The 144179-nt window shown below is 41.8% G+C and overlaps 5 protein-coding genes across 8 annotated transcripts; 4 read left to right on the forward strand and 1 right to left on the reverse strand.

The window, feature by feature from the left end:
- The first annotated feature begins 350 nt into the window (after positions 1–350).
- On the forward strand, positions 351–22175 carry LOC142968417 (activin receptor type-1-like). The gene is made up of 12 exons (XM_076108276.1): positions 351–722; positions 10300–10373; positions 10843–11097; positions 11389–11661; positions 11879–12145; positions 14833–15038; positions 17120–17219; positions 17993–18139; positions 18271–18546; positions 19892–20089; positions 20817–20947; positions 21094–22175. The coding sequence occupies exons 2-12, from the start codon at positions 10307–10309 to the stop codon at positions 21226–21228; spliced, it is 2055 nt and encodes a 684-aa protein (XP_075964391.1). The 5' UTR covers positions 351–722; positions 10300–10306; the 3' UTR covers positions 21229–22175.
- Positions 22176–24283: 2108 nt separating this feature from the next.
- acvr1c (activin A receptor type 1C) lies at positions 24284–38280 on the forward strand. Of its 4 annotated transcripts, none has more exons than XM_076108295.1 (9): positions 24285–24506; positions 29625–29855; positions 33130–33372; positions 33496–33726; positions 33817–33984; positions 34228–34423; positions 34936–35060; positions 35342–35472; positions 35698–38280. In XM_076108295.1, the coding sequence occupies exons 1-9, from the start codon at positions 24437–24439 to the stop codon at positions 35821–35823; spliced, it is 1521 nt and encodes a 506-aa protein (XP_075964410.1). In that variant the 5' UTR covers positions 24285–24436; the 3' UTR covers positions 35824–38280. The 4 variants fall into 4 exon arrangements, with proteins under 4 accessions (XP_075964401.1, XP_075964410.1, XP_075964418.1 ...); XM_076108303.1 differs by having other exon boundaries at positions 24287–24506; positions 34228–34384; XM_076108286.1 differs by having other exon boundaries at positions 24284–24506; positions 33496–33984; positions 34228–34384.
- A 1652-nt stretch (positions 38281–39932) lies between these two features.
- cytip (cytohesin 1 interacting protein) lies at positions 39933–43274 on the forward strand. The gene is made up of 8 exons (XM_076108324.1): positions 39933–40165; positions 40377–40426; positions 40670–40724; positions 40875–40977; positions 41208–41301; positions 41433–41499; positions 41686–41752; positions 41978–43274. The coding sequence occupies exons 1-8, from the start codon at positions 40010–40012 to the stop codon at positions 42454–42456; spliced, it is 1071 nt and encodes a 356-aa protein (XP_075964439.1). The 5' UTR covers positions 39933–40009; the 3' UTR covers positions 42457–43274.
- Positions 43275–46260: 2986 nt separating this feature from the next.
- Positions 46261–51602, reverse strand: galnt5 (polypeptide N-acetylgalactosaminyltransferase 5). Its single transcript, XM_076108335.1, has 10 exons — positions 50087–51602; positions 49818–49984; positions 49265–49384; positions 48860–48995; positions 48648–48767; positions 48458–48575; positions 48033–48362; positions 47753–47833; positions 47271–47423; positions 46261–47064 (listed from the first exon to the last, which is right to left on the reverse strand). Exons 1-10 carry the CDS (start codon positions 51112–51114, stop codon positions 46924–46926), a joined length of 2394 nt encoding a protein of 797 aa, XP_075964450.1. The 5' UTR covers positions 51115–51602; the 3' UTR covers positions 46261–46923.
- Positions 51603–127850: 76248 nt separating this feature from the next.
- nr4a2a (nuclear receptor subfamily 4, group A, member 2a) lies at positions 127851–131554 on the forward strand. Its single transcript, XM_076103919.1, has 6 exons — positions 127851–129291; positions 129782–129911; positions 130092–130255; positions 130633–130835; positions 131002–131180; positions 131298–131554. The coding sequence occupies exons 1-6, from the start codon at positions 128422–128424 to the stop codon at positions 131552–131554; spliced, it is 1803 nt and encodes a 600-aa protein (XP_075960034.1). The 5' UTR covers positions 127851–128421.
- Positions 131555–144179: the final 12625 nt, after the last annotated feature.

Below are 144179 nucleotides of genomic sequence, written 5' to 3' on the forward strand. Positions count from 1 at the left end.
AAGGCGTATATATGGGTAGCTTAATCTAAAGCATATTCATGAGGTCATGATATGTTTTGTATGTAAAGTTGTCATTTTTAAATGTAACTACATTTCCCCCTCAGAAGTAAAAAATAACATGGAAATACTCAAGTTAAGTACAAATAGGCCCACCACAATTCCTTAAATGACCACTTGCATTTTGCCACTGTCTTTACACAATATAATTAATTCATTGATTCTATGAATTATTCTTCGACCCTTGGAAATAACACAACATTTAAAGAAAGACGAAGAGCTACCTAGTTTTATTTTGAAACGCATGACCGGAAAAGCCCGTATTTATCGTGTCGTTTCACGCCGCTTAATCACAGAGAGTTGTTGCAAAGGTAACTTCCTCCAACCCTGGCTTTTTGCCTTTGTGGGTTCGAGTGCGAGTCGTGAAGCCCCAGACAGTGCCGGTGTATTTGAAAAGGGGCGCACACCGTTTAAAAAAAAAAAAAAAAGTGTCTTTATGTCTCCTCTCTTCTGAATATCGCATATATTTTTTTTTTGCACCGAGCAAAAACGACGGACGTCAACGCTGGCGTCATGTAGGCTCTGCTGCGCTTCAGACTTTGGGAAAACAAATCGGGTATTGTCGGTGAATCCTCGGGAGATGGCAGAGTAAGTTCGACCTGCGCCAGTTTACCGAGCTCTCATAAAGCACTTTGAAGAAAAAAAAAAAAAGAGACCCCACCAAGGTAAGTTTGATCATCGCGGAGGCCTGGCTAGAATCTAACTGTGCATAAAGCCTAACAGACATTTCCACAGACGTGGAGAAGTTTGCTGATCCCTCTCAGCTTTTCCTCGTAAAAAAAAAAAATCTTGGCCTGTTTTGCAATTGCAGCCACATACAGCAATATATGTACGCTCCTTGTGTTGTGTGAACAGATGCCCGCATGTTCTAACGTTACAATGTATCGGCTGTGTGGTTTAGCAGAGGGGGGTAGCAGCCTTCTCCACGCAGCGAAGCCTATTTTCTTTCTACGCGTAAAAGAGATGTTTTTTGGTCAATGGTGATGATGCTAAACGTGTGACAATAAACGTCTCGAGTCTAGCATTGCGACCTGTAATATCTACGTCACGTGCAAGCTAGCAACTTTGCAACTAGTCGTGACTTTGTTAAGAGGTTGCTGTTTGTTTTTTTTGTCATGCAAACCAGTCTTTTGGGAGGGTCGTTCACTGCTTGATCGTGTGTCTCATCATCCCACGCTGAGCACTTTAACATCACAATCGCAGTCCTGGGGGGAGGTGGGAGAGCCCAAAACACACACACACACACACACACACACACACACACACACTTAAAATGCTAGTAACTAGCTGGCAATGAAGTGACATTTAAGACAAATCTCCAATATAGTTCTTCCAGAGTATTTGTTTGACATGCCTCTCCCTCACCGAGGAACAATCAGACCCAAACAGGAAATGGTGTGTGATAAGATTGCAAGGTGGCAATTAAATGTAAAGCCGGCAGACCTGCTGATGAGAGGGTGCCAACTTCATTACCAGAGGTGTTAAAGCTAGCTGCAAAACATTCAGGGGATAATTGTGCCGATTAAAAGATGTGTGAAAGGGGAACGTCTCACACTGAAGTGTTCTTCCTTCCGAATCAACTCTCTAGAAAATCCCATTCCCACATACTAATCAGGTCTCTCTTCACTAGTGGCCCAAATGTCTGGGGAGCACTTGAATGTGCATTTGTTTTTGTTGTTGTTGTGCAGCCTAGCCTGGTGGAGATCGAACACAGCACGGCCAAAGCTCCCGTTAACTGTGTGATGCACTTCTGCCGACACACCTAAACCATTCAGTTGACCGCACTTTAATGTACATGCATGGCACCTCGTTTAATCTATACGGGTTAGCCACTCAAAGCAACATGCAATACATTTAATGTTGTCGGTGAAGTCTCCTCGGACCGGATTGGAGGAATCCCAGAGGAGATGATCTGTTATGGTTAGGAGGCGGTGGGGTTTGCGTGGTTGCTTGAGGATCTGGAGTGCGTAACCCCACAGCTGACCAGTCACTGAAGTCGGGGCCTCCATGTTGGGCGCCTGCTGTGCGTCTGGCTGATAGTGGTCTGAGATATGGTTCGACTCCGGGGGGGTCTTTGACCACCCCGTCCTGCTCAGCCGAGGTAACGGGCACACCGGCCTGATTGCGGTCGCTCACCCCGCCATTGTGATTGGTCCACTCCTCCTCAGCGTCTCTCGGTCTACAACAATGTTATTGTTTGGCCTTGGGCCAGTGTCATTGTTCCAAACTGCCTCTCTGTGGTAACTTATTCCTCCACCAGTTGGAGGTTATCTGTCTCCCCAAGACTAACAATGCATTCCCAACAATGGGGACTGGTTTGGAGTGTCTTGGAATGTTGAATAATTATTTTCCTCGCATTTGTTTTAAAGAGGCCTTAAGTGTGTCTGATTTACCATGATGCTTAGCGGTATTTATGTCGTTACGCAATCCTACTGCCAATAGTAATATTATCAAAACGTACTGCTCAGAGTACTACAAGGGAAAGTAATCATTGGTTCACAGACACTATTAGAAATGATGTTTTAGATGTCCATCTGAACGTTCTCCTACAAATGCTTCATTCATGCCTTTTATCCACAATTAGGACTCCCGAATTCTCGGGCTGCAGATATCTTGGCCTCTGCACCTCTGATAGCGATCGTTTTTCTGTGCACAGTAATTTGGCTGTCAGAAGCAGCTTGCAGTTTTGGGTTTGGTACAATATGCAAGTGGAGGCAGAGGGAAGCACTAGCTCCAAAAAAAACCCCAGAGAGAGTGGTGTGTGTGTGTGTGTGTGTGTGTGTGTGCGTGCGTGTGTGTGGAATCAGGTTACACAGTCTGTCATTAACAAGAGAACTGCAGTTATGAGACCAAGATAGACGGCTTCAAGTCTGAGCAAGAGTCTCATAGCTCCTCCATGTAGGTGGCTCTGGAGTCAGGGAGGAAGAGAGGGAGGGGATACTCTGTGTGTGTGTGTGTGGGAGACTATGTGTGTGAATGCGGGTCGGAGGCGGCGGCTGGAGGATAGAAAGGGGGCAGAATTTGGCTTGAAGTCTACAGCTCATTGCGGCAACCTTTCTAGCTATCTTGCTGCAGTTTTGGCCATATATATCCTGTGCGTGTGTGTGCACGTGTGCATCAATGTGTGTGTGTGTGTGCATCAGTGTGTGTGTGTGTGTGTGTGTGTGTGTGTATGCTGATTTACTAGAAAGTTTGACAAGCAACAAACCTGGCATCAGACGAGGCAGCAGGCTGCAGAGAAACGCAGCATGTGGGTTGAATTTGCCTCTGCTCTGTGCTCGTGTCCGGCTCTTTAGAAAGGGGCCCCTCTGTCTGCAGTGTTATTTTTAGGCTCAAAAAAAAAAAAATGCTTGAGCCTTTTTAATAATCGTCAGCTTTATGTAGCCCAAACATATCACGATGAGAGGAGCTTGTCTGGGACCTGCGGGCAATGCAGTCTCAGCATGACATGGGAAGTTAGAGAGAGGGGGGGGGGGGCGGGAATAGAAAGATAAAAGACCGCCTGTGTATTTGCCTGATTTTGAGTCTTGTTACCGTTTGCTGTTTTCGGAATCTCGCTCTTTTCTTCTGGTGGCTCCGCACAGACTTATTGATTTCTCTCATTCTGTGTTCCAATGTTGGATGAGGACCAGTGGAGACGGATAAAAGGGATACGAGACACTACTGTCATCACCGATGCACACATGGCTCCTCTCCTCTCTCTCTCTCTCTCCACACTAACCCCAGACTGCACTGGAGACAGTCTGCAATACACACTTTATGAGCCCTTCATTTGCCTCAGTGCTCTTGTCTTATCGCTCAGCTGTTAAAAGTTATGGCTTTGTTTCAGTCTCTCTCTCTCTCTCGCTCTCTCTCTGATCACATTCCCTCGGTCCGAGGCATGGACTTGTCTACGACTTGGAAAATAATCCGTTTCATCTCTCGGGTCACGAGGGGTCAACAACTGAAGTAGCTCCGTTTATAATGGAAGCACTTCAGCAACACATTGACAGCGCTTGCTTGAATCCGTCCGGTCCATTCCCCATGATGAGCCAAATGGGGAATTTGTTAGGTTTTAGTTATTTGTCAAACTCAATGCTTGGACCGCATTAGACAAATTCCATTCAGATCAAACATAGCTTTGAGTTATTGACCTCCATATTATCAAATCATCACAATCCAATCCACAAAGTTGAATCACGGCCCAGCCCTCCACGTGTTCACTTCCCGTGTTTACTACCGGCCTTCTTCTTCTTTAGAAGTCTCTCCGGAAAGGCTCAGGAAACTCCCGGCCATAAAGGCTCCATTGGCAGCAGGGTGTAATGGCTCCGGAGCGTAGCGCTGCACGTTCATTGTTTTCTTTCAAGCTGTTTGCTGAGTGATTGTCAGCGCGGTGATCATTGGTTTGGTGGATGTTTTTGTGGGTCACACAGCCGGGGAGATCACGATAGCCCCTCTGACTCCCGGACGCACACGGTGCAGAAATCAATCCAGACTAAATATTCCCTGAGCTTGGTCTAGCTGTGCACACGGCTCGTTCGGTCCGTTTTGGCTGATTCTCTTGTTTCACGAGAAGGGAGAATGTGTTTTAAAAGGGTGCACGGTGATACGAACCGAGGTGTCTTTTGAGAGTGGCATTGCCCCGGGGCAGTGAACTTTGCGAGACGGTCGTTTTGGAGGGAAGAGTGTTTGTGCATTCCTCGGTCGGCAAACATAGCCGGGGACCATAAAGATGCTGTTTGAATGGGCTTGTTTCACATGTTTTCATAGCTGTGTGATAAAGGTCTTAATTACTATGGTGACCATTGCGTTAGATGACTTGTTAACGGTGTCTTCACAATGCTGTAAAATCTTCCCAAGTTGCGTCTCACGAGATTTCAAGCCTTTTTGAAACCATAATAAAACCTTGCAGAACCCCCCCCCCCCCCCCCCAAAAAAAAAAAACTGCTATTACTTACTGGGTAGAAGTGTTGCTTTAGTTTCGGTTCTGTGTGTCTGTGACGTCTTGAGAAAACACAGAGCTTAGGTAGGGTGGGAGCACAGCAGGAAGAAAAGGCAGCTATTGTCTCTGATTACATCTGATCTAGGCCAAATACACTCTGTGTGTGTGTGTGTGACACTGTATCCATGGAACAAAAACCCGCTATGCCGTTGCCAACCGCAATGAATGTGTGAGTGAGGGTTGAACATACGCAGGGGGTCATTTGCATTTGATTACATTCCTCACACTGTGAAAGGAGGCAGCTGCTGAGATACTGTAGGGGCCCCGAGAGATGGGGCTCCGCGGATTCGTCTCCGCATTTGACGATGGGCCCTTGGACCGGCGAGGTGTGTTTCCAAAAGGTTATCGAGCTTGGCTTTTGTACCCAGCTGAAGCGCACGGCTTTCACGCGCGGCCTAAGTGCACGACACAGGATATCAAGAAAGGGTCAGCCTGTTTCACACTTACACCAGACAAGGTCACAGCGCCGCATTGAGCTCTGTTTCAACACTGCTGCCAGTACAATACCTGTGTTCGGTTCGTTATCATCTCCTCAATATATACAAGTGTTTAAAGCTGGTGCGTTTGGGCCGCTTTTGGTTCCATAAAGCAAAGTTTTGCTTGTGTTTTGTGCTCTTACTAACATGCAGATTAAAGCCAAGTGTGTGAGTCACTTGATGTTTATTTGTCAGAGAATATTTCACATTATCAAGCAAAAATATCTGCCTTAATATTTGCTGATCCTGCTGCTATGATGATCTGCCTGTTGTGGAAAGTCGACTACCATCTGGTCTATTGGTCGCTTGGCATAAACACGCCTACGCTCTGGGCTGAGCCCGAGTAACGTCGACAGTAAAGCGTTGGTCCTTGAATCATCCGCTTTCACGAAGGACCAAATTATTTCAATGTGGCCGCTGTAGCAGAGTCTGCAAAAATATCAACTCATAATTCCGTCCGACATTTTAAATGACGTTTGGCTCAAACCTTGTTTGATGCTTTGCTGCAGGTCATTTTACTTCATGACCGGTCTTCCCCTGGTCCTACATTTTCATCAGGCATTCATCGCACCCTCAGAATTTGATATTGTACAGCCTGACACGGATTTAATAGGAGATTATATTGGATCCATCTTGCACAGTGTGACATGTAATGGAGCTGCAAGATTGCCAATGTCACACAGTGTGTAGGGGCCTTCAGCCAACAGCTAGCTACACCACAAGCCTTCCACAAGACGGCCAGGCCCATCGAATCTCTCCTAAAGTGGTTCACCATTATCGTTGTGCTTCATGTTGAGTGTCAGGACGTTGTGAGGTAGTCCTTGGCTTTTGGAAGGCACATTTTGTTGGGTGGTCCCCCTGATACTCGATGTTTTTTGTTTAAACCAACACAGATCTTGTGTGTGTGTGTGTGTACTCCCTCATAACCTACTAAAAAGTTAAGGTTGTGTATTCTTTAAACTTTTAGTTTGAGTCACCCCAAGTGCTGTATTTGACTGTAGGCAGAGAATGTGCTGAGGTGACTGTGTTGCTTCGCTGAGCTGTAGTGTGAATATGAATGTGGGCTGCTGCAGAGAGGACAACTTTCGCCCGCAGGTCTGTGTTACACCCACGTCCACCTAGGAGCCAAACCATCTGTGTGTCCCTGATGGCATGCTGGCTCTTTGGCTGTCTGGGTCGGGGGAGGGGCCGGTGCCGGCTCCGCATTGCCCCCCCCCCCCCCCAGTCTTCTGCCCGCTTCCTCCACTCGACTGCCTGCAGTTATTTTTTTTTTTTTCGCACAGCTTCCTCGGTGCCCCGGCTATTTGCGCCGCGGTAACTGTGCCAGCCTGCCTGCCTGCTCAGACACAGATCCCGCCTCTCGTCTCCCCTCTCTTGTGCCAGCGCGATGACTCAGCAGCTCCTGCAGGGCTTTCTGGCCTCCTCCCTCTTCATCCTCAGCGAATGCACCCGTGCTCATCAGACAAAGTCATGTTTTGTCATTCACAAGATGTCACCCTAGAAACAACAAATGCCAATACAATACATTTAAATCATCGTAACTGCCAACATGCGGTAGCATTACCGATCGCACAATATTTGAGTTTGCATGTTTAATCATCTCCATTTAATCACTTGAAAGTCTGCTCAACATCTCAGAGAAGTGCTTATCAAGATGGCCCTCTGGAGCGGGATCACTGGAAAGAGTCTGGGAAGGAAACATGGCGTCAAAAGACGGGAGCCTTGATAAGTGGGAGCGTTAACCCTCGCATACTTTTCACAGGGCCGAGTCTATCTGGACTATTTCTCTCCGGGTTGTACACACTTTGACTTCCTTGTGTCGAGCTAAATGTGGTCTCTGTATTCCCAAGAGCAGTGGTCAGTGCTGACGCATTTCAGAGGCATTGATATCTTCATACCAAATACCTGCGGTGGGGAGAAGCATCCAGATTCATTTACTAATGTAAGGTGTGAATCCGTAGTGGATGTTAAAAGCGACCGCATTCAGAATTTAAAGTGAAAGATTATCAACTCAAAATCTAAAGTACTGTTTGTGCAGAGGGACCCCTGACAAACGTGCATTCATACACACATTTAATTATGCCTGTATGTGTGTTATTATCACTGATGACTTCATGTGTAGGTAGCTTGGTTGAGATGGTTAGTTAAATCCTCAACAGTGCACCACATACAAAATATAACCACATGTTTATATTTACTACTTGTGCACTGTACTTTATTTACTCTCTACCGCTACATGAGCTCGATACACTTGGGATACCAATATTTAAACTGCCTGACTCTTCACAGACAGCGAGTCAGCATCATAATGCAATGCATTGCAAAACAATCACACAATCACAGTTGGGTGAAATTTGGCCACCTTTCCAAGCTTCTATTGCGTACTGTAAGAGTCATTCAGTAAACCTGGGAAAACATAATTACCATGTGGTATCTATGCTGGTTTCTTATTACAACACCACATCAGAGGATATAGGACGAGGGAGTAAAAGGAAAAGAAGGGGGGTTGAGACAGATAGTTGGTGGGGGGGGGGGGTTCAGAGCACACCCTTGGCAGGATGTCAGCTCAGTGAACACACACAGTGCCGAACACTGCCAGAGAATTCAATATGCAGGGATAGAGAGAGCTGCGACACACACACACACACACACACAGCGCCATAAAGTTGTCTGCTCAGATCGCAATCGGTTGTGCAGATGCTCGCCCTGCCTCTCTCCATTCTAGAATACACACCCAGGACTAGAATCACTAGTCCTGGGTGTGTTCATCAGGCGAAGCTGCTAGCCGGCTTGATGATATGTTTAGCAGCCAGCTTTGCCTCACGTGTGGATACATGTGGAGTAGTTTATGTTCAAAATAGACTGTGTAAAACATACAGTAGTGGACGTGTGATCAGGCAGAAAGGCCCTCCAGGTTTTCCTGCGCAGACGGAAATATTTGCTTTGTAGATGACGGCACGTAATAGGACCACCGAGCGGCTCGGTCGTCGGCGTGCGCCTCACTGCTTGCGATGGCTTGTTTAAGACGAAGTGTCCTCGCGGAGAGATAAATTGAGACGGCGATAACTTCAGTGCCCCGTCGAGACTCTTTCAGCAGTAAATATGAACAAAACAGCAGCAGCAAATCATTTACCTACACTTATTGAAGCCATAAATGGAGCCCCATGACGGGGCTCTACTTAGTTAATTGAGGTGAGTTATTGATCTGTCAGCAACGTGAGTCGGGATATCGTGCTCTTTTTCGAGTGATATACGAGTCAATATCGAGATTAGACAGAATCTCCTTTCCGAGGCTCTAGCATGTGCTCCAGACTATTGTCTTTTACCCCTCTGCTTATCTCTTTATCCTGCTCCCCCCCCTCCCCCACCAGCATGGTGCCCTTCTTCCTGCTGTCCCCCTGGGGCGCTGAATCCAGACACCTCCTTGTCCCACTTCCTCCCTCCAGATTGAGCCCACACTGGCTCTGCCCTTCTCTGACCCACTGTCCCCCAGTTGCCCCCTGGCTAGATCTCCCCATGCCCTCCTGCCCATTCCCTGCCCCCCCTCCCCCTCCCCATTGCTGCTCCCCTGGTCCAAAGGGAGCAGACAGAGCTCCCGATTATCTCTGTGTGGCAGCTTCTGTTTTGTGCTCCGATTAAAGGAGCAGCATGTGGTCTGTGTGCGAGCGGGCCCGTACAGACGCCACCGTTGGACTAATGCTAACATCATGCGCTTAATCATTTATGTCTGGGAGACGGGCACAAAGGCTTGGGAGGGGATGGAGGTAAGGGGGGGGGGGGGGGGTGCTTGGGTATTTATCAGTGGCACAGATGCATTCAGGCGCGCAAACACATGCTTCCAAGATAACGGCCCCGGTGCTTAGTATGGCATAAACGGGGGCACGCTGTAGGCTGCGACGAGAACTCTCATGTCGTCTTTGGGTAGCTATGGGGGGGATTTTTTTCTTTTCTTTTGAGTTTACAGTGTGAGTAAATTGGTGTAAACTGGTGGTCTGTTAAAAACATGTGTCACTGGATGAAACAAACAAACATAACCGCACAGCCAATGTGGACGCTTCTAGAGACGCATTAAATATTGAAGGATGAGACTGTCTCCAGGTCTCTAAATGATAGTATTTGGGCACCCACACTCTCCTTGTCGTCCTCCTCTCTCGTCTGTCTGCTCCTCTCCCCTCACTGCCAAGCAGCCTGTCCCTCCAACAAACACACACATCACCACGCATGCACACACACACGTAGAGGCAGCCAATAAGAGAGCACCAGTCTCCCCATTGCTTGCCACTCAATGCCTTGTTGCCAGGACAACAGGAAGGCTTGAGACCCACTTTACTTTAACATTTTAAACTTGGTGTTGACTCTTTTTCTAAAAACAAGAAAAGGTCTCCCTCTGTAAAATTGCTTTTTCTATTACTCTTTGGTCGACAGTAAATTCCTGTCGGTCTCTCTCTCTCTCTCTCTCTCTCTCTCTCTCTCTCTCTCTCTCTCTCTCTCTCTCTCTCTCTCTCTCTCTCTCTCTCTCTCTCTCTCTCTCTCTCTCTCTCGCTCGCGTGGTCTTCTGTCTGTCTCTCTCGCCCTCTCTCTCTCTCTCTCGTGGTCTTCTGTCTGTCTCTCTGAATGGTATCCTGAAATATGTTTTTACAAAAAATACCAAAAGGTATTCTGTATAAAAATTGCCATCATTTGCTCTGAATACAATTCCAGCCCCCCTTCTGCATGTACATTTATTCATCGGAGTGCAGCCTCATTTTTATGTTTCTCTCTTCTTCTTTTTTTTTATCCATCTAGCTCTACAATGGCGGTGAGGGGCATGTTTCTTTTGGTTGTGATCGCCCTGGTCCTTCCCTGTTCAAGCCTGGAAGGTAAGTGTCTTGTCTCAAAACACAGCTTGTCCCAAGTACATGTAGTAGCTTGAAGGGGGTGTGTGTGCGTGTGCGTGTGCGTGTGTGTGTGTGTGTGCGCGCGCTGGATGTCTGTTCTCTTTTACTCTGGTTAAACATGCGCACAATCCTTCAGCCTCTGTCTTTCTCTGTCCCCCTCAAGTCTTTTACATGCACAGACCAAAAATTCACTTTTTTTTCCCCCCTTCACCCGCCCCTCCCCAGTCTGTCACCCTTTCATCTGCTGTCTCGCAGTGTTATTTTAAAAAACTGCAGTGGCGATAGAATGCAGTAGAAAAAGGAGCTTTTTTTTAAGGCGACGATTCACAAATGTCCGCGTTCTGACAATAGATACTCGCAAAGGATAAGCACTGATCATCTTTTGTAACACATTTTCAGGGCTGAATTCTGACCAGTTACATGATTTTTTTTATTTTTTTTTATTTTAAAGGTGATGTTAGTTCCAGAAACTCTGTATGTTTGTGTGACGGGGGCTCCTGCAGCAGTGGGGGCCGGTGTTTCGGCCAGCAGTGCTTCACCTCCCTCTCCGTGCTGAACGGGACGTCGGCCCTTCAGAGGGGCTGCATTGTGGGTAATGAGGAAGGGTCGTCGCGATGCGAAAGCCCGCCGACTCCTGAGCTGCTGGTAGAGTGCTGCTTTGGGGATTTGTGCAACATGAACGTCTCCTTGCAGTTACCGGTGAAAGGTGAGGTGTTTGAACCCATAACAGTGTGAAAAATAACCTGCCTGAACATCTGTAGGATTTTCATAATCAATGCATGGAAGCAAGTGGCTTAGTCTTTTTAGAATATGAAGAAATTGTCATTAAGTATTTGTCAAAAGTCATACATTTAAATCTACTTGACTGGCCTCTTCAAGCCACACAGCAGAGATCCATTTTCATGTTTTGTGATCTGAGTGAATGCTGTTTAATTTAATGGCCTGCTAATAGTATTGCTGTAATGGGTTTCCCCGTATCTTTATTTCCTCTTATCAGATATAGAACCGTCTGCTGGCAGACCGGTCCTCAGGGACCAGGAGTGTATGTGCGAGGGCGGTGTGTGTGAGCGAGACCATCGCTGTGCGGGCCAGCAGTGTTTCTCCTCTCTGGAGATGATTGACGGGGTGGCCGTCCAACAGAAGGGCTGCCTGAGGGACGACGAGGAGGGCAGAGTCACCTGCGCCACGCCACCCTCACCGGCCCATGTTGTCAAGTGCTGCCAGGGCCATCTGTGTAACATGAACGTCACCGTGCAAACTCCAGGGAGAGGTGACTTTGTGCACATTGTACACATTTCTCTTGGCTGCCGTTCACCATAGACCTTATGTCACCCACGATAATTTCATTTTATGACAAACTCTACTTGAATTTAGATTTTTAACACGCCATAAAAAAAGCTATATACATATTTATAGTAACGCAGGAATAGCTTTAATGATTTATTTTGTCGAAAGTGTCATTATTAATCGGCTATGTCCTCTTGCAGAGGAGGAAGTAAAGCTGCTGATCAAAGAGGAGCATGACTGTGTATGCGAGGGCAGCTCATGTGACAAAGAGAAACGCTGCAAGGGCCACCAGTGTTTCTCATCCCTGACGGTCAGCGCTGGCTCCCGGGTGTACCAGAAAGGCTGCTTCAAGGTTTATGAGCAGAGCACATTGACCTGCAAGACCCCACCCTCCAGAGACCAGACCGTGGAGTGCTGCCACGGGCACCTGTGTAACCTGAACATCACCGTGGAGCTACCTGTCAAAGGTACACTACGATGCCCAAGAGCTCCATCTACTGATTTCAGCATTGAACTGTGTACTAAGGAAATTGCTAAAACCCCTTTCAGAGTTTCTGAAAGGTTTCTCTTGGCCCAAGTTACACCTCTGTGTGGTCACACTCCTGGCACCTTATGAAACGGGGGAGACGGTGAGCAACCAAACGGAGGTTTTGAATATTGTTTAGTCACCGTCCACTTCCCCCTGTGTCCTCTCAGAGGCTGTCAGAGCGGGCTGACAAGAGCCCAGCGGGTAAAGCCACCTGGGAGCGAAGGAGAGGCAGGCATCTATACACAGAGCTGCTGTTGCGCTTTTTGTTTCTGTCCCCTTTACTTTTCTCTCTACGGCAGATTAATATTCATACCTACAATACCCCAGCTGTCTTTTTGGTTATATATTTGGGGATTAGCTCAGAGAAAAATACAACTTTCAAATGGGAAATATTAGTTTTGACTCAACCTAACTGGGTGTAGTTTAACGCATTAGAACAATTCACATAATGCAGGGGTGTCCAAACTTTTTTCAAAGAGGGCCAGATTTGATAATGTGAAAATGCCCAAGGGCCAACAGTCCCTGCTGACATTATTTTAAACAATACAAGTAGCCTTGTAGATAAAACGGGGATGAATTTATATCATTGTATAAAGAGTGACATGAGAAGATCAATCTCATGTCTGTAAATTAAATCAGCTATAATCACTATTTTAAAGTGATTAGCGACTCGTCTAAAACATTTAAAAAAGGAATAACTTCAATAGAATCATTCTATACAATGTAGCTTCTTTACATTCTATTAGAATGTAAAGAAGCTACATTCTGATACAATGTAACTTATTTACATTCTATTGGAATGTAAAGAAGTTACATTGTTGCCTTTTCTTTTCTTTTCTTCCCACAAGAACGTAATTTTGTCAGGTTGATAAAAAAGTCACTTTACTTCCTGACAGTTATTTTACCACAGGGGTGTCCAAACTTCTTTCAAAGAGGGCCAGATTTGATAATGTGAAAATGCCCAAGGGTCAACAGTCCCTGCTGACATTATTTTAAACAATACAAGTAGCCTATACATACATTGTTATGTAATCATTTTATTTTCAATGACAGCAAATAGCAATGTAACCAAATGTAAGCATTCATGTGTGAACACATCTCAACAACTATTCTGCCTTTCTTTCACATCTTGAAAGTCAGATAACACAAAGAACAAGCCATCTAAAAGCTAATTACATAGAAACTGATCAATATTCTCACCTCAAGGCAATCTTAAATATGACTTAGTGAGGGTAATGAAAAGTTGTCTCACATTTAAGTTCAACACACATGAAACAGGCTAACGAAACAAATCAAGTTGTCTCTTAGTATGTGATGATGGCTCTTCAGTGTTACGAGCCAGGCAAACATTAGCAAACTCGGTCTTCTTCTCGGGGCAATTATGTTTTCTGCTATTTTCATAACAGTCTTTGATAAACTCACCTTCCGTAAAAGGTTTGTCATGTTTAGCAATTACCATGGCCACTTGGTAGCTTACTCTGATGATGTTTTCATGTGAAAAGGACCGCTGCTGTGAGGCCACGTTATCTTGGAGTTGCTTCACTTTTCTAGCACGGTCGCTCTCTGGTAGCTTGTTGTAGCATTAGCATGTTTGGTCTCGTAGTGTCTCTTTACATTATATTCCTTAAACAAGGCAACAGTCTCATGACTAATTAGGCAGACACAGTTGTTTCGGTTTTCGGTGAAAAAAATATTGCGATCTCCACCTCTCCTGGAAGCGGCGGCACTCATTATCGACTTTCCTTTTTTTTACTTGCCGTAACATGACAGTTCAAGGGTCAGAGCCAATTTCAAACAGCCAGACAGTTACAGAGTGGTGCTGCCACCATGAGGTAAAAAGAGGAATTGCATGTTGAATTTGTATGATTCATTCATTCCGTTTTGACTGTGCTGGCGGCCATAAATAATGCATTTTAAGACAGAAGGTGCGGGCCATATAAAATCTGACCTCGGGCCGGACTTTGGACATGCCTGACATAATGCCTTATGTTACAACTCTCCCCAGTCTTGGTATTACATTGCCACAAATACATATATATATATATATATATATATATATATATATATATATATATATATATATATATATATATATATATATATATATATATATATATATATATATATATATATATATATATATATATATATATATATATATATAAAAAAAATTTTTTTTAAGCTAAATGCAGCCCTGCCCATGTGCTTGGTTCAAGGCTGGTGAGTTCCTACAATGTGTTGCTAGTTCTGTGTATTTGGGAGAAAAGGGGATCATTGTCTGGCAGAGTTGAGCCGTCTTTCCCTTTGGTATGTTTGGAAAGTGTGAATGGTGGTCAGTTCCTCAGGCCTGACCTCTGCTGTGTGTGTGTGTGTGTGTGTGTGTGTGTGTGCCCCCCCCACCCCTAACTGGTTTCTTCTGAAGATCCAGAACCTGTGATTTGTTCTTGTGTCGCTGCTCCGTTCCAGTGGACGCCTCCGTCTGTTGTCGACTTGAGCACTCAGTCTTCTGACAGATGCAAGCCAAATCCAAGCTTAGAAATCGAGCTTTATTTTGCGTTCTAAAAAAAATGTCCAAAACGAGTCTGAAGAAATCTCACCCCGTGAACGTTTTCTCTCCCCTCACAGCCGATGAGCTGTCCAGCTACAGCGTGACCACACTGGCTATCGTCATCGTGGCGCCCATCATCATCCTCATCGTCCTCTCTGCTGTCGCTATCCTGGTGTTCAGACGCATCCACAACAACCAGATGGAGAGACTAACATCCCGAGATGCAGAATATGGAACTATCGATGGCCTAATAGCATCCAACGTGGGGGACAGCACTCTGGCGGTGAGTAGGATTCTACCGCCTAAGCTCTTTGGAAAGAATAGTATTGGAGCTGCTCGAGGCATATTTTAATTGAATAGTATGTTAAATGTCAAATTCAATTCCAGTCTTTTATTTTAACCCACTTATTCCTCTCTGTGCTAGCTGCCATATAGAAGTTTGATTAAGTAAATAAATCAGTGAGGTGCCTCTGTTTACTGAGTAATAGAGTTAGTAAAACAGCCAGTATCATTAAAGGCACTGAGGAAGGAAACATAAATGAAATTGTGTTGGCTTTACTATCTTGATGTATGTGAACTGTAAGCACAGCTGTATTATGAAAGAAAATGAATATCATTTCAAGGTTGGTAAAGGATTATATCAAATCACTTGGTGTGTGTGTGTGTGTGTGTGTGTGTGTGTGTGTGTGTGTGTGTGTGTGTGTGTGTGTGTGTGTGTGTGTGTGTGTGTGTGTGTGTGTGTGTGTGTGTGTGTGTGTGTGTGTGTGTGTGTGTGTGTGTGTGTGTGTGTGTGTGTGTGTGTGTGTGGCTATTGCTGGAATTCAACTCTAAAACTTGTTTTGAATCTTTTCTATTTTTCCAGTCTGTTAGAGGGATGTCTTCCGCTATTTATTTTCTCTCCACTCAACTGTGGATTGTGAGTTCTCTGCGGAGTGGTTTATGTTCCGAGGCCCACTAAACTGATCCAGAGTTTAGGTGGAGTCCTGTGGTTAGCGTTCAGTCTGAAAGACAACCCAGCACATTCACTGGCTTACGCACTGTGTAATCAAGTTCAGCTGAAACTCTGTCTCGCTTGTGCCCCGACAAAATGCACGACGGTTACCGTCCATTTTGTCATTCTGTATCCTCACCAAAGCATACGTTTTTAAATGGACATACATGAGTGTCCTTTTTTCAATTGAAGGCATTTCTATACACACTTGTAGCTAAAACTTTCAGCTGTCATTGAAGACGGAATCTCTTTTTCTAAGCACGTTTAGATTATCCCATTTATCTTTAATAACGAGACTTGTAAATAACACGTCTTACTGTTAAAGTATGATCATTCATGAGTATATATATGTGTGTGTCAGAGGAAGAAATAGCTGATTTTGGCTTTCTTTCAAGCTATATCCAAAGTCCATCAGTGCACTTGGCAATGAAAAGCCCAAATATGGAGCCGCAGAATGTTTGTTTGCTGCGGCATAATAAAAAATAAAAAAAAGTGCTTGGCAGCACCCTGAGAAAGGATATTAGGAACAGTGGTGTGGCTGTGAAAAGCATATCAGACTGAAACACATGTGCTGGTCCCTCTGGAGGCTGCTGCCCAAAAGTCGTGTGATTATGGTGATATTGCCTCGTTCTGATTGCATTCTGCTGCTTAGCGGCCTGGCCCAAATATACCCTCCGAAAATCAATCCTCCTGTACCAAAGAGAGGGATTTAAACTCTCTGCAGAGCAACTCATCCTTCATTTTATGGCCTCTGTCTCTTGCGTTCCTGTGTTGTGATTCCAAATTGTCTCCCAGGCAGCTCTTGCATTATGCATCTGTTTATCTGAGGCATCACTCTTCTTTGTTGTTTTCACTCCTCATCATCTTCCCCTCCCAGTTTAGCCGTTTGTTTTGCTCCAGCAGATGCCCGCTCTGTTGCGGCACACTGCCCTCCTGTGTCAGCACCGGGATGCTGCATGTGTTTTAGCTGAGATAAAAAAAGAAGAAGAAAGGCTTAGCAGCAGCATTGCACCTGTTTTGGAGTCTGGCCCTTGGTTAGAGAAAAATCTCCAGCGCCCACACCAGTCATCGGGGAGGGGGTGGCACTTCTGTTGTTTACACAGCAGGGGGTACTCTGCACCCCCAGCACAGACGCACACAATATCGTGATACCCACGCTGCTTACCCCCCCCCCCCCACACACACACACATCAAAGGCTGCCTGTTGTATTCGTCTCCATCTAAGTCCCAGATGCTCCGTATTTCATCTTTTTTTTCATGCTCGAGCCGCAGGATTCCTTTGGGAAAGTTTTCATTCAACTAGCTCACATGCAAATAAAACACAGACATGTGCATTTACAAAACCTGTACTTTCTGTTTTTCCTCTTTGCCAGGATCTTCTGGATCATTCCTGCACTTCAGGAAGTGGCTCAGGACTCCCGTTCCTCGTTCAGAGAACTGTTGCACGACAAATCACACTCAATGAGTGTGTAGGTAAGCGCCCCGTTAAAGGCTGTTGTCATATTGACAACGGCGCTGCCTCAGAAAACTCTGCCTCCTGCAGGATGTGTAAGGGCATATATGCAAGATACAGTACTATGTAGCATTGTTTACCTCACGTGTATTGACAGAGGAGCAAATCATTGTTGCTGTGATAACTTGCCAGAGTTATAAATTCCCCCTTGAAGAGTTGGAACTGGCTGTGAAGCATTTTTCTCTACTCCACTACTTGTATTTTATATGTATTCTTTTGTATATTTAATATGCATTAATTGATTTGTGGCCACTAGGAGGCAGCAAAGTAAGCTGATATTTACACAGACGCCACAACGTTACCTGCTTACAATGTTGTTATTGTGAACATGTTAGAAAACTGATGTCTATGTCCTCATTAAATAGCTACATGATACCGATGAAAGTCATTTCATTACTTGCTTTCCATTTCGCTAAACTTCAACACATCGTGGTCTGTGGCTGCAAAATGTTTGACTTTCTTTATCATCCAATCAGACGCTGACCAGTAGCTTTATCTACTATTTGGAACTGTTCAGCCAGCATACAGTGAACCTCATCACAGTTTGTTGTTGCTAGAAACTCCCTTCAGAGAGACGATGAGCTAAAAGAGTAAATAATGGTAATTCTAGCGCTAAGAGCAACCTTTAGACATAAGAGAGACAAAAGTATCAAGTAATGCTCGTGTAAAGTAACACAGTTTTTACGAGTCCATTTCTGTGTTTGCTCATTCCTCCCATGTTTCTGCCCGCCAGGTAAGGGCCGTTACGGTGAAGTGTGGAGGGGTCAGTGGCAGGGAGAGAGTGTCGCCGTCAAAATCTTCTCCTCCAGAGACGAGAAGTCCTGGTTCAGAGAGACTGAGATCTACAACACTGTGCTGCTGAGACATGAGAACATCCTGGGTGCGTACCATGTTTCATATATACAGGCTTAAAAAAAAAAAAAAGACTTGTGCAGGCTTCCATACAATGGTGCGTGTATTGATCAAAGTTTAGTTTATTAATTGCATTGATAATATTTCACTCAATTTTAGGCTTCATAGCTTCAGACATGACCTCGAGGAACTCCAGCACTCAGTTGTGGCTGATCACACACTTCCACGAGATGGGCTCCTTGTACGACTACCTTCAACTCAGCACCCTCGATGCCTCCAGCTGCCTCCGCATGGCGCTCTCCATCGCAAGCGGCCTAGCACACCTCCACGTTGAGATCTTCGGCACTCAGGGCAAACCGGCCATTGCCCACCGAGACCTCAAGAGCAAAAATATATTGGTTCAAAAGAACGGACAGTGCTGCATTGCTGACCTTGGTGAGAATGCTGACCAATCTATATCATAAATCCGCTGTTTACATTTCCCTACGCTGTTTTAATCAAATAGTTATAAAAGTTTAACTTTTGGGAGTCTGTACCTCTTGAGATTGAGGTCATGGTTCTCTGCTGGAAGAACGGTAGATTGCGCCCACTAGCTTGGGAGTGAGTCAATGCCCCAAGCGAGGGAATTCAAGTATCTCTGTGTCTTGTTCACTAGTGAGGGTAAAATGGGCTGTGAGACGGACAGGCGGTTCAGTGATACAGGCGTTGTAAGAGGAAGCTGAGCCGGAAGGAAAAGCTCTCGATTTAGCAGTCCATCTACGTTCTGACCCTCTCCTATCGCCATGAGCTTTGGGTTATGGTAGTCGGGCAGCTGGGCTCAAACTTAGAGAGAGGGTGAGGAGCCCAGACACCCGGAGGGAACTCTGAATAGAGACGCTTCTCCTTTGCGTCCAAAAGGGACCAGCTGAGGTCGGCTCAGACATCTGATCATGATGCTTCCTGGACGCCTTCCTTGAGAGATTTCTTGGCACGTCCAACTGGTAAGAGGCCCCGGATTAGACTGAGAACCCGCTGGAGAGATTATACATCTCATCTGGCCCGGGAACGCTCCAGGGTTCACCAGGAAAGAGCTTGAAAACGTTGCTGGGGGAGAGGGTACGTCTAGAATGCCCGACTAAGCCTGCTGCCGCCGCGGCCCGGCTCAGATAAGCGGAAAAGATGAGGGTTGATGGAAAACTACTGACGGTTGTTTTGAAGATTGAAAGTTGTGGTTTATGGGTATTGCATAAGAGATGCATCCTCAATAATATCCCTCTACTCGCATCTATCCGCTTAGCCATATTTGTTGTTAATTGAGGCAGAACATCCACCGCCTAAATGTACCACCGAGCCCTTGATCAAAAACGCATTTAGAGGAACTCTGACCACTTTATCTAATACACCAATGTTCCATTTGCAGGTGCTCGAATAACAGCAAATTCAGGTACACGCCATAAGCTTGCGACGGACTCGGCATGTTTACATGCTCGATGGAACAAATTCTGCTCCGGATGACGCATTTCGCTGTTCCTGACGAACATGGCAGCAGTTGTTGAGTTGTTTTTATGTTGGATTACATCCTGTGGGAACAGGGCTTTTACCAAAAACAAGTAGTGTTTCAGCATCAGTCGAAGGAGTGAGTGTCGTGTTTTGTTTCATTATAGTTGTCAGAGACTGGACGCTTTTAAGTCCCCTACCACTGAAAAACACCAGAAGGCTGTTTTTCACATTCAAACAAATATTTTCCATACGCCTCATATCTGGAGGGGAACTTTATGCGTGTTCTGTGTTTTCGTGCTAGGTCTGGCCGTCATGCATTTTCAAGACACCAACGAGTTGGATGTGGGGAACAACCCCAAAGTGGGCACAAAGCGCTACATGGCCCCGGAGGTGCTTGATGACTCCATCCAGATGGACTGTTTCGAGTCCTACAAGAGAGTGGACATCTGGGCCCTGGGCCTCGTCCTGTGGGAGATCGCCAGGAGGACAGTCAGCAATGGTCAGTAAACGTTCTACACAACATGGTGATGGTGCAGTCGTACCTTATCTTGTTGTTATCAACTATCGTCCTCATTTCCAACAAATCTGCATTACCTACAAGCAGCATATTGTCACTTTAAAAAAACAAAGTGGTAGATTGTGTTGTCACTGTTTTTTACATATAGTTGAGAACGTGTTTCTTTTCAGATCGAACACAGAACCATTGCTTTAAGTCGGGCTGGGATAGAAATACTTGGCTTTTGTTTTTTCTCATTTAAGTTTTTATTCGTCCAAACACATCAAAACCATACACAGATACATACACAGATACTAGGCCTGTCAGACTGCACCCCCCCCCCCCCCCCCCCCAAAAAACCCCATTAATTATGGAAATATCTGGCTGTGATACACACGACAACATCTACTGTCTGTGGTCTGTGGAGAAGCCGGAGACCTCTTATGTGAAATAAAACCTACTTCCTTCATCCACTGTCAAATAGGTTTATCGCCTTACAGTAGGAAGTGGGCTCTCAGCAACACTTAAGATATTGATTTACCCTCCACGCAGGAACCTCATGTCTCTATTTTGTCCCATGCCTGCACTCGAGAGCAAGTTAAGAGCAAAAAAAAAAAAAAAAGAGTGTTTTATGTGTCAGCCATTTGTCAGTGTAACTTTATTACACTTTGTTTTTAAGTGATTGAGTGTTCTTGAAAGTGAATTGCTGCATGCACCGCTCTCCTTGCAGGCATTGTAGAAGACTACAAGCCACCTTTTCACGACGTGGTCCCCAGCGATCCCAGTTTTGAGGATATGAAGAAGGTTGTGTGTGTGGATCAGCAGAGGCCCAACGTCCCAAACAGATGGTTTTCAGACCCTGTGAGTGATATTTATATAGTTATTAATATACAGTATATAGTTCAAGTCTGCATGCTTTTGATATCCAGATATAAGAGCATTTCAGCGATATTCTAATGTTGACACTGGACACACCGATTGATTGATTTCTCTTTATTTGTTTTCAGACTTTGACCTCCATAGCTAAACTCATGAAGGAGTGCTGGTACCAGAATCCGTCGGCCAGATTAACAGCGCTGCGCATCAAAAAGACTCTCACAAAGATCGACAACTCTCTGGACAAAATCAAAACAGACATTTGAGTCTGCCTCGAGAAGAAGAGGCAGACATACTTTAAAGGCCTTTTGAAGACATCCAGAGGGCGGGCCAGCCTAGAGAAATCTCACGAGACAAGAGACTTGATCGGTTCAGTGCCCTTATAGTGGCACAAACCTATATTTATTTTAAAACACTTGGCGGGAAACATTTTGGCATCCAAAGATGGCTTACCGGGCATTTCTGAGACTGCCGATGGTCACGGAAATAGGAAGATATATATTAAACTTATGACATAGGAGCTGGACTGTTTGCAATGTTATTATAAGGAAGAAACTGTTACCTGGGCATTTGATTAGACTCGCTTTTGTTAGAACCGCAGATTTATTTGGACACGTTTTTGTTTTTTTAGATTGAAAATGTCTGAACATATTAGCAATTTCACTTTATCTCTTCAATTGTACTGCATCGTTCATTTGTACTACGGTGGATTCATTTGGAAAAGAAATCAACTTGCCAATTTAATCTGCATACTTTCTTAAACGGCAATGGCAGCGAGCAGTGTTATGTTTTACTTTGTGTGCACCTCTGTTTACAATACTGTCAGAAAAAGTCTCCTGGGATTACAGCTGCGTCGGGGGCACTGTTCTTTTCCTGAGATATCGTCCAACTGAAGGTACTCTGTTGCAAAACTTTTGTGTATCGTCATGGGGTTTTTACATAGAAGTACCTGTACCTGTTCTATGTTTTGTTTCTTCAGCTTTACAGAGACAAAATGCTAAAGGAACAAATACACTATCTGCTAGATACTGAACTCCAGTCCTCCGGAGGCCTGTAAGTAAGCCTGTAAATCCTGTATACTGTCTTAACGCGTGCATTGTCGTCTTAATGCGTGCATTGTCAAGTAAATGAAGTCAAACTTCAGCCTTTTTTTATTTCTTTAACATTTTATATTAATTAGTGATTTATATTAATTAAATAGGAAAAAAAAGTGTTTTATTTGTCTCATTTGTCTTGGTGCTGTATCTTGTAGATTTATTTATTTTTAACATTTCGTCACTTCGGTCCTGATTGAAATACCTCGACGACTATCGGACGAATGAAGATGAATTGCACCAACATTCATGGTCCCCCGAGGATGGATCTAGTTGACTTTGGTGACCATCATTTTTCCTCTCGCACCCCCGTTGGGTTTGCATTATCGGTTTTAAAGTGGAATGTCTCAACCACTATCGTCATGAAATTTGGCCCATGCATTCAGGTCCCTCTCAAGAGTAACTGTTATGACTTCAGTGATCTCCTGAGGTTTCATCAAGTCGAACTTTTAATTTGTCCAATACTGTGATTCATGACAAAATACCAGCAAAGCTAATGACTTTCTCATCATTCATAGCTGTAGTTTGTGTTTAGTGCTAATTAGCAAATGTTACAGACTTACTGAGTTGTTAGTATGGCTTTGACTCTTGTTACACTTTGTGTTACTCCTGTGTTAGAACATGTTTATCAGCTCATTTTAATTTGGTGCTTCCTGTTTAGACTAGTATTACAGTTGTGACTAAAAGTAAAGCTCTTAATCATTCAGGATCTTTATTCCAGTAATTCCATCTTTAATTCAATAGGAACCTATGCCCACAGTATATAGTTAGTCATTTATCCTTCCCAGCTAAAACCCAACTTCCATATTCCTGTGCCTCTATTTTTGTCAGTATATGTAGACATTTTAGTTTAACCCTGAAATGATTCGCTAATCTTGGTTATTTCTACATATCAATCTACTTTACTGCAAAAAAAAAAAAGCTTGACGTCTGCACTGATGATGCAACAAATTAATTTATATTCATTGGAAAAGGTCAAAAGCCCCGGCACTTCCCTTGCCAGCTGTAAAGTGAAACTGCATGCACAGCAGATATCTTGGCAAATGACAAACAGAAACTGGGCTTTCAGACTGATTAATATGCCAGAGGAGTTATGGGCCCTGATAGGAACACTAACGGTGGACGTCAAACAGAGCTGAGACCCCCCCCTGCCTGCATGTATCAACAGCTGTCAAACCTACGCAGACTGTCTTCATATTCATTGTCATATGAACCACCCTGCCCCAACAAACCACGGAGGTTTGACTCAACCAGTTTCAAAATCCAATCTTATTTCCCTGCGGTTCTGTACTAGGTTTGTACCTCTATGTTACTTACAGCTGAGAGGTAGAAGTCGTAATCTGTTTATGACTGCCTGCAAACATTTTTATTTGTATGGCTAACCTTTTTAAAACCTTTCCACAATCACAAGTAGTACATTCAGAGCAGAGGTTAATGTATTATTGGTCTTTGCAGAACACACAATAAAGCTATATATGTCTTACTATTTACAGTAGACTGCCTAGACTTTGTTGTGAATACATAGAAAATAGGTGCATTCTGTGCTTGTGGTTTTGCTCTTGTAAACTCAGTCCACTCATCCACTCTGCTTGGTGACATTGGCACAAGCAGCAGCAGGGACACATCTTGGTCACATATCGCCTGCAGTCAATAACATATTGCGTGCAGGTGAGTTGAGCTAACATTTGCACTGAGCTTAATGTACAGCAGATCACCTGACGGTGTTTACTCTTTGCTTGGTTGGGCAGGATGTTAGCAGTGATACCTATAGGCTGGTTTCTTTAGCAACTTTCTTCGGCCCAGGGCCCCACACAGGTTTATAAGGTCAATAAAGACCCACTGTGGTCTATGTACACATGCAGTTGGAGAATAGTCTGTGAACATTCCCAAAACAATCACGTTACCCTTGTGAATGATGTATACAGTTGTGATAATGTAGTTTTACATTGATGGCCTTTTCTGTTTACATATCCAGTGTACTCTGGACAATTCTTCCCGGATTCTCCAACCACAGTAAGCAATTTGGTAAATACGTGAGGGCTGACACCTTCACGGGAATTCTCTCTGTAATCAATATGCAGACAGGAGGGGGGTGTTTCACTGGACCTGCAGCAGTTCAATGGATGTGCAACACACTTCCTCTCTGGCTCTCATTCACATGTCTTTATCTGAGGTCTGCAGCGCTAATCCTCTTAAATTCTCGTCAACAGGGGCGGAGCAAACCTCTCATTGCGTTTGGCAGTTGCCTCCCATGCCTCAGCTGTGCGAGGCGTTTGTGTGGTGTGCATGGCCGACGGACTTTTGCCGCAATGAATAACGTCTTTCCGTAGAGTAGCTGCGTAAACGGTGCGTCGGAGAGCGAGCAGATGCTGCTCTTGCCATGATTCGTCCCGGGAAGCGGAGCTTTCAAGCGGCGTTGATCTTCCTGTCCGTCGCCCAGCTGACCGCAGGTACAGTTGTTCTGACAGATCCCCACTCACGCAGTTTGCATTAGCTTAATCGAATGCATTCATTTAGTCAATTGCATTGTTTTATGTGAGTTGTCAAACTGCCTACTTGTTTAAAGTGTTTGCTAACTAGGATAAATAATTAATTCAGTTGATTTTTGAACTCGCCCATTGTATTGACAGACAGCTACGTGCAATGTCACCAAACCATGCACCATGAATATAAGTTTATTCAACTTTTAAGGAAACATTATTTTATACTTAAAAACTCACCTTTGTAAATTCGAAGATTGCATTTGTTTTACTGTTAACTCTGAATGCAAAGACCATTTATTTAAAAAGAAAATGAAAAAAAGAATACAAAGCTCCTATAGGCTACCTGTTTGTCCATGTGTCACTTGTAAGGCAGTAGGCATTAACAGACCACGTGCTGTCCAAAATCTTAGAAATGCTTGGTCAAAAAAAAAAAAAAATAGCTTGTCGGTTAAACCAAACAATAGAATACTGTCAGTTTTATTCTTCATTGCTTTTTCCCAGCCAGTATTATACTATAAGATTATGGTGATGTTGTCATTGTTTTGGGCAAAAGTTAAAATTTGATAGTTTTATACGGAAGGATATTGTTTCATTTGCACATCTTTTTAGATCTGAGTGGGCTTTTCTAGAGACACTTGCTTATCAAAGGTTACATGTGTTTGTTTTATAATATAACGATTACAATTAGTTTGAATACATTTTATTCTACAGTTGAAGAAATTAGGTGAAGAAAAATACCAAACATTCTCCGGTTCCTCTTCATTGTGAGGATATGCAGCTTTTTCTTGTCGTATATGATCGTAAACTGATCTTTGGGTTTTGAAATGCTGCTTGGACGAAACAATTTGATTTGAAAATGTCACCTTGGTGTGATCTGCACGTTTCATCCTTTTCTGAGAGCTAATAGACCAGCTTATTAATGAAAATAATAATTAATCTCAACCTTAATTAATACTGCACGTGGTGGTCCGCAGGCTGTTACGCTGCATCATATATTGTAAAATACATGAATGAATTTCCAGATGCTGGTAAAACAAATGCCTTCCCCTCTCACATGCTGTATCTGACTTATACCTGCTGTCTGCGATTGTCCCGGTGTGTGCCCTGACTTAAAGCTTGTCTGTCTGAGGCAGCAATGCTTGACATGTGCTGCCCATTTTCCTTTGTTTTTGGCTAGGTTCAGGCTTAGACTAAGACATTAACACAAACGTGTAAAAAAAAAAAAAAAAAAAGTGAAACGTGTGCTTGTTTGACAGGTGTGTGGGATCTGTTTTAGAATGTTTTTAATGAGGCAACAAGGTGGTGGGTTTATTGTAGAAGTGGTAAATGTTTGTAAGGCTCTGTCAGTCAACTGGCATTTCTTGTTTTATACACAGTAAATGATAGAAACCCACTTATTGCACTGCACTTTCTTTCCTTATATAAACGAACAGACAAATGCAGATAATCAGCCAAGTTCTTTTTTCTCTAATATGCCCTCAGGCTGCACAATGAAGGTAATACAATAAAAATAAAAATAACTGTCTGAAAACTGTTTTCAAATGAAGGACATGAGAATTTGCATTCTCTCTCTCTACATAACAGCTTCATTTGCAGAATGCGTGGTAACCTTCATTACAATCAACTCTTGCTGACGTTGTATAAAGTACATGTGCACTCCTCTCAGCACTATATATTTATAAATTGGAAATGAACACAAAATATGTTGTTATTGCAGTCTATCGCTATAACTCATCCCTAAATGATTGAGCATCTTAGAGAACAACTGACAGACACATATTTGGTTCAGGAGTAAATACTTTTCATAGAAATGACTCCTATCTCCTCCAAGATTGATAAGAGCTGCAGAGCTATCCAAACCTGTTCGGAGTTCTCAGAACATGCACATATTTAAGGATGTGTGGAAATGTGCATATACGGTTTGATTTGAAATAACAAGAAGTTTCCTCAAAGTTGCTGATGGGTTACAATGTTTGTGATGAAATCTTTATCATGATAACTGCTCCATCTACAAAACCCCGGTCCACAATGCAGAAAACAAGTTATCTACGCCTTTGGGAATTAACAGTTACCAACACAATGATTTCAAAACAGATTGGATTCATCACACCTCAAAGCTCAAAGCAATTCCGTAACAATTTGTTGAACAGTTTTGTTGGACTTCTGATTTATTTTCTGTATATTGGCTTTTGGTGGATTTCATACAGCTTGTTTTGTTTCGTGTAGTTTGTTCATCATGTTAAACTATGCGGTAGAACATTTTTCAATCCTTTGTCAATATGAAGTCACATTAGGGTGTCTGATTTGGGGAAAATGTTACAGTAGATCAGGTGTGACTAAAGATCTATGGCCTGGTGTAAAATGCCAGGCAAGATATGGATTTTTTTTAAACTACTATTTTGTTAATTTAATGCACTGTGTTTAAAAAGACGCTTGTTTTTCTTTTGGCAGTCCTTGGTGTGGAGTTTTGTTCCAGCATTTTTTTAAGACAACAGTACAATATGTGATTTAGTTGATTGTTAGCACAACACTGTTCTCACTATGTATTTTCTGTTTTGCAAACTCAACACAGTTTGGTGTTTATGGCACCCCTTCCCCAAAACCAGTCATCCATCCATCCATTTTCAGTGACTGCTTATCCTATTCAGGGTTGGGGTGGGGGTCTGGACCGATCACAGCTGACGTTAAACAAAGGCAGGGTACATCCTGGACAGGTCACCAGGATATCACAGGGCTGACACATGGAGACACTCACACTCTAACCTAACCTATCCTGCATGTCTTTGGACTGTTGGAGGAAAGGCCTTTATGTGGGGAGAACATGAACACTCCACACAGAAGGGCCGGACAGCAGGGTGGAACCCGGGCAGTGAAGCGACGGTGCTAACCACTACACCACCGTCACTTTGTTCCTAAAAATGACAATTGCTTCCCTGACACCAGACGTGATTAAAGAAGCCATTAAACGCATCCACATCAATGCTCAGTTTTTCATCTGCTTTAAAAAAAAAAGACTAACAAAAAATAGTTACAGAGCCCCAGCACTCAAACTTTAATCATCGTTGTCCTTGAGTAAGTTTGTTGCCAAGCAACTCCCAAGTATACTGTTAAAGAAGTCGGCTGGAGGAGCTTTAAAAAGCCCGTTGAATTATTAGGTTGTATATCCTCTATTTTGTCAATATCAATAAATCAAAAGACCAAAAATTGTGATGAATTCCTCCTGTTGAAATGTAATCCACACCTCTATGCTTCATTGCAACACATATTGCACTGTTGTTTATTTTTGAGTCAATTCTACAACATCTCGGTGCCGTTCAACACTATGAATGCACTATTCATTCCTTAATGAGTAACATTTGCTAAAAACTACAATGGCCAGCTGTTTTCAGGTCATTTAACTATTTATTTGTGACGCATTTTTAAACAATTACATATATTCGGAAGGTACAAATGGAATCTAGGGCTGAGTGCCACAAGGTCAAATTAGAATTTATCTTAATTCTCTCAATTTGTTGTACTCAACACTAAAAGTGGAACATAATTGCTTTCCTTCAGTGCTCCTCTCTACACATTAAAGAAACAGGGTAGGCAAGTCAGATGGTATTGAGAGAGAGACTAACACATTTTATTTTTAAAATGGGAATAGGAAAATAGCTAGGGATCAATCCTTGGACCCATGCTGTTCTCTTTTTAAAAATGTGTCTTGTATTAAACATATGTTATGACTGCTACATGGAGGACACACAGCTGTATTCTTCATTTACGTTGTGTGTCTTTGACAACATTTCCTACTTACTAAGTTGTGTAGCAACCAGGCAAGAAACATCTCCAGATCTCATTCAAAACTCAAAAACAATACATAAAAAGACAAATGTTATGAAATGTTTATTGGACAATAAACATTCAAATTAAAACCCCAGTACAAAAGTGAGAGTCACTTTGGCCATCATCTCCAGTTGTGAAATCTAGTTTTGTGTCTGTTCTTATCTGTAAACACCTGGAAAATATTTATTGATGCTTCTTTTCCTTCTTGGATTGAGCTTTACAATACACGTGGCGGTACACACGCTTAGATTGCTCTATTTCCAGCCCTTCAGGAGTTAAAAATGCCACTCCCAGACGTGCAACAATATCCTCGACTTTGCCTCCTTGTAAACCAGCTTAACGAGCTAAGGAGAGGCTCTATTTGCTATCATAAGACTTTATGTTATGTCTCAGTTGTGTTTCCTGTATTGTTTAATCCAAGCACTTCTCACGTTTGTTGATACATGACAAATACAGAAAATGTAAAGAGGCGACATACTGTCACAAGATGCTTTGTATCAGCAGCCAAATCCGAAAATCCGAAAATAAAATACCTTTGGGGAATGTTTTAGTTGCAACCAGACTGAGTGGGCATGCAAACCACTAATTGCACGCAGGACATACATTTCAGCATCCACCAATTGTCATATTGCTGGTCCCCTTTATTAGGCACCCCTGAACTATCTAATGCAAGCAAATACAGAAGCTCTGCTAAAAAAAAAGAGAATAATAAAATAAGCTTTTACAATCTAGTACATTTTAAATGTATCTTTATGATTTTGTCCTCTTAGCAAATAGTCAGAATTTCAAAATGAAATACTGTTTTGACAGTGACATTTTATGACAAAACATTTTTACAACTTAATAATCTGATTCATAATTGGACACCATGGAGACATTTACTTTCATTATTATTGTTTATATCATTATTTTTCTTCTTCTTATTGAAATAATGCATACATTAAAAATAGTTTAATTTAATTTATTGTATGATATTCTTACATTTTTATTTCTAGATTTTTCCAGTGAGCAGGCAGTGCAAGCTTGCTTATCAATCACTCCCAGTCTTATCAAACAAAGCATGACAGCAGCTTCCAGAGGAGCACAAGATTATCTGAGTGTTAAACTAAGAGGCATTACGTTGGTTCCTCCTGCTTACATAACAGGAGCTTTTAATGAGTTAAAGACAACTTATATGGCTGTCTGTGATTTTCCAAATTAAATGAATTAACTGGTGTCCGTGGAGAAAACAACCATCTTGAGTGATGTCATTTGTTTCAGGTCTGAGGTGTGTGTGCCAGCTTTGCGCCAACCACACCTGTGAGACGACCGCAGATGGAGCCTGCTGGAACTCCGTGATGCTGATCGACGGGAAGGAGGAGACGGACAAGTCGTGCATGTCGCCCTCTGAGATGAAGGGCCAGGTCTTCTGCTACAGCTCCCGAAATGTCTCAAAGAGGAACTGCTGCTTCACTGACTTCTGCAACAATGTGACCCTACACCTACACCCAGGTACCGAGGCTTTTGAACGGATGGCTCTCTTTTAGTTCATTTATTTAATGAAGGTACTCTAATTAAAAAGCAGTAAACATGACTATTTAACCGTAGGAAGGAAAAACGAGACAAAAATAATAGCGGAAAGATGGATTTATGCCCTCAGACAGTTACTCAGACCATGTCATATTGCTCAGTAGATACAGTAGTAATTCAACAACAGCACCATCCCAATCAGTGTGGGATTTCCCACTCATTCTGGCCCCGGCTAGACGAGGTGGATGCTGATCCTACTAGATCCTGTGACATAACAAATCTGGCAGAGGCAATGAGATGGCAGTGAGTGATCTGCCCCCTCCCTCCACTGATACTTTGTCAGACATGTAGTCCTACTGCAAGTTAAAAGCATATCATGGGTCTGCAGGGTGGGAGTTGGCCTTAAAGCAGAGGGGGATTACTTATACCTGTCGATAGACAATTCACGGAAAAACAGTAGGAGCTGAGAGTTATACACTTAGCATTGGGTTCATAGTGTTCTATCTGTTTCTATGTTTAATGTGTTATGTTTCTTTCTGCTTATGTGTAACATATTAATCAGTTTGAGGCAGTTTCAATGCTGTACAGGCCCATGTAAACTGGATAATTGAAAAAGAATGTAAATCAGATTTGTTAAAGCTGCATTCATAATTTTTTGTCCAGTTATGGGCAGAACTTCATAACAAGCTGAAAAACACAATTTACATAATACACCCTTGTTAAGTTGACATGGTTTCTATTTTAGACAAAGAGCATTATTAGAGTCTATTTGGAGTTGTGTTTTGTCCACTTGTTTTGGTCTCAAATAACTCCTGAGAAAAATATTTTTCCTTTTGCTGCTAAATGCTCCGCTATGCCCACTCGTTACTCTTTGTTGTTTGGTGAACAGGATCAGGTAGTGTGCAGTTAGTTTTTTTGCTTAAAACAGCTGCCTGCAGCAGCTAGAAAAAGGATTGAGAGAGCACTTATGCCAACCAAATGGTTGAAACAACAAGCTGAAAGATTTAATCCATTGTTCATATCAGAATTTTGATAAGTGCATCTTTAAGAAAATCAAAATGCATTATATCATCACCTAATATATGAGCATTATATTTCCATTTCATTTAACTACTCATGAGTACACCAATATGGCCAACTATTTTCCTTATTGATTAATTCTATTAATTCTATCCCCACTAATCCCAATGTTCGGTCTTCAGATGTCTTGTTTTGTTCAACCATCTTATTAACATACAAGATGCCGAACACCAGCAAACAATCGCATCGAAAGCAATTAATTTGTTTCGATGAATTGATTGTCAAAACTGTTGCCGATTAATTATCTGTCGATCAACTAATCAATTAATGGACTAAATGTTTAGCTCCAATTTGCAGACAGACGTTTTGTAAAGGTATATAATAAAAAGGTATATATAATAAAAACAAACATGTAAAACAAATCTATTCATGTCGGGTACCCAGATTGATTGTATTAGGGAAACACTGTTGTATAGTCTGGTATTCAAAGAAAGGGCCGTCTATTTTTCCTCTTCCTGCATTTTTAAACTCTTGACAATATGTACTCTTGGTAAATACACGGTCTGTTCTATTTATGACACCCAAGGAAAAAAAGAAAGAAAAAGATAAACAAAAGGGAAGGGAACAAAGTGTCCCGTCCCCCCACCCCCCCACACACACATACGCCACTGATTTATTGATTTAAAAATAATTTGAGTTAAATTCTCAGACAGTGAACCAAATGAAATGTCGAGGTGATACTGGAGATTTAAAGTGTGGTGCTGCAGACTGTTGATGAGATGGGCCAGGGCAGCACCCTCAGGCTGTGATGGTGCTGACTGTGAATGAGGACACCAGAATCAATCTGTTCCACTGCTCTGCTAAAAGTCAGCATGTGAGCTCATCCAGTGTGTTATTTATTTTTCTACACACAAAGACTTAATATGTGTTAGTGCCCTGGCTGTGACGTCTATGTATAGGCCTAATTAGTAGAATGCATTGACGGCTATAAGGTGAAGTTAGTATTAGAAGTAGGAGTGTTTAGTGGTTTGGGGTTTAGTTTAGTGTCCTTTAGCATCGTGCTCCCTAATTTCCAAACATTTGTTCAACTGTTGTGTCAAACTGTTTACAAGTAGAAATGACTGCTGAGACTTCTTCCTTGACCCACGCAGAGTCACCAATCAACAGTTTGTAGAAGGTCTTTTTTCTTGTTTTGCACCATGTCTGCTGAGCTACAGTTGGGCACATGGCAGGACATGTATTTAGGTAAAAGGCTAAAGATTTCTTAGGAAACTGTGGTTTAGTTCACGACGTGTTGCTTTGCACATTGGGCCATCTGCAGATGCTGCATGTTTGAGGCACTCCTAGGCTTTGGGGATTTGAGACGATGAGAAGGCTGAAGAAACTTGGATTAGGTTTCGATTTCTTAAACCTGCATTGTTTATGTTGAAACTGTATGTTAAAAGAGTTATTAGCTCCTGCAATGACTCCTGAAGTTGAAATACGACCAATTCTTTGTATTTCCTCAGGCCTATAATTTAATTTTACGACTATGCTACTGTGCATTATGTTGTCAGCATGTCTTTAAATCTCCTTTCATCCCAGCGCCCACCAGCTCTGCTATTTTTGTTTGTATCCAGGTCTCCGCTCTCCACCCACAGACAAATTGAAGGTCAGCGATGCCAGGTTACTTTGTTTTGGAAAACCAACAAGTTATTCTCAAAGTGCACCTGTTGTTGATCAGTGTCACTTATTTTAAATAAGACAAAAAAATACATTTTGAATTTTTTATAAAAGCTTCTAGCCTCTTTATCTCTTCAATACATTTCATAAATGACATTTATGGGAAGTGATGCTTTGGAAAATGCATTTTTTGGCAGACAAAACTTTGCATCTGCCAAATGTACAATTTCCATCTCTCTAAATTTTACGATTGTCAGCAGGGTGATGGCTTAATTTTCCTGAGTTTGTGTTAAGGTCAGAAAAGCGTTTCTCTGAAATACAGAACATCAGCGTATTTCAGCATTGGTCATTCACCAGTGATAATACTTTAGTTTGCTTGAGATGATGATTTCAGGCCATATTCTGTTGTACATAACATAAAATAATCAATAATGCCCACCAGAGGGTACAACAATTATGAGGAGCTCAGTGATGAACACTATTGTGAATTCTACTGATTCTTTGTCCTGAAGGTTTGATATCAAGGTGCTAAAATGTTGGCCACATTATCGTGTGTGTGTGTGTGTGTTATCAGGGAGGCCTTTGGAAGAACCCGGCTGGAGCAGGCTGCAGCTCACTGTGGTGATCCTGGTGCCCTCCTGCCTCCTGTGTGTGGGGATCCTGCTGAGTGTGTTCGTTGTGCAGACCCATCACTGTGTTTACAGCAGAGCCCGCAAGCAGGACCCAGAGGAGCCTCTGCATGAGCAGATGCTAATGTCACACGACAAATGTCTCAAAGATCTGATCTATGACATGAGCACCTCAGGCTCTGGATCAGGTAAGAGCGACTCAGATTGTGACTCATTCCGGGTTAAACTCAACAAGACTTGGTTAAATGTGAAGCCAGTGAAACGGAATGGTATTATCAATATCAGCTGATAGTCTTGCTGGTGGGTTGCAGGTCTGCCATTGCTGGTCCAGCGGACAATAGCTCGGACCATCGTCCTGCAGGAGACCATTGGGAAGGGTCGGTTTGGGGAGGTGTGGCGGGGAAAGTGGCGAGGAGAGGATGTGGCGGTGAAGATCTTCTCCTCCAGAGACGAGAGGTCGTGGTTTCGTGAAGCAGAGATTTATCAGACAGTCATGCTCAGACATGAGAACATCTTGGGCTTTATTGCTGCGGACAACAAAGGTATCGGAATCAGATACACAGACCAAATAGAATCAAGTTCACATTCTATTTATGAGATACATGTGCCAACATGGGACTGTATTCTTGCAGATAATGGCTCGTGGACCCAGCTCTGGTTGGTGTCAGAGTACCATGAGCATGGCTCCCTGTATGACTACCTGAACAGGTACACAGTCTCTCTGGAAGGCATGATCGTCCTCGCCCTGTCCATAGCAAGTGGACTGGCACATCTCCACATGGAACTCATTGGAACACAGGGTAAGGCTGTATTCTATCTAATCTAACTATGGCACTTGTGTGCTCAGTAAAACCACCATATGCTAAAAACTGTCTTAACCCAGATTCCACCAGTTAACGGGTCAGCCTGTGTTTCTATTCAGACCTGCAACTAAAGATTAATCAGACTTTTGTGATTGATTTAAGTCTCATTTGGTCTCTAAAACGTCAACAAATATTAGAAATGATGGACCAAAACCTTATTTGTGTCCTTCTTGGTGTTAGGGAAACCTGCCATTGCTCACAGAGACCTCAAGTCTAAAAATATCCTGGTGAAGAAGAACGGCACAGCGGCCATCGCAGATTTGGGTTTGGCTGTGAAACACGACTCCAGCACCAACTCCATTGACATACCGTCCAACCACAGAGTGGGAACCAAGAGGTTGGATTTTCCTCACGACACACAGCTTACACACACAAAGTAAAAACAGGATGGAACTGAAATAACTTGATAACCATGGTCTAATTAATTACATTTACCAGGGAGTTTACGTATCAGTCAGCCTCTGAATTTCTCCAAAGTCAACATGTGAAATAATATGTGTTGTTGGAGGTCTGTTGGGAAAAATGCTGGACAAAAGTGAACACATTTGTCTATATATACCAAACTTACCCTGCATGTGTAGCATATACATTTTTAGACTTTGTCGACGCCTAGCGGTTCTATCAAATGCTCACAAGATTCAATATCTATTTGTCGACTATTTCCATGAATCACCAGTGAGTGATGTCACTGTTGTTTTCTGAGAGGATGTGTTTGTTCTAAAAGCATAATGTTCAAATCCCTTTTTTGTTCAGAATGATGACCTGAGCTTGTTTTTTTTTTTCTATATTTGTGATTTTCAATTCAGAGAACATGAGGCGTTTAAAAAAAAGAAAAAGAAATGCTGAGCTTTTTATTTCATTAGGTCTTAATTGTTTTGTCCTCTGCAGGTACATGGCCCCAGAAATCCTGGATGAGGCAATCAATATGAACTGCTTTGAGTCATTCAAGAGGGCGGATATCTACTCGCTAGGCCTGGTGTTCTGGGAACTGGCTCGGAGGTGCTCTGTTAGAGGTACTTTAAATGACACACGCACATACGGACACATCCCACTTTTCTATCGATATTTATAGAAATATTTAATGGAAAAATCATTGGCAAGACTGGACTATAGGGCACTAATAGTCAGCTACATACATGACACCACTGATGAAACTGTAATTGTGCAACTAACAGTTGATTTAAGGTGGTTCATTTCCTTTTCTGATTGCCTTACACCATCACTACTGTGTGTCATCATGTGGGTGAGGAAAAGCAGGATAAACAAAATCTCCTTCTTTGTGCTTTTTTCACAGGGCTTCATGAAGATTTCCAGCTGCCTTACTATGACCTGGTGCCTTCTGATCCAACCATTGAGGACATGAGGAAGGTAGCGTGTGAGCAGAAACTCAGACCCAGCGTTCCCAACCAGTGGCAGAGCTGTGAGGTGAGACGGAAGGATGCATCTGATGTATGATCATATATATGATAGTTATGATACTAACTCATCACTAGTGTTTATTAAACTGCTAAAGTCTGATACAAAACCAAAACAGACTGGGGGTTCAATTCCAGCCCGAAGCCCTTTGCTGCAACTGTCGCTGTATAATTAAGCAGAAATGCCGAAAACACATCTTTATAAAATAGTCCTGTCTCCTTGTTGATACACCAGGCTCTGCGTGTGATGGGCAAACTGATGAGAGAGTGCTGGTATGTCAACCCTGCTGCTCGACTCACTGCTCTGCGGGTCAAGAAAACAGTGTCTCAGCTGTCTTTCATCAAGGATGTCAAAGATTAGTAGGAGTTGTTGCCCTGCAGATCAGCACTGGTGCTGGCACTGGTGCAACACCACGGACTGAGAGCAAACTGGGAGAAACTCTTAACGGTCCGAGGCTGCCCTCTTCAGGAAACAAAAACACTGTTCACCCTCAGAGAGCAACTTCAGGTTGTTTTTGGTGCCAAAGTATTGTAGGGGGTGTCAGTGGCTGCTTTGCACACACGCACCTAGTAAAAAAAAATAATGAACCGAACAGCTGCACTTTTGGTAGGAAGAGCCATAAGAATGTATGTAAAATATAATGTGTAGACAGATTATTTTGCTACCTCAGACATTTAAGTGCCCAAAGCTTGAAGTTGCACATTGTGATGTTTTCGTGCCATATCTTGTATCAAACACAGTATTGCTGAGTAGTTAGTGTGCTAACTGACAATCACACGGATACTGGAAAAGAAACCCTGACTGGTTTTAAATGACACTTTTACAGACTGTCCCTGATAATCTGAATTTTAAAAGTGTTGAAAGTGCTTTTGAATAGTTATTACAGTACTAATTGTAGGTCAATAATTTGTTGCTGGTCCACTGGTTCCGTTGGTCCAAATACCTCAACAAGTATTGAATGGACCACGATTAGATTTGGTTCAGAAAATCTTGGTCCCCAGAGGATGAATAATAATAATAATCCCCTGCTGAGCGGAAACTAATAAGAGTTCTCTTAAAATCGACAGAGTGAACCTTTTTGGATTTAGTTAAAGACTTGACCGTTCCTCTGGCGCCGCCCTCAGGCCAAACTTTAAACATTTGACTGACTGGTGGTAAGAATTAAATCTATGAAGTTGTCTCATGGGATCAGTAGAGTCGCTATAGACTTTTTTTTTTTTCTTGTCCTTTACACAAAGAGAAGTATTGCTTTAAGCTCCTGCTATAACGTTTGCTATAAAGTTTGCACATTTAAAGCTTTCAGTTGCCTAAAAGAGCTGCTCTCTGTCAGGTGAATGCTAGCAACAAAAGCTCATTCATGAATGTGAAAAGTTATGTTTTATATTTCTCAAATATATCTAATCCCACTGGAAGGATGTTGTTCAAATCATAACATCTTTATGATTTTAATGCACAAACTTCAGTATGTTGACATTGGCTCATTGGTATTTTTAACTGGGAAATCTAATACTACATTCAGTATGTTAGAAAACGCTCAATTTTACAAGCCTGATGCTGTTATACAGCAGGTTTCTCAATGTACTACATAACAGCGAAGACCAAGATAAGATCAGATCTTGATAAAGATCTGGATAAAGCCAATAATGAAATTATTTAAAAAAAATGATAACGACAAAATATCATTAAATGTGTTTAAGATATTTCACTTGCAGGGCCTAGTCTGGGTGATGGGCACACATGATCACTGTCTGACGAGGCCTGTAAAGTCTTGTCGTAACAGGCTTATAGGGAAAATGCACACAACTGTATTCCATGTGTGCTTATACGCACCCACATGTGTGACGGTGTGCCTGTGTGTGCGTTTCATATGTGGAGCGACCCCGTGTTTAAAGATGTGAATCTGCTTTATTATTGTAGGTTGTGAAACTGGTACTGTGGGAAAAAAAACCTGTTTCCCATCCACCATGGCTTTCAATTCATCCTCAGTTAACGTCCATGTTTTTAGTTGCTTACTTCCATGTAGCTGCTTAGTGTTGACACATATAGAAGTTCTGTTAAGACTACTCGTTGATAACATAGAATCAGCTGTCGCTCTCTTGACAAATATCAGTTCATCTAAGTCTTTGTGTTTTTCTTTTTACGAAACGATACGTTGACTTCAACCACGGGATCATTCAACTTTGTGTGTTGCAGAATACAGATACAAATATTGAAAATGCAGTATTAAAGGGTCCGTCTCTGCCTGGGTCCGTTGAAAGTACATGTAATATATATTTGTTTTGTATCTAATGTTGGATCTGTGCTGAACCAACCTTATATTTTGTCTATCGTGTCATATCTAGTCAAATATCAGTCGGTGTAAATCGTTGTGTTTTTCATTCGACTTTTATGTGTTGCAGAATGCAGATATGAAATATTGAAAATGCAGTATTAAAGTGTCCGTCTCTGCCTGGGTAATGTTGGATCTACGCTGAACCAAACTTATATTTTGTCTATAGTGTCATATCTGTTTCTCCAAGAATCAGACAGGTGACATATCAATCGTTCCAAAGAGGAGTGTCCACCATGTGCAAATTCTGACTGGTGTCTTTTTAAAAAAAATATATTGTTTATGAAATTGCTGAATGCTAAAATCATATGTGAAACCACTTTCATGAGATAAGACCTGCTTTTTGATTTTCGAATCATCCTGTTATGTAGATCAATACCGTTTTGTGTCGTTGCTCAGATTTCATGCCATTGCATTGTATCTCTTGCACTATTTGTTCTGTATAGAAAAGAGTTATATCAGTGGGTCAATAAACTGTTTCTCATGGAGTGAACTGTTGTCAGTACTTTCTTTCATAATAGAAATATGTTTTTTTTCGTATAAAATGTCTCACATTGCATTTGTGACTTTGAAAGAACTGATTGTGCAGAGCTTTGCACATTACTGCACGTAGAGCAGAATTTCCCGGAGCAACTCATCTGAAACAGGTCCTTTTGTTTTTTATCTTCCCCATCACACTTTTACCTTAACTGACACGACTCATCTCTGCTTTCTGTTCTCCCGCTCTACTCGTGTATCTCACTTATGATGTGTCCGTTAGACAGAGGAAATAAAAGTGTAACATTGAGGCCATCAGCACTACGCAGATGAGTCAACGCCGCAAGATTGTGCTGCAAGTTGCTTTTAACGGATTTGACTGTGCTGCCGGTCACCTACGACAAGAGACACAGTGTTACCCACAGGAGGTTTATGGGGCAAAGAATGAAACTAGTTTGAGATGAATTCACATTTTTTTCACATAAAAAAACCCACAATTTCTGAATACAGTTACTTTTCAGACTGTAACATTGGAAAAATAACCACTGCTTTAGAATTGTAACACAAAACACACAGCAATATAAGACATAAGTATTGTTAAAAGATACACTTCAAAACTTCAATCTAGTTTTTAAAACTCAAGCAACAAGGTGTACAGTATGTTCTGTTTCCTCCCGTATTACAGAACCATTGACGATAGTATATCCAATGTTTTTCCTCCCCGCGTTCATCAAGCAGCAAGAGAGTGTATGATGTCAAAGAAGAGAACAAAATGTCATCTTTTCTGTACTTCTAGTGGTTCAACTATAGATGGGAGTTTGCAATGTCCCGGAGAAAAGGGATATCTGTGTTCCAGACGGTCCCGTGGTCGGTTGGCCAACGGCTCTGCTGCAGGTCAGTGGGGCAGAGGGGATTGCTGTGAGGCAATCTGCTAGTTAAGGAGTATTTCAACTGGGTTCATACATACAGTACTGAGGCTCAAAGCGAAAAGACCCTTTTCTCTGATTTTCAGGTCACCAAAGAAATGCAGCTTTTGTGCACGGTGAAAGATGATATTCTTTTCCTGCAGATTAAACGGAGTACCTTTTGTAAGGATGGGCGTGGTAGTGGAAGAAGGTTTGTGCACTGTGGCTCAGTTTTCTTTGCCCCATCCACCATTGTCCCGCTGGCTGATGGCCTGTGTGTGTGTGATTTCCCTTTTGAACCGACCATGTCTGATGCCTTCGGCCCAATGACCCATGCTGTCTGTTCGGGGAGCGTGACACTGGCCCCGAGCTAAATCAGCCTTTTGTCTGTCCTCATAAGACAAGTCACCCTGCTTGGCAGAACACAGGACTCATGCTCAGGCAGAAGCTAAGCCCATTGAGAAACTGAGAGTGAGAGAGGCTCGAAGCAGGTGCTGGTGGAGGCGTGAGGTGGCAGTTTCTCATGAATTGCTGATTTCTGACAGACCATAAATCGAATTGCTTAGACTGCAAAAAGGGAAAAGGGACTGTTTGAAGGGGAATAATACAGCAAACCATCCCTTCTCAAGAAAGAAGAACAAAAAAAAGAAAGTTCAAAGGTAAACAGGAAATTAGCTATGTGAGGCTGTGATCTGCAGATGCAGGTCCACCACAACCATCACATGACGTGGATTTCCGCTAGTGCTCTCGGCTGCACAGCGGGGCAGGGCCACACAATCACTGAAGAGCTGCTGCAGCAGGACGTGATGGTGCTTTGAGGACTAGTCTCCCAACCATGAATTTCAATGGACTTTCACGCCAGGACAGCCAAGAGAATTACATTCTGGATAATACTCTGAGGAGGAAATGTTCCCTTTGGTACCGACGTTCACTGATGGGAAACAATGATCGACACCGGCACACCACAGGCTCTCTGCCCAGAGTATGCAAGGTGAGACACTAAATCAAGTGTGATATATAGCTGGAATATAAAGAGTAAAAACACACACTTCCACAATTCAAATACAATTTTAATCTTTTGAGTTCTTTAACCCACGTAGGATCAACATGTTCTCAAGTTGAACAATCAGTTCCCAGAGAGCTTTAAAACTTGAAGCTATGGTATTGTTTTAAAGAGGAACTCTGCATTTCTTCTTTTGCAGCCGAAACAAACCCGCTGCAACTCCCTGGTTGATTACTCTGACCCACAAAGGTAAATATATCAAATCTGCTGTGCAATTTATCCTACAGAAGGTTTCACCTTTAACCTTACTACGATAATAATATATATATATATATATATATATATATATATATATATATATATATATATATATATATATATATTGCATTTTTATTTGATTGAAGAGGACGATTAATTACATAAAGAGCAGTTCCTAAAATATAAATTTTTAGCACTCATTTTTCTCTTGTTTTGCATTTCTCCTTTTCACAGGACCACGATTGTACTGGAAAAACAAGACAATGAAACATTTGGTTTTGAAATTCAGGTAATCACATTTTATACTCATTAAGATAAAGTAGCTTACACGTCGATGTCATGCATTTTAATCTCTGATTCTAGAGGATTTTTTATGCTCACTTTATGTGTAAGCGGATCCTTTTACGGAAAGGTATTGACAAATGGTCTCTTGTTGCAGACCTACGGCCTGCAGCTGAAAGACAGCTCTGCAGTGGAGATGTGCACGTTTGTGCGCAAAGTGCAGGAGGACAGCGCTGCTGAGAATGCTGGCCTGACCGCAGGTGAACCACCCACACCCTCTATACAGGCCCTACGCAGGCTTACACACATACACAACCCTTATTACCTTTCCTGTTAACATATTGACAGTTATCTCACTTACCACCCATGTCAACACCCACACACACACACACACACACACACTCTGATGCACATATGCCATGCAAAGTCATGTTGTCTTCTCGTAATTGATTAGTTCCTTTTTTTTTTTTGCATCCTCATTTATTTGCAGGAGATATTATCGTCACCATAAACGGGGTCAGCATTGAAGGATCATCTCATCCGCACATACTTGATCTCATACGAGAATCAACCAACAGTCTAAAGTGAGTGAGAAAAATTCAAAAACTGGTTGTGCAACAAAGCACAAAAAAATCTACTGTATAGAAATAAAAACAGTATGATTACAGTGCTGTTGACAGTGTGAGTGAATATGTGTTTTGCTATGTGATTCCAGGATGGAGACCGTATGTGGGAACATAGTGAAGCAGATAGAGCTGGAGAAGAGCATGAACCTGCTTAAGGTGAGTCTCTTTGACCCTGCCCATGTTTGTTGTTGACGCACTGCGGCTTTTTGGTTGTATAGCAGCCTACGAACAACTGGCACAAGTAAACCCAGCTGGCAGTAATGAAAGAGCAAAACTGATAAAAAATGATCTTACTGGAAGTAAAACCCTGATGTTTCTATTTTTTTTGTTTTGCCCATACAGCAATCGCTACGTGAGAAATTGGTGGAGCTGCAAGCCCTTACATTACAGGAAAAACGTCTGACGCGAGGTGAGAGGGTTTGTTCGGCTGTCAGACCACAGCGCTTCCTTTCTCACAAGTCGTCTTTCTAAAGCGATACAAACGTGTGATGTGAATTCAAGTGTGTAAACTCCAGATAAATTAGATAAAGGAGTTCCCCTGACAAACGAACACAGATGATTCTGAAGAACATCCTGTTGCACACTTCTCGTCATCTGTAGCGTTCTCTCACAGGGGCTTTTGTTATGCTTTCAGGTAACTTGAACAACAGCAGCCTCCACCTCTCAGTGGACCCCTCAGCCATTCTGAGCTCCCCAACAGTCCGCTGTGGCCGGCGTTTTTCTAGTGACAGTAGTTACAGGAGCATGATGACGGATGACAGTGACCAGGCCAGCGTGTTTGGGGATCTGTGCTCTCCCAGCCCATGCAGCGCAGCCAGCACCACAGACGACAGCTGCTTCTTCTCCAGAGATTTCCCCTCACATGACAGCTCCTGCAGGTTTTCCTCGAGCTCAAGCCGACATCACCAATCCATCAGCCGCTGCAGCAGCTCCAGTTTGGCCGACAGCAGCAGCTCTCTCTCTCCTTCCTGGGAGGAAACAAGGATGACCTCCTTGTTTGGTACCCTGCCCCGTAAAAGCAGGAGAGCCAGTGTTCGCAAACACATCTTGAAGTTAATTCCTGGACTCCAGCGATCAGTTGAAGAGGAAGAGATGGGAACAAACACTCAGTGACTTGTTGTTCACATGCTCCTATGTGTCTATATGTTGATATTAAACATGGTTTCTCATGCTCTGGTTGCAGAAAGAAATATACACTGTGATGAAGTGTTTCCCCACTCTTAAGGTTGGGTTAAACCTTTATAAGAAATCTGCTTTTGCCTTCATGGGAACACAGAGATGACAGACATTTTGGGGCTCGGCATTTGTCAATGTCAAAGTTTACTCAAGAGGGTTCTGAACCTTAAAAGTGCTTGGCTTAGACTTGTGGTAGCACAAACGCATTATGGAAATATTATGTTGTTTAAATAAATATGTACATACAATATTACAATGTATATAGATGAGATTATGTGTCGTACTAGCTTGAATATAAGACTGCATTAATCTGAATTGTCTGAACTAGTAGCTGTATTCATGTAGCACCTTGGATTTCCAAATGAGCTTGTGATCTAAAACACAAGAAAACAATTATTTTGCAGGTCAGATAGACATTCAAAGTCTTCTTCTTCTTCTGTCACGTTCAGGTACTGAAAACCAAAACCAAAGCTCTCAGTATAGATATCCGCTCGGCTCAAAACAGGATGTGGGCACAAGAGGTGCTACTTAACGGTTTTAATTTCCAACGTTATGTTAGGCTGCGTACAACTGTCAGTGTTCGGTCAGAAACACTGGAACTGTTTCTTGTAAATTCTGAATGTAACTAAATGTGCAAGTTTCACTTTCAGTGGCAAGAAAACACAACTTTTTTACAGAATGTCATGCTTTATATTTTCATATCAAATCAAGAAAATATGTATGCAAAAAAATAAACTTGAAGTCTTACAAACCCACCAGTGTTTTTCCTTCATATCCCAGATATAACAATGTACACTCATTCTAAAGTTACACGCTCAAAAGGAAAGATGTAACTTGTGCATATAGCAGAGTGGTGATGATGACATTGATGGTGATGCTGGTATTACACATCTTTTACTCATACACACAAACTATTATTATTCTTGGGAATGCACTATTGTTTGTTAAAAAATGAAGCTAAACACTTGAGAATAGAAACCTCACACATTTCCTGTAATAAGTCTCACTTCTTTGGTTTCCTGCTGCAGCTGCTAAAGAGAGAGAGAGAAAGAGAGACACACAAAGGGGCATTCTCATATTATCACATTATGATCAATTAAACAGAGTTTTCCTGCACTTGATGATTCCCATTCACAAGCAAGATGACACTGTTTATTTTGAAAGCTGCAAAACCAGGAGAAAAATCATTTAGAAAATCACCACTTCTTTTTCACGTGCGTAACACTCGCTTCACTTGTGTTATGAAGCAGAACATGAAATGGTTGAATGGAAATGCCTCTTGCATGCAGACAGTGTGGAGGAAGTATTCACATCCTTACGTACAAAGACCAAAAGTAGTTGTTCTGCAGTAAAATATCTCCCATGACGGATTATCATAATAACATTGTGCATAAGCAGCTTTTTACTCTAGCTTGTTGGATCTTTAGCTACTTATACACAGTTAGGTAGGTTTCCAACGTAGTGGTGGAACCCCTCCGAATGGTTACAAGATAAATCTGAGGGTTGTGACATGATTAAAGTGAGATGAAAATCCACAAATCTGTACTTTGAGCTTTCTCTAATCTTTTACCTCGAACAGTGCTGATGTTATGTGTTTGAACATACTGTTATATCAGCATTTCAGGTGCCTTACTTAAGATACAATGGTATTTACATTCAGTTAAAACGGGGCTTAGCTTCAGCACATGTGCAAAAACACTGTCGGTTCAAACGGGGAAACACTGTAAAGAAAACCTTTAGGAGAATGTTAATCCCGACTCAAAACGTTACAGAATGAAGGTGGTCACCCAACAGAGATTAGCAAAGAATGAGTACAATCACTTCAATATGCAGATGCCAGAGCCACAAAGAGTCTTTGTTGGGGCAACAACAACACCCCTGTTCTCCGGTGGTTCAGCATGCACACAGACTTACATGGTACTAGCACTAGAGAGCACACTAGAGAGCTTGACCTTGCGCTGCTAACTGAAATGTAGGATGGATTCCTTTTTCACTCTTTGACAAAGCAGGATAAGAAGTACTTCTGGTAACATGCTTGGAACGGTGGAGTGCTCACATTTTTATTTGAGAAATAGAAAGCCAAAAAACAGCTAAGAGCATTGAAGCGCTGACCATTTTCAATAGAGGAAAGATAAACAGTCAGATGGAGATGGAGACAAGCACAATGCCTGCAAAGGCCCCGAGGCTCACAGTAGAAAAAGACGCACTCCCATCCCCGGTACTGGAGATCATTGGAGGGATCACTCTTGAGGCCCTCCAGACCCCGGAGGATCCTGAAGAAAGAGACGTGTGGTCGATGGAGGAGGGAGATGACTCCGTGTTCTACAGTGAGGAGGACCGAGCTCATCAGGAAACAAAAGCAAACACATCTTGTGGTTTTGGTGCCGACGGCTGCAAGCTCCTTGTCAACAGTGTGGCAGCTGAGGATGAGGATGATACGGAGGACGAATCCATTATGGACGAAGAAATCGCAGAGTTGGAGACGGAAGTGACTCAGCGGGTCATTCTGACTGAGCAAGAAGAGAAGCAACAAGAGCTCCAGAAACCAAAAACTGTACCTATGGATCAGTCAGATCCTGCAGAACCAGGAGCAGAGTCTAATCCAGCTCCAGAGAAGTCAGCGAGCACCTGTGGAGAATCTCTAAACTGCACAATTACAGACATGCAAACACAGCAAAACATATCAGCAGACAAAGGTAAGAGGAATTTAACATTATTGTGTAGTAAAATAGACTGTCTGAAAGAGAGGTTTTTGTTTACAGAATGCAAAACAGATTCTCCTTTTCCTCTTCGTTTCAGTGAATCTGCCAGTTGAAAAAGAAGAAGTGACCCCAAACCTTGAACCCTTGTATGAAACCGACGGGGAGCGTTATACGAGGCTGAGCGGGGAGGCGGACGTCCCAGAGCAGAATTCTAGTGCTCAACTCCAGATGTCAGGTGACAGGCAGCTTCAGGTGGCGCCAGAGCAGGACCAGGACTTCGATGTCCCTGTGGGGTTTCATCAGAACTCCAGTTCAGGCTGTTCCACTCTGCCTCTGCCGAAGAAATCCTTCAACCACCTCTCTCCCTCCAAATACGACACCCTGTCCTACCGCAAGATCCGCAGAGGCAACACCCGCCAGAAGATAGAGGAGTTTGAGTACATGGTCGTGAATTTATAAGATGGTGGATTTTGAGCTCTTTTAAGGAAAATAAAAACTGCTGAACGGGATCCATAACAAAACTGACATCTATGCCATGTGGCACACAGTTTACATACTTATTTGTTCGAAAATCTCTGATGTAACTCTCCAGGTGACACACGATTTCCAAATGAGTGCTATTTATATCTGTTGTGTAGTATCTGATGGGAGAGCAAGGCCTAACAACCATCTCATATCTAAGATATACTTTGTGTTTTGAGTTGATGGTTTTAGGATGAAAACATCTCGTTATGCAAGACAGGTATTTGAGCAGCAGATTACATAAATAAGACGCTCAGGGATTTATAATCCTACTAATAACTACAAAGTTGTTTGGTATTAGCGCTGCGGTATCTTAACCTCTAGTAATTAGGGTAAGAATGTTTGAGCGATTACCTAAACATACATACTTACATGTCCTAAAGGCTGGTGGATAAAAACATAATAAAGTGATACATGCTATTAAATCTTTATCTCCATCGTTATATTTTTAATTTCTTGATCAAATCCATTTCTATCAGTGCGTAGTGAAGGGGTTTGATAACGGGTCACAACATCATGACATCACAGCACAGGTTTATTGCATGTTTTGAACAACACTTCCCTCTAGTGACAAGAAGAAATATATACAAAAGGGACAGTTAAAAAAAAAAGAAAAGAAACTACACCTAAATAATGCTTAAAACCATAGAAGCAGCTGTTTCAACCACGTGCCTCATCAAACATAAAAGTAAATGACATCTAGAAAAATGCTAATACATTCTACATGACAGCCAAATAAACTCAATCAGTCCCCGCAGAGCAAACAAAGAGAGAAAAATCACTTTTTTCCTCTCACATCTAAGAGTCACTGTGTAATCTTTGGCAGTGTGATGATATAGAGTGTTCTTCTGTAGACATTCACCCGAATCCCTTGAGCAAACTCCGGTCCACATCTTCCTAAACAGAGACAAGAAGCTCTCTTTCCTCCGGTACAAGTGTTTAAAACCTCAACATCAGTCCATGGCGATATAATCAAAAGGAAATTAGTAACATTGCACATCCCCACACCCTCTGCTTTACACCACACACACACACACACACACACACACACACGTTACTGCCACTAAAGCGCGTCCCTCCTCCTCTGGACAGTCGTGTGTCGAGTCTGGACCACAGACCGCGCTGTAATGTGAGGCCCCTGCAGGTCTCTATAGTGCACGTTTGACACATTTTAGTCTCGTCACAGAGTGTGGTAGTGTGTGAACTGCCACTTTTGGAAGGAGTTTCTGGTTTCACATGGATTCAGGTGAAGAGCGTCACCCTGAGGCCCCGCCTCCAGGCACATGTGGTTGGACACGAACTCTGCGATGAGGTGCTCCGCCTTCACAAAGACAAAACATGGAAACATGATAAACGGACAAACGCTTTAGCCTCTAAACGCTCTTTGACTCTACGACACTAGTTTCCAACGGACAGCAACAGTCCCGTTGTTTGAAATACAGAGACAGAGAGAAAGACAAGTGTATAGAAAGGAGAGAGGAACAAAGACAGCAGACAAAACAAACGGCATGCCCAAAGTCAACCTACCAGAGCGGAGTTGGATGATTTGTGGAACCAGCGATGTTCAGGCTTGGCGTTGTCACATAATTGTAAAGCAAAGCCGCTGCCCTTGCCGTGGGGAGCGACACATAGATCTTGCTGGCGAACGTGTCTCATCCAGGTGTAATTAAAGTGCTGACTCTGAATACCGGAGAGAGAGCGAGAGAGAGAGAGAGACAGGATGTAATTATGCTCCATTAAAAAACTAGAATATGTTGAAGGATGGCTCAGTGGCTGCTCTGAATCTAAAAAGACCACATTTAGAAAGGCCTGGTCTCCTCTTGGACTCCACCCTTGTTTATCGTGGCTTGGGTCCGGACCTGGTCTACATTTGTTCCTGGATACTTTTCTCTTGCGCCCGCTATAAGTCATGCCACAGTCATGAGGCCAAAATTGCACAATATCTAAATGTTTTCATCTGAAACAATAAACATTTTTCTATTTTGTTTTGTTGCAGTGAAGACACCTACCTGCCTGCTGAGGTCACACTTGTCAAACGACAGAGAGCCGTTCTGCAGAGTGAGGCATTTTCTTAAGCCACGATTAAAGACCTACGAGGAAAAATGAGATGAGAAAAACAACTTTAAGGAAGTGAAACAACAGCACTGCAAACACGTGTTTACACATTAAGAGTCACGCATGACAATGGGTCTCTGTTTGGGCCGTCAGCAGAAAACAACAATAGCTTAATGACGGGAAAGCAAGAGATCTTTTAGGGAAACGTAAACAACGTTATTTTTAACTACATACCAGGCCCTCAGCTTTGACTAAGGGAGCCTTCATATCTGGATACACGTTATCCAGGTACCACTTGAAGCTCTTGCACTTGAGCCTCTTCCTCAGCTCAATCTGCTCGGTGAGGTTGCCGATGTTAACCGTCTTCTTATTCAGCAGGTGTTGGTAGCCGTGGCTGTAGAAGAGGTCCTTGTACTCATCCAGCCAGACCTCCGCCACCCTCGCCAGGTTACGCTCCACCGTCTTCTGCCTGTCTTTGGGGAACTTGTAAGGATTCTCCCCTCGGAAGATGTGTCCCACCCGGGAGCAGGGGATGATCTCGATCTCCCCTCCGCACATCCAGATCTGTCCGAATGGCAACGCGGAGGATGAGTGATGCGAGAGAACTTCTGAAGGAGTTCACAAACACCAGTGTGGCCGATATTAGATGAGCGATATACCTTAAACGAAATCTCCATGTTCTCCCCGCCCCACACGTCCAGGCCTGGATCGTAAGCACCGAGCTCATAGAAGTATTTTTTGTCGATGGAGAAAAGGCCTCCAGCCATAACGGGACATCTGTAAGATAAGGATAAATAAAGCTGCAGCAGAACTAACAATACGATATGAATATGAAAACGGTTTCGGTACCTGATGGGATCGGAGACGGTCATGTTGTTCTTCTTAATGTACTCCTCTGGTAACGCTCCCCAGCCAAAAACCAAAGGCCATTTGAAAACACCTCTTTGGAAGTTGTCAACCAGCATGTAACTATAAAAGAGGAAAGAGCCACAGCAACAAATGACATTTCCTTCCACATCACTTCAGATAACACGATCACATGACTGGCTGCGTCGAGTCACCTCATGTCCTTATCGCTGACGACTTCAATCACCGGGCAGGGCACCTTCTTGCGGTCCAGATAGACTCTCTCCAGCAGCGGCTCCAGCCAGCCCACGTTACATTCGATGTGGGAGTCGAGGAAGGTGAGAACCTCGCCTACGGAAACAAGCTGTCATTAAACAAATAACCCCCTTGTGCATTCTAACAGTGCAGACCTCCAGAGGCAGCTGTTTGCTTAAGTAAGCACACAATATACATAAGTGGGAATCTACTGAACAATAATGTGCAACTCAGCGGGACTTTTTAAAATGGTAATGCTCTCATGTTCCAGTACTGTATTTGCTAGAAGACTATTATTCCATATGTGAATATGGAATAATAGTAAATATGAAAACCATACATTAAAGATTGTTTGGAGTTGTTACCTTTGGCTACAGCAGCTCCAGCCAGCCTGGCCCGGATCAGGCCCTGCCGCTCCTTCAGACGAACGATTTTCACTTTGGGAAACCGGGACATGTAGGTATCGAGCTGCTGTTTCAGATAGTCTGCCACGAGAGAAAATATTAGAACATGATTTTACAACACTCGCATACGTCATAAACTGATATCAGCTTTAGGAACATCATTAGTTTGTCCTCCAGAGAGCACTCATAGTTTATCATCAACTGCGAAATGTCTCGCTCCGTAAATACGGAGTCACAACTCTAGTATCTTTAATAACCACATAATGGGATAGTAGATAGTAAAAAAAAAAAAAAAAGTGCAGTTTTGACTAGGCTCTAGGGTCAAAAGAGACTTGACCCAAAGTAAATCCATATCAAAAACTAAACGTATAATAAAGCAATTAAGAGAATTAAGACCTACAGTCCTACCTCTAATAATGAAAGCCCAGTGTTGTCACTAGCAGTTAGCTGGTGCTTTAGCTGCTGCAGTTGAAGACTTATTGAAAGTAACGTGACGCGTTCAGGTCTCCGTTACCTTTGGTGCTGAAATCATCCACCAGGATGATCTCTTTGAGGAGGTGCGGAGGAGATCTGTTGAGCACACTGTGCACAGAGCGGAGGAGCGTTGACCACACTTCATCCACGAAACAGAAAATCACACTGGTGGACGGCAAGTCATCGTGGACCAGATTCTGTGCACACCTGGGAAAAGAAACAACACAACAACAACAACAACAACAACAATAATTCAGCTTGGCGGTCGAAACACCTTTGAGAGGTCAAATGGTGCAGATGAAGACTCACATGTCAGGCCTGGTGTCTGGGACGGCCCGGTCCACGGGGATCTTGTCGCTCAGGAAGACGTTGAAGTAGCCTTCGTCCCATCTCTTCCTCACCTCGGCATCTTCGTTGCTGGCGACGAGTGCTGCCTGACCAAACTGGCCCACCGCGTTGGCATCTCTGGGAACGTCGGTCAGATCCAGAGAGAGCACTTTGTGGACACCTGGTTTTCTGACAGCAGCGGGAGACTTATCTTTGGAGTCTCCTGCTCGGAGCTTGATTGTAGGTTTCGGGGTTTCCTTCGCTGCCTTCGGGTCGTGTTTCTCCTCTATTTTATTGACTACATCCTTTCCTTTTACACCCATCTTTGGAGATTTCGTTGTTTTAACAGGGTGTGCCTTACCGGCCTCAAGCAGACCCACTTCTGCTCCAGTCTTGACTTTAGCTTCATTCTTGCCTTTTTCCAATTTGTCAGAGTTTTGTAGTGGAGCATGTTTGTTTTCCTGAACACCAGGCAGTACCTCAGGTACCGCCACTTTAATAGAGCCATCTTTTACTCTACCTTTCTCTATTTTCATCCCTTTCGGATCCAAGTTTACCGCTTTCTTCTTTGCAGGATCCTGCTTTGGTGTGACCTTGCCTACGGGGGCTCCTCCTTTATGTTCCAAAGCAACATATTTGGGGTTGTCAGTCTTGGGAAGATGATCTCCTCGGTGATGAAAGGAGTTTTTACCCTGTTTCTGGCCTCCCTGTCTGTACACATGAGCTAGTTTGTTGCTTGGACCGAGTGGTCCCTTCACAGCAAGTGTAACAGCAAAGTCCTCCCTCTGAACTGGGTGTTTGAACCCCCGTCTCCCCACCTGTGTGGCCCGGGACTGCTGTTTGGAGACCTCCCTCTCTCTGATCACTCGCTCCTTCAGCAGCTGACTGCCGTCGTCGTTCATTGACATGCGAAGTGCCACCATGTCCAGCAGCAGCCAAACGACAGAGGCGATAAACACAAACGCGAGGACCCTCCCACTTCCCCTCATGTATCTCATAATCTTCATCATTCTCGGTGTAAAAAAAAGAAAAGAAAAAAAAAGAAAATACGACTTCCACGTGAAATACAAAATGTCAAAGTATCATACTGCGTGGCTCACCTCTAAGTTGTAGGCACAGTTTTCTTTTCTTTGGAGAAGTTATCTGCCAGCGTGGCATGCTAGAAATACTCCACGGAGCGGCAGCTGTAGTCGGTGTTGCCAGTCAGGAATACAGCAGCGTCTGACACCCATAACCCAACACAAAGGTACGATGTAATGTTATTTTAGCATACCGTACCGCTCGGGGCACCGCCAACCGCCGCGGAACATTAACGCATTTGTATAGCAAAACTTCGCCAAAAGTCTTCGTCACTAACATAAACTTCGCTAAAGTGGTCGGTTTCGTCGCTGAATCGCTCCACGCCACAACTTTGACTGACACAGTTTTTTGTTTTTTTTGTATGAGGACGTAGCGACCAACTTCCACTCTGTCAGTAAACTCTGATTGGACAAACTGGCAGGGAAGTGTCGGCCAACTGCACGGAGCTAACAGCAAGCTAGCCAGAGCTAGCTACAACTGCACAGGAAGTGGGGTGTTTATGGCCTTCAAAATAAAGCGTTCAACGTGCAGACGGAAACAGTTTGTGGGAAAAAGTGAGAAACGCGACTATGCTTGTTGTCCCACCAAAAAAAGGAAACAAAAATATGTTTTTGCTCATTTTCCAAAACTACTTCAGGGTAAACGGACTTCAATAATGAGTCTAAAAGCATGGCAATACAGATGTACCAGCCTTGTTTTACTACTAGCAGTAGCATTTTCTCATTTTGCTGCCCATGTGTTGTCTTGTTTAGTGTTTTCTCTCAGGGTCACGATAGATTTATTTGTTCTGCAGTGTTTGACCAAGTCACATGCTGTCCTCATGAAGAGATAGAGTCTGCCATGCAAACTTTCCATAATTCTCCAGGACTTCACATGCACATTTGCCTGATATCAGTAGAGAATTGTCAAGTCAACTCAATGGAGTTGGAGGATTCTGGACCTAGGCATCATCCATGTTGTTTTATCATCAGAAATCATTCGGCTGATGACATGAGGACCTTGAGTCCACAAACATGTGGACCTTGAGTTAAGACTGATGTTTCCAAGGCCTACTGACAGACAGGCTTGAAGGGTCAATGTGTAGGACATGGCCATCATTTTAGTTCAAAACGTTAGAAAATGTACGAACATCATCAACAAAATATGAAGAAGTTGCGGTGTTGACGTTGTGTCAAAGACGTATGCTAAACTGCCAGCCCAGTCTGTCCTGTGAGAGGCAATATTGAGTCACTGTAGCTTCCAGTCTGCCCGCAGTCCAACATGAGGGGACAAAGAATTAGAGCTGCTCCGGGATTCTCAATCAAGTTGCAGGTACAGAGTATGTGTGCGTTCTGATGGTTTGTTTATTGCATTAAATTCAAAGTGGCAGAAATGAGAAAATTACTCATGTTTTTCGGTTAATCCTCCCAGCTCCACGCAGGAGAGGGGGTGCAACTCCGGGAGACCTTCAGTTAGCAGTTAGCTCAAATTCAGCCATCAGTGAAAACCCCAGCATCTGGGTCTGATCCAGGGGTCCGCTGACTGGGCGTCCATCATGGACCTAGCAGTATAGTTGGGGCATGTGGCTAGACTTAACACGTTGCAGCTTTTAAGTCAACATGGATGAGAAGTCCCAGCTGGTGCTCAAAATCATGGAACGTTTGAACACCCATAGTTCCATAAAGTAATCTGCTGATGAGGACCATGTGATGTGGTGGAAAGCTCTAGAAGAAGAAACTGAGGTGACCTAGAGTTGATATTGATTTTGTCAACTGCTGTGTCCTCGACCTAGAGTAAAGTGGAAAGCTCAATTATTGCAACACATTCTTTATTATTAGAACTTTATTCTCTAGGTCTCAACCGGAAGTGATTTCTTAAAGTTCTATAGTTTGACGTTGACGTCAAAAAGTACAGCCACGAGCCAATAGTGTCGGCGTCAACCGGCAAGCTACACACAAAGCAGAATGCCCAGTTTGTGAAAAGCTGATATCGTCATGTGACGTGTACCACGATTTCAGTGTCTTAAACAAGTTAGACCTGCACGGTCAACAATGAAAGCGACACACCTTTAAATGTAGTTTAACTTGATAAACCTCTGTGAATAATCAGGAGGCTTTGTGTGCTGTCTGCGTGAACGTCATAGCTAACGTTATTCAATATAGGCGAGTTTATATTTGAACCCCATGCAAACACGTGTTGGCTAACAACCCCAGCATTGCGACAATGATGATATAAATAGCTTCATTTTAAATGCAGCTGCTATTTTCATCCTTTAATCTATGCTAAACTTTAGGCTAAAGTCATTAACCATTTTAAATTAGGGAATGTCAACAATGATATTTGACATCCTGACTTGTCAGCTCACTGTGATGCATTTCTTTTTATATGATCTTATATGAATCTATGTTTGACCAGCAACTTGATACATTTAATGTGGAGATCTGATGAAAAATCTGAATTTTGGGTTTTCTCAATTGGTCATAATGAGAATTAGGCCTGCTTTATTGTGAAATATTAGCCCTAGTGTAAACAGAGGGGAAGATATTTATTTAGGACTGCAACTAAAGATTATTTTCATTGTTGTTTCATCTGCTGTTCATTGTCTTGGCTAATCCATTAGCCTAATTGTTTAGTTCATACACTGTTTGTCTGAGCAACAGCCCGAAACTCCAACATATTCAGTATAACTAAAACGGAGAAAAATAGCAAATCCTCACATTCGAGAAGCTGGAAGTTAAAAAAAAGCGACCATCGATTAATCAGCTTATCGTTGTAGCTCAATTTGAATGCCTCTCAAACTTTGTTCCTGTATTTAGAGACATTTCAGTCAGTTTGACAATGATTTAGACCTTTATATATGAAACTAAACAAACAAACAAAACAAAACCCCAAATCGTCATATTTTCTGCTTTGGTGAAGGGAAATCCAACAATACCTGGAAAAGCACAATAACCCTACACTTGTTATGTAAATTGCAGTTTTACCAAAACATCTTTGGTAGCAAAATATGCACATGACCAAGCACAGGAACACGATAGGCAAAGAACATTCTACCAATATCTTAAAATGCCAGCATTTCTCACACACAACACGCAGATGTGCACAGGCACACATGCACAATCACATTTGTAAAACCTGTGTTACTGCAGCCATTAGGCAGTGATTAGTGAAGGCGAAGACAGGTTTTCCTCTTCATCAGCAGGCCTCTCCTGGGAGTACCATTGGCTCCATCCAGCCTATTAGCGCTCCCCAACATGAGGAGGGAGGGGAGTGGTACCTCCCATGGTGGCTGCCCTTAGCCACACTACACACGCTTTCATTAGTGTGTTAGCTAAATGATTGGCCTCAGGACAGCCCCCGAGCCCTGCAGTGCACGTGTTCGCTTATATGTTCCATCCACTGGGCAATTTATTCATTTATTCATCCTATTTCTGCATTCGCACTCATGATGGCATCATTTGGTAAATTTGATTTGTATTTCCTCTAAAACTGGATGGGCACAGCGTTTTGAAACAGAGGTGACCGAGCATACAGTCGGTGGAAGTCGATCACGAGCGTATAATTACACAGGATTTCATTCGTATAGCATTACCTGAAGTAAAACAATGTGCAAACACACACAGGTGTATGTGCTTCTCTCACCAATGGTGTGCACTGTAGAGCTGAAATGATTATTCCATTCATTGATTAGTCTGCAATCATTTTTCATAATTGATTACTTGTTTAAAGCATTTTCGATTGAGCTTCTCAAATTTGAGGATTTGCTGCTTTTTCTCGGTTTGAACATCCATTGATTTTGATTTTTCGGTCGGACAAAACAAGCAATTGAAAGACATCGCCTTCACTTTTTCATTATTTTCTTACATTTTGCAGACCAAGTAATTAACTGATATTCAGTAGATTAATTTATAGTGAAAATGACAAGTCGAGGTCTTTAAATTTGATGATTTCTAGTTGAATGTGTGTAACATTTTTGACCCATCTGAATTTTGTCCCTGCGCTCTGAACAAAAGGATCCTTCAGAGGTTCTCGGAGAGAAAATGTATTTTTTTTATAAGAAAAGTACAAACTGAAAACCTCTTGAGAATAATCACACAACAGCTCTTCACTGCTCAAGATCATTAACTATACCGTAGTGATCTATGGGCTATTATTATTTCACTCTCTGTGACATCCTCTGAGCTTACTAACTTTGATTGTGCCTGTTGACCTCAGTATGATAGAGTGAGTAATTGGGACGAGCGTAAGAAAAGAGGTAGCTCGAATGCCCACCTCTGTTAAAATACTCTGATAATTTACATGTAAGTGCTTTCTGAATGAGTCCGTATAAATACTCACAGCTCCAGCAGTCTTGAGTTTTGAGAGTGGCGAGTCACCCTGACAAGAAAGTTCAGCACTTAATATAAGAAGCATGAAAAAAATAAAAGGCTTTTTCTTTTTCTTTTTTTGGTCATAATTGACATCTGTAGCATAAAGCATTATGCCGTTTCCCGTCAAACAGATTACAGAAAATTAGGGCGAATGGAAAACTGACATTGACACTGGCATGTGTAAAATGAGCTAAATGTACTTGTATGATATCTTTAGAACATGTTAATTAGACCCTGGAATTAAAATTACAACAGTTGGTCTGTGTCATTTACATAGAGGTCATGTTGTGCTAATATGGCACTCGTTGAAATTAGACAGCCAGCAACAATATGGTTAAGTCTGACCCACTGACATTTTCAGCTCCAAATTATGCACATTGTGTGAATTAAATTAATTAGAGAATTCATTAAGAAATATGGCTCGCGGAAACGAGAATAATATTTAGTTATGTGATGTAATTTTCTTCCATTGTTAAAGATAATTTGTTTCATAACAGTTCCTGCGGTAGTTTCCCCCCTGTACTAACTATGATGTATGTAATTTGTTATCCATTTAATTAATTATGATTAGAATTAGTGAATGTACAGCTTGTTTTGACAGATGGTTTCCATCAGGGAGACCTTTGCACAATTAACTTATAATCAATTACACCCTATTTTTTTTCTGTTTGTTGCATCTTGAAGTTTTGTATGGAAAATATCCACAGCACATGCATTGTATGAATGCTTTACTTGGAATACATCAAATGAGCAATTATCTATAATTTTCCCACTAATACAAAGCAGATGAACAACTTTGATTCATTTCATGCTTTGTGAGATACCTGCAAGCTGGTGCAGACTGCTCACTTAACGACTGCTTCATCCGTGTTTAATTGTTCTGTTTAGCTTCTTATGTCCTCTGTTTGAGCAATTAATGGAATCCTCAAATCAAAAATGTTTCTCCCACTACATGAGAGAACCATAAAATATGTATTGATCGCTTTCCTGCATTTTTTAAAAACTCTTTTCTCGAACAGATACTGTGTAATTATACTCGCGCTGACTTACACACTTAATTAGCGCCTTGTTTTTGTCTGTATCATCTTACACATATTTCATAATTTCAAGGGCTTAATGCAAGCATATCTGTTTCCAAACCTGGAAATGGAAAAGCCTTGTTGTACTTGTTTTAGTCCACCAGATGGAGCTTTAGTTCTGTTCATGTTATGCACTATCTGGTGGGATGACGTTCATTTGGCTCCATGGAGGAATCTGCAACGAGGACTCATGTTGCTTTATTCCAAATGCAATATATCCACATATTGAAGAAATAAGCTTGTGTAGTATTGACGTGCACCACGGAAATATTATTTGTTTTTAATGGCTATCGAAAATGTGTGTAAATCTATGTTCATCATAAAAAGAGTCGTCAATGTGACATAGGAGTATATGCATTGTTTTATATGGAAGCATACACATTTAAGTCAGGTTTCTTTTTGTATAATAAACCTGTGTGTGGCTTTAGTAATGGGTTTTAAGCAAATTCTATTCACTAATTCTGTTCCTTTTGTGTTTTTCTTCAGGCTTGGAAGAAGTAGTCGCCACAGAGCAAAGGAAACCATTGCACCTCCTGCAGCAGACAATTAGAGAAGTCCCTTCATCACATGCCTGTATCTTTGTTTTTTCTGGGATCACAGAAGGAGAGCAACGATAAGTCAAACTGCACAGGGCTGTGATTTAGTGTTTACCGTGAGAATAGGTAAATTAGAAAAAAACAATTTCGCTGATGATCTAATATTTCACAAAACTGTTGAAGCATCTGCTCTACAGGTCAAAATTAAATTCAATCTTGTTTCGTAGGACCAAATATTTCACCAAAAAGTTGAATAACGCCCCTGTTTAAGGAGTTTAAGGAGCCTTTATCAATTTTCTTTCCCCAGGTGACATGAAGGTGGTACTGATTTGGCTCCCACTGGACATGACTTAATGTCTGACATAAAAAATAACTACATAATTTGTCTCAATCCAGAGGGCTGACTTGGCATGGACAGCAGCAGTCCTAAATGTCACCCTATAATGAGTTCTGGCCAAAGGTACACAGTTAGGACAGTGCCCGCTGGCACCTGGGATGCCCACTGGCTAGCTTTTTACCCCACAGCCATTTGGACAACCCCGGTTTTCTTTGTGAACACTGCCGTACACGATTTGCATCCAAACAAAAAGTTTCCGTATTGTGAAGTTTCATTGTGCCCTGGCTATGGAGTCATTTAAAACGGACCACGACAGAATACATTTAGCTGTTGTAGTCGTCTATGACTCACCTCTGCTGAACCTTAAGTTTTATGAAGATAACACATTGATGTCATGGACTGAAACGATTGCATTGATCGTGTAACCCTTTGAGTGATTCACCAATTTGCCGTCTTCTCCACGTGAATGCAGGAAGACTTTCAGTTTTAAAGAACTTGACTTCTTTTGTTTGCCTGGTATGAGACCTAATGGCAACACACTGGGCTTATTATCGTACAAAGGCGCAGGAGATGAGGGAACATTGTATCTAAATTAACTTTTTCTATTTCCTGGTGAATGAAATCAATTCCATCCTATTATGTTACTTTTCATCTGCCTTTTGTCTTGTTGCGGAATCTTTTCTTTTTCTCCCTCATTCATCTGTTTTGCCCTTTCCTTGATCTGATAGCATTAAACATATAATTAAGTCATAAAGGAGGGGACTGATGAGTGTAGCAGATGGTAATTGCGTCCTACATTTGAATGAAATGATATGCATTGCTACAATTTACAGCCTTCGCCTCATATTTTATTCAGCAACCTTTTATCTCTTTTCCTGCAGAATTATTCTGCAATAAATTTAGACATCTTATCAATAGCTGGAGTGATAGTGGCAGAAACATGGGAAAAAACGAGCCTCTGCCGTTTTATGCTGTTTAAAATAATTTTCCATAATAAAGGAGCTATCAGAGCTGCTCTATCACTGTAGAGGGGCGGATATTCCTATTATAGTAAGGCTGCCTTTAGTTTGTGGACGAGCTGTCACTCCTGTTAGTGTGAAGAAATGCAAAAGGACAACTTTGAAAGTTTCTATACGTGTTTTCTACATAAAATAAGCTGTTTTACAATTGAAGTTAACTGTCTGATATCACTCTCCTGATCAGATACACTTCTTTATAGCGTGCAGTACTCCACACTCTTTTCTTTTCAATTTGAGGGTTAAAGAAACCATTTTCCTCAGATATTTTGCAAAGAAACACACCTTCAGATCCCAAGTAAGACTGCAACCTACACTCAGTTTCCAAAAAAAAAATCATTTTTTGTGTCTACTACATTTATAATAATAGGGTTTGATTAAATAATAAAAATACATCAGAGTAAATTGCAATACAATTCCACCATGCCCACGGTACAACCTCCAAAATGATCATAAAGTTGAACCAATGCCGCTCAAACAGTAAACAAAGACTGAACTTCATAACCTTCGTGAAGGTAGGATTTATTGCAGGACCGTTGCTTTCGACTGCATCACTTTTAGGAACGTGCGCCAAATACAACTGGCAACAGTGTAGATCTATCTAGTGACAACTTATAATTCAGTGGAAAACAGCTACATTTTGTGCTTGAAACACACATTAAGCGAAGCATAGTCGCATCACTTTGACATTGAACTGCTAGATGGATCCCTTCCTCATATGGGATCATTTCTACCTACTTCCTTATGACAACATAACTCCTGTGATAGCAGTGAGCAGAGCAGCTGAGAGGAGTCGTGCCAGAAGGAGCTTTTTGTTCATTGACATGCTTTCCTCCCATCAGTCCCTGGTGAAGTGCTGGACTCCACTGATATTTGAGAACTGGTAGCTGGGGAGATATAGGTTTAATTCTCATGTTCCCCCCCCGACCTGCCAAGTGCAGGCGTTGTGTGCCAGCTGGAAGGCTTTCATAAGTCGGTGCATGAGGGTGGAGGGGAAGAAATTAGCAAGGGCAGAAGAGAGGAGGGCAAGTATACAGTACGTACACAAGTGTCTCTAGACCTTGAAGGTGCGACAGAAGTGCTTTCCACATCTAGACACCCCAGGCACTTAGCGTTTAGTCAGGATGCAGGTCCATTACCTTTAAGTACGAGTGCTTATGTGTGGTCGCCTGTTTTTACAGCCCTTCTAGCTTGAACGGAATCTACCCGGGGTGACCCAGCTCTATTTATTGATGCCTCTTGAGTTTCCACTTGCTGGTAATAGACTGGAAAACACAGATAATGTGTTTGATCGATCAACGTGAACAAATTTAATTTGTTGGGATCAATAACAGTTTACAGTTGACAGAGCCCAAAGAACTACATTTATTTGAGCTTTTTGATTGAAGCTGTCCTGGCCAGCCGGCAATGTGAGGCACTCCAGACCGGGGCCTATGTGGCAGGCATGGACTCCTCTGTTTTGTTATTGCCAGCAATCTGTATTTAAAACTAATATCGGTGTGTGCTGCATGGCTCGAGGCAAAAGGCACCAAACCAATCTGATATACAGCATGTGTTTCTTTTCGGTTCCTTGTGATGTGAATTAGAATGTGAAAAATAACAATTCCCTCACATTTTTCACTGGTGTCCATTTTTTCATTTGAGGGCGTAATGATTAGATTTTTTCTTTTTTTTCCCAGCAGCATGATTTGTATTATGTTTTCACTGTGTTCAAAACATAATAGAAAAGTGATGTGGAACCAAAGGGAAAAAGAGGAAATTAACTGACGTGCAGAAGAAAGACGTTTCCATGGCTCAACCTTTTGCGGTTTTCTTCATGTTTCTGCTTTTCATGATCATGCTCTGTGGAACGCCCTGAAGACATGAGAGCCCTGGCTCTGTGTCATACAGTTCCAGCCCAGGCTGCTACCTTCTGCACACACAGACAAAACAGCATGAGATGGGAAGTCCACATGGATAAGCATTTACTATGGTAGGTGTTGCTTCAGGCAAGTGCTATTCAGGGGGAATTTACTGTGTATACACCGGTGTTACGGCAATAACCTTCTTATAGAGGTATTTTTGCAAAGCCTTTTACTCCAGTGTAGTAAACTGGCTCATGTTGGCTTTAGCATGAAGGCACAGTGCATTATGGACATTTGTCATATTTGACCAAACATAAAGGATTGGTGTAGTAATATTTTTTTATTGTCAAAAAGACCAAACATCAACATTGAATTGATCAGAGCACTTGGAAATGTTGTTTGTGCAGTCAAAGCCAGATACATCTTAATCCTCTGTACCATAGACCACCACTATTCTCCAAAAACTAGTAAGATCACATCAGTGAGCCACAGTTTTGCACTGATATGTTCCTTCATTTTGATCAATATGTAGTTTACTTTTCATAGGATTTGTTGACAGTACGAAAAATAAGGAATATCACACCAGCCTCATCCTTTAACTGAGATTTAGATGCATTATTTTTAAACCTACAGTAACTGATTTTTAGGCCACTTGGGGGCAGCAGAAACAAGCTGTAAAAATCATCACTGACATATTATCACCTTTCAAGTTAATGTGGAAAACTAGTTCCCCTAAAAGTGCTATAGGAATGAGTCCTAAAACACGGAAATTTGTATTTTTGCGCTTCCGGTTCCCTCGTCTTGAAGTCAGTGGACGTTTGGTTAGATGCCTGAAATAAGGTCTGAGGTTACACAAGTTTTAACGTTTTTTTGTTCACTGATATTAAGTTCTTCAGTGGATACCCCTCTCGCGAATGTTTAAAAAACGTCATCATGCTGACTAGTCTTCACAGCTTTGTTGAGTATACTCGCCCTCATGTGACCGCGGTGTAGTTCGTTACATTAGCTATACGTCAACCCTGCAGCTTTCTATTGACGCATCCGGCAGACAAAGAGCAACATTAGCATGGATCATTTATTTAAAATCATTTATTTTTATATTTAACACAAAAAAACAAAACAAGTGTAGCCTCTTTCAAGGATTTAGATATTAGATCATTCAATGACAGCCAACATCAACATGAAAAATGTTCACACAGAAATTATCAGTCCGTCTTTTTTTGTTCCTGCAGTACACATAACTTGAATAACATTTTCCTTCCCTGTTTGACCCCAGTCCATTTTGTGACCCCTGCAGACTAGAACAATAATGACCAGTGTTGGTGCAGATGCTGGTGACGATGGAGCCTTTTTGCAGTCCGCTCTTACTGCAGGCTCTGTGTGTGATTGCCGTGTGGCTATACTCACAGGGAAGGGCATGGACTTGGATTGGAGGACAATGCATTAAGACTGCTGGTCCCTGTGCCTTAGATTTGGCACAGGTTAGCGAGAGGCATGAGATGCATATTGTTTGTGTTCATTTGAATAAGGACAAATGTCAGATTTCCATGGCTCCGGGCAGCCTGCATGTTAGATGATCAACTCTTTTGGGCCCCTGGATGTGGGGTCATCAGTAGCGCTTCCAGGTCACTGTCACTGCATGCCGGTTTGGGGCCATAATTGACCTTTTGACAGAGCGCAGGGAGACAGCCTTTCTCTAAGGGCAGGAATAATCACTTTAGATTTACCCGTGGCTGAGCTCATGTTAGCTAATTAAAATGTTTGTTCTATTAGAAATTAAATTTGTGATTTCAGAAAACACTTCAATAATATTGCTTGTTTGATATTTTGTCAGCTGTGGTTTAAAAACGATGAATACTTTTAAAACACCCTCTGATAAAATGACAAACAATATACTGTATACAAATGTATGTATATAATTATATATAATTCCATGTATAAATCATTGGCAGGGAATTGATCTTTTCTTTGCAAACATTAATAAATCACATCTCTACGGCTAAAAACATGGCTGCAGTGCGTCAGTCATTTCTGATGTTTTCCTGTGACTTCTTGCAAGCCAGTCAATCATTTACTTCTATATGTTTAGTTAACATTTTTGTTTGTGTGAACAAATGAGTCAGTACTTCTCATGGCATACTGTAAAAGTGCCATCATTCCCTGTTGTCGTGTTGTGTGTGTGTGTGTGTGTGTGGCTGCAGAGAAAGGTTGAATACAGCCCGTACCCCACAAGCCCTTCAGCTCCCTCGGGCTTCTTTCCGGTCCAGGATCTCCAAAGAAGCGTGCGTTTACCCTTCACTGTGCATGTTATTCCTCACAACATAGCACCCACGGCCATGTCTCCGTCTTCATAGCCCTTAACGTTAACTTTCATTCACACCATGTCCTATGCGTACACTGAATATTTTCCCAACCCAGTAAATTACTTTTCTAATACTGTCGAATTTATCTTCTCGTTCCCCATCCTTCTCTAGTATTACTGATCATTTTTCTTTGAATTATTTTTTACATAATTAATGGCATGCGCCACATTGTACTTGGTTACTAAGCTATCACATAATGCTTAATGCTCTTCTCTCACATAATGCTTCAAAGTGCTAGTTTCAAGCTTTATTTATCAAATCCAGTTGCATGAGTGTGTAGAACAATGCTCCCAGCACCTTTGCTGGGATCTTGAGAGTATTTACAAAAAAAACCCAGCAAGAATGCCAGGGGTCAAGGCTTTGAGACCAGGGTATTACATTATTAATTAAAATACAAGTTGCCTTGTTGCCCATGGGTATACAATGTAACACACTTGATTGAATCAGGTGGTGGCAGCCCAGGCCTTTCGTATTTTGCGCTTGAAGGGACGAGAGAAATTTGAGCTCGGCTGTATTACTCTACACACAAAAACATGTTTTGAGAAACGGTTGTGAGCTGTCATTGAAAGCTATAGCGGATTTAAAATGCAGTTAAATTCCCATGCAGTAGCCGGACTTCATCCATCAAGTAACTTTATACTCTTGTTGTAGTGTTAAAATAGCTGTTACACAAGCTTGCTCTTATACGAGTGCGTTTCTTGGATTAATTATCTGTCTGTCTGTCTGTCTGTCTGTCTGTCTATAGTAAATACAGTATTTGAAAGAGCATCCCAGTTCTGCACAATATGTATTTTGAAACATTATTATTTTGTCGTCTGTAGTTGGTTCAGTTAGTTAGCAGTGGGGTAAGCACATTAGATGACCAACACCAGACTTTCTGTAAGTATGTAAGGTATGAAAAAGTCACTGACAAAAGCAACATTTTGCATTGTTAGATTTGACATCTGGTAGAATTTCTGATGGTTTTTGATTCAGTGTGAACATATTTGACCCCTTCCTTCCATCACTGAAGCTCAGGAGAGCACCTGCCTTTGTGAACAGAAATTCTCCCATAATGTTGACTCAAGAAAGTGTTTTTATTACAAAAATGAAGAAGGGCTGCGCCCAATAATTATTTGTACTAGTGCAGTGCCAGTTAAAAACATGCCTGTTTAGAATGAGCTGAATGCTTGGCCTCTGGTGGTTGTGGTATAGCTTGCAACTTTCTCGAGAGACGCTCATGCAAACAATTTTACACTCACCGCTGCGCTTCTGTTGATCCTGTGCAATACACACCTGCCATGACATAGTTGCATCACACACCCAAGTCACGGTTAGAAACACTAATGAAATAGACCACAGACCTTTTATTCTTTCTTTTTTTACTGTATTCTAGTCCCTAATTAAGCATTCTCTCCTTTTAGGCCACCACAGGGCAGGAGATGCTAATAGATTTAGCAGTGTGACACCTGGATAATTAGACACCCTTCTGCCACCACCCCCCATTCGCAAGTCTGTTGACACTGTTTGTAACAGCACACGACTTTAGAAATGCATGCCAGCCAAGACAAAGACAGTCTTATTCTGTATGTATGCTTACAAGACTTAATAACAGCCAATATTTTTCATTTGTTTATGCCATTTTCCAGCAATGCATTGATTCTGGAGTTGTTATGCCCAGACTATAGGGCAGCTTTTTTAATTAATCTACACCTTATTGCCTATAGTTTGTCATAAAGCGATGACAAGCCCGCCTTCATCCTCATTAAGGGTCGCAGAAGTGTGAATATGTAAACTTTTAATAAGCACCTAGACAGAATAAAGTTTGTTCCCAGTTCTTTTAGTGCTGGGGTGGGAGTGGTAATGGCACCAAATACTAGACAAAAGGTAACTATAATGAGCGTTGTCGTGTGTGAGTTAAATAGGGAGGGAGAGGAAAACTGTATAGTGGACATTTTTAACTGTGCCCCTACTCTTAATTTCTCCTCTCCTCTCCTCTCCCCTGATTCCTACTGACCTCCAGTCTAGGTCTGTTAGATGTAGTCCAGGTCAGAGCAGACAAAAGAACGATGGAAATATCAAAGCCAGCCCAAGGGCCTTTACATTCGGTTTTCTGCTCCAGGTAATCACAGCTGAGGCCTTGTCTTCTCCTTAGCCATGTCTTTTATTCCTCTGGTCTCTTTCACGGGGCTGAATTCACCGGCTCCATTTCTGCTGCCATAAGCAGATCGCAAGGCTAATTATGTCTTTAATACAGTGTGGCTTCTAATATCCAAAATGGCAAATTCTAATGAGATTTACATTAATTGGAATAGTGCCATCCAACTGATACTGTATATTCAGTTCATTCTTTGTAAGGAATAAAGAGCTAAAAGGAAGTCAGCAGGCTTTGGAGTGATGGCACCGTCTATCCATTAGACATAGACCTGGATCCATCTGGAAACAAAGTGTGTGTCAGTTAAGCAGCCCAATTGTGTGAGATCATAGCTGGCTGTTCAGCGTGTGAGGTTCTGAAGTGTATCGAGAGGCACAGCTGAGTGAGTCGAATAGTCTGTGGTCTATTGATAACTCGCGCCTGTTTTAAAATCCTGGCACAACAATGCAACGAGGGCCTCGTGTGCTCCGCTGAGCAACAATACCTTCTCTCACTGGCAGCTTCAGTGTAATGATGACAAACAACAATACAGGGGGGTCTTTTTTTTTTTCCATCGGCCTCTCCTTCCTGGAACCTTTTGATAAGAATATTTTTTAAGTTTATCAGGAGATAGACTCTGGGTATTTACAGAAAATAATTGTTTATAATATATAATATATGGTGTTATTAAGATGAAAAATGCACTTTGTCAAGGAAGATCAATAGAGAGCTGTTAAAGGGAAGATACAGAGACTCACTATGCAGAGACCTATCTTTATTTCTATCTCCTTCTCTTTGCTCCTTGGCCCCACCACCATCCGCCCACCTCCACACACACACACACACACACACACACACACACACACACACACACACACACACACACGCACACACACACGCACACACACAGTCTTCGTTTCTCCAGCCTTGCTCCTCTCCCTGTCTGTCTCCATGTGTACATAGAGCTGGTCGGCTGGCCCAGTAGCTGGGAGGTATGGTGGAGTGTAAGCAGTGTTGATGTGGATGGCCCCTGGTCAGAGGCCAGGGCCTGGCTGTTAAAACGCAGCCTCTTTTGTGCGTCAGAGCCAGCATTGCCAGTCCTATTCCACCCCTGTCGCTAGGGGTGGGGAGGCATTTACCCACCACATGCATTCATTCCACTGGCAGTGCTTGATGCAGGGCTAAATGGCATTGTTACAACGTGCCTCTGAGAAGTGTTGACAGGTCCATATGCTAATTTTAATGAATACAAGAGAGCTGGTTTTATTCACCTCAACTCAGCTGCAGAATCCTATCTGCACCTTGACTAGCAAATATAATTGCAGCAAACTCAAATGAGCTCATTAGGAAATGTATTGAATTTACACATTATTTCCAGTAGTTAAGCTGAGTTATTTTCCCTCAGGACTCAATTACACACTCATTTGTGACTCAGGTAAATGGCTTTCCGTGTGTGACTTTTTCAACTGCAAAATTGTAGTCACTGAATAATTTGTAAGGAAGCTGTTGTACAAGCACATCTATTGACATTCATTTGTGTGACGATTTCAAAATGGAAGAGAAAAAAAACCCCCCGCAGACAAGATAACTACTCGCTTTTGTTCCTTTATTCACTTCATTTGATTAACTCATAACGTTTCATTCACTCGTGAGTTATTTGAACGTGTGCTCATTTGTCTTCAGCGGGTTTTCCTCATAATGTTTTCGTTCACAACAGCCTTGTTGTCTTTCTGACACATGTAATTTCATCAGTGAGCGTGTGGATGAACTTTATCTAGTCAAAAGTGCGAGTGCAAGTCCTTCTTCACAAAGGAAGACGGACAGAGCGCTCAATCTAAAAGAGACCCAGTGAGTCAGGGTTCAGTATCAGGGATTATGCCAGCCTACTGCGCTCTGAAATGAAAGTGAACATTCATCGAGTGACTCACTTCTTGAACCATGTCCTCCTTGAGCGACAATGAGGAGATTGTTGAAGGAACGGACATGGTGTGGAAACTATGTGACAAAGAGGAGTGCCCAAAATTTGAATTCCTCGTTAAATTGCTGTTTGTTCTGTGTGGAAATGGCCCGGTTTGCTGGAAAACAACAAAGAATTTTGAATGGGTAAGCATAAGGGTTTCCACAGAGCTTTTGTATTGGCTTGTGCTGGATGAACTAAAGTGACTCTGGCAGTTGGCGGAGTTCCCAGGAGCACATTGAAGACAGTTTCAGGCAGTTTTAGCGGACTTCAGTGATCAAAATGTGCTACTGATGTCTGGTATGCATGATATAATGTTCCACAATTTAGCTGTGATCTCTTTGTGACTGGGAGAGTGGTGCACTGCAGGGAAACAACTGGGCCTCCCATACCGTGGATCTTTTTTTAACTTTATTGCATAGTACATTTCGAAGGGTGACAGAGGAGATTTTGGAGAGGATGACTTAAAGGTCATTCTCCAGATTCAGACTCACAGTATCATGAGCACATGGCTTGCTCCTTGCTCCGCTGAGCCAAGCTGTCCAGCTGAAGAAAAGAAATGAGTTTTGTCTTATTTTCTGGACCTCTGTATTGTGATGTTATGGTATTGTGGTCTGTGCTGGCTGTCCTCACCCAATGGAGTGGCCATAAGCGAAGTGGGACTGGGTCTAGTGCTGCCCTGGCCCTGCAAGCCTCGGTCCAAACCACATCCTCTGCACTCAGCTGTAAATATCACCAACAGCTGGTGGCACACAAGTTAGTCGTGCTTAACAAATTACTGGCCTACATGAGGAGGGGCAGGGAGCTTCACTTGTCTCCTTGCCAATAAAGTGGCCGTGCCATTACAATCTGCAACAAACAGGTTTGTAGTAAATCAATTATTTGTCTTTTCTGTGTAAAAAAAAAATAAAAAGGAAGAGAGATTTTATTAAGTAAAAATCGATAGAGATATAACAGAGCAGTGTTGTAGAGCATGGTAGATGAACCACACTGAAGTGAACTCAATTTGAAGTCCCATTCCATTTAAAAACAACAGAAGGTCAAACTTTTTGGAAACACAAACCTGTTTGATCCCACCCGCTCCGACAGAGCTCTGTTTAGAGAGATAGGAATTATCAAAGTCACCTTTGAGCTCAGTAGCCCGTCTATAGTGCTCATGGTATCAAACATAATGACATTCAGTGTAGCCAAGATCACATTTATGATAACATGTTTGATACAGCTGTACACCGGCAAAGAATAACGCTGCCTAAAAGAATACACCCCCCCCTTTTTCAGTTTAAACACAATCCATTTTCCAGTGTAAATCACTTGTCACTCTATTGCAAATGTAACTGCTCTGATATGAAAGAGAGAGGTGGAGAGAGAGAAAGAGAGGGAGTAAAGATTATCTTTTGGGCCATTTCACCGGCACCGTTGCGTGACAGAGACTGACAGCTCTTTCAGATGACTGACAGGTGTCCTTTGAAATGCCGGTGAAGCAGCTTCTGTTCAGACTGTTGAAATGCATATTTGGAGCTCTTATCATAAAGGCATGGATGGCCCAGATAGGTGCCGTTAACATTGCAAATGGCTCCAGAATTATTCATTGTCAGTGCTGCGGGAAAGAATGGGGGGGGGGTGAAGTTTGATTATTCTGCTCACACAATGGCAGGGTGCTTAATGATTCCTCTCCACCTTGGCAGCGGCATGTGCCGACTTCAGGCGCTAGCGGCGGGTGACACAGGTCTGGCCAAGTGTTAGAGCAAGATCATACGTCCGGGCCCCATTTTAATTTCTAATACATTAATCTTTTCCTCACAGATCCTCCATGAATATTCCAGGGCTCCTTGTTTGTCGGGAAGGCTGTCTCGCTTTCATCTATTCAGGTGGTTTCATTCACTGTGAAAGCCAGCTAAATGGACCCGATCAGTCAATGACAACCGGGATACAATAGAGCCCGGTAACACGTCCCTTTTCTCCTTTCAGGCTTCTGATAGACAACCCTGACACCTGCTCCCCGGGGAGACCCTCCGCCAAGTCACTGCACTGTTCCTTGAGAGACTTCCCTTACTTTATCAGCCCATAAAGGATTGTCACAGGTGACTATATCAGCTGAGGTATGGAGCGGCTCCCTCTGACCTGCCCCGCCGCTGCGAGGTCGAGGCACCATGCGCCGCATCACAAGCGGATTAAGGTGGCTTAAACGCTGTCGTACAAGCAGACTCAGTGCTTCACACTTTCTCAAAATGTTAAGCCTTTGTTCTCTTCCATTAATTAGCATTGTCTTAAGTTCATTAGACCACTGCTCACGTTGTTACTAATGAGGCAACGTAGACCACCTACATCAGCCGTAGCTTTGTAGTGCCTGACCTGACAATGGCTCCCGGTCGCGGCTTTCAGGTCCATGGTGTAATGACATACACAGAGAGGGATGCAGCCCAGAGTGAGACTCGCACTCATTAATGGTTAAATTTGTACATTTAATGATCATTAGTATATAAAAAAAATTATATGCATAGATATGTTTAAGAGGATAGCACTGAATGTCCCCTTGTATTAATATGTTAATGTTGATTCATAATGGTGACCATGCAGTTCTCCCCCTCTGTTAATAGCTGAGTTTGCCTGTGTGAGACTAAGAGATTTTTAGTGGCTTTAGGAGTAATGTAAAAGTTAGTTCTCTACTTTTCGAAAAGATGTTTCAGGCCTTGTACTTGCGCTTAATCCAAATGAGCCGATCGGTCAAACCTCCCTTTTCCACAGCTAAATGAGACTCACAGGGGCCTGTATTCTAGAGCGGCGCCACACGGCACTATAACTCACCATACAGAACACCTTAACAGTGGAGACTTAAATGTGCATTGGCATATATGTATATTAAAAGTGTCAAGTCCAGTGATGTAGATTTGGTGCCATTCATAATTATGATATCTGATTTTCGGCTCAGAAGGGACGCTGTAGAGAGAAAGCGGGGGGAGAACACCAATATTTTAATGGCAAGGAGACAGCCTTCTCCCTCAAGGAACATGTTCCCTGACACTGGCTGCTGGAAAATTGGGATTTATACTTCCTGTTTTCTATTAATATGGAGATGAATACAGGTGTTCCTGTGTCGTAAAATTAGTTTAGCTCTTGCAAATTGCAATTACATGTGTTGGGGGGAGAGAAGTAATGTCTTTGCGTTTTCACAGGCAAGAGAAAATGTGAGAAAATTAGGAAAAAATATCTAGATTTAAAATGAACATAATAACGTGTAATTCTATCCTCTCCAGCCCCCTCAGCCCTGTCTGGCAGCTACCTATTTGTTCTGGTGGGGGCTTAACAGACTTGTACACTTTTCCTCGCTGCCCATGCAAGGAAAATAAGCTGTGAAATGTTTCCCTCTTCAAGGGTGAGGACTTGGAAAGGGATTTTAAACCCGGGTGTCATCCAAAATTCCCTGCTGTCCTCCTGAGGGGCTTGTGCAGGGCATTGTTAAGCAGAGGGCACTGGTGAATGTACCAGCAAGGTGAGGTGGGGCTCAACCACAGAAAAACACCGAGCTAGCAGCAGTGTTTGGCTTATGGCTGGTGAACACTGGCACGGAAAGCCCACCAGGACAAATCACTGAGGGTAGAGATGGTACTTCTCTGAACCAAATGACCAATCACGTAGGGAAGCTAATCTTGCTCTCTGTAATCTCAAGTAAATTTCATCGAATAGCTCTTTAAAGAATAGTACAACACTGTGGGAAAAACTGATATTCACTTTTTCGATAGGTTCGATAGGCGTCCACTCTCACATCTGAAGCTACCCCAGCAGCTGGTTAGCTTAGCTTAGCACAAAGACTGGAAACTGGGTGAAGCAGCTGGCCTGGCTTTGGATAAACCAAGATGTACAAATTACACGTCGTGGTGTTACGAGGTGTTATGTGCCGCCGGACTGTTTAGTATTAGTATTTAGTTGTTTTTTTTGTATTAGGCACAGTCTCTGCTGGTTTCCAGGCAACCTCACAGTGACACTTTGGTTTTTGTGTGGATTTAACAGATGAGATACAAGGTGTTTACGCTGTAGAGGAGCTGGTGGATTTTGTTACCTTTGGACAGAGCCAGGCTAGTTGTTCTTCCTGTTTCCAGTCTTTGTGCTAAGCTAAGTTAACAGGCTGCTGGCTGTAGCTTTATATTTATCGGAAAGATATGAGAGATATATGAGCTTATTCCCCAAGATGTCAAACTTTTTCTTTAAACAATACCCACACTATAAAACAACAAGAAAGACAGAAATGGTAAAGAAACAAATGAATCAGATTACAACAATACAAAATATCTACTATCAGCTGCTGCCTGCTCACTCGCAGTGTATGTCACTAGTGGTTATTCTAGTCCTGTGACATAATCAGTATCAATGTATTTTCAGTTCCACAGTATTAGAAATCAAATGCGCTACTAATTTATAACAAGCCATGCAAGCAGCAGCATTTACCTGGCATTGGGCTAACTTTCTCTCCACAGCCAATAGAGAGGCTCTGGTATTGAGGCAAGACATTAATTCATTGTGTCAACCTGTCCCCCTGGAATATTTATGATGCTAAATACATTTAATTAGGCACTGGAGCTCTGATGGGAGAGAAAATGCACTGTCAGTAAAAAAAAAAAAAAGAAGAAAAGATTTTGTTACCTCTAATGCTGATAGGCTGGTACTGCTGCTTACTCATTCCCAATGACAGGAGGACCAAACACACTGCAGAGGGACTTTGAATCACTCAAAATCATTTGTGGCACGTTCATTATATTATCATCATAGCACCTGAAGAGGATAGTACAGACACTTATTGAGAGAGGGAGTATTTTCCTGAGCTTTGACAGGCCTAAGCAGGTATTATTAATTGCCCTTCAGTGAGACTTTTTCACAGAATACAAAATTCATTCTCAAGTTAAAGTGATTGACAAGTAAGTGAGGATGATTTGCTATAGTGTCTTTCCTGCAAAGATACAACTGATGTTTTTATTTATTAGAAAGATCAGTTAAATGCATTCAACTTTTATCGTGCAGTGTTTGCAGTGTTTTTGGCAATCGGCACTATTATTTAGCTTCTTTACAGTTGATTTAAAAAAAAAAAAAGAATGTATACTTTGTACTGCTGTTCTTCAAATATCACCCCAAAAAAAAGGTTTTGATTCGTTGGCTGACAGCTTGGAGTAAAGTGAGACATCATGTCTGTCGGTGATAAAAAAAAACAAAAAACATGGCTACAGTAAATAATAACCAGTTTCCATCTTGACATCTGTCATCTTAGTGGAAATGGATGGGGAAATGACCGGCTCTCTATCGGCCGAGCTCTGGCTGTGTCCCTGGCTGAATGATGCAAAGATAATATCAATGCTATACTGAATGGCATTACTCCAAATCTAATGTCATTAAAAGGGTGGGTATTAGCTCTGCTGTCTGGAGGTGGTGGTTTTGGGCTGCTCCGGCTTGACTGACACACAGATTAAGTGCAGTGACAGGGAGCACAATAAAGTCATCAGAGAATGTGACATGTCAGTTAGGGGGGGATGAAGGGATGAATTGTCACTCTCTGTCAGAGCCCATCCTCTCGCTTATCCATGATGTCCCATACACCACCGTGGGAAAACAGGACAGCACGGGCGCTTCAGACAAATATTTATTCAGGTAGAAGACAAGTATACCCACTCAAGCTTTCCTGTTCACCACATGTTTGCCAATTTGCTCCCAGAAGAAGAGTCGATGATGGATTAAAAGCTAAAATGTGTCCACTTGTTTTTACAAGCCATCGTATGAAATCTGGATAATGTGATACTTGAAACATGGCGTTGAAATAGCACAGAACACAATGCTCAGTTACATTCAGGTAGTTGACTTCTGCTGTTTCCTGGCTCCAGACTACAGCATTTTAATTCGTAGGTGATATTCAGGTTGTGTTGCCTTCAAAGAGAAAATTCAATCTATAAAGAAACGTGTGTCAATATTCTTGTAGTTTTAAGAATATACTTAATTAGTAGCTACAAACATATCAGGCTGTTTTATTTATTGTGTTATCAGCCAAAAGATAATTCCTCCTCTCTCTGTATAAAGAATAAATCCATTACGTACCTTTTGTGTCAAGCTGCCGTAGGATCTCAGTCTGGGTTTGGAGATGGAGTATCCCGAGGATTTTACAGAGTATACAGACTGGCCAAAAGATGGCAATGTTGCAGTGCTGAATTCCAAATGAGTTTTCATCTGGTTGGCCCCCCCATCGCAGACTGGCCACTACCTTCCCCTGCAGCACTCTGCCTTCCAAACTAGCCCAGAAATTTGTCATCCTCACAACTGTACTGAAGTGTAACAATAACGTTAGAGTCGACCACTAAAGTTCCACCAGAAAAGTTGATTACATAGAGGTCAAATGAAAAGACGAAGTTTGGTGCGGTAGTTTGAGGGAATTGGGCCACATGGCATTGAATGCACTTCTCCTGTCATGCAGCGTGTGCTGCTTGGAATCCAATTAGTGCTTTGTTTCTCAGTGCAATATCCACTTTATTGTTTCAGGTATGAATTTATCAGAATCTAAAATTGTTATGTTTTTTTCCTTTATCTGCAAAGTACTTTGTTCTGTCACACAGAGCAATTTCTGTCATAACAGAAATGTTGTCCTTTATAACTCCAGCTTTTAAATACATTTCCCATCACCTCCTGTATCATGTCCATACATTATGAAATTAAGTTTAGCTAGTTTAAGTGCTATTTGCGCCCAGAAGATTTTCTTTTGAGTGTTTCTGAGCAGTTACAGTGAGTAGGAAAGCATTTCAGTGCATTTGGTGCAGCCAAATAGACACCCAGCAGGGCAGCAATTGGACAGCTATTACAGCACTAAAACACTTGACACGCCTCTGTAAATGGATTATGAAGTTATTTCCTATACTGAAAGAGTTAACAGAACAGGTCTGCTGAAAACAAATTGTCAATTCCCAACAAAATACATCTTTCTTAGATGCTTGCAGAAGGAGATTCATATTTATTTTAAAAAAAAAAGAACACAAATGAGAAGACACAACAGCTTGGTTAATAAAAGAAGAGAAGGAAGTTGCAAAAAAAAAAGAAAGAAAAAAGACGTCACTATAACTTTGTACACCTGGTTGCAGACTCTTGAGTGACACTTGATTGCTGTGTTGTTTTGAAGCGAGCAGGAAGAGAACCCTCTCCCATGGCCACTTTGCTGGTCTTTATTATTGGCTTATTGCCTTTAAGCTGTCACCACTCAGAGCATTTCTTCTCTCGGGGGATTGTCTGCTGGGACTCGAGCGAGAGCTTGGCTGGCTGGGACTCCTGAGCTCTGTTGCACACCGCTACCGTGTCATGTTGCAATGCAATGCACTCTCATACTGCTCATTGTCCACTGATTTACACACACACGCGCTCTCTGACATTCAAAATATCCGTGTGAGAAGAAAATTATATCATTTACAAAATCAGTAAATTTTAAGATATATTTAAAACAACATGTCTACAGTTGTATTATGTTTTCTGTGACAGTATAAGTCCGCTATTCCTATTTAGAACTGCTTTGCTCCTGAAGCATATAAATTGCATTGAACAAAAGGCTGTGGATGTTTTACTGCATAAGGTCAATACATATGATGAACACAAGAGCTGAATGCCAGTCGAGCCTCAACCAGGTAGCCTCTGTGCCTTGGGCAACTGTTGTTTATTGGCTATTGCATTAAAGAGAAAGTGTGCCAGTTAGATGTTCAAATAAAAACCCAGAGACGGCGACCAAGCATAACTATTTTTATTGATAAACTATTTAGTGAAACACTCTGGTAATCTATTCATTTAATTTTCTATTTGTAGTATAGAATAATTTTTAAGCTTTTGTTTTGGAAATGTGACAAGCGGTGAGGCCCGATGAGAAATAGTTGATTTGAAGTGTATAGAAATCCCAAGATTTAGCAAGAGGGTGTGATTTTCTGCTCCCGAGCCTAATCCCACCATTCCTCCACCTCTCCTCTCTTATGCCAGTCACATTTTCTAATTAGCTTTCCCTGTGGAGGAAGAAGATGGATTATATTTTAATATCTGGGACCTAAAATTAGTTTATATTTTAGCAAGTTAGCACTTCTTAGAAGTTGATTTACTCTTGAAGCTGTACAACCCAGTGAGCTCGCAATTAATCATTCTCTTTGGTCTTGTTCTCAAGGAAAAAGAGGCTGCAGTGTCACAGGCTGGATCACAATAGGTAAACACCTAATTTACACTATTTAGAAATCACCTCTGTAGTATTGTACAACACATGACACTCGCTCCCTCAATTGTTCTGTCCTGCTCCAGTTATTAATTACAGCCCACTTTTAACAAAGCGACATTGTCTATGACTAATCATCGACACAGAATGATTAAAGATGTTCCTCGCTTTTTTGAATTACTTGCTTCCCCATCGTCTGTGTTCATTCATGAGCTACATGTCGCTGCCGTCTGTCGTCTTTTTTTTCTTTTCTTCTTTTTCTTGGTCAAGAATTTGGTTTGCTGTTATCCGATTACCAGCGTCCTGAGAGGCTTTCACAGGCCCATCCATCAAGACTAAGGGGTTGAGGGAGAGCCTCGACAATGCTGCTGATGTAAAGCACCGAGGGATTCATGGGATATTAAAAGGTAAGCATGGTTTCATATTGAAAAACAGAAGACTTGCCACGCAAAATAACATTATGTGATGCTCTCTGATGTAACTTTATAAAGGTGAAGGTGTATATTTGTTTCCCAAATGCGATGAAGGTCGTCTGTTTCTGCAAAACTTCAAAGGGTTATTATTCCTTTAAGATAAAATTCACCTTTTTTAAAACACAAAACTTGATTGCAAAGCTGCTAAAATGCCACCTATCAAGCACTGCAGGAAAGATGTCATGCTGACCCCCCCATAATATAGCTTGAGTGAAATGTGATTGACAGGAGAGCAGGAGGATGGATGCTGTACTTTACCACACAGCCCTCCCTTACAGCCCCCACAGTATGTGAAGAGTATCTCCTAAGCCTGGACCTGGCATTGCTTTGGAGTGCTGTTTGGTGACTGGAGGTATAGAGCGGTGTCGGGAGGATCATCACTGGCTCTCTCCCAGGGAGATGAGCAGCATAGGCCAATTTCATATGCAAGGCTTGGCCCCTGGGTCTGAGTGGAGGTGGGCTGGGTCCACCCAGTATCCTGGCTTCATTAATCATCCCGCCAAGGCTTACCTGCAAACCCCCTCTCCGCCCTCTCCTAGACAACCCCTCGGATTACACATAGCCAGCGAAATGTCAGCCCAAATCTGAGTCTTGATGCAGATAATCATTTCAATAATATTTCTCCATTTGTGCCCCTGATGCCAGGGGAATAAAGCTTTTCCACTGTCAGGTAGCATAAGACTACAGTTGGTGGGAATACTTGACTCTGAGCCAGATGGCTTAGCCATGCTTGCAGCATATGTTCAACAAGCAGTCCTGTGCCAAGCAAGCATTAGGTTTTTATTAATTTGAAGCAGGCAGGGATGCATACGTATATATTTACGTGATCCCACCACTCCTCGCCAACCCTCAACCCCAGCGCTCCCTTTAGAAGTTAACTAAACTCTACTGGTGTCTGCAGCAATAAAAAAAACATCATCATGGTTCTTAATAAGTAGCAAGATATTAATAGTTGCCACATTTCTAAAGTTACCTGAATTCATGTATTAGCTAGATATTATGTTGGAGAAAATGTATTACAATCAACACATTTCTTCTTTCCTCTTTTTTTTTAAAAGAAAAAGTTGTTACTAATCAAAGGCAATTATCAAGTATATTTATGGCTCTCATATCTGCCCTTGTGGCATGGGTTATTATTAAATTACCATTTAGATGCATGAATATGCTTGGGTCCAAGACAAAAGAAACAGTACTGCATGGGAGGGCAAATTTATTCATTACCACTAAGTTGAACTTCCCTTTAACAGCCCTGTGCTCTGCAATCCTGGGAGTTCTTCTCTCAGTGACTTATGGTAGTGCAGGGGGAAGGGGGGGGGGGGGGGGGGGGGGGGGGGGGGCGCGCCGAAAATGTCAATAGAAATAGTAAGTGTGAGAGGGAAGGCTTGCCTAATTAGTGCCCATTTAGATTTTATGACGGCTCTGAGATCTGCTCTTCCTGACAGAGAGCACTATAGTTGCATATTGTCCTAGCCTGAGGGAACCATAGGAAAATCCAGATTTATTGTACCTATCATACCAGCATATTTCATTTGCCATTATGAGATGCCATCTTGCAATGATGCGAGATTATTTATTACAGATTAAATTGTGGGACCTGGGTGGTTGAGGAACATTTCAAAGTACCATTCCTCTTATTAACTTCTTCATTATCTGCCCCTCTGTGATCTAAAAGCTCCCTCCTTCCTACCTGCGTTAACAAATACATTACTGATTGGACAATGCCTAACTGTTTTTCTACTCTCTGCATTTGTTTCCTAACATTAGTGCTGGTGCAAAACACAACTCATCTGTTTCCTCCACTTAGGGCCGACTGTGATTTCATTAAGCCTAATTTCGCATAGAGATGTTCTGTTTCTTTTGTTCAGGTAGATGTTTTTGTTTTAAACCAGCAGCTATACAAAGGCAATGCTCAGTTTTATGCCCGGTATTGTATACTGCATGTGACTCACAAAGATATTGTGCAGTATCTTGGGGTTTTAATTATATTGAGGATTATATTTATGTCATTTTGTAACCGCATAATATTTGAGTAAAGGTAGACACTGAGTGTTGCACTCTCCTCCCGTTCATTCCTGTTTTACTCTGCAGTTTCCAGACGCCTGAGCGGTTTTATATATTTTCTGTATTAGGTAGTGTTTATTTACTATGTCCCTTAAACCCCAGGATGTTGGCATTTATCCTATTTACACATCAATAGTATATCTCCATGAAGGCCTTGAGAGTTGCATTTAAGTCATTGTGCGGGGTGGTATTAAAATGTACTCCATACTGTGAGGGGAGCTCGTCAGGGAATAGCTGGGCCCTGGACTCCCATTACCCAGCATAAAAGTGTCAGCCACTTTAATTACATTCATGCCTTCCCCAGTCCATTTTACTGCAGCCGCAATCAGATTTCATGCACGGATCTCATGCCGCTGTCTCAACCGTTTGGACATTGCTGGCGGTGAGAAGAGGACCTAACATGATTTTTAGATTTCGTTTTCTGTCCGTCTATCTGAACTCATGATAAATGACTCAGAGTAATGTTTAGAGGTTAGATATTACAGGTGTTTCCAGCTGGTCATGGATCTCCAGTCACAGGCTGAATGCTGTGTCTGCTGCTCTGTCCCTCAATGTGAATTTGAGTATCTGTCCCTGGAATTGTTGATTAAGTTGGCATACCCAGCCACTAAATATCAGTGCACCCCACTGAGAGTGGAAGAATCGTTTTTACACAGGACACCCTCAAAGAGAAGGGTGGATGGGGGAGGGGGGGGGGGGGGGGGGGTAAGGGAGGGTCAAGTTCCACCGGTCAGACTGTTAGCGAGCGCAGAAGAGGCAGTGTCACTTACTGTTTCACGGGGAAGCTTCCTGACCTTCTAGGAGTGAAAGCGAGATCCTCTCTTGTTTATACTCAGCCATGGATCAGTGCGTGGAATATGTCTACATCCTCTCAGCCAATTTCACACAGAGGAGGCGCAGTGTGGGCGGCCGACACAAGCCGTTTCCCCTGGACGATGAGGCCCATCCCTCACGCACGTCCTCTGTCTGTGACTGGAAATGTAGAGACAGACACAGACAGAGGCACTCTACTGCTCCACTGGGCCACAGAACCATCACCTCCCTGGGGACCCTCCATGTTGGGACCAGCCCGACTCCGGGTCCTTATTTAAGAGACGAGGAGCTCTCTCAGCCAAACAGTAGTGAAACAATTAAGAGATTTATTGCTTTGGTAGCACTTCCAGGATAATTGTTTGTTTCATTTTATGTTTTATTTCCCTACAGTTAGTCAGTTTTTATTCAAAGTGTACATTTTTACAGTCCGTGTACTGTGCATCATGAACGTGTATCTTATAGTACTGGACAGTGCAACGGTGAAAAACATCTGACTGAGCCTGAGCTAAAAAGCTCTGTTTTGAAATGACAAGGAAATAAGTCCATCTAAAGGTAATTTATAGGCCGAATAAGTGGACATAAAGCACTCAGGTGAATTATCAGAGAAGCCATTAATTACCTCTAATGATTTGAACTTGACAAGCACATTTGCTATAAAAAGTATTTATGATGCACATTAACGTCACATTTTTCTTAAAACTCAGATTTTCTCGTGTGTCAGTCATTGAAAAATAAGCACAAAACAATCCTCCAAACTCTTAATTAAAATATAAGGGATTTAGACCATTGTGGCTCATTCCAATTTTGCATTAACAATCAAAAGGTAATCAAACCTCAGTCAGTGATCCCACTTCAAAACCACACACTGCTCTTGGATGAAGCCTCTTCACTTCATGCCCAATTGATCTAATTACATAAAGGGAATTCTCTCCCTCTCTCTCTCTCTCTGTCTCTCTGATATAGTGGTCCCTGTTAGATCCGGCTGTTCAGTTAATTAAGTCTTCATTCTTTATCACAGTGGTAGACCTGAGAAGACCATCCAGTCTCTTTCAACGCTTTGTCTTGTTTTCAGTACAGCTCGAGGTGAGGCACAGCTCTACTGTCTTATGTTCCTCTATGCTGCTTGCCTTGTAATCAGCGACCCCTGTTTCTCAATTACGGGGTGTGAATTTGGGCTCTTTTGTGACCTTCTCCCAGTGATCCTACTACTGACCCTTCAATAAGAGCGCAGCCTTCCCACCACTGTTTTGTGTGTTGCATTGCATTTTTTTTTTTTTCATTTGTGGGATCCTTATGAAGAGGGAAATGAAAGGAAGCGGGTCAGTCGTGTTGTGTTCTCACATCTACCCACTTCAGAGGCTCTGAACAGGGGCTCGGTGTTTACTTTGATTCTATGGAAGGTACACCTTAAGTTCAGGGGTTGGAGGGCAGGAAGCATCACTCTCTTGTAGGTAATCATATCCAGCTTTGTGCTCCTTGTACCCCGACACTGAGGGTGGCAGCTTAAAGGCTGTCTGGAGCCTTGTTCCACCACCGGACCACGCTTTTGATATCCGCAACAGCAGCGAGCTTCCCACACCCGGTCTGTGTGATCCTGCAGGATTCAGCTCAGCTCTGTGTTGATGTACAACTCGTCTCTGTGGCCGACCACTTTTTTTTTTAATGTAGCGTACCTCATTTCCAGCACTCCACGGTTTTAAGATGACATATTAGCCAGCTCCGGGGTGGTTAAAGGTGATGCAAAGATTACAGCTATTTACTGAATTATCTGTCTGTGAGACTACCCTCATATCTCTGCATATATTACCTTGAGCTTGAGTTTAAAGAGCGATTGCTCAGAACAAGGAAGTTAAAGAGGCAATTACATAATGAAATGGGCCATCAATTCTGCTCGTGGCCTTTTTCTCTTTGAACAGAGATGGCCCAGATATCCCTGGTTTAGCTGACCCAGTAGAAGTACAACTGTTTGTATTACACTCTCCTTTATCAAGGGACTAAGAAGCTGCATGGGTCTGTCTGGCTTCTATCTCCGTTCCGTAATTCAGTTATTAATTACACATCCTCTCGGAGCAGCAGCGGTCATTGTATTTACAGCGTTTCCATGGTGACCCCAGCCCATTTATAAGGTTTGTGTCAGTATTAAGACAAGACCTGTATTCAAATGGCCTCCATCTAAATATAGCAGTGCCTCATAATGTGAGGTTATTACAGTGAAATTAACGCTGCTCCATCGCAGGCTGGATTATATTACAGACTGGTAATATTCAGCAGTACTGCAGAGAAATGTAGGAAAGACGCTTTTTAGGTTATATTGAAGAGTTTGTATTCGGATATTACTGATGTCAAATATTTATATTCTAGATTATATTAATATACTCGGTGAAGAATGAATTACATTATATGTAAAAAGACATTTGATTTTGAAAGAGATCCCTAATAATTACATAGTATTTATAAAGTAATTACAAGTATAGCTCATTTTAAACTTATTATTATGGGATACGTTGAGTAATTAACCGATGTTTGCTAGTTAATAATTCTACAAAAATGCACTTTAACAACATTGTATGGCATAACGGTAAATATATCAAAACATTACAATACCAAAGATCATATCAAATGCCAAACATTTACTTTGAAGGTATGCATTAATTATGTGCAGAGTGAAAATTAGTTTTAGGCAATATGTAAGAACAAAGTGGACTGTTTGACTAAGTGAACATAGTTTCATGTCTAGTTATCTCATTTATGTATTAAGTTAACACCACCATACAGTATTCATGCAAACAAGGCTTGTTTCTTTATCATTAGTCAGTTATTACCAAGTCTTTGTATTCACTATGAGTAGTTATACCTTTTTGTTAGAATAACTACTGAAACATTACCAAGCATAAGTCATTATTTAACCCATTACTGTTTTATTCCCTGAAATGACTTGTTTTGTTGTAACCCCTTTACATATTTAAAACTACTCAATATAGATAATTACATTTTTGTACCAACCATACAGCATAATCACAATTTAAAATGTAATTATTGTACTGTCCCATGTTGTGCATGTGACAAACTCTACATATACATTTACTAACTTTCTGTTCATGAAGGCTTCCACATAGTATCAGTATAGGTAGTAGCACTCTCAGCACCCTGTTTCTCCTCTGTTCAGCTCAGTACGATGGTTTCAGTTTGTCCTTCTGGTGTGGAGAGTTCAAGAGTAAGAGTCCGGGGCTCTTATTCGGGCCCAAACAGGACCCACACCTTCTGTCACAGCCTCCAGCCCTGGGCCCGACGGCAACCTGCTGCCAGGCCTATGCGCGCTGCCAGTTGTAGTTTTTAATTGGCCATCTGGGGAAAGCTGGATCTAGTGGCTGGATATTAATCAGTAAATTAACCCAGCCATAATACAGCTCCCTCCCAGTGGAAGCCCGGCAGCTGTGGGCAGAGCAAAAAAGAGCGAGAGCGCGAAAGAGAGATGAACCATAGGCTGAAGAGGCTGAAAAGGGAGGCTCCCGAATGGGCTGGCCCGTGATTGAACATTTCCTCCATGTCCCTTGCCACGTTCCCCTGTCTGCAGCGCCGCTGACCCCCAATTTGTGCGACAATCACATGGAGGATTATCTCCAGCATGTCAGTGCAGATGTCACAGGTACTTCCTCTCACTAAGGACAAAGCTGCAAATTCAGAGCGAAAGCCTGCGTTTCTGGCCAAAACTGACAGTTGTATTGAAAGCTGGAGTGATTGGAGGGAGAGTGCTCTACAAAAGTTCAGGGGGAGGTTACTTCTGCAAGGTCTTTCTGTGTGGAGAACAGTTATATATGTGTGTGTGTGTGTGTGTGTGTGTGTCATTAGTGTATTTGACTGACTGGAATTGCTGGTGGTCCCCAGAGTTAACCAATTAAAAGGCTAATGAATATACAACAGCTAATTATTATAAGCTAAATTATCATATCCTGTGCTTACGGTTTCATCACTGAGTTTGGACATACTGAGAATAGTAACTAAATTAGCACACAATGCTAATGAAATGAACAATATATGCCATTCACTGTGAAATATAAAGAACAAATGGTTGTGCTATTATGCTTATTAATGCACATCAAAATAAACAGGTGATGCTTTTCTGATACTTTCATACACTTTAGGGTGGGAAATATGAATAAGATTTCATAAAATGCGCTGATCTATTGAATTAAATACCCAACAAATCAAGTCAATTTGTCCAACACTGTCATGAAGTACTTCGCATTAATTTGCAGCATTACCCACAATGGCCTAATGCAACCAAAGATATTAAAGAGTTACCTCTGGAGAAACATTAACGCAACATCTCTTCTAGTTGTGTCCTGTTATATATCGTCACGTCGCCCAACCCAGTTTAGTAGAAGAATGGTTGCATGAGAAAATCCCAGTGAGTCTTTTTATGAACCTGGAAAAGCCAGTTTGAGGGATTTTTTCTTAAGCAAACCGCCGATCGGCTCCTTGTGACAGTCTCGGCATTAAAAAAAAACAAAACAGCATCGCAGCAGATGTCACAATACATCACAGGAAAGCAATGTCAACCACTGACCCACTCTACATCTAATATATTCATGCATAGCAAACACAAAGACTGAAACCCGTGCGGCGGCGCATGCCATCTGACCCTGCGGAGAGCTTTTATGGTGTGATGTCATCACGCCCCATTGTCATAAATGAACCACCTCACTTCTCTGCCTGCCTGTCAATAAATTTTCAAGGGGCCTCGGTCATACGTCCCCACTCCACTGTGCTCTAGATGGACATGAAATAATTGCCATGCAAAGAGTTGCACGTTTCCCTTTCTAATTTTAAGGGTCAACAGCATTTTAATACAATTTTAAACACACACACAGTGTTTTTTATGATGCATGTACAAGCGGCTTTTGATAGCTTAACCAGCCAACCATGGTTAAAGAGAGAAACCATTGCAGCTGCTTCCAAGACCCACTTAATTTAGTCCCCTGACCCCGGTTCACCTGAGTCTGCATGGAAATCATAATGCAATTCAAGTGTGAAGAAAAATGATATAGTGTGTATTTACCCCAAATATTTATGCAGGGCCTAACAGTCATGCTTACTCCTAATAAAGGGAAAGTGATGCCTTGTAACATTGGCGGTGCTGGGTTGCTGCTACATTGCCTGAGGCCATTGTTCCCTCCATTATCATTTTCATTGGATTCTATACAGGGCAGTGTTTCCAGTGTTTAGAATGACTGCCTCATATACTGTAGGCCTTAGGTGTTTTACAGAGCTGTTTTGGATATTGAGAGATTTCTTTTAGAAATTTTGACTTTATTGTCAATAAAAAGTCCACAATGTTGTAATATTTGTATTAATTTATCTGAGGGACACATGAGACGTATTCCAGACCAACATTTACAGACACCCTATAGAAAATATACCTGCAAAAAATGACTGCTATCCATCCGCAATAGGAGCAATAACGTCCTCGGTGGTACCCAACGGAGGAAATAGTGATTTACTATGACTGTGTATGATTACTAGGTGTTTTTTTTCCCCCTACCATATTCTTATGTCCGCTCACTGTTGCAGTTCACCCAAACTGACAGCTACTGCGGGGGTCCAACAATGTGTCTATTGCACAACATCCCCACTATCTGCTGACCTGATGATACCAAACGCTGCCTGAGGGATGAAAAGCCAAGTTGAAAAACACAATAGGATAAAAGAGGAAACCCTCAGTACAGTTACACCTCTGAATTGGATTGTTATTCTGCAGTTCAGTTCCTTAAGAAGTGTGTCAATAGCTATTAGCTCCCTAACAAGGGGATCAGGTGAGCCCTGTACCAGCGAGGCAAAGCTCCCCAAGGCACAATCATGTTCTATATTTCCAGAGAGGAGGTCTGCACTGTACTCTGGGCAGCAATCTTCCAGACGCCTATTAGACTACTGTAGCTGTATAAAGAGTCAAGCAGAGAGGGTGTCTCATCAGTGCTGATAACAGGGTATCTGGTCAAGTCATTAGCTCTCCTCTTATTGAATTCCTCCAGCCAAATAGACCAAATGAAGCTAAATAAAGCTATGAGGAGCCTGCAGCCCATTAATATGCTGCCACCTCGCTCTCTTCCTCCCAGAGCTGCAGACATGCACTGCCTTTCTCCCGTTCTTTCTCACTTCCTCTCCCTCACATTCCCCCTTTTTTCTCCCCCTCTATCCATCTCTTTCCACTCTTTGCCTCTTCTGTCATTCTCAGCTTGTCTCTGCTTCTCTCCTCTCCCTCCCTCACCTCCTTCCTTCTCTCCTCCCTCACTTTCTCCTTGTCTGGGGGCCCTAATGGCGAGCATGTACAGCGGCTCTGACACCGTCACATCTGCTGGCAGAGAGGGTCTCTCCCTCACCACACAGCCTGCTAATGAGATCTTCCCCCATTTAATTAATACCATAAGAATTTTAATTCTGACTGAATCAATTTAATGTGATGTGATTTTGTCAGCTCTATTCCCCAAGTAAGGAAAAAAACAGAGCGGGCCCTGATGCTTATTACATACATCATTTCACGGGCCCTGCATTCCCTGCTGACTTAAACAAATTCTAATTAAGACTAATTAAAGCATCATTTATGAAAACGCTTGTGATAGTTATGCAAACATTCTGGGTGGGTATGCTCTGCATGATAATTACCCCCCGGTTTAAATTAAGACCTGCTCCCTGGCAATTATGCTAGCCACACACCAGCACCTCATGGAAAACGTTCTTTATTCAATTCCTGCAATTAAATATGAAACCTGACTCCTGAACTTTCCGCTTAGAATGCATTTTATAAGAAAAAAAGGATGATTATGCATTGTTGTTTTCCCCTCTCTCAGGTGGAGTAAATGGAGCCAACCCAGTGTTCTGTATCAGAGTTACATTGGGGTTAAAGTGATGATCATAAAGCAGCCAGCGGTGACTGATATGCGAGGTGACACCCGCTGCCTTTGGATGAGGTGATTAGCCTGTGTTTTCTAGGTGAGTTTTTGTCACATTAGTGCTGGTTAGGCAGATGTGAGCAGATGCACTGTCTTAGATCTCCACCTCCGCTCACCAGTCACTTTCACTGAACTGCTTCAAACGCACAGCACGCCTGTACACTATGTTTTTGTGATGTGCCTTAATTTGGCTCTTTTCTCAGACCAGAGTTAACACCTTTAAAAAAAAAAGAAAAAAGATAGTGGGTCAGTGCTAGCTCAGTGGATGAATCAAGGCACCAGCAAGCTTAAGACTTGGACTCAAACCCTTAAAATAATATTTCAACATTTTGTGAACTGTGCTTCCATGATGTAAAGATTCCAAGCAACCCTTTCTCCTACAAATGACGTTCTCATACAACTAAAATGCACTCTCAATTACGTTTTGAAATAAACATATTTTCCCCTGGATTATGGTCGCAGTTTGAAACATGTGGTTAACGTGGTACATTCAAACAAAATGGAACAAAAAATGCTACAAAACTACTTCGTTATGTTTAGCCAATAAAAGTACTTAGATGGGTTTAGTAAAAAACATCATGGTTTGGCTTTAAAATGAAAATAAATTGAATTAAACGAAACAAAAGGCAACGAAAGTACTTGGTTATGTTTATGAGAGAAAAGTGCTTAGTTTACACAGGAAACAAACAGCAGTCTGATATGTGTAAATACATATATATTTGTGTGTGTGTGCATATATGTAGTCAGATGTTGGCTTCCATGTTACATACAAGGCTGAGAAACGGTGACAGCATATTATGAGAGCAGAATTTCCCCGCTTTAAATCACTGCGCTGATCCAGTTGCTTGTGTCAGCTGGCTGTTAATAGACATCCTGCAGAACGCTGCCTCTTTATCAGGCTCTTAGCAGGAGTTTACAGTGTGACGTCATTACACCTATCAGATCTGTTGATATTGCAGCACACTCCCAGCAATACATTGTTCCACAGTGCTGACGACCAGGCTATTCTTACTTTATTGGCACTATTTAACATGCTCCAGACATATTAATGACCCTGGAACTGTAACAGCGCTCTATCAATAGGTAAAATAACATGTTTATCTGAGTGATAGACCCATCTGTCTTTTGCAGGTGTTTCTGACTTTATTCAAGCTGCTTGTCCCGTGTACAAGTACAATTGCTCAAGTTAAGTACAATTTGTATACAATCAATTTATAATATCTGATGTGCTGTTATTGTATATGAAATACTTAAAATTGGTTCCACTTTGACCATTAAATTACCTTTTACATGTTAATCCATTAATAATAATAATAATCCAGTAATACAATAGTATAATGTTGACAGGGGCTAGTCTGCAAACATATTTATATATTTCTTCCATACATTGTTTTTATATACTTCTTGAATGCAGGACTTTTATGGATTACAGTTTTCATGTGAATACTTCTTCCACCACTACCCATGGAGGCTTTTCATGCTTCCTGTTCAGCTGTCCACACATTACTCACATCTTTCATGTCCTAAAGGTACACGATACAAGATATTTTGATACCTTGTGTGTGAAGCCTTACAAATGAAACGATGAACAGATGTGAAGCACTGATTTTAGTGCGGTAATTCTTCATAGTTTTAAATGCTTTTAATAAAGTTATGGCTTCACTGCGCTCAGATGGTTCAATGCGGTGGTGTTGTTTATATGTTTGCACAACACTTATCACTTCTGTCGTGTTTGTTTACTTTTCTCGGTGTGTTCGATTTTGGCAACGGAGCGGCGTTATTGCGTTTTACTTCACGAGAGGCAGCTGGTTCAATAAGATGAGAAAAAAAACGGACCCTATTCCCAAATCAGTTGCTGGTGAGGTTGAGGGAACTGGAGCAGCAGGGAGCAGACCCCGGTTCCACCCACGTCCTGTTTTACGTGCGCTGCCTCTCCCTGTACATGCAGATGGCACAGCGCTCCCAGATTTCATTTGAGGTAATCTAATCCCTCCACTGCTCCCTCTAGAAAGGAGGAGTATTAGCAGCCATATGTCAACCAGATTTGTCAGATTATTCATTACAATTAATTGCTGTTCCACTTAAGGCCTTTAAGGCTGTGAATTGCTCCGAAATCTATTGCAAACACAAAAATTATGAGTAAAAGACTTTGGCCCTGTCATTCAAATTTCAGGCTGACCTTTAGCGGAGCTTGGCTTTTCTGAGGGAGTGCAGGAGAGAGAGCCTTTCTAATTGGTGTTACTTCAGCTTTTTTTTTTATTTTCCATCTACAGGTAGAGCGTCGGTCTCTATTGACAAGGAATACAGGGAAGTTGTGCCAGTCAAGAGTGATTACACCTACTGTCCACTGAAGTCCACTGTTTACTTTTTGTTGCAGCTCCCGCTCCACTAAATATACTTACATATTGGTTATATTCACATGTGCAATTTGTTTTGCTTATTGTTGGGATGCAGTAACACCATAGTTAGCTTTCTGCACACTGTACACTGTCAACTGAATTTCAATGTGGACCTTTTTCGAAGGTTGGCTGCAAGGCAGCCTAATAGCCACCTGAATTAATGTGCTGTCCAACGATATGAGCCATAATACTTTGGTGATTAATGTTTCACTGGTGCTCTGCTTCCATAGTTAGGGCTCAGACCCCAGAGATAAACTATTCACTACATACTCACATTCAACCAGCACACAGAATCACATTTCTTATTTGTGTAGTTTGATTTACTTACTTTTTTCATAAAGAAAAACTGACTAAAAAATATTGATTTTAAATCCTATTTGCCCAAATCACACCCAGTAGTCCTTGAGGTAAAAGTCACAGCAAATTACTACATTATGATTGACTATGATTATGATTGAAACCCATGGGGCTGATTCATTGCTGATGATGTATTTTGGTTAATTATGGAGTTAAGGCACTAGAGGAGTGACTTTAAGCCTGTCTGATTGGCCCACTTAATTGTGCTTTATGAGATCGGGCTTACCGAGCAGGGCTTAGAGACTCGGCGTTAGGGCTGAAGTAGGAGGAGAAAATCTCTCCCAGGTCATATTACTCAGGCCAGAGTTAATGAGAAGGTGGAGGTAAGAGAACCCATCACCATATCAATCTGCACCACCTCTCCTGTCACCTGCACTCCGACTGTTTTTTTAATCTTTTCCACATTAATCACCATTAGTATGATACAACATTGTCATATTCCTACTTACATTAGATCTATGTCGTTTATGTTGTTTAACTGAGAAAACTAATAAATGAAAGATTTTTTAATAAGCGTTTTTTTTTAACATAGTACACAGTTTGTTTTACATAATTGCTATTATGAATCAGGAGAAACAGGCCGATCTATTGCTCATCATTAATCACAGGCAGGAGAGTCCATATGCCTCTGTCTTGTTTCTTATTGTACTCGGCGGCTCAGGCTGCCTCGTGTGCCTCGGAGCAGCTCAATGAGATCTCGTATCCACCTGTATATTGGGAAAAGGAGGCGTTGAAATATTTCAGATTCCCCTCTATACTCACGGTGCCTGGCGGATCGATGCTCTAAACGCCGGTTGCCTGGCCTCGTCTCATCACTGTACTCCTGCCGACTGACACATCCTCATTATATTACAATACTGTTGCCACTAAAGGTCATTCTCCCAGAACATAATCACACAATCAAAACCACAAACTTCATATATCAAGGAGACAGTAAATACCCTCAGGGTTTATTTTCTACTGCCACGGAAATGCTTTCGGTCTATTCATAAACTGAAGTTGGGGTGACTTGATTTTAGATCACATAAACATAAACAAGAACATTTTTTTTTTTTAGGGCTGAGCCAACTTACTTTGCTTGTACTGACTTATTCAGACGTCATAAATAATTCTAGATATTCCTACTACTGCCTGTACTTATAATCTCTTTGTAGCAGCAGCTAAACATCTTGTATTCATCAGATTATAGTCATTGAAGGAGACGGCTGTTGTGTTCAAGTTGCTAATATTTTCCTTTCCTCTTCCATCAGGAGTAGGTTGTCATGAAAAGAAGTGTCAAAGCAAAAAAGAAAAAGAAAAAAAAGAAAAGAAGAGCGGAAACACACCCCTCTCCTCCATATTACCATAATGAGGAAAACACACTTAGTGGGCCATGACCTGATGTCATCTGATTATACCCATGATTAATGATATCCTTTTACCAAAACATGCCACTATACTGTAACTGTCTGGGACTAAAAGCAGCAGATGGTAATGTATTCATGCTTTCAGTATGTGTTCTTATATCTGGTGTTAACAAATACGTGCATGTTTAACACTATGCTATTGTTTTTAGTGGAATCTTCTCCAGAAGACATTTTATTTTCTTTACTCTGGTCCATATAGGGTTTTTGTGAGCTGTGCTTGTTATGAACACCTTTTTATGAGCTATAAATGGCCTCAGCAGCCCGCACCATCTGTTGTAGATTTAGACCAATTCCGTTTTCATATCGGGTCCAACTGTGGATACATGTGCACACTGATATCATTTTTTTTTTTTTTCAATACAGAAAAAGCCTTTGACGTACAGTCAGGTGCAGTCCCTAATTGGTCAACAGCGTACAGTGAAATAACAAACTGCGGTTGAAACTTCCTGCTCCTTCTGGTGTGAAGATGATCTTAATAATGGTACAGTATCCCGGAGAGAGAGAGAGAGAGCATTGCTTGCACAGCTTTGAAGCGTCTTGTTTTGCACTCAGACTCCAGTTTCCAGATACCAATGTCCAGTCGATGACTCAGTTGAAAATATTTTCCTCTGTTTTTTTCCTCTGTCCAGACGCCATGTCAACAAAGCCGGCAGTGTTGCGCCGATGTAGGAGCTACAATGTCAGTCTGTCCGCTTAATTGCGAGTGGGATGAATGTTAATTTACTCAGTCAAGAACCCTCTTTGTAGCACTTTTATAGCCCAGAGGTGTAGATTTACATCTTAGGGATACAATGAGTTTTAGCTTGTGGAAAAAGGGGGGTGTTAGGGCCCACATTCCTCCACCTCCCACTGCATATTGTTCTATTGTATGTGAACACCTCTCAGAGCAGGGTAGGTGTTTGAAGATGATGGGGAGGGGGGGGGTCATCCTGACCTACAGCTGAACTTGGGCAAAATGCACTCTCTACTTGCTCAGTCTGCACGGTCGAATGCACTGAATAGAAGTGATGTAACCGTGCACAACACACCTGTCAACACAGCACTGTTTTGTCTGTAATGCACTGGCTGGTGTCTGAAATGCGCTATGTGCATTTCTGGCTCTTCGAGTTTTGTATTTAATCACTGAAATGGAGCTGCAGTGTTATACTGTAATGGACAAATTGAATTCTCGTTTGAACAGTTCAGTACGTTTTGTGCGACTCTCAGGGAGATCTACTTCGCTAGTACAAAGTGTAGTACTGTGTAATTATAAGAGAGGTGGTCCTGGCCTCGGGGGATTGCTGCTAGATTTCACCAGAAAGGTTCCTGTGCACTACATGAATATGCTCAAGAAATCCGCCCCGCATTTGTGTATTGGGCTGTCAAAAAATTAAATGAAAAGTCATTCTAATAGGCGACCCCTGGCCTATTTCATATTTCCTGTCAATTATGAAAGTATGAAGTCATGCATAGTTATGAGGCATGGGCGGGCCTATTAAAATTCATAAATGATTTGTGTTTATACCAGGTTACTCTAAACCACTTAATTCCACGTGGTCATGTAGAACTAATGCTGCTCTCCACTGTATACCTTAAGAAGAGGCAGGTGCATTGTGTTCCTCCGAAATTTGTGATTTCCAATTTTTACATTGAAAACAGCTTTGTTCTTGCTTTAATATCGACAGCATACGACAACGTTTTCATAATCAGTTGTTTGTTTTAAGCCAGAAGCTGCATTGGAAAGAACTCTCTTGCCAACTGCCACTACAATGGGCTAATTGTTTCCTGTAAATTATACCTTCCTCACCAGTAAACGTTTTGCGGACCTCTTGGGCTCTTGTGTAACTCAGGTGTGTGTAATTACAACTCTTAAGGTCAGCCTTTCACCAGGATGAATTAGTGAAAACCACTTAAGGGCATGGATCCAAACGCAATTATCTTTGTTAATAGATCTGCTCTTCAGTGGTAGAAGATGATTCAGAAAGCAACTGATTGACACAAAACATGACAAATTTTAATGTTGTTTCACAATGTCTTAATTTGATATTCTTTTCCATGGACAAAACATGACTCATAATATCCAAACAGTCCTTTCATTACTCCAAATTCACGACACATGTTTGGGTATTTAATCCTTAAATGCCAGTGTAAACACTGGCTTGAAATACACAAACACTTGATTTGTTTTCTCTCACCATGTGGGGCCTGGTGCGAGATATTGATCAGAGCATATCCTGGTCAATCAGACTAAATGATTGCTCCCTCTCCTGCTGCCTGGAAGGCATGAGGGGGATTCGGAGGAAACCGAATTATAGCAGCCCAGATATGAGCTGCCTGGCCACTGATAGTTCCCAGCAGCCTCATGGAACTGAGCAATGCAAATGTACAATAAACAGGGCCTAAGCTGGTGGAGGCCTTTCAATCACACAGGGGCAATAGTTCAACCCCCGCCATGCATAATCCCAGCCTTGAAACCCCTGGGACTCCAGCCTCAAACCTGCTCAATGGCACAAAGATATTAGATAGCCATATGTAGATTCACTAGGTAAACAGACTCTCATGATAACACAATACGCTCTCTTTTCTACCAGGAATATATTTGAAGCAAAATTCTGCTTTCTTCTGAGAGGGGAGGCTCAAATTGAAGGCTTAGCTTTGCGCCATCAGAATTCGATGCAGCTGTTTGCTTTGTTTAACATCCTTGATATATCTCTTGCTGAGAAGAAATTGGTATCTCTTCTTTGGGAATTAAGTTTCCTGGGTGTTTGCATTATACACCGGGCTAGACCGAAGAGTGGCCGATATAGAGGGCCTGTTGAGAAGGGGGGTTAATATGTGTTTCGATGAATGTAAAAAAAAAAAAGAAGCATGCTGAAACTGAGAAAATAAAATACGAATGGTTGAAGAGTAGGTCAATTTGGATGCTGGTTTTAGCATCGAGAGTCACTTGATTTCATCTTAAATGGTTTCATTCTAACAAGATAATTACTTAATTGACTTAATCTGGCTAAAGTTGATCCTGTGTATGATTATTTGTGTACAGCATTTGACATTTATTGTTGGTGTCTCCCCTCAATGTCACGAGGTTCCTGGGACATGTTTATTCACTGCGTCATTCACTTACACACACACACACGTATACATCCCGCACTAAAAATCATTCATACACAGACCTGTATAAAGACACGCACACATGAGCAGTCGCTCCCTTTCTCTGACACATGCATTCACCAGAGAAGCTCATATGGAGATAAATGACAAGTGCACACACACGTATACACACGCATACAGCGGGAAGAGTGTCTGTCTATACGTGGGGGAGGGTAAGCAGGGACAGAGGATAGGAGAGAAGGATGGGGTGGCGGGTGATGGGGGAGGTTTGGGGGATGTTGACAATGTTGTCCAGGTCTGTGCAACCCCTCCTCCCTCCTTCCCTCCCTCCCTCTCTCGCCAGCGGCTCGGCAGTCCCAGCAGGAGCCACTCCAGCCTGGGGAGAGGGTCCTTCCGGCCAGCGGGGGCTCCAGATAGAGGAGGCGGGGGTGGGGGGCACAGAGCGAGGCAAGACACGGGCCACTTTAGGCTTGCATCACATGATCCATGTGAAAGGAGGCGACTGATGAGGAGCTGACACCGATCATCCGTTCTGCCCGTCCATTATGTCAGATAGTGTGAAGTGACAGGAGCACGACGTCTTCAGAATCCAGTAGATCAACCTCTTTTTGTTTGCAACAAATGTAGCAGAAATAGCCACAGGAGTCCCAGATAGGATATGGCTAAGTTGTTCGGAAATAGCTCTCCTCTACCGTGATTGCCAGTTTTCTCACTTCTAATTGCTTTTAGAGTTGACTCTTTGAATTTCAAACCTATACCACTGATTTGTCCGAGCAGTATATCTGTGTATTTGCTGCTAATGATGCCTCTGAGGTGCATTTTATTTTGTCACAGATACAGTGCTGTAATTAAGTGGCTCTCAGTCCTGCTCCTCAGTACCCAGAGTGCCGCTTGTTTTCAGTACTACTAGATACTTAATTTCATTCAGCTGGTGTTCCAGGTCTAAATCAGTACCTGATTACATGACAAAAATGAAAACCAGCAGGGCTCTGTATCCGAAAGGACCAGGAATGAGAGCCGACTCTCTTCACAGTAGAAAGCAAAATGCAAATCAGATCATTTAAAAAGTAACCAAGTTTGTTAATTTTAAAAACTTGTCTGTACTTGCTGAGGGCATGAGAGAGAAGCTGGAGGCTGTTCCGTGCGGCGCAAACACACGTGTAAGCCTGTTCAGAAATGTAAGCACTTGTGAGTAAGAGATGATAATGATGGGATAATAGGAATCTATTAGTCCTTCAGGTTTTTGTATGCCTAATAATTAGATTAATTGAATGACACTCATTTATAGAAAATGAGGGACCCAGTGGTGTTAATTCAACCTGTGTTTCCAGATGCTCATTTCTAAACAGCCAAGTGAACTACCTAATCATAATCCCACCATCTGGGAATTCCCCTCCGAGGCAGCAATAGGAGATGGCGCCATAATACGTTTTAAAGATATCGACTGATGGTTGCCTGCCACTAAACGTATTGAAGCTGCCGTTTAGCCTCTCCAGCTAACAAATAGGGGGTAAAAGTGAGTGCCTTGATTATTAACTCTTCCTTCATTTAGGGCACCTAATGCTAATTTCTGTCTTTTATATGAAGGTAAATATGGTTATTATGGCAGTGTTTATGATTAGCATATCTCACAGGTGTAATTCTCTAGAAGTATTGCTCCCAGACTTCTTTCCTTCAGTAAAAATCACTCGATGCCATGCCAACAAAGATGGGGAGACTGACTAATTTATCCCCAAATTTGCACCATGTACAAAAAAATCATGCAAATGAACCGGGTTCTCATTTGGAAGACACAGCATTTGGGTGACATTAATCAAAGAAAAATATGCAGATAAAGGTGACAGTAATCCCAATACTCAAGCATAAGTGGCACAGCTGTGATTTCGCTCACTGTATAGTTGTACAGTACCTGCATGGACTGGAGCAAAAATGGAAATTCTATACATTATAAAACCACCTCTCATTATTTTTTATTTTAGCTCACAATGATCAGGTGGCTATGGACTTCAACATTTTTTTTTTTCACACTTAAGTTCTCATGCCTTCCAATTACAATAAAGTAATTACATGTATCTGTTGGTTTTTCCATTATCACTTAAAGTTGGCAAGAAGCAAAAAGAATTTCCAGCTTGTCAAGAGAGAGCAAATCTTATTACCGATTTGAAAATGAACATGTAGTTTTGTAGCTGAGGTAAGATATAAGGTGCTAGAGGAAAAGTTGAGGGAATTCAAATAAATTGACGGTTAAATGCAGGAGATATCTGTCAAGATTAATAGTGCGGGTTCATATATGTTTTTCAATTTGGTTAATGATGATTAATATAGACGTGTGATAAATGTAATTATCTCCACTGCCTCTTGCTCTGTACACATGTGTATCTTCATTAGCTTAGTCAGCCTATAGATATAGTATGGCCATGTACAATTCCTTGGAGTGTGAAATTTCCCAACAGTCGTCTCAGTGTGTGTGAGAGCAGTGCACTGCCACAGCCCCAGCTCACCTAAGCTCTCGACTGAGTTGTAGTGCAACGTAGCCTAATCCCCCAACAGAGCCGCCAAGCCAGCCTGCAAACAGAGCTCTCTGCTGGCTCTCTCTGCGTGGAGGGAGCAAACCAACATCATAACAAAGGGTGTTTATGGAAAAATAGATGCTGGCGCAGCCGACCAGAAAGGGCTTAGCAGTGAACAGTCCCTGCTCCCACCTTTATCCTTCACCGTTCACATTGAAATGCAAATATCAAGGCAGGGTTTCCACCCGCGTGCCACTCACAAATTGAAAAGCAGTTTTTATCTATGCAAATGCAAGCATGGTAATTGAAGTTAATCAATCAATGCTAGCTTTCACTAAAACCTTGAACATGATTGAATAAAGTAATTATCATTCAGGAGAAAATGATGAAGTTGTAGACAGCATGAACCTTATTAAAGGAGGATTTTGAGTCACAATGGCTTAATTTAGCCAGCAGCCCCCTCTGTGTCTTCTTCCTCTTCTCCCCTCTCCATCCCTCCTTTCTTACCTCTGTGACTCAATCTTGTGTGAAGCAGAATAGTTCACTGGTAAGGATATTTTTCATTTTTTAAGTGGTGTGAAATATGCCCAAATCAGACCACTTATGGTACATGGCACAGGGTAACTCCTGACGGAAATATTTATTTCAGATTTACAACTGTAAACTGTCACATGGAATAACAGTCACATTTTGTGCTCTTTTTGGGACATGACAATCATGCAGCCCCGCAGCACCAGTTTGTATCTCTCACATATTAACATTCAAATCACAGAGTTAAGCATCCAATTTCCCCAAAAAATAGTTACCAGGTGAGCTTTGAAAAACCTAGATGTGTTTAAACTGTTTTTAAGATATTTCAAAAACCTTAACATTCTTTTAAAAACATGATAATAAATACAGGTCACTATGTTTTTTGTAAAACAAAGCAAATATAACATTTTGGTAAAAAAAAATGATATTATACATTATACAGGAACATGACATATTATGAAATGTGTATTCTTGGTTCTCCTTATACAAATTGCAATGAGATATGTCATTTTTGGTTGTCATCTTTGTTTGGGTCATAACAACTTAACTTGCAGCGAAGGGAATTCTAAATATACCTGAATAGAATCTAGGTAATTATTTCTCAGGAAATCAGATACTTCGCTCAGTGACGTGCATGTGACCGTAAAACATGAGAGGCACAAACTGGGGTTAGCTTCCTTGATGCTTCTAAAATACTGTATTTACCTCAGTAGGTATGTTGCAAAAAAACCCCAACAACTCACAATTGCCAGTGGAGACATGTTAAATATAGACCTTGGAGAAAAGTATCGTCCCCTCAGAGCTTATCCACACTGACCGAACCCGAACCTTCTCTGATTCACACTTGATGTATCTGTACTTTGAGGGTAAAATGACACTTGTACATAATTGTTGAGGTTGGGGATAAAAAAAAGAGGGAGATGTCAGTGTCAGCCATTTTCAAATGAAGGCTTTTCCCCCCCCCCCCCCCCCCCCCCCCAGCCTCCACCTGTCAGCCAAGACGCTGGTAATTGAGACTTCCAGTGTGCTGTGGCTGGCTACCTTACTGGGCTCTCCTGGCTGCTCTCCTCATGGCAGGGCTAGTTAAAGGCCTCTTCGGTTTGTCACAGAGTTTAATATGCACCCTACATAATTATGCAGGATTCACAGTGCTATCAAACTGCAATTCAAATTAGTTCAGGATTAAAGGCACAGAACAGTACTGGTTCCTTAATTGCATTGTACTGTGCTGATCACATTCAAATACCCATTACTCATTCCCTCTGCGGAGCAATAAGTCAGAGGGATTAATACTGAGGCAGGTGACAGGGCCAAGCCATTAAAAGGCAGTTATGCAGAAAGCATGGCTGGTTTTATTCACGTTAATGAAATCAGCGAAATGAAACTGTAATAGATTTATCAAAGCTCAGATGGATTTGCAGTAAATCAGTTTGATTCAGGCAATCAAACTGGACAATGGAGATAGTTTTCAGCTACAGCAGTGGATATCAGGCAGCAGCATGTGAGAAGTGCTGATATTCTTCTTGTGAGGATTTGGTGAACACCCGGTGCCTAGGCCCTATTCCCAGAGCTGGGCCTGCTCATTTTTGTCAGCTAAATGGTGCCAGTGACTGATAAAACATACTGCCTTCCAGTTAAACACCATATTCTTCTACCCCCTTCTCTCATCCCAGACTCTGTCTCTCTCCCCCTCACTCTCCTCTTCAATTTATGGACCGTGTGTTGCTGATTCTGGCTTGTTATACAGTGCACAAGCCCATGAATTAGAACCTAAATTCACTTACATCAAACGGATTAGTGTTGAAATCCATCCGTCTGAGCTTGTCTCATGGCACAGGGCTTCAAGTAGCCGCCCAACACAGGATGCTAGCTGGACAAAACATTAGAGACAATATATTTAGCAATTTAAAGGAAATTCTCAGATTGAACATCGTTTGTCAACACCCCCTATTTAGCATCTATAAGCAGTATACAATATGTAATACATATTTTATAACACACTATAATGTAGTTATGTGTTTATTAATGTACAGTATTTCTCAACTTTTATAATTAATCCCATTTAGACATATTTTATTATATTCTCATTGAATAACTGTTTGTACAGCAGAGGACTTTAAGTAAAGTGTTGGCAGAGTTTACCATGTTATTTAAAATGAACCAAATAGTTTTTCAATCAGAAATTGAACCAGTTGACAAATCAGTAAGTGACATTTTGCATGCAATGGTAGAACAGCCTGTATATTGTTGCAATGAGAGAATTACACCAGCTATGCCAGTTTTTCCCCCCGAAGTCCTGCCTTACACTTTTTCAATGTACAAATGGTTAAATGACCTGAGCTCAAACGACATTATTTTTAAATGTGTTCTTAATGAGTCGTCCACTGTACAGTATAAATTCCAATTACATCCAATTAACCCCAATCAGAAGCACCTCATCCCTCGTCTCTTTTTTTATTTAATGGTTCGCTGCTGCTTCAACCATTGATTAGGCTGAATGAGCAGCACTACTAAATGACCACCTTGCAGGAGACGAGCTGTTAGCCTTAATAGAGACAGCCTGGCCATTACACCTCTGTGTGCACAGTCCCCCTCCTTTAACAGGCTAGATCAACTTTCATATTGGGGTCTGACGGCCTCGATCCAGGTTGATTTTGACTTTAGCCCATTTGCTTCAAGGGAAAATGTTAAGTAGAAACCTCCCATCCATGAACACTAGCCCATTATTTTCTAATTACAATGCATTTGGGTCTTGCAGTAGGTATGCTTGATTATACACAACGCTTTTTGAATGTGTACACAGTGGAGGTGTTCTTAAAGCAGTCACTGAGCCAAATGTTGCTGTGTGAATAACCTTGTGTCTTACTCAGTATTTAGAAATACACTCACAACATTAAAAGAGATAAAAATGAGATTTGGGCAATGTGCAAAACCAAAAGTATGCTTTCGATAACAATATGAATATGAATTATTCCAAAGACAGTTTGAGGCTGTTTGTGATCACAGCAGCTTACTTTATTTCTCACTGCTTTGGTCAGGATCAAGACAAGACTCGGCCCAACTGCAAGAGAGACACAGTGAAGATTAGAAATAAAAGCATAAATCCATTGAACATGAAGCATCCTCGAGTGATGAAACTGGCAGCAGACGCTCGGATAAGCCCTCCCACATACTCGGTCTTGAGAATTTCCCTGTTTGTCTTCTTTTGAGGAGTTTGCATTGCACAATACCCACATGGATAGCCACAACAATCTGTAGATTAAGCCCAACAAAAGTATGCATTCGAACTCCCCAGCTGAAACAGTTTCATAAGTGCATTCAAAATACAATTCCCTCATAATTTGAGCTTTGTACAAACAAAAAACGGCGCTCGTTTCTTAATGAAAGGACCCATAGTCGACATTAGAAGTGGATTAACCAGAAGAGAAATAGAGATGCACAATAAGTCTTTGAAACAGCCTTCATATACAATTGTCACAGCAAAGCCAAACATATGAAGCCCTCACTTTGACAGTGTGCAAAAGAAAATAATTGCTTTATTTATAGATGGTGTGAAATTAAGCACACTTAAAAGCCTGGGACAGTATGGTTTAATCAACCCCCTTGATTCATGCTCACAATTCACGCAGCAACTGAAAGCGGGGGTGTATTAAATACATTCCCTTATTACTCTATAAATGCAAGTGGCCAAGCAGACAAAACCCAAGTAATAAATTAATAGTAATAAAAACAGCAACTGCACGGACAGATACAGAAATTAAAAGCCAGCCTCAAATACAACATGCCATTCAGCTTAATAAAATGCAAGACAATAACGCTGCTTGGAACCAATCACATGCACCTACTGTAGCATATTTAAACACATTTAATTTTGATTTGTATTTCATTTGGCATTGACTGAATTAATCTAATAAATATCAAGCATTTAGAATCCTTTTGGAGAGGATGATTTATAAATCACTCCTTATAGGACAATCATGCCTTGATGTCCAATTGCATTAAAGGGCCAGTTCACCCAAATCACAAGACATTTTTTTTCACATGCCCCTAGTGGTCTCTAGTCGTACAGACAGTTTTGGTTTTGACACATTTTCTACTACGGCATACATCAATACCCCACCACTACGATGGTGAATCAGTTTGTTCAGGCTGTTCAACTATTTTCAACATTTAACAATTAAATCCTTTGTATTGTGGTGGCAGCAGAAAGCTTTAAGTCATATATGCTAAACCTGGGCAAAGAAATAAAACCATTGGCCAGATACCACCAGGGTTAAATGGGAAAATATGTGAATTTGGATAACCTCTTTAAATTAAATATAGCAAAAATATAGCTTTGTGTGGTCAAAATCACCATTAACAGCCAAACACTGATTTTCTGATTTAATTATTTTTCATTGTGTCATTGTGTTTAAACAGCAAATTTCAGTTTGAGAGCGAGTTTTTTGTTTTGCCCTAACCAATCGGTAGCAAGTAATGTCCTTATTTTGTTGTTATTGACATACAACAACCTGTACTACTACGTGAATCTCATCAGTTTGAGTTCCTATCTGTTATAGATTATTTTCCCTGGCTTTAGCACAGGAAGATGATGTCCTCTTTCTTAATCCCTCCTACAATGCTCTGATTGCCCAGTCGCTTTTTTCCAACCAGACTAAGAACATTCTGTTTTCAGCATCTAAGTCTTTTTTATTGAATTGCACAATAGTACAAAACACAGCAGACATATTTATAGAACAAATACTTATTCATATCTGTATCGTTCATAGAAGTAAAATGCAACATTAAAATAACTGTCTCGTTAAGGCATAGTAGCTCATGCATTATTAAAAAATACAAGCACAGTGGAAGAATGTATTTTAAGTATGACACATGTGTGCCACATGAAGTGCACAGTGCGATGTGTTTTGACAGAACTTCTCATTTAGAGCTGCCTACGTTAACACACTCACTAGAAACATGCATGCATTTAAAAACTTTATGTTAGAAGGCTCACACATAAATACAAATACTCCCCATGAATACAATGAGTTCCACATTGTCTAGAGCAGTGGACCCTTGAGGGAGAACCTGGGGGTCACCAGAAAAAAGAATAGGCAATAGTTTATCTCCTCAACTGTAGCTGACAACTAAAGAATTATGGTCTTAATCAGATCTAACAACCAAAAGTCCCGAAAATGAACTCTTATCAAATGGCAGTTTTTGACCCAAAGTGTATTCATTTAGGGGTCCTTGACACAAAAAGGTTGAGAACCATTGGTCTCAAAAAAGGGAATATAAAATGATATTCTCTCATCACTTTCACAACGCGATAAACCTCCTCCACTTCCAATTATACAGCATCAGCACGATACTTTGTTACATTGATGGACATTGATTTTGAACTTCTGGTTCATCATTGACAACCAGAATTGTAAAATCCCAAACTCCCCCAATTACTTAGATTTCACCACGTGTCATCAAAATGTCAGAAGTCTCGACACTTGTCTATGGCTTTAGACATCTCATACAAGTAGCATCCACTTACTACGATGACGGCCTATGGCGGATGAAGCACTGTACAGGGAGGACACAGGGTCCATTCTCTTAATAATTAAACTCTGTAAGGGAGATAAGAAGCATATAGCATTATATAAAAGTGTGACCATTTGGACAGTGAGTAGAGGATATTTTTGAGGTTCCATCTCAGGTTTGAGGATGTCTTGAGATTCCCATGACCTCCTGCTTCAATAGCAAAGGCCTTATCTCTGGAGGGTCAATTACCATTCGCTTTTCGCTTGATCTTGTTTGTTTAACTTGACACAGTGAAGAAAGGCCTGGCATTGACCAGAATCCGCTGCATTAATGTGTTTCATGTTCTGCATTCATCATTGTCACCGAGCTGGAGAAGACTGTCTGTGTCACAGGAGGACAGGAAAGAGGGTGTGCTTGTGTGTGTGTGTGTGCGCAGTAAAGAGAGGCGGCAGGAGAGGAAGATGTGTGTGTGTGTGAGGTGAAGTGAGAATGCTTATTTCTTAACTAACATAGCATCTGTGTAATCCACTTCCTGTCTTGAAATGATTATACAGTTTCCTCCTGACATTTCCAACCCACACTACTTTGTATGTTCAATCTAAATAGTCGAAAATGCCATTATGCGAATCATCATTTTGTCCTTGTACGTATCTACTAATATTTAAACGTTATTATTCCAGTCTTAGCCGAGATTGACAAATTATCCATTTTATAAATTGACTCTGTTCTTGTTATTTTGCGTCTCTGGCTCTAATTAACTATTATTTAGACGTTGGTGTGAAAACGCATTTATGCTCAGCCAATAGTATAAAGTAAGTAAATAAGTAAAGCAAATAAATGAAATAAATATGTGTTTCATATATTGCAGGTATCAGGCAATTTGGTTGTGTTTGTTCTTGTTTGTTTTTTGAATAAACCTGCACAAATTCTTGGCCATTAGGGGGCAGTAAAAACAAGGTGGAACCCAACACTGACATATCTTTAACTGCTTAATGCTCCACAATGTTCCCCAGGTCGTCGCTAACTGTGTTTCTCTCTCTCTGCCGTTTGGTGCTGAGGAGATGCACAGTTAGCTATTTTGCTGAACAGAGCTACGTGCTGCTACTGAAAACAACGGCGATGAGACCGGTAAGAGTTAACAAAGCAAGCTACGGGCCAGAGAAACAAAAAATGAGCGTAAAGACACTAAGATGCATAATTAGATGCTAATTCTCTGTATGTTAGTCACTACGGGTGATGCCTTTCACATACACACAGTCATTTTATCCGTTGTGAGACAAATGTAGTGATGAACAGCCTCTGATAGACAGGTCAGGTTGGGTTTAAATGATGACAACGGTCTCAAGACAGCTCCACACTAAAAGGGGCGTTATAATTGTAGCTGAAAAAAATGATTGAAGTGTATCTCAGAGTTTAACTTTCTCTTCTACATGTAGTTTCAATAAGGTCAGTGAAGTGAAGGTAACACTGATGTATGGTGTGCCTATCACATGGTCAGTTTGGGCTGGTCTTCATTAAAGCCTGTAATTACCATGAACTTTGTTTTGCTCTCATTTAGAACCTCGCCGTTCTCACTGCGGAGCCTTAAAGTATTTACAAATACTGCTGACTGTCGTTTCACATAAACCCTAGAAGCACCACTTATTGATTGTTGTCTGACAACCTCAAATGATCTTACTAACTCAATAGTTGAAAACTCCAGAGACAACAACTGGGAAAGTGAAAATGAGATGAGAGACTGCCTAGTGGAGCACATCGGAAAAAGTCCCAAAATATTCTGGGAGCAGGTTACATGCAGAAACAAATAGGTATTTCATATCAGAAATGATGAAAAATTCATACCAATATGTCTCTTCAGTATTTGCTGTTGCAGAAATTTGTGTTTAATTTAGAAATTGTGTTGACAGAAACTCCCACACAAGCCATTACTGCAAACCCACGGCTCAATTAGAAGTGCAGCAGGGTTCACTTAAAGAGACCTGTCACTAGGCGAATTGCAGTTTACAGGTAATCCATATTCTTCCTATCAAACTGAGGTGAACTGGCTTTAACTAACGACAGGACCAACATGTTCTTTTGTTTGTTATACCCCAGTGGCTTGGGAACACCACTGATTGAATGTATACACAGAAAGTTGTTTAAGCACACTCTTACGACAAGATTACAGCGCGGGGCTCGGACATTTTAATGACTTTTTCACAACAGTGTAAATTTCATGATTTGACAATTGATTTTTATTCCCTGTATTTGACTGTATTGCACTATAGGTCCATCTAAACTTTCTAGAATACTTAGTACGTATCACAGAAGGCGCTGAATCATTTCCATAACTTTCTCAGCTTTGATCATAATCACGGCGTTCAGTGGAGAGACAAAATATGTCATTAGGGGTACAATCACAGAAGAAAACAACATAGAGGTGCTGTTCTAGTTACCATCTGGAGTGTTGTTACTGATCCTGCATATCAAACTGGGAGAGTCTCTGAGTGTCATGGTTACTGAGCTAAAAGAAGATCAACGGCACAGGGCTTCTATGAAAGGAAAGAAATCTAAAACCTCTCCACTTCTCATAAAGGCACATCAGAGAAACAACGCCCACTGGTAATAATCAAATACGAGCATGTTCATTCACACACACACACACACACACACACACACACACACACACACACACACACACTGATCTTTACCTTTAATATTTTTTGAACATCCATGGTTAATCAAACCTTTGATTCCTTTAAAGAAATGTATGGAGCCTTTTCATGTACTAGTCAGAAGAGAAGCAAGGAACACCTGTAAGAGCCATAAGAGACCGTTTAAGATTATTCTGCATTTATGCCAAAGATTTCCATATTTAAGTCTATAAGTCTCCATGCACTCAGTCTGACGTGCATTCACGTGAGGATCTAATCTGATCAATGTTGGTACGAAGGCAGACATATACTGTATAGGGCCCATTATTTTAGGTTTTCATTTCAAACAATCTGGGAATTTATCAACATTTATTTTGAATAAATTGCATATAAATTAATTGAATTGAATAATTGAAAAATCATATATAAAAAAAACGTCCTACAAAATCTGTGTGAAACTCTGATCTTAGAAATGTTCTTTGCAATGCATTCTAGAAAGCCCTTATTAAACAAAGAGTAGTTTCCTTCTCGTAAAGGCGCTGTGAGGAATGTAAGGACAGCAATCAGATCCAAGCCCGGGCTGCACGTCAGATGACTTATTAAGCAGAGAATGACAGGAAGGGCAAGGTCTCAACTAAGCTCAGTAGAATCAAACTGTATCAAAGGTACTGCTCGGTAGAGTGCTAATAATAGACGAATACAAACAAAACTCCCGACAGGAATAGAAAGATCAAAACAATGCCTATTTAGTGCTCATGCAGGCAGTGTGAATGCCTTTTGTGTGGTGCTTATTATTGCAATCTCAGTGCAGCAACGGTACAGAGCAAATCTCAGTAATTAACCTATGGTAATGACAAAAGCCAATTTATGGCTCTTAAAGATCAAATGTATCTGGGTTAATGTGAGGTCAATCTAATGCATGTGCGGGAATAACGGCGCTGGAATTGAAGTAGCTGGTTGTACTGGGATTACTGCCAGTGTGAATGGGGCTGTCAAAAAGATCCATTCTAAATAGACAGTAATGCACAAGCTGGTGTCAGGCTTAATTTGACATAAAAACAGTGCGCATTGTGAACACATTTGTAAGCTAAATCACTGGTCTTTATTAAGTTCGGTGAGCTAAACAGAAGACAGACAACCAGGATTGTTTTGTCATTCTTAGTAAGCCTGTTTGCTCTATTGAATGTGTTTGTTTTGAATATGAAAGCTGACTCTTCTGCTCACTTTCATTCACATGCCTCACCATGAGCTTCACAATTCAAGGAAGAGCCTCCTCTGCTGCCTGCATGCTCAGGAAGCCCAGCAGTGTCTCCCACAATGGCTGTGAATACTGTACAGACTCTTTTGCAGCATAAGCCCTACTTCCAGTGCATTGTAACCTGGAGATTCCCATAACTTGAACTCTTCAATACCTGTCAGGCTTTTGGTACAAGCTTCTGTCCCACGTTTCCACCGTATTTTACAACCAACAAGTTTCTGATATAATCGAGGGCGAGCACAGCTGTGGGAAAAAGGGTGGTGTTCATACTGATTTTCTTTACACACATTTAGTTTTAATTGTCACTATCATTAAATGAATTGAAGAGTGTATGTTTGTGATGTTGTTCCCTAAAGTTACAGGAACTTGCACCAAACGCAGACAGAGGAGAGTGGTAACAAAAAACAGGACACAGGTTATAAGCTCCTGCACTAGTAACGGAGCTATAGAGGACCTCAGAGCAGCTACGGTTAGTCAGATGATACAAAGATCACTCATATTATCAATCCATAATCTGATCCCAGTGTCATTATGTCACCTTGTTCTTTGAAAGGGAGTTTCGATCTAAGCTGTGTCAGCAGCAGGCCACCGTCTCACCTGGATTGCTCTAAAGTGATCCTGAATTCTGCTTTAGTGAAGCTTTTGACCACTGATCTTAATTATTTACACTAGCTTCCCATCGAGATCAAAATCGAATTGGAGATTCTCGCGAGGTCTGCTATGGTCAGGCACCCTCCCACGTTGGAGAGCTACAGTAGCCTACTGTATGCCGCCCTACATGTAGGTGTCTGAGGGCTTCTGAAGTTTTAGGTTATATGAGCTCTCCTGACCACTTCGTAGGGCTCTGCCTCGGTGGGTATAGAGGCCAGATGTTGGGCCACCTGGACACAGCGACAGACAAAACAGGCATTAGTTATTCAGCCAGACTCCAAACACAGCCTACTGACAGATCATGGCTCCTGGGGAGTTATGCTGCATTTAAATAGCACCTTTTGATATTAGATCAATACAACGGATTAACAGTCAAGTCACTCATGGGCAGATGCTGCGGGGAGACAGCATGCTTTGACTGTGATACATTATGTGCCAGAACTAAACAAAGAAGTTATTTCAATTCCAATGGTTTTGTTACTTTTTTCACAAAAGGTCAAGCGCTGTCAAAAATATCAGCATATTGACCTTTTTAAACATTCCAGAAACATTGGGATCATAGATTATGCTTTCTTCCCCTCTTTCTCGCTAGCAAAGGGTTAAAACTCATTCACACCAAAGTCACAGGGGGCTGCAACTCTCCGTGCTTGTCATTTGCAGGTCGTTGTACAGTTCATTTGAAGTCTAACATTGCATGGACCGTCCTGGTGATATGTGTGTATTATCAGGAGGACAGAGACACTGTACAGTTTGACAGCAGGCTCTGTTACTTCTTTAAGTCTAACTTTGATAGTTTTCCTCCTGGACCCTATTTTCCCATGTTTTCGTGTCTAAGTGACTACTGGGGACAACAATTTCTGAAATTGGTTCAGTATTGAGCGAGAGCGCTGCAGACACACCGGTGGCTAATCCACTCACTGTCCAACACCTACAGGGGTCTCATCGTCCATGTTTGTAGTCTAACTCCGAAACCCCCCAAACATTTTTATGTTTTTGAATCTTGTTTTATCTGTGCACACACTGTTACAGGACAAACAGCTGTCCATTGTCACTGTTCAACACTTGCCTCTTCTAGAAGGTTTTCAAAAGGTTTGTCTGCCATAATCTACTGTAGGATAAAAACAAAGAACTGTTTTAATAGTCCTTACTGTGCATTTAGGATAAGACTGTCAGTATTGCAATTTTTTTTGTTAACAGTTCCTGTATTTGGCTTTCTCTGTGCCATCAACCTCCATTGTTAGGATCAAGAACACATCAATGAGTTACACTGTTGCACTGTGTGACATGCTCCTTCATTACTCCATTCAAGCCCACAAACGCCTTCTAGCTGGTCTAAATACTCACTAGCACGTCGCGTGTGTGTTAATCTGCGCCAGAAAATAGTCATCAACAAATGCACTATTTCTTTCTGTTTGAGTATTAGTTGATAAAAAATACAGTGTACTCTAAAGAAATTAAAGTAGATATTTGGGAATTGTTGACAATTAGAAAATTACGTTATATGTTATGTTGCCCATAGTAGGGATAGCTAGGAAAATACAAAACTGCTGCTTTGGTTCAAGAACAACACTTTCCTTGATAAAAGTACACCTCGGTGTTGTTGGTGTGGTTGTTAACAAGCTAACATAGATTATCTGAGAACAGGAGCCAGATGTGATAGCTAATAGATTCACTGAGGGCGTCCTAAACTGGTGGCCAGTTCAGTGGGTAGGGACCTGTTATTGGAAGAAGCCAAATTGTGTCAGTGCACTGGAAGTTGCCCAAAAGTCTCTGCAGCCGGCAAGGGGGGACAAAAAGCCGTTTTAAAAGTAGTTTTCAGGATTGAAATTCACACCAATAACAATGGAATTACTTTATATGATTTACTGGATAAATATATAATAATTATATAATAATTACCAGATTTGAAAAGAAAACAACCCGTGGTTAAAATCTTGTTGATCATGTTTTAACACCCAGTTGGACAGACACTTAATGGTCACCAGTTCTAATGTCGACATTGTTGTTCCTGCAGATTGACAGAGTGTCCTTGAAGTCAGGCTTTATGACCAGAGGACAAAAACACTCCAGGATCCCGAAACATCACCTCTCCTGTCTCAAACAAAGACAGCAGGGACAGGCGAGTCCACGAGTATGAACATGTGGACACCTACAGTACAAAGACACACATGTCCTGCAGGAGATGTGCAACACGAGTGTGTCTGCGTGCACACATTCATTCCTGAAGGCAGTTGTCTATTCTCTCTATTTCCCCGCTACAGCAGGAAAGTAACCGAGCTCCAGCTGCTGCCTCTCAATAATCAATTTTTTTTATGTCGTAGTGACATATAAAGAATTAAATATTAATACGCTATTGTGTATCGATTGAAAAAATACCTGCCAACGTAATGGGCTAGTTGATATTTCCGAATAAAACAATGACAAACTCGTTACCAAAGGGCATTTTTTAAACATTTATGACAGCAGAGTAGCTGTGGAGCAGAAGGCCTCACATGGGCAATAAAGAGCATGCAGATGAAGACAATACCCATTTATAGTTGTTCAAAATGAAAGTTACACATGATAAACAATGTCCCTTGAGCTGTATTAACCTTAGAAGACCTGCCACAATGGATTCAGAAGTCCAATTGATTATTTTGATGGGTGAAAAGGTTCAACTAACACTCCCAAATGCTTACAAGTCAGTAGTGTACAGCTCCTATTGAATGAAGACAATAAAACGCCTCTTGTAGAATTTTAATGTAAATGAACACAGCAAACTAAGGAAAGATCTTCCTTTGGACGTGAGGGCTAAAAGATTGGACTGGAAAGTTTTTCATTCTTTAATTCCAGAGGCACTGATGCCTCCTTTGTTTCGGCTGACTCATGGTTTGGGAATGGAACTGTTGTGTGGTGTGGAAATATTTCACCACAAAAACAGAAATGAGAGTCCACTCCAGGCTGCAGGAACTGAACAAAGAGAGTCTTTAAACATGCCAGTCTAGTCAGTGGAGAGCAGAGTCAAACGGAGTACAGTGAAGTGGAGATGTGCTGCTAGACATGCAGAGACTCTGGTGTGACTGTGAGAAGGCATGGAGACCCATTTCCCTTAAGGGGAGGACTGGGGGGAAGACACTGGCTGTCCACTATAGAGGCCAGTAGGTCTTTGGAGGTGTCACCTCCACCCAATGTGACAAACCCCTCTGGTACGACCCTTCTTCACACTCCCCCATCCCCTTCCTTTAACATTCTTAGACAAATGAGTGAAGACCCCGGCCCGGGCACTACCACAGGCAAGGACGGAGACCATGTGGACTCCGCCAGTCACGGCTTCTCGCTCCATCACTTCACACTTATATCCCCCATGCTCTCCTCTGTCCCCTTCCTTTCTCTTTTTTATTTCTCAGGCTCCAGGCTCTCTCTGCTCATTTTGTGACTACAGGACTTTTACCAGGGTCTCGCCCAGACATACGCCACATGTCACCCTGCCGTCTGTGGCCACACTGCCTGAAGCCAGATGTAGTCTGAGGCTTGAAGTGGAGAGCTACTGTGACACATCCCCAACAACCCTTTCTCTGTCGTATTCTCTATCTCTCACGGTGCAGCACTCGGATCCTTCACATAAGTGGAAATACCAACAGAACAATGTAAAAATAGTCCTGCATTCAGAATTCTACTTAAGTAATAGTACACATGTCATATTAGCACCAGAGTATGTGTTTGTATTTACTTCATCTCTGATCCCTTTCCATCTTTATCTCATGTTTATCAATCTGTGTATAACTATCTCACAATCTCTCCCCTGTACTTCACAGGCGATCAAATGGATTGTATCAGCCATCTTTTTCTCCTCTTTTTTTCTTCAGTGTATAGAAGGCAGAGCTAATATTGAGGAATGCAAAAAAAAAAAAAAAAAATCCTCATGGACTAATCTTGTGCTGAGTACAGCCACGATAATGATGATGGATTAGAAATACAGCAGTGTATTGGGATTACAGTGCTATTAACTGGCCAGGGGAGGAGGACGAGGAGGCAGACCAGTATCAAGCTAATCAATCAAATAATCGGGACAAGCCCTTGTCTACTAGAAACAATTAGACCACTTCTCCAAAATCAATAGCCCTGCATTCTGTTTAGATACCCACTGGTCACTCATTCAATAAAGCCTCCATGGGTTTTGAGAAGCCTGCCAGTCGGCAAGGGCCATTTGAGGCTCCAAGTGGGAACAAAATACATCAAACAGGCTCCAGGAAGGCCTCATAAAAATTGCAAATCGAAAACAATATAATTTCATGTGGCAAAGGTTATTTTTCCACTTGTTCATTATCAAATGTCTCATGTGAAAGCATTGCTATAAAGGGGGAAAAAAATCTATTTTGTCTTGAGTGTTTGGGGAAAACAACAGGGACATGTATTATGTCTAAAGGAAAACAAAATAACGATGGAATCAAAGGGGTTCATAAAGTTGCTCTGAGAAATAGTCTTGGTAGTAGAGGTGTCTCCTGTTTCCAGCACAGCTCCCATACATAATTAAAGCAGGAATTTGTATCTGTCTGCACTCTGTGGCCTCCTGATGAATTAATATCTGGTGGAAGTCCTACACAGCCATCAGATTAGCTCATTTATTTCTGTCAGCTGCTTGCTCTATCAGCTATTTGTAAATCATTGAGGGTGGGTGGAGGGGGGGAGGGAGGGGGTGTTGAGATTGTTGGACATATATTTATTATCATAAATGGCTGTTGTGAATTAGGTCTGATTCAAACGTCCAGGCTGTAGTGCAGCAAGTGTAAGTGCACAGTGATGACTCCCCCCCCCCCCAATGCTATATTGACATTGTTGTGCTAGTTATACCTTAGCGTCACATCTACTCTCTGCATATGCCGACACTGTACTGTAAGTTTGACTGCAGACACATTCATATGCCAACTTCTGCAGATTCCGTGAAGATCTGCCAAAATAAACACACCTGCTGGACAACATAGAGGTCACGATCAGGTAAGTTTGTGTGAAAAATCTGTGTGTTGAGGCGTTGTTGACTTCAGTCAGGATGAAGGTGATGTCATCCTCCACGGGGATGGCTTACTGTCTGTGGGTGTGTTTGGGCATCCTTTCCCAGTAGGAAGGTGACGTGACGGGATGTTGTCAGGACTGGGGCAGTGTGTGTTATGTGCATGGGAGAGAGCAGGGGTAGGGAGGGGAACAAACAAGAAGACTGCATTAACCTTTGGTCTGCTGGGGAGGGGAGGGCACCAGCGGGCCCTGCTGGTTGAAGGGACACCCCATAATCAGGCTCCTGTCAGTGCTGTTTCCAGGAGATTAATTCAGCTGGTTTCAATTCCAGCCGCTGCTCCCCTAGCCTCAACCCAGGGTGCACATATTGTCCTGTTTAAAACACGTGCACGTGGCACTGACTCAATTTAACACAGGCATAGCTGAGGCGGAAGGCTGGGGCGCAGGAGTAGCCTTCCTCTCTTGCAAACACAAATAACATGCATCAACAAGAAATCCCAGCTCTGGCCCAGGCAGAAAGGAATCCAATCAGAATGGAGCTACAACCTCCGCAGGAGGAAATTATGTTTGATCAGGCTGGGCCACTAAATTACACACAGGAGATGTAAATCTTTTCTTACAGTTAACAAAATGATTACATGATGCCATGACACTCTCCTCAGCTGTGGTGCTCATTTCTGCTAAGCACCTGCTCCGAGCCATCCATACCAACAGAGCTGCCAGACAGTGCCTGGCTGTTGTGGCCAGAGGCTGAGGAGACTCTGCTGGCGCTAGCTAATGAACTGATGAGACGGCAGCGCTAAGGAGCAGGTGATACAGGGGGACAGTGACAGAGATGTAGGGGCCCTCCGTTACTTACCTGTAAAAGCCCGGGATGACGATGTGCACCCCAGCACTGAGCTGACAGATGTCGGGGCTCTTCTGATCATCCATTTTCTGCAGCGCGTCTGTAAAAGGTCCCGTGGCATTGATAACACATTTGGCTCTGACATCAAATTCCTGCCCTATGAAAGAAAACAGCATCAATCACCAGGGGCTATTCATCTGTGGCTGGTGACAAGCCGGATTATTAATTTATCAGCGAACGCCCCCCTCTCTCCGTAATAGAGTGGCTCGAGTGTGTCCATGGGAGACTTCCCAGGATTGTAATTAATAGGAAACAGACATACCTAATTTCCCTCTTGCCTCTTTGTGTCACAGAGTAGCTCAGTGGCAGTGACTGAGGGAGCCTTTTGAAATTGTGGAAGGGAAATGTTTGTTAATGTGATGCTTGATGTTGACGGCCTACTGTACATAATGGGATGCATATCAAAAGATACCATGAGGATAGCAAATGATCTGTTTTGACAACAAGATGAATGACGGACTACCCTTTCTAATTTGACATGCGATGCTGCCACTGCTAAGAGAGAGGAAGAGGAGAAATGGAATGACGAGGTTCGTAAAGCCTTCAATTCATATTTTTGGAAGGTGGAAGAAAAAAGACAAAGAAAAAAAAACTGATGACAAAACAGTATCTATTATCCTTTCACTCGAAGCCGTCGCTATGCGAGGCCCCCTTCTCACATTATTAAAGTGAGACATCTCCTCCAAGAGCACACTTCCATCTTTTAAAACATCAGGGGGTGGTCATGTGTTGAGATCCTCAAATCTTGGTTATTCATGAAATGTTTCAGAATACCATCTTTTACCCTTAACTGCTTTATTCTTCCAAAGCCAGCCCCATGCATGACATTTAAAAGGTAAGTAAGGCTATTTGGAGTACGCTAATTCCGTCTTATGTTCCTCCCTACCAGATCTGAAGCAGCCCTCTGCACCATAAAACGCTTATAAAATATTAAAAGCCCCTGCATTAGATGTGCAATGACTATGTGCAAACTAGCACCGAGTAAGAAATGCTGGGAGGGCCCCTGGTGTGAGGGCTATAGAGAGAGTGGGAGTAGAGTGAGGCAGGAAGGAAGGAAGCGGCTTTTGTTGGATTTACCTGTGATCCCATCCCTGCAGTGCGCTCCGCAGACCCTCTCCTTCCTCGTCTGAGGGTCTGCCCTCTTCAGTAGGTGCACCACTTCAGTGTAATTGGCTATGGCAGCCCCATACCTGGCAGCAGTGAGGGCGATGGCGAGGTTCATTCGAGCATCGTTGTGTTGTCCTGCAGCGGGGGGACAGGACCGGAGCAGGGGGATGTGAGTCACCCCGAGCCTGTGACTGGTGGTATGGAAGTGTGTCGGAACCGATATGTCACATCTGTCCCTGTCACTTTGCATCAGCGCGATGGCTGCTCTGGCCACACAAGGAGCACACTTAAAGCCACAGTGGCCCTTTGGCCTAAGTGTGGGCTCCCCCGACCTCCCCTCCCCTCTCCTGCACTGGGAAGGGGAACTGCTCCTTGGGAAAAGGCAGGAAATACAGGGATAAGGAGTAGACGCATCAAAGCCTGAAACATGCCAAGAGTGCAGTGGTAGGAGATGACAACCCTGTTGTGTGTTTTTGCCCGTGTGTGTGACATGTGATACGTTATTCCTGTCTTTAGAGGATTCGCTGTTAATATTAATATATTTTATCATAATTTTTTTAATATGGGCTCCCACCTACATACAACAATTATGTTTACACATTCTACATAGTTAAATAGGATTAAAAACAAGACATCCTACATTTTTAAAAGAAAACCACATCGAATGATCACTGAAAACAATCACTTCCACTGCTAATAATCACATTATTCAATATGTCAATAGGACGATAAACAGTTCTTGACAGCGGCTGATCAGATTTTCCGGCTGAAGATCCCGTGGCAGAATTCTTTTAATGAAGAGAGAAATCTAATATCAAGATTTATGGATTAATTCCTCTTCAGTTCTAAAATACCAGAGATCTATATTCCGAGTCACAAGGTCACAAGTTTTGTAATTTAAATGAAAGGGTCTAAAAGGTGACAAATGAACAAAGCCCGCTTTCATTAGGAAGTGATTTTTATGTACATCTTTGAAGATTTATTGCTGGACAATCCCTTGGTTCTAAAGTAAAGAGAGAATAGAGATGATTAATCACTTTTAATGTTGGTGTCTCGGGTGACTTTCTTTCTATTTGTTATTGCCAGGGAAGTTCAAGTCCTCATTGTTGGCCGGGGAAAATGTTGCTACTTTGCAGGAATGAGCAGGGTCCTTTGTGCCCTGATTTATTTTACGTTTGAGCGACTTGAGGCTAGCTAGCTGGTGGGCTCTGGTTAATGCTACGGCATGCTGGAAGCCATTCCCCCAGTACAGGAAATAAATAAATAAATTGAAAGCAAAAAGTAAAAAAACAAGAAAACAACAGATTTAAAGGCCACATTTTAGAATGAATTACATACAAGAGTATGCACCCTGCCATGATGTATTAGGAAGACCATGGAATCCACTTCTTCATCTCTGTAGGGTGAATGTGACCATTAGGTGGTTAGCAAACTTATGCCACCGGTGGTGTGTGCGCACATGCATACACAAGTGCACACAGACGCACGCAGCCCAGACTTGAGAGGGGCTCGGCCCCAGTAGGCAGTGTCTGATCCTTGGTGATTGCTGAGCCTCCTAATGACCTTTGACCCAGTGATTCACAGCTCTCTGTTGTGAGCCCGTCACAGATTGGCACCGGGCAAAGAACAGGAGCATTAATATTACATTAAATGTCAGGAATTCAAGGATTAGTCAGATCGCGGTGCCAGGATTTATGAGTGAACAGCATACGACGGCTATAATAACCTGACACGCTGATGAAGATAACAATAATGATGAGGATAATTATCATCAGCAATTAAAAGCCAAAATGGCCAAATGACAGAGCAGAGCTAAATGAGCATCAAGGCTCACTGGAAGAACAGGAGCGCCGTGAAGTCCCCCCCCCCCCCCTCTCCTTTCTTCTCTTCCACCCCTTCTCTTCCCTCCCTCCCTCCCATCCCTCCCCTACCTCCGCTAGGCTCACACCACCACGACTCATTCCACCCTCCTGGAGGTACAAAACTCAGTGGAGTGAGAGGAACTCTGCGGCCAGACAAAAAGCTGCAAAATGACAGAGACAATAATGACAATGAATGTCATGTCTCCCAGTCATAGAACCAGAGATGCTTGGATGGGCTGACTTGTCCAATTAAATTGTTACAGGTACAGTGGGAGATGAAGTTATTATCCCAGATGCTTTTGTCAATTAGTCTTTTAGCACAGGCAGAGTTTAATGATGTATCAACACACAACAAGAGGTTACATTTCCTTAAATGTATCAAGGTTTAAATACAGCCCAGAATTGTGGCTTCATAACATACATTACTACAGAATATTTAGACGTCTGTTTGTCATTTCTTACTAAACTTTATGTTTGTAAAGACTACGTTTTCTAAGGCTAGAAGATGTCTACATGTTGAAACTATCTGATCATGATGGCTTGAAAAATCCTCAGGAGATGAACCCGAGCAGTCAAAGCCCGATCCCCACTAAAGAAGGTCAGGACAGAAAATGTCACTGCCATAATGTACCCAGTTGTATTATGGGAAAAGGGGTGGAAAAGACAGCTTGAGGAAAAATTAAATACAAGTAAGTGGTCTAAGTCTCTTATTTATTTCTTCACTCTTTTGTCCCTTCTGCACTTTTATATGATTCTAAAGTTGTGTTATTCCAAAACCGTGCATATACATTTTCATGTTTCCTATCCAGATTTTGCTGCTTTCTAGAAGTACAAAAGAAAACTGCTATTAAAAAACAAATATAAATAACTCATGTAAAATACCCCCCCCCTCTCCTACTTACTTCTGCTAAATGAATAAGGTTGACAGATCACTGCTCAGATAGTGGCCGTATTCCCTTAGAAGTATGTTGCCTTTTTGCAGTACATGGGAATCCACATATCCTTAAATGCTAAATGAAGTCTGACAGATAGCCTAGAGAAACAAAGTTGGGAGTTTGCAGCTACAAGGGAGACCTTGAGTGAACAGGACATGCTATGTACACCCTGGCTAACAATCAACATATGCTTTGTTTTTCTGATGCCAACACGAGGCACGTATAGCCTGGAGAAAGATGGATCCTGGGACTGGTTGGAACGCGATGCCTACTGGCTATTTTCTATTTTTAAAAAAATGCTGTTTCTAATTTGTTTACGCTCACATAGGCAGCAATTACAGGGCTGTGTGAGACAGAAGATATTTTACTTCGAAAGTATGATCTAGAATTTAAGATTACTGACGAATAATTATTAAAAACCTGTATTTTTAATTACATTTTTTCTTCGTGGTGCCAAACAGACTGTGATCTAAACATCTTGTGTGCGCTGATCTCATGCTAATAATATCTTAATTAAGGGTTTATATTTGGCTTATAACTGTTAACGACAACAGAAATGCCTGTAAATGTGCATTCGGCTTCATACATGTCTTACATTTGGGGAGACATTCTGAGAAATCTTACATCGCTGCAAACCATAAGTCTGTTGTTCTGAAAGTCAAACCACTAAACTTGTATTTCTCCCACTCGTTGTACATGTAAGACAGGAAAAAAAACAAGTTTTGCAATCACACAAAAGAGATAAAAGGACAAATTTAGATTTTTATCATTTGCAGTCAGATTGCTGCTCCAGCTGTGATAAGTGCAATCATTTTTTAACATTGCAGTGATTCATACACTTTCATGGTGCGTGGTGTTGTGCACGGCATAGTACACACTGTTAAAGGAACGATGTAATTTGAGGCTCTGAGCTTCATAATAAACAATGGCATGGAGGGCAGGAGAACCACCACCTTGCAATACCAGGGAAAGTTTGAAATTGCAGGGTTGGTAATATGTGCTGTGGATCACATGTTACAGCGTCACACTCTTTTATTCCCCACTGTCTGCAGATTCCGTCTCTAGGACAGTGTTTGCAGCACTGAAAAGGACTTAATTTTATGATAGGCGTGAACTCTGGTTTGACTGATGATAGTTAGGTCAGATCTGGCTTTGTGCGAGTGAAGGAGGGGTTCTGGGATGCTGACAGGCAGCATGATGAGTTAAGACGCTGCCACGGCCCAGCAATGAGAGAGAAATCTGAAAATCTCCTATCCCCCTCTCAGTAATGAGCCACACCTGTACACTGCTTTAAATACCAGAGAGAAGCTTTAAATGTCAGGTGCAATTAAAGCTTATGATTCAAGGCTGCACAAATCAAATCAAGGCCCCTGAGTTCACCCAAGTCTGAGAGAGCAAAGGCGAGATGGTGCAGAGATGCCATGGACCACTCTTCCTTTACCTTACACTTCAATGGGCCTCTCAGCCCAAAGGTGATTGTAAAGTTTACTACCATTCGGCTGAACTTCTCCATCTTCCCAACTCCGTACCTTTATCAAGGGAAAGGTTTACTGCTCTTTCTGGTATATGAGGTGAAAAATGATCAGAGAATTGTTGAGGTGTGGTTTTACTTAAACACCTGAAGCAGTTTGGATAGGTTCGGTGTGTTCAGACCAAACTCGCCTGTCGTTACACAATATTGCTGCTGCAGTGTTTGTGAATATTCGCCCTTAACAGCCTATCCGAGCACTCCTTTCGAGAAGGAAGAGGGGCTTACCTACATTGATACCACAACCCTGAGCAACGTTCATTTCCGAAATAATCACTATTGTGGCCTTGTACCTGTTGTGGAAATCCAAGAAATCCCAGACACACTGTCGTGTCTGGGTTCATAACATCACACTGAGGCGCACACAACTCGGTATATTTCACTACCTTGTTCAGAAACTGTGTCTGGATGACATCACAACTCTGATCGGCTTTCAAGACACAGCGTCACGAGAACTTTTAGCTCAAATTGAAATATTTCAAGTCGCACGGATGCATACTCAAGTCACCAGTTGCAAATTTGCACTCTTGCATTGACTTCACGTCTGCTTCACGTTTGGTCTGAAAACACCTTGGCAGTCAACTCACTGGACTAGACATGGTGTGGACATGGAGAGTCAAAATGGACCCTTTGTCAGACATTAAGTATATTGTAATTAGGGATGAACTAATCATTATTTTTATAATTCAATATTTCAATATCGTTGTATTGATCAATCAATTATTTGTTCAATGACTGTCAAAATGTCCATGACAGTTTCTCTACAAAATCCTTTTTTGTCCAAACAATAGTACAAAACTAAAGCTATTCTATTAATTATCATAGAAAATAAAGAAAACCACTAATAGTTCACATTTGGAAAACTGGAACAAGTACATTTTTGCTTTAAAAAGGACTTACTGACTAATTGTTAAAGCTTTAATTTAAATTCCAACTTCAATTCAGCCTTTATGTAAATTCTTTGAGTAATAAATTAAACATAATCTGTGCACATATTTGAATGACAGCAATGACCTATTACAGTTTACCTGGTAACAGAACATTTTGTGTATCTAATAAAGAAACAGAATTTAATTCCCTGCCGTTTTGTTAGTTATTTGTTCATTTTGAAACCTGAATAAGGCTTTAAGTTTTAAGGGTAAATATTATGGCGACTGGAAGTCTTAAGTTCCCAGTACAAAAAACTGTTGCTTTAATTTGCCCTCTGTTTCATCCACGACATGTAGCACAGCCTACATTTTACTGTCGAGCTGCTGACTAGGCAGTTGCCTTTCCCGCAATCACACTAATTGGTCTCCTCTGCTGCTCACCTCCAGGACCCTCGTATGTTCATACAGATAGCAAAATAAGGCTCCTAAAGAAAACACACGCTGAGAATAATGAGATTTCGCATATACTGTGAAATGTAACAGAAAATGGTGACATTTCAGTTTGAACCCAGGTGACTCTTCTTAAACAATTCACAGACAAAGGAGGACACATATAGGCTTCATTCTACCTATTACTGAGAGATCATTTTATGAATTAAGTCACAATATGATAACAACAGCAGTCTGCTTAGTTGTAGAAATTCTTTAAAACAACTTCAGAAAATTCCAGGCAGGCAGTCATTCAAGGAAAACATGTCACTGCTTCCCGTGAATGAAAAATGAACACGGGAGGGTAAATAAAGCAATATGACCAGAGGGACCAGGAATTCTGCGGATAAGTGTCAGCTGCGGAGAAAAAATGAAGCATTTACCTGTTTGTAATCCAATTTCATGATGGCTTTCTGTAGATATCGGACTCCTCCGTGAATGAGCTTGGTGCTCCGGCTGCTGGTGCCTGATGAGAAATCGTCTCCCTGCACAGGGGCAGTTTTGAGATCTGACAATGGCAGCCAAGGAAACACATCAACATTTGGATACTTATTGTCCCAAATCTTTAGATGGATCAAGATGCTATATGCACATATGCACAACTTTCCACTGTAATATTCATGACGGGAACAATATTGTGAGGCCATACATATTCCATTGGTTAAAAACAACAATCATTTCCACCAGTGTGACAGCATGGATCTCGAAAAAGGAACTGCATGTTCCGAGAACACAGTAACCAAACATAGAAAAATATATTCTAGAAAACATTGTTTCTCTTCTGCATATTTTTAATAAATGTATTTGCGGGGAATCTTATGACTTTCATAACATTTTTAACACTGACATCGCTCTTAACTTTGCCTATTAGAAGCTTCTTTGCTGTCCCAGATGGTCTGCAAATCCCGGTTTTGAAAAGAAGAAAGGAAGAATAACTGAGGATTAGAAGAAAGTGTTTGAAAACCCCCTCTACACCACCATTAGACAACTCAAATAAATAAAGGGGCAAAACACATTTAAGAAGCCTCCTACCAGCGACATGGATAATTGATTTGGTATGTAATGGTAACCACAAGAGGATTCTCCTCTCATTAGAAGAGAACAAAGGAGATATCATTCTTTTTTTTTTGATGATTGGACTAAAGCCCGTAGACTTGTAACGGAGAGAAATCCTCCCAGTCTAAACATGCTGCTGCTCTAGACTTCATAGCCGACATGCGAAGCGTCTTACAGATCAAACCCCAGAGAGACGGCTTGGAAGCAACTCCATCACAATGGCAGGGAGGTTATGCAACATCAGGATGGAGAATGCCCATTTGTGGTTGCAAGCAGGGGCTGAACGAGAGTCCGCCATGAAAGATGCTCTCAAAAAGCTCTTCCCGGAAAAACGATTGGCACTGGCGCTGTAGGAAAAACTGGCATTTATCAGTTTGTTTGCCGTTTGAAACCCCAACACATTCCTTGAAAACCTGATGACACTTGATAGTCAAAACCAACAATGTGTCCTCAAACAGGAGTAACTAGTGCATTTGGAGAAACATGTTTGCTTCAATACACTATACACTCACAATCTTTATACAAACTGGCAAAATCTGCACTGTAAATCAAAAAACAACAGTTACGGCCCCAGAAACAACTGCTGTACTCAAACTGAACAGCCTGCGGCTTGGATGAGCAGGATAGAACTCCAGCTCTTTATTTTCAAACCAGAGTACAATATCAACTAACTCCCAGTGAGGGCATCAAACTTGAGTCAGTGGTTCACACTCCACCGATAAAGCCATCAAACTCCGGTGAGACCTTCATAAGGTCACTCTGAACTCTGAGCTCATCCATGTAGACCTTTTTTTTTTTTTACCTGTTCTTCAGCCGCCTCCATGTGTGATACGTGGGCCTACAGCATCCATGCAAAAGAAAACCAGTCATCAATTCCATTGTCATGTGACTCCAGGGGACAGTACACATTAATAAATGTGTTTCATTATTATGCATATGTCTTTATATTCCTTATGATTGATTCAGGAAAAAAAAAAAAGCCATGCATTTTCTGTGACAAAGCTGTCAGACACCATCAAGCAATAAAAGACAATACATCACATGCTTATTTATATTCCACTCCCAATAACATTTCAAAACATTGTCTTTCTAGATTAATCACAAAATCTCCATGTGGCACGCCGACGGAAGGCACTGAGCCGTGCTAACAAGGAAACTTGACTAATTGCAACACATGTACTTAGTAAAGAAGATTATGGCACAGGATTATCTAAAATAAGCAAAACAGAAAGAGACAAATGACAGCCAGTCAGAGACTTTACAGAGGCACCGAACAATCTACCATCTGTTAGAAAGAATAGTGAACAGGATTCAGGAAAACTAAAACGAGTCCCTGCTCCTTCGTATTTATCCCCTTTATGATCTGTGATACATAAAATGTAATTCTGTTACAACCATCATCTAATATGAGGCCAATTGTTTATGTTCTATTCAACAAACATAGTCTGAAACCTCCCAATGATATTAATAAGACTTTGTTAACAACACGACACACCTCAGCGTTGCTCTGCAACACTTGAGGGAATCTCACCTGCTTTCTCTTGTATTCTGCCGGCTATAGCACGGCCATACAATGCGAGCCTCCTCCAGCACTGACAACAGTTCCCATTACTGCCTTGTGGAATGCCATGCCTCCTCCTGCAATGCACAGATGCAGCTCAGTTGGTGATCAACAAGAGAAAAAGAACAGCAAATATCACAGTGTAAGTATTTCTTCGTTGAAACAAACTGCGTACAGCAGGCATAGTGTGGCTGTTAGGCTGCATTCAGGATGTATGGATCTGATCTTCTGTCAGTTCCCAGGACTTTATTAGAGAAACATGCAGTGGAGGAAAGTAACTACGTACAGTTACTCAACTACAGTTACAAATTTAAGGTTTTATGTTACTTTATACTGCAACTACAGAGGAAAATGTTGTATTTCTTTACAACAAATATATTTCACAGCTACTTTTCCGATTAAGATTTGACATAAATAATAAACGCAATGCATTGTTGAAGATTGAACTAGTGGTTCCCAACCTGTTTGACTTGTGACCGCTGACAAAAAAAAGCAGTGTCTGGTTGGCGCACCTTATAATGTTTTCAGAAGGCTATAATGTGCTGTATATAACTAAAACTATCACTTACAATGCTACATACACACGATTCATTCGCTGGTGTGTACTTCTTCTTTGTTGTATTTATACATTGTTGTATTGGTGCTTTTACTTCAGTAAAGGATGTGAATACATCTTCTACCACTGGAAACATGGCTAGTGGCCATGCCTGTGAAGTTTACTTTATCCTAAACAATGTTACCATCTCAATACTGATCCTTCTCCTTGTCTAGAACCAGGTCTGCCTCCTTACACCACAGTGTGAATGGTGCACTGCACTAAACTGAATCCACGAGAACAGAAATCCTCCCATACAGCATGCTTAGAGGAGAAAGCCTTGCAGATTAGGCAAAGCTTTATCCAATTCCCTCATCATCCATTCTAGGACACTTTAGTGGGGCCGAAATGGAGTCGCAGCAAATTCCAGTACAAAAAGAAATCTGCCACAGCGAGCCCAGTATCGGCGTGTAACCTCGATGAGCAGGCTCATGTCTGTGCAAGCGGCTAAATCTACTCACACCTCAACTCGGACGAGAGATAAACTGTTCGAATCATTAGAGGGCAGAAGCTCATTCCTCATCCAACCAGAATAATTCAATAATTCTGGTGTTATTTTTTTTAGGCCAAAGTCATCAACACATTTTTTTACCAGTGATCTTTTTAAAGCCCAATAGCCAGTGGCAATGACACGGTCTATTTCCTGAAGGCCTGCATTCATAACTATTACAAAGAGATTCACTTTACACTATTAAAGAGTCCTCTCAACCTTTTATAATTCAGATATATTATTAATCAAAGAGATTGACAAAGAAACTAATGGTTTGTCTGATTTTCACTGGGGCACAATCCAGCCAGCAATTGATTGTGGCACCAGGGACACCTGCAGCTTCAGAATACATTTTCACTTTCAGGAGGAGAGAAAAAAACAGCACCACGAGGAAATATTGCCCCACCACATGAATATGCAGGGACTTGATACCAGCAGTGTCATTACTAATGTTGCTGCCAATTACAGAGCATGTCATGACACTGTGATTCATGAATATTCATCGTTGACTGATATAGACAGCAGCAGTATGCAGGGGCCTCTATTCCCATTTTACTGTCTCATTGTGAATGGTGAACAGGTACCTCCATCATACCATGGAGGCACCTTCCAGCTGCAAGACAAGCTGTTCCATAAGGCATTGCTAGTTAACAGTGTGTTATATAAAGGTGTATAAAAGTGATGAAGTGCTCCCTGGCTCTAAAGAGCAGGCATTAAAGCATATTAAGTAGACATTTAAGCTTGTAAAGTGGGAATCTAGAAATGGAAAGAAGACACTGAGCAAAGGGATGCCTTCAGGGTCGGGCTGTTCAATTCTCAGAAAGTTTGATACCTGCTGGTGCTTAGAAATGAAATGAGGTTTGTGCGAGGGACCAGCAGATTTTGCAAACCTACTGGGCTTCAATTTAAGTGTGTGTAAGTGAGTGGATCAATTCCCTCCTAATTTCCATCCAGTTTCAGGGCTAACTAATGTTGAGTAGTAAGTGGATCAATCAGTGACTATACAATTATAAGAAGTGGAAAGCTTATTAGTAAAACCCTTTTTCTCAGTTTTCTCAATTATTTTCATACCTTTGTTAAGTAATGTGCTTTAAATACTATTTTGAGGAAGTGGTGCTTCGCAGAATATTTCCCTGTTCTACAATTTTATACATCTACTCCTCTACACTTAAAAAGAAAACTTAGAAAACACTGTTCTTACTCTACCAGTTACTTCACAGGTAAGATATGGCATGCAAAACATGTGATGGGCTGACATGCTGTACTAGATTAAACCTGCAGAATAAAGGTCTGACTTATTGCGGGACCACCAACAACATTCAAATGCTCCTGCTTTGCACCGAGGCACTCATTATGCAAAACACCCGACTTGCAATTAACTCCAATGTAAACACACCTGCATCATTATTACACAATCAGATCAACTGAGGAAGAATAAAGTGCGAGATCGTTCACACATGGTTGGTGTGTGTGTGTATGTGTGTGCGTGTATGTGTGTGTGTTTGTGGGGGGGGGGGGGGGGGGGGGCACTGTTTGTGACCTGTGAAACTAACTATTTCAGTAATGTCAGTTGTTAGACACCTGAGTAACTAGCAAGTGACACTTGTTTGTCACTTGCTAGTCAAGTGAGCTGCTAGTTAATTAGGAAGTTGATTTTGAAAAGACACTATGCATGTTGCGTCGACCCCTCCCTTCCACTATGGGTCTGTGTCCTGTTTTCTGGCTCTAATTTGTCTTTCAGGTTGTTGATCGTCGGCTGATGAGCCCCACCTGAGCCTGGTGGAGTTCCCGCTATAAAGTCTCTCCGCCTGGACATGGACGCCCCTCTTCCTTTGGCTGACACGGCCGCTGATTTGTTTTGTTTTTTTCAGACATTTTCACACATCCATGCATGCTGACATTACTGATTATTGACTCTCCATGTTTGTTTAGTTTAGTTTATGTATTCTTTAAATAAATGTGTTCATTTATTGCTTTTACACTCGTCTGGTCTCCCATTTATGTTGCAGTCTTTGAGCCTTTGGTTGTAACAATGTAACAAGCTTATATTGACACACCGGTTATATGATATGCACTGTAACCGCTCAGCTACCAAGGTGGTCCAGATGTCGCCATGTTGAGAGCTGAATGGAGGCAATCTTTCAATCGATATGCTCTGAATTTGGAATTTAGCATCTTTAATAAGTCAAAGTAGCAATAAAGCAAGGCATAAATACTCCATTGAGTAAAAGTACAGAACTATGAGCAAGCCAATACAATGTAGAAGTACTCATCATGCAGCTGAATGGCGCCTGTTAGAATGATGATATTATGTTTTATCTTTGGATGCACAATCATGGAAGCATGTATTTTGATATTGTAGGGTGAGGCTAATTTTAACAACTTCATACTGGTTGGCGGTTGAATCTGTCACAAATCATATATTTAATTTAATGATCATGATTTTTATTTTAAAATCGTGAACAGAAAAGTAACTACAGCACAATATTGGACTCTAAAATGTAATGGAGTGGAAGTGAAATATTCAAGTGGAGTTAAGTTAAATAATCTGCCTTGTATACAGTACTTGGATGAATATACTTTTGTTATATTCCACCTCTTTGCATGAATGCCTCAATCATTGAACACTCTGAAGATAATTTGTCACTGCTGAATTACTTTTAGTCAAGTATCTGAATACTTAATAACTAGAAATTAACACATACAGTCTTCGTCCACTGCATAAACTCATCACAACAGTAGTGAGACCATATCTTTTAAGCTAAAATTAAATCATGTCGAACTGGAACTATGAAGCTGTGCCACATCTGCAAAGGCTGCCACTGGTGCCGCACGTGGTCGGTGTCAATGTATGATCTTATGATTCATATCATGGTCAGATATCTTTGTGTCCAGATGACATGCAACATTTGAATGGATCATTCCACTGGTGGGTCAAAATGCAAGTGATGCTGATGATCGCCGTAATGTGAGGACCACTTGCAAAGTGACGTAAGTGCTGACGTAAGCCGGACCCGCGCTGTGTTGCAGCGACTAAAAACTGTCTGGATTACTTTTGCGTAAAAACAAAACAAAAAAACTGCCATCTGAGCCAAATTAGAAAGTATAGTTGGTTCATGATGAACATCGCGTTCAGTGAGTCAAGTGTGATCACTGCTCACTTTCCAGTTCTCAACCTGCGGCGACCTTTCAGCCGTTGGTCTGACCTTAACTGAGATCCATAAGCATCCTGCGACAATGGCATGATGACAGCATCTATATTTTTAATAATAAAGTGCATTTTTTGAGATTTCCGGATTGTACCTGGGGAGACAGACACAATTTTAACAGAGCGGTGTCGGTCTGTAAGCCAATGAAAAAATATGTCCGTCATTCTCTCTCGCGCGCACACACGCACACAATCGCGCGCCCACACACTAAAATTGGTAATGTCAGTAGACATTTCCTCAAACAAAGTTAAAAATATAATCTCAGGAAATGACTTCTGTGTGATTAAAGATAACTACTCACTTTCAAATGGCTGTCAATTAATTGCGCATATAAATGGGAAGTTAATTATTCTTCAGTAAAATGGCCAATTAAACGACTAATTGTGTTTTCATTCCAAGATCTAAATGGTAAATGAATGACAGAAACACATTGCGACCAAGCCACGTCCTGTAGTGTTTTCACAGAAACTATAGTTTAAATTGGATATGTACATACTGTATGTATGTGTGTGGTCAGTAGATTTCAGCACACAGTTAAAGTTTTTGTGTTGACGAACAGGAAGCCTCCTGGAATAAACACAAGTGAAATGTGGTCTAATTAGCACCATGAAGGCAAAGAGGAGGCAAAAAAAACCCAAGAACTTTTACAGCATTATTTATTGCCTGAATATTCACAGTGCAGTGTGGAGAATTTGTGATGTACAAATCCTGCCACCAAGCCCACCTGAAAACGACTGGGCGTGAACAGCCTTAATGGGGTTAGGTTAATTAAAAAGGTTAATTGTAAGAAACAGGAGATGGTTGATGTATTGCTGGTGAACAATAGTGTCCTCTAGAGGTGAGTGTAACCATGATATACAGTTTCCTTTTTCTCCCTCCTTGCACACTCTGTCCTTGTGTGCACTGAGTACAGGGCACACACAAAAAACCTGCTTTGACACTGATGGTTGTTTCTGTGACTCCTATAATAAAGCGCCAATCCACTAGAAATAACACACGACGCAGCTTGCTACGTGATGCTGGCTGCTGTAACGTGCATGTGGCCCTACGTCTCCACACATCTTGTTGCACCCCATATGCACGCTCACGCCTCACCTTGGCTTGCTGCCCAGGCCAATATGAATGTTTTAAAATGTAGGCCAACTCCATTGGCTACAAGGTGCTGGTGTAAGATTACACAGAGATCAGTTATTCCATCGCTGCAGAACAATAAAGCCAAAAGATTATTTTGGCGACTGCGTCAACTTGAGCGTTTTCTGCGTCACTCTCCATTCTGCCCGCTCCTATCACGTTTCCCTCTCTGGGGACCAAAGTGGTTCCCTCATGACAACTGGCTTCAGGCCCGCTAATTACCCCCACCCCCCCCCCCCCCCCCCCCCCCCCTCCTTCTTCCTCCAGCAGCTCTATACCAGCTCTATGAATAGGCAGCCCACCCCGCAGACCCCACCCCATCTGAGGTCTATATTTGGAACACAATTGAAATACAGAAATCCTGTCAGAAGATAACGAAGAATAATATTGACCCTCGCTTCATTAGGCCGATTTCATACAAGTGTAGCGAGTCTTGCGTATTAGCCACATTGTGACATAACTGTGCCAATGTACAGTCCTCAATTGTACACCGCAATAACAACTATCAGGCACTGAATAAGCCCAATACTCGTCAGTAGAGATGTTTCTCCACGTGAGCTGTGTGTTTTAATACTGGATTATAAAAAATGCACATTTACAAGTTAGTTGCTGCCAATTATTATATCGTGTGTTGTATTAACTGAATTGTCTCCGTTTACAAGCAATGATTGTGTTTTGATGCGGAGAAAACAAACGTGGTTACATACATCAATATTAAAAAAAAAAAAAGTTTGCATAACCTTCCAGCTGTCTCATTTACTTTGCCAAGTGATACAATGAAATCACAGCCCAGATTAATATCAGGCCAAAACAAGCCTGACTTAAGTACTGTGCAAACACAAAAGTGTCTGAAGTGAGCCCAGAAGGGTTTAGCCTTCCACTACATCTCTGCTAATGTCCATGTGGGAAGCAACATAGAACACATACCACAAGACAAACACATTTACCAGAAAAATTGGGGCTTGAGAAAATTCCCAAGCGGATTGGTCCATGTCGGTGTCGACGCCGATGACGTCGAGCCGTGAAACACGTGGGCCACGGCATCCAGAGCTCACATAAACAAAGCCACATTGGCCAGACTGGGTAGTCGAAGCTCTTGTCGCTGTCAGTGAGCAGGAGTCACACGGTTTGTCTGCCTGGCTTTGTTGGGTTCCGCCGCTCATGATTTGGAGCTTTTACAGAAATTGATGAATACCCCCTGCATGCTTATCGCATGGATTGAAAGCCACGATCCTGATGTGAAAAAGGTAAGATTCACTAATTTCTTTGCAACGCAATCTTTGTCCGCGCTTTACTGTCATCGCCTTCTCTGAACATTTTACATTTTGTTTCCTTTTAGTCTGTTTTCGCTGTTAAACTGGATTCATTGCTTCCCAAAGCCGAGTCTGACACAGACTGTGGAGATCTGTGTGCTGCTGATATTTCACGAGAATTTAAAGCTTTCTGCTTTTTTAGACAAGTTCTCACTAATGTCAAGTGCGGGAAGTTGGTCTGTTTCTCAATCTCAACCGCACACTTTGCAATAAGAAAGGAAAAGGACGACTGATGCTGTTTAATTCCTGTATGCACGTATTTTGTCTGCATCCATTCAAAGTGTTTAGGAAATTTAAAACGCCGTGTATAATTAGAAATTGTTTGCAGTTTGTGCGCATTTGTGTTGGGGGAAAATCTTTCTTTTTATGGGATCTCGTGGGGATTTTTTTTAGATATTTTTTTTATTTCATAATCAATGTCAAAGTGATGTGTCTTATCAGGGGAAGATCCAGAACAGAGCCGCTTTCTTGAATCCGGACAACCATACAACTCCCGATAATACCCATTTCAAGTGTCACCGAAAAACTGTCAGAAGACTTGAGGTAGGATATGGAAAATTATTTATAAATAAAAATACAGATGTGTTATTGTTTCATCTTATTTTATTATGAAATCACTTGTAAATATAAAGCACATTTAATCTTTTTTGTTGTTGTTTAGAGTAAAAGTACATTGAACCTTAAAACTCTCTTAACAGTTTGAACATTTATTTGAGAAATTCTGATGTGTTTCTACCGGTTTGGTTTTCAGCCATGCCCTGCGTTCAGGCTCAGTATGGATCATCACCTCAAGGAGCTAGTCCCGCTTCCCAGAGCTACAGCTACCACGCCGCTGGAGAATACAGCTGCGACTTCTTAACACCCGAGTTTGTTAAGTTTAGCATGGACTTGACCAACACTGAAATCACAGCCACTACTTCTCTCCCGAGTTTCAGTACATTCATGGACAACTATAACACCAGTTACGAAGTCAAACCGCCCTGTCTGTATCAGATGCCCCACTCTGGAGAGCAGTCCTCTATCAAGGTGGAGGACGTCCAGATGCACAACTACCATCAGCAGGGCCACCTGCCACCTCAGTCGGAAGAAATGATGGCTCACTCTGGGCCTATGTACTTCAAACCCTCCTCGCCTCACGCCCCGAGCACGCCAAACTTCCAGGTTCAGCCTAATCACATGTGGGAGGACCCTGGCTCCCTCCACAGTTTCCACCAGAACTATGTTGCGGCCACGTCTCATATGATGGACCAGCGCAAGAATCCAGTGTCACGGCTCTCGCTCTTCTCCTTCAAGCAGTCCCCGCCCGGCACTCCCGTTTCCAGCTGCCAGATGCGGTTCGACGGGCCGCTGCACGTCTCCATGAACCACGACAACCAGGGCGTGCACCGCGGCCTTGACGGCCAGAGCTTCGCGGTGCCCAGCGCCATACGGAAACAGGCTGGTCTGGCCTTTCCTCACTCCCTGCAGCTCGGCCACGGGCACCAGCTGGTGGACAGCCAAATGCCATCGCCCCCGTCCCGAGGATCTCCGTCAAACGAGGGTCTGTGTGCGGTATGTGGGGACAACGCAGCCTGCCAGCATTATGGAGTGAGAACCTGCGAGGGCTGCAAAGGATTTTTCAAGGTGGGCTGACATGACAGCAACCATGAATCAGTGTTACTGTTATTACATGACAGATATGCAGTGTGTTCCTTATTATTCACCGCGCCCGTGAGTTATAACATGCACAATTTCCTTAAAAATAATAATAACACAAGCTGAACGTCGAATATAATTACTATTACAATGTGGGCCCCGTTAAATATTACAGACCTTAAAGGGGCTGCGTAAAATAACTTGATATGACAAGCATATCTGTCCATACATAGTTGATCTCAAAGGAATAAGTAAAATATGAAAGACCACGAGTGTGTATTTGCTGACGGTCTATTCCCTCTTGTTGGCTCATACAGCGCAGTCCCAAACAGGAGATGAGAAAGATATTATATCGTTTTCATCTTTTCATTTTTTTATGTTACATCACTTGTGCAGCAAACCACAGTCCGTGTTCTACATGTTCTATAGCCTTGGAAATAAGCCTGCAGAGTGACATTATGCTTTTCTTGCTTTCCAGCGCACCGTTCAGAAAAATGCAAAATACGTGTGCTTAGCAAATAAAAACTGTCCTGTTGACAAACGCCGAAGAAATCGTTGCCAGTTCTGCCGTTTCCAGAAGTGCATGGTCGTCGGAATGGTGAGAGAAGGTATGTTTAGACCATGCATTACATTTTATAACAGTTTATATTTCCCCACTGATACACTGGGGAGACGTGTGCGTAATAGAGTGCAGGATTGCTATTTATACCACATTTAAGTATTTACGGACAACAACAGGAGGGCATATTAATTAATGACTCATATGGCATGTATTTCTTCCATTGGAGTTGTCCGAACTGATAATCTGAAAGGTCGGAGAGGACGCCTACCATCCAAACCCAAAAGTCCACAAGAGCCCTCCCAACCCTCGCCGCCGGTGAGCCTCATAAGCGCACTTGTTAGGACCCATGTGGACTCCAACCCCTCCATGTCTGCTTTGGACTACTCCAGGGTAAGTAATGTACCACGATCCCAGAAATAAAACACACACAGCTATTAAAAATCAAAAAAAGTTGACAACTACTCCGGGCGAAAAGAGAAAGAACAACAAGATTGACGGTCTTTTTTAATTTAGTCCTGCTTTATAGGTAACAATTCACTGCCTTGAAAGTTTTGTGTAATACATCGCCGAATTCTTAACTTTGTCAGGCTTTTAATGTGGCATATTTTTCCCTAAGTAAATTGCGTTGAAATAGAGAACTTAATAAAAAAAGACATGAATTTAATCGTGAAAAAGCACCCTCTCCCTCTTGGAAATGGGCATTTGCAATTTCACGGATTATATATTTTAAAGGACCTCATTAAGGCGCTGTTTAAATTAAATTCCAGTTCCAGGCTAACCCTGACTACCAAATGAGTGGAGACAACACGCAGCACATCCAGCAGTTCTATGATCTCCTGACGGGCTCCATGGAGATCATCCGGGGCTGGGCGGAGAAGATCCCCGGCTTTTGTGATCTACCGAAGCAAGACCAAGATCTCCTCTTTGAATCCGCCTTCCTTGAACTTTTTGTCCTGCGGCTGGCGTACAGGTAAGCCGCGTAATTATTAAACAAAACAATCTTGGCTTTAGACAATCACCAGCTCCTCCTTCAAGCTTCGATGCTTTGGGTTTTATTAGCTGCCCAATAATAAGAAGGCTGTTAAATTCCCATTTATTGGCAAGCGTAATTAATTGCATTTTCTCATTAATTGCAGGTCCAACCCAGTAGAAGGCAAACTTATTTTTTGTAATGGCGTGGTGTTGCACAGGCTACAGTGCGTCCGTGGATTTGGAGAGTGGGTGGACGCTATCGTGGACTTTTCATCCAACTTGCAGAGCATGAACATAGACATCTCAGCTTTCTCCTGCATTGCAGCTCTCGCCATGGTAACAGGTGCGTAAAGGCGGCTGCTCCTTTTGAAACTCTGGCTGCGCTACAATGCATGCAAAGCAAAGGACGTTAATGCATCGGAAATAATTTATCTTTGTCCTTTTTTCTTTCGTATTTCAGAGCGACACGGGCTTAAGGAACCCAAGAGAGTCGAGGATCTCCAAAACAAGATAGTCAACTGCCTCAAAGATCAAGTGACATTCAATGGCGGTGGATTGAATCGTCCCAACTACTTGTCAAAACTCTTGGGAAAGCTCCCTGAACTGCGCACACTATGTACCCAAGGTCTGCAGCGTATCTTTTACCTAAAACTAGAAGATCTAGTCCCTCCGCCAGCAATAATTGACAAACTTTTCCTCGACACCTTACCTTTCTGAGTCTGACTCGATGGCAAGACCTCAAAGAACTTCCAAAAGACTGTTTAAGAGTCAGACGTGACAGATTTTTAACGTTATTATTTCTGAATATTTGCAAGCTCCATAGGCGAATTGAAGAAACAGCACGCATTATGAGTAAGGAATCATGAGAAAAAAAAATAATAACAGAAGGAAGAGACAGACAGTTTGATTGCTGTGTAGGCCTTTTTCATTTGATTGCCAAACGAGTGAATCGGAATTTCTCTCCGGTGGACAAATTGTCCGGTTTTACAATCACTTACTGTTTATTTAACACCGGCTCTACTGATTCAGCATCAGATGTAGTATACTCCATTTATATATATGAACACTCAGCGCGCACGCGCACACACACAAACACACACGTACACAGACACTGTATATTATGATAGATTATGTGATGCCTCCAATGCATCGGTTTATAACATGTGTACAAAGTTTGTTATAATGAAAAGATTTAACTTTCTTTTCTTTTCTTTTCTTTTCTGACTCGTGCCTATGTGTTTCTGACAGGATCCCAAAAAGTATCCAGAAAAGACAACGCATGTTCTAGTTTTTTTTCTTTTCCTTTTCCTTTTCTTTTATAGGCACTTGCTGAGGTGATGTCTATATATAATATATACCGGACACTATGTAGTCTGCTAGATTTGATACAGATTCGTAGTTATGGCACTCCTTTTATGTATGACGCATATGTGGAAAAATATCTCATCTGTATAGAAAATGAGGGACCCATTGTGTTTGTAAAACTGTCAGACATTCCTTGTTTGTATGTGCTGTAAGTATTGTTGCTGTTGAATATAAACGTTTCTATATATTTATTATTTCTATTGCCAAGAGCTACACTAAGCATGGTGCAATTTAAACGATTTCAAACCATCCAAGTTCATGCTGAGCACGTTGTCTATGTTTTATGTCTTATAAACGTCTAGTTATGATTTAACACGTTTTAGAAATGAAAAACACCCATCTTATATCAAGAGGTTCATGAGTGTGTGATATAGGCCCACATCTTTGACATCATGATGTACTTACAACTTCTGTAACGCATTTGGTGCCGGATTAAAAAAAAAAAACCTTTAGAGAGAAATAAATATTTAATGTTTACAAATAAAACTTTTAAATCAATTCTTTGCTAAATAATTTCTCTGAAATTAATTTTATTCTTTAAATTAAGACATCTCTGGTCGGAAGGAGCTACTTTAGCGAGAGAAAATATAATTTTGAGTTCAAATTTATTGTAATTTCCTTAAGTATTGTGATCGGCGCTTACAGACATATTAAATGAAACATTTTTAATAAGTTGTTTATTTTAATATCTTACTTTAACTAAATGTGAAATTATTTAGACCTAGTTTGTTGAAAAAGTAAGTTAGTGCATTTAAAGACTAAGACTATTTCGCAAATAATATGCAGGCCTACTCATGTTTCATCTTGATTTTAAATGATCTGCTTAAACAAAAATTGTTTGCACATATTTCATCATTCTAATCGTTTGATTTAAGCCTAAACTGAGCGAATATTTCAGTCATCAAAATTACACTGATTTAAGGAAAGAACTTACATGTTTCTCCTCTATATTTCATATACTTGAATCTAGAAAGAAACAATATTTTATTTACACACCAGGCTGTTGAGACCTCTTTTTATTCTCTAATGTCTATTTGTATTTGACAAAGGAAAACGATAGAACGGATTAAATATGAGTCGTCACTATTCGCTTGATTCGGGAGTAAAAGCAAATTGACGAGCGAACAATTTAAAAGAGATATCGGATTTTATATTTCAGTCTTTTCCTCTGGATGCTCTTTATGCTGCAAAAGTTGATGAAAATAAAAGTTTGAGGTTGTCTTTCTGAACAGGCTTTCCTTGTTGGCTGTAATCAAAGGAATAAAAATGTAAGGGCCAACTTTATATTATTTTAATACGAGATAATTGTTGCGCTTCATTTGCCTTCACTTTTATCATGTAAACGCAGACTGTGAACCTGTTTTACTCTGCTGATGCGTCAGACGAGTCGGAACTTAAACCTACAGAGCTCCCATAATAAAGGGCCAACTACCTAAAACCTGCGATTACAAAGAAGAACAAAGTGCGGCTGAAACGAACACATTCATTGTGAAATTAAATCATGTTGCGCACAGGTAGCACAGTTGTATCTCGTGCGTCACAGCGCTACACTTTGCGGTGTATTTTTTTTGATTATGAGTGAACAAGAAAGATACGATAAAGTCACACTCAGGAGGAATTTTCTCTTACTTACGGTTTAAAGTGTTTTGTTTTTTTCCAGATGTGAAAAAGTGACCTCGTTGTGTATTGTAGTTTAATAGTAGCCTAAGCATAAACCTGTTACCATCAACCTCCCACAAACCCCCCGGGGGACTCCGGGTCCGCGCCTCTGATTCCAGCCAGCTAAAAAGTCCTATACTCCTTTAATCGCATTTAATGATCACCCTCGTACGACTACAAATTCAGTCACTTTTGAGATGCTGCTGCGCATCACATCTGGGGAAAAGAAAGTCATTAAGAAATGTATATTAAACGGCAGTGATTGGGCTGCACTGCACTGAGGCAGCGGCGCTGTCACAAAGCCTTTCCTTTAGTCTATCAGAAGAGATAGTGACGCCAGGCTCTGAGGCATGTCTGGGACTTATCCTCACTGATTCCACATTTATCACATGATCAAGATGAAGGGAACAGCTTATTTTGAGAGATATTAGCAGCAGGCAATAAATTGTCTAAATAATTAGATCGTCAGTGTAAAGTGCTAATTCCAAGGCAAACTGGGATTACATTCAGAACCAGTTTGCTGACATTTAGCAGATCTGTTGAAAGGGTGCATTACAGTGTCACAAGTTCTCTCTATTGACTCAAAGTACAGTTAGGTTTTAAACATGTCTTTCTCAACACAATAAAGCACGACACAAGCAGCTATTACATCTGTCAGTGTTTGTGCATGATTATGTATGCTGGAGGACTTTCAGTCGAAATTCATTAAATGACTTAATTTCCTCCCTGCGCTTGACATCGGCGGAAGGTTAGACATGATGGTGTCAGCACAAGTAGGGCTAGAAGGGAGAAAAGAAAGACTTCTCTGCCCGTCTTCAGCTCTGGCACAGAGAACAACAAACCAAAGCCAGCAGGTGAAGGTGGCCATCTTCCTAAGAAAAGAGCCTTTGTATCTGCTGCTAAGTGCTTGTAGACAAAGTGAGAACCAAATTATAAGACTGAGTCCCAGCTTTTGAAAAAATGCTGCTTCCCATTTACAATACCACTAATAGATGCCACACACATGTGCGGTGCACACTGCGGTGCACACTATGTTGCACCCACAGCTGCACTTTTGTCAAATTCTGTGATGCAGTTTGACAGGTTCTCGTGTGCTCGGCGGATTTGAAGTGCTGTTGCTCCGCTGTAGGAGTTTTTATTTACGTCAGGAGCCGTTCCCCAACAACAAAGTTGAACAAGGATATACGTTTTTTAGGAATATGACATTATGTAATTCTTTGGAAAAACGTTCGCATGTTGACGGTGCTGGCTGGGACTTAGCTTTGGTCTAGAGGTCTAATGGGTGAATTATCATGTTGGGAGGCCAAGATAAGTCAGACCTTTTGCCTCATCTGATCCCCATGGTGGGAAAGCACTTGACCTTTCACCTTTGCACTACATGAGAACTTGTTAGACACACATCTGATGAGGAAACCTCTCTGTTGCTCAAACTGCTAGCGGAATTACGTTTTGAAGTGAAAAGATATAGAGAATGGAACGAAGAATTAAAACAAATATGCATGCTACAAGACGCACACCACTGATTTTCTCTATACAGCATGAGTTCCGGACACCACATGTCATTTTACCTGACTAGAATTAAGCCTAGAGTAAATGACAGTTAAGTTCTGTCTTTCTTTACGTTTTATGTGATTGGCATTAAAAGTTATTTTGAGGTAGAGTGAGGATCATATTAGAAAGCTCGTGAGCAAGACCTGAAATAGACCCACATGAACTGCTTCATGACTAAAACATGCTCTTTATTACTTGACTTTCTTGCAAATGAAAGTGATTCAAACAACTCGTCTGACTTTTCAGTGTCAGCACACTCTGGATGTTGTGTCACTATTACCCATAGAGGTTACCTTACACCTTCAGCAGTCCTTGTTTATGCACCGCTGTTCAACAATTCTGCTCCTTATTCATTCATTCAGTGCATTCAGAAACCGTTTATTGCCATGTTACACATACTCGGTGATTTGGTGCACAACAGTAAAAACACAGTACAATTGTATGACATCATTTAAAAATAGAACATAACATAATGGTAAACAAACAAATAAGAGTATGTTAAAACAAGTATATTATTAAAGTGTCAAGTGTAAAGGGTGTGTAACAGTAAGAAATTGTCCTGGGGATGTAGTGTCTGAGTCAGTGGGGGTCCCGGGCTTTGTTGATGAACCCAACTACAGATGGGAAGAAACTGTATGTGTGGCGTGAGGTCTTAAGTCTCAGTGTACTCTCAGAATCACTTCCTCTCATGTTACCTTTCCCTCCGTTCAGGCAGGCTGCTGTTCAAGCCTGCAGTAAAACATGTTGATTACACAACTTATGAATCTCATGAGTCCTTCCGACTATAGCTCTAAACAAAATGAATGAATAATGAGTCGAATGATGGCCCTTTGGATACGACTGCCTATAGTTATACTGCTGTGACTATTTGATTTACCATATTGAAATGCTGATGATTGTCCAATAAATAATGCAAAAAGCTGATTTCCAAGTGGCGAGGCAGGAAAAGAAATCCACCTTGCATATAGATGGAAGTGAGCCGTGTCTGTCCCCTCTCAGCCTGTGGCCCAGAGCGGCTTTATCATTCATAGGACTAAACAGACAATCAATTCAGCAGCCATGTATGAAGGATGAAGGGATGCGACAAGCTGTGAATGATGAGGAGCCAAAAATCAAAGGCCTCACTCCTTCTTAGCTCTAATGGCCATTACCAGCCCAGACAGCACCAGTAAAATGAGGTTAATCATTTGCACAGATCCTTTCAAAGAAGATTGACTGGACTTGATGCCTAGTTAGATCACTCATAAATATTTACTTCATATTAAACAGCTGTGTATGCTCTGTTATTGCACATTGATTTCTGACGGATGCTATCAAATTATTGTTTCAAGAGTGGTCAAGTTAAAACCACTAATGCAATGCTTGTAACAGGACTCAATTATGCTAACCACAAGGTATTAATAATGCAATGCAACTGACGGGACATTGTGTGAGAGAGGGAATTCTTCAGGTTTCTGCAGGAAACGAAGGATTTCGGTGAAAAAAAAAGGAAGTAGAGAGAGATTTACAAATGATCAGAAACCACAAAAGTCTGAATCGTATACATTCAGTGTTGATAGGTACACCCTGAGTAAAATAGCCCTACAGTTGAAGTTTATGGGCACAGCATGTATCAGTATTGAACACACATGCTCAGTCCTTTGACCTTATTGACAAAATGAAATCGGAAATTTCCTTTATAGAAAGACTAAATGTTTCCTCGGGCAGACATGTTTCCGATTCAATTAGTTTTAATGAAGCCGGTGCTCAGTGGTTACTGAAGTAGAAAAAACATGCATAAATGCCTGATGGTAATAGAGGACACATTAAGGAGGAAGGCATCGGACACACAGTGCATGTTTCTAAGTGGCGAAAAATGCCTCTATCAGGCTGGTATGGAGCCAGTGGCTTGGGAAGCAGTGAATTATATGAGCCTCAAATGATGCATTAGGATCTCTGGGGCGAGGCTTGAGGAGACCGAGGAGCAAACTGTAAAAACACACGGGAAAATAATCCGGTTTTGATGACGCACGTGGGGGTATCACCAAGCAGATGGTAAAGTCATGCCTATCACAAAATCACATTTAAATAATAGCATCACAGTAGTCTCAACTAAAAATCAATTTATTCTTCCAATCATGTTATTTTGTAATTTCTACAGTCTTAAAAACATTACCGCTCATTACCTGCTCTTTGTATTCACCCCCATTTAAACCTGCCACTGTGACAATGTGACTGAATGCAGGGCTGCAAACTACCCCCCCCCCCCTCCCCCCCGCCCATCTGATGTCAGTGTGTAAAATGTCAACATGGTCAGATGCACTGGCTCAGTTCCCGCAAGAATATGCCCTCATCCAGTGTTATGGTTTGTGCCGCTGTTCCATGTGAAGTGAAACATATTAAACACACCCATGCACATGTAATCTGTTCATGTCTTTGAGTCAAATTGTGTGTGTGTGTGTGTGTGTGTGTGTGTGTGTGTGTGTGTCTGGTCCTATATCATCTGAGTTCCTTTCAGTCTTTTGCAGCCCTCTTCATATGCATTTAGTCTTATTGAATTAAAGCAACCCAGATAAAAGGCAGGTACATGTGTGCTCTGGCAGCATAGGGGTCTAAGGTGCTGACCATGTAGTTGCAACGTCCCTGTTTTGATTCCAGCGGGGGAACTGTGTTGCATGTCATTCATCCAATTCTCTCTTCGCTGATTTCCTCTATGTCTCCACTGTCTGTTCCAATAGGGGTTTAAAATGCCATCGAAATAAATAGCTTTATTCGTGTAGAAGAATACAGGTCTAGCAAAAGTTAAGTGTTCCCTTTGGACAAATGTAGAGTTACACAAAAAAATGATATCCATTGAGGGTTGTATTTAAGGTTCAACCAGAAAATGAGTTCTTTCGACCACCAAGACCCCAGTTGTGTCGCCCCTTGATTAAACAAGCAGGCTTGTGAAAGGGTTGCTAAAGGTTTTGCAGCTACAAAGTCCTCCCCTCAGTGGACTTTTGTTTCCAAGCTCAATCCCAGCAGAGATTAAATCAAAGTTGAGAAATATAAATATAAGAGTTTACTTTCATGTGTTGTTCTTCAACAACAGCAACTTCACCACTTTTGTTTTACGTTAATCTTCCCTTCGCTGACTAAGAGGAGGTAAACAGGTCCGAAATTCACTCAGACTTGTCTGCATCTGCAGGGCGTCTCAGGCCTCTGCTCTTGTTTACTGCTAGTGTATGCATGCATTTCTGTGTGCATGAACACATACACTAATGGCATGTACCCGCAGAGTGACAACAGAAATAGATGTGCGTATTGTTCGTGATGGTTTTATAACGCTATCATAGCACATGTAAGTACACATCTATAGTGAGAAGGCGCCAATAGATATTAGAGTGGCGGGTATTGAGGGGTCAAGAGGGGAATATCATGTGTGTGTGTGTGTGTTGGACAAAAGAGAAGGGGAGAGGGGGTGGGGTGTGTCACAACAGACAGAAAAGATCCAGCCCAGGCTCCCACACAGCTTTGTCATATCACTAGGAGATTAGGAACACACACATGTCAAGCTAGGCAGAGCCTGCTGCAATAATGCACCTGCCAGCTCTCGAGATCCACTCAACCCCTGTTCAACCTCTTGTTCCAACATGCTAACACAAGAGCACGCACACGCACACACACACACACACACACACACACACACACACACACACAGACACACACACATAAGTGAACCAAATTTCTAAATATTGATCCCCTTCCTTAATGCGCACATGAAAACAGAAGGATATAGTATGAAATCAGTGGAAAATTAATTAATTGGCTATATATAGCATGAGGCATATCAATAAATCAAATCCAATGTGAGAATTTAAGTTGAATGTAAATGTAGTTCAACACACATACAATGAAAAACAAATATAGAAAACATGAAAAGGTTGCGATCTGGGGAAAGTGGATATTTTACATGAAAAACCTGACGGGAGAAGGTCGTTCTCTGTCTTCTTGACAGAGTTCCCCAAGAAAAGGAGAGAGAGAGAGGAGAGGCTCAGAGAGATTCATCTCCACCAAGATTCAAGGTCATCCAACCTAGTCATCCTAGAAGCACTTGAAAAATATGGAGTGAAGACTGGAGATATTCTTCTGCCCAAAAAGGAGTGCAGAGGGAAGACTGACTGAAGATAATCACTGACCTTCAAACAAGCTCTCTATCCATATAGAGTAGGGGAAGACATGCACAATCCATCAAAAATGCACATGAACTTTCCCTCTTCAAATAGTTCCCGCTTGAATAGCAGTCAATGGATCAACTATGAATATTGCATGTACTGAATTGCAGGAGGTTCAGATTGAATTCACTGTGAAAAAAACAAAACAAAAAACAATTCTGTGGTATTAGAATATCAAATTCTAAGCTCGAGTCTCAAAGATTACATTTTGAGGACAAACAAATTCCGAAACAGTGAGTGCCTGCTAATGTTTGAATACATTTGTAAAGTAAAGTAGGTTTGTAAACATTTAATTCATCTAAAATGTAAAGAGAAGAAAAGATCCAATCCGAATCCACACTATGGTCATGAAATTGCCTTTTGCCACAGTCCCTTTTCAAGAACGGAAAGATCAGTGTTAATTTTCAGCCGTTCTTTGATTGGATGAACCTGCCTCCCTCTTGCACGACATGGCTACCACAGGTCAGTGGCTGGTGCAGTGTAGCATGAAACAAACAAATAGAAAAAGGCACCTTGTGGCACTTGACTCTCGCCAGAATGCAACCGACTGCAAGCCAGCCAGCGTCCTGCAATAACGGCCGGTCCCTCCTAACCAAAGTGAGAGAGCGAGAGAGAGAGAGCGAGAGAGAGAGAGAGAGAGAGAGAGAGAGAGAGAGAGAGAGAGTAGAGGAGGGGTTGCAGGGAGAGGGGAGAGAGAGCTGGGAAAGGGGAAAAACATGGATCTAGAGCTGGAGATAAGGAGGATGGAGAGAGGTTGAGAAAAGGTTGGGGAAAGAGGCTGGCATGTTAGTGCTCTGAAATCCAGGAAAGGGTGAGACCAGAATAGAACCAGCTGCAGTAAACATAGATTGAACATTGAACAGCAAAAGTATTAAAACATAAATACATAAGATACACATACTGCTAATCATATGGGAACTCCACAGATTTTACACATCAAGTCTGTTTAAAGGTCTTGAGGACTGCATATATGAAAAAAAGCTGTATAAGGGGCTGCTCACATGTTGAGTCCAAAAACATGTGGAAAACACCAGCCGTGGGCCTTTCATTTTTTATCCAAGGTGGTTGGGTTGCTTGGATGACGATGAAGTTGCGGTAATTGGGCAGTAAGCCTCACTGACTAAACTAAACAAAGTCAAAACATAGATACATGGATTTCCAGCAACTTGAATCCCTCACTGTATACTGCTCCATTTGTCTGTCAGTTTGGCGGAGCCTTTCAACCGGATGTCGACGTCCTCGGACGGAAAGTCTGAAGCAAGTAAAATAGTCCATGGGACAGACAGTGAAGCTCCAGGTAGCCCTGCACTAATCGATTAACTTCTTCTCCATATAGTTACCGGAGATGGATATTTACGGAAGGAAGAAAAGATATCCGCAAGCTGTATTTGGTTGACATGTGATACGCGCTGAAACTTTCCGATCGTTAAACTATTTTTATTTCGGGGTGCCCTGAACAATAGATGCTTGGGAACCCGTGTGCACCGCTCTCGCTTTTGAGCGCCATAAGAATATAAATCTGGAGGTGAGGCAATAGAAAGCTTACCAGAACGCTGTAGCCCGCTCCTCATCTCTGCTCGAGGCCAGAACCTCGAGGCTACATTGTTGACGGTCGAGTTGCATTTTGGGTAATATAGGCCCCAGGTTTCAACAAGGAAGGATAGTGTTGAATTAAAAAGGTGTTATCTCTGGTTCTACTTAATTGATTTTGATCCTTTGTGGGAGCCTTTTAAATTTTACACCATCCATCTATTGTGAGTCCGACAATGCTTTAACAGCCAAACAGTGCAGTGTCCTCTTTCAAGGATCTTTATTTAGATCAAACACTGGACACAATTTTTACTGTACTCATTTACCAAATATAAACATAATCTAAACACAATTGTGTTTTAAGACAGGCTTCTCCAACAGTCCACGCAGAATTGAGAATACATATATGAGGGCAGAGAGGAGAAGAAGGGACAAGACAGGGGAGAGGGGGATGGAGAACAGGAGAGCCAGGCCGATCATCCTGTGATAAGACGAGGAAAATAAGTCTGATTATCAGAGAGGCCGGGAATATTAGACAGACAGTTGGAAGTCATCTCAAAACTCAGGAGGAAAGAGACAAGACAAGAGGTCACAATTATGCCCCGCTAGCTGCACTCCCCTCCTCCTCATGAAGTCCTCTAATATATTCGGATAGTTCCTGTATGGCGCAGAGGGGAAATTCTAATTAAAGGGTGGGGGGAATTTTGACACATGTGAGGCAGAGATCAATATTTAGCACCATAATCAGCCATTCCTGATGGCTTGACGGTGTCACTGCGAGCAGACTGCAGCTCTCCATTAGAGTGCTTGGGAAGGAGCAGACGAGCAGGCGAGCAGGAAGTCAGCCAAGCAGGCAGACTGCGAGAGCCGCCAAACTCCCAGCCATCATGAATCAAAGCAAGTGATGCCTCTCGTGCTTCATTTTGCGCTGCTTTTTTATCTTCATTCATCCTCTTAAGGGAGAAAAGTGAACTCTTGTCAGACTGCTTTGAGACAGGGGTGCAGGAGAAGTGGAAAAGAAAGGAAGAAAAATACCGTAGAGGGGAAACGGTAGATCAGGAGGAAATGCAGCTGTCAGGACTTTGGACTGTGAGATGATTGTAAGGTACACAGATGGTCCTGTCTATTGAGCGATTGTCTCTTTTTGTTTGATAAATATTTCATTTTGATTTCAAACGGTGGCGGAAGAAGTATTTGAATCTTTTACCAAAGTAAGAGCGGCAATTACGCACTGAAAATATTACATCACAAGTAGAAGTCTTGCATTGAAAATTTGATTGTGCAAAAGTGCAAAAGTAATGTAACTAAAGTAGATAGCGTAAAAGGACTCATAAAGCTGTGAGTGTTACATTATTGGTTGGTTGTAGCTGGCGGAGGTGGAGCTCAGAACAGACATACAACAGCATATCTGACAAGCTCATATGTCTTGTGTGTATAATCTTCATCTGTAAAGTGGCTAGAAACTGAACATGTCATAAAAGTAGAGTGGAATATTTCCCTATAAACTGGGTGGAAGTATAAAGTAATATGAAATGAAGACACAAGTAAAGCACAGCCTTACATTTGTATTTAAAAACAGTACTTGAGTATATGTACTTTGTAAAAATAATTTGACAAATGGCCAGCTTATTTCATCGTCGTAACCACAATTACCGTATTCATTTTTCCAAACAGATACGCGCACGCACTCTCACAAGCACACACAATATTTGTGGTATGTGAACAAGGCTGCTCGGCTGACACGGATAGTGACTACTGACTCAGTATCAGGAACATGGTGTTGTTTCCTCAAGGCAAGGAGAGAGGGCGAGGGGCAACGGAGGGGGCAAGTGGAGGTGTGGGTGTATGTGTGTGTGTGTATATATGCGTAGGTGGGTGGGGGGGGGGAGCAGTCCAGCCCAGGGTGTCCCCTGTCTCCATGTGTCAGCCCATCTCCTTGTTCTTGCATGTCACTGACACACACGTGGGTACTTACCAACCCAAGTTGCTCCAATTAATGGCTGTCCCACTGCGCTGTCCGTTGTGCGGTATGCTAGCCTGGGTGACAAGATATGGTCTGGGATCTGTCTCTCCAGTGACATAAGGAAGGAATTTTAAGAGGGAAAAGTGATGCAAACACACACCGCCTCATGCTGCGCCAAGATAGGTAGATAACAAAGACTCTTGTAAATGAGTGGCAGCGAGGAAGGCATTGAGGATTCTCTAATTACTTGCTGCAATCTATCTAAGTCACTGGCCTTCTAATTTGATTTATCAGAATGCATGAATTCCCTTGGAATAATGCCCTTATTAGAAGGACAGAATTGACGGGGGTACAAGAGGTCTGCCGAGAGGAGAGATTTAAGCATCAATTACAGTCAAAAGGAGAATTAATAGTTATTAATCCACAAACATAGCCATCGTTCTCTCTGCTGCCTCTCTGCCACTTGGAGACAATCCTCTTTACACTTGCCCCGCTACACGCACACACGCACACACGCGGTCACACACATTTCCACGGCATGCACACACACACATAACAGCGTAAAGAATACATAAACGCAGGCATGTAAACAAGCACACGCACGCCGACAAACACTCAGATGGAAACCAACATGCAAAACATCCACACCCATATATTCATGAGTCTAAATACAGAAAGAGACAGGCATACTGCAGAACTGAGTGAAAATGAGGAATAGAAAAAAAAAAAAAAAAACGTGTAAAAAGCAAGATAACAGTAACAAAGGTAACAGGCCATAAATATCTCTTACTGTGGACGGTTCGTATCGTTTGGCCCACCGGTAGAGCGAAGGTCTTTAACTCTTTAACTAAATTCTTGACTGACAAATTCAATTGCTGTCAGTCTTCCAGGGCCCTCAATGTAATATGTGCATTTTGATTCAATTTACCCTGCAAATACATACATATACATATTGTTTATCTGGTTATGGGCCCACAAAAATCAATACTTATATCTGTGCTTTGTCATTCCTAAGTGCATCATGAAATAGCAAGATATCCCTCTAATTGAATCGTACAAAACCACATAGATTGTTAATTTT

Source organism: Anarhichas minor, unplaced genomic scaffold (assembly GCF_050575085.1).
Source record: "Anarhichas minor isolate MPS153535 unplaced genomic scaffold, ASM5057508v1 ptg000004l, whole genome shotgun sequence".
Taxonomy (NCBI): domain Eukaryota; kingdom Metazoa; phylum Chordata; class Actinopteri; order Perciformes; family Anarhichadidae; genus Anarhichas; species Anarhichas minor.

Bases quoted from the DNA above. Each gene is read 5' to 3' on its own strand.
- LOC142968417 (XM_076108276.1), top strand. From the start codon at position 10,307: ATGGCGGTGAGGGGCATGTTTCTTTTGGTTGTGATCGCCCTGGTCCTT. The intron at 11,098-11,388 runs GTGAGGTGTTTG...TCCTCTTATCAG, and splicing joins CTTGCAGTTACCGGTGAAAG to ATATAGAACCGTCTGCTGGC. The intron at 11,662-11,878 runs GTGACTTTGTGC...GTCCTCTTGCAG, and splicing joins CGTGCAAACTCCAGGGAGAG to AGGAGGAAGTAAAGCTGCTG.
- acvr1c (XM_076108286.1), top strand. From the start codon at position 24,437: ATGATTCGTCCCGGGAAGCGGAGCTTTCAAGCGGCGTTGATCTTCCTG. The intron at 24,507-29,624 runs GTACAGTTGTTC...CATTTGTTTCAG, and splicing joins CGTCGCCCAGCTGACCGCAG to GTCTGAGGTGTGTGTGCCAG. The intron at 35,061-35,341 runs GTACTTTAAATG...CTTTTTTCACAG, and splicing joins TCGGAGGTGCTCTGTTAGAG to GGCTTCATGAAGATTTCCAG.
- cytip (XM_076108324.1), top strand. From the start codon at position 40,010: ATGAATTTCAATGGACTTTCACGCCAGGACAGCCAAGAGAATTACATT. The intron at 40,427-40,669 runs GTAAATATATCA...TCCTTTTCACAG, and splicing joins GATTACTCTGACCCACAAAG to GACCACGATTGTACTGGAAA. The intron at 41,302-41,432 runs GTGAGTGAGAAA...ATGTGATTCCAG, and splicing joins GAATCAACCAACAGTCTAAA to GATGGAGACCGTATGTGGGA.
- galnt5 (XM_076108335.1), bottom strand. From the start codon at position 51,114: ATGATGAAGATTATGAGATACATGAGGGGAAGTGGGAGGGTCCTCGCG. The intron at 48,768-48,859 runs GTGACTCGACGC...CCTCTTTTATAG, and splicing joins GTCAGCGATAAGGACATGAG to TTACATGCTGGTTGACAACT. The intron at 48,363-48,457 runs GTATATCGCTCA...CCATTCGGACAG, and splicing joins ACATGGAGATTTCGTTTAAG to ATCTGGATGTGCGGAGGGGA.
- nr4a2a (XM_076103919.1), top strand. From the start codon at position 128,422: ATGCCCTGCGTTCAGGCTCAGTATGGATCATCACCTCAAGGAGCTAGT. The intron at 129,292-129,781 runs GTGGGCTGACAT...CTTGCTTTCCAG, and splicing joins GCTGCAAAGGATTTTTCAAG to CGCACCGTTCAGAAAAATGC. The intron at 129,912-130,091 runs GTATGTTTAGAC...CTTCCATTGGAG, and splicing joins CGTCGGAATGGTGAGAGAAG to TTGTCCGAACTGATAATCTG.